Here is a 144,179-nt window from a genome sequence, read left to right as displayed (position 1 = left end):
GACTAATCTCACTGACAATTCTGAACCACCAAACCAAAAGAGAATTAGGCAACTAATTTCTATTAACAATCTGAACCAAAGTTATACTCCTATTAAAAAGACCAAACCAAATCAAACCAAAAGCACAACAAAAAACCCTCTCCAAAAAAATCCCCACCAAACCTAAAAAAATAAAATAAAAAGAAAACCCCAAACCAACTTAGTCCTGAACAAACACTATATGCTGTGAACAGTGGTAACACCAGTTGGTGAAGTCTGGTTGTCCTGATGAGCTTCTTAATTCCCATTAAAAAGTATTGAATCTAATATGAATCTGGTAATGAAAAAAAATATCCAAAAGTGTTCTCTGAGATATAGTAAAAAACTAAGTGGTCAGTAATGAAAGGAACTATGTGGAACTAAAGGAACTGAAATATTCCAATATTACATCTAAATCTGCATCATGTTTTCCCTTCAATTTAAAGAAAAAATTTAAAATGCTTTAAAAAATAACTCCTTCTATAATTTCTCATAAAAGAGGGTGAAAATCTTTTTTCTACTTTGTTTACATTTACATTCTTGAAAGTATTGAAAAGCTTTAAAAAATTTCTATTTTTGGGAGATTATCTGTTTCATAAAATATCATCTGCATAGGATATTTATTCAATCTTTTATAAGAAGAGATTTGGCAGCTGAACATTATGTATGACAGACTTCTTTCACACCATCTGTTATCTGTAGCAAATCAGAAAGCATTTCTACATTACTTTTTGTAACTGTGGGTGCAATTCAGAACACTTCAAAACAGTATTTGTTGTTTTTTAGAGGAGAAATACTGGCAGTGGCTATTCAGTTCTGGGGCTTCAAAGCTTTGTTCTTCAGGGATCCTGCTCAACAGTAGACTAGTTCTCAGTGAGTCAGAAATTTTAAAAGTTACAGTATAGGGAAATAAATATTTGTTTTCTCTTTCTAATCTACTCACTAACCCAATTGTCTTTCATGTGAATTTCATTCACACAGAAAGAAAACTAGGCTCAAGTGATGCATTGCAATAACTTCAGTTGCCCACATTGAACAATTTTTTCAGCTATTGACTATTGTCATCTGGTAGTCCTAACATTCATTGTAACCAAAATTTTACTTCACAGTGTGGGTACTCTTCCTGGACTGGAGCTTACTTTTGAGTGAAGTTATACATAAAACTACAAAAAAAAAAAAAAAAAATCCAACATTATTGTTATTTTGGACTTTTTTTTAGATTTCTGAGGTAGCGTATGTATTTGCTTAGTTTCATGCTTTAGGAAATTCAACATCTGTTTCTTTCAATGACACAAAGTTATAAATACAAGTTTGAGGTGTAGAAATGGTTTGGAAACAGATTTACCATTCTACTTGCATTCTTGCTACAGCACAAAACTACTACACATACCAAAGTTCTTTAACACTTGAAAGGAATCATAGAATCATGTAATATCCTGGAAGAGACATACAGTGATCATTGAGTCCAGATCCTGGTCCTGCACAGGACAACCCCCAAGAATCACACCATGTGCCTGAGAGTATTGTCCAAACACTTCCTGAATTCTGGCTTGGCTTAAGTCAAGCTTGGTCACAGTTTTGTGATGTGATCACTTGCCTGGGGACGAGTTAAGCGTAAGACTCATGCTATTCTTACATAAGTCAAGATGAGAACATAACATTTCCTGAAGCAAAAGCTACAACTAGGGAGGAAAATAAGTTCCCTTTCTCCACCTTTGGTCCTTCTCTAAACATCTCATATTACAACTTTCACTGTCTCAAAATCCTGTTAAAATTTTCTACAAAATTTATTACACAAACCAAAAATGACCTTCTTTCTGCATCCCATCATGAGTCCCATACCCCTTTAAGCAATAAAACACCTCTCAATCTTCAAGGCACTCTGTGATAAACTCCCCTCCTTCCTCTATGAACCATCTTAGTGGGTTTCACATCAAGGGCAACAGGTCAGTTATCCTTTTTGAACCCTACAGGTAGCAGAGTAACTGTGCTCTGCTTGCACTTATTAAGATACAGCATCTCTCCACTTAATATTTGCATTTTTGAGTATTAGCGTTTAATTATATTACTTACTAATTATTAGCTTTTACCCTTCTAGAAATCAAGTTGATTAAACTGTGCTCTTTTTTTAAAGACTGACTGCAAATTGTTTTATGTTTCCTTCTCTTTTCTTCCTCACATTCATATTACATTGATTCTTAATGCTGATGGTCCCATTTGAGTTAAAATTAGAAAATGTTAATATTAAACCTCTTTTGCGAGTCAAAGTCCATAGGTTGTTTTAATATCTCCTAGTCCTTCTAAGTGAGACTTGATTGATCCCTAGATCTTAACAATAAAGTAATGAGAAACTTAGCAAGAACTCCCAAACGAGTCTAGCTTCCTTGACTTTTGAGTTCTTTAGAAGCCTCAAAATGAACCTAATTTCATAGCAATTCAGAAACCTTTCAACAACAGTGCATTGAACAGAAGTAGATTTTTGAATCTGAAGTTTAAAAGAAACATGTTCATTCCTTGAAAGAAATGCAAATACTACCAACAAATTTTGTGGAACTTGTATAGAACAGATATATGAATGATAGCTTAAGAATTTAATTAAATACACTGTTTTCTTAGGAAAAGCAATCTACAGATTCCTTTTGCATGTTTGTTTCTCCTACAATTTGAAAAGGATCTGGATGCTAAAGGCTGGAACAAATTTGTTCAGATACAATAGAAAATCTTATGAAGATTTCAAAAACAGAAATTACAATTATAAGAGACTTTTTCATGCTACAGAGATGCCTGTAACTAAGGTTGCTTTTGGGTATCTAAACCCTCCCCCCCAAAAAAAAAATTTAACATTTTTCAAGTGGTATTTACTTTAACAACATTGTTTTATCCCCTCAGGGATTCTGCCCTATAATACTACCAGTTTTTGTCTATCTACTGCCTTAGAATACATAATCCTTTCCATATGAGATTTCATATCCTGCAGTGGGTATTTTCATTGCCCAGCTCTCTATTTTTATGCACACACTTCAATTACTTCTCTGGCCTTGACGAGCTTGCAAATTGAACTGCAGACTGTCCTTTTACTATCTATATATGAAGCCGAAATTATAATACAACCGGACTTCATTTTGACAAAATATATTTCACTCCATTATGCTGTGAGAATGAGGAAACTTTTTATTCTTTCTATATCCAGGCTCTCATACTCATTTAGTCTCACAGCTGCTCCTGCTCATGTTCCTAAGACAATCACTTCTTATTAGCAATTTCCTTTTCAAACTGGTTTCCTCAGTGATTCTTCAGCCCTTCTGTCCAAAAAATTGTTTGTTAAATCTACCTCCTATAAACTATGTTCTCTAACTTACATATCCTTATACTTTGTAACATATTAGGTCTCTTTCACACCTAAAACATCAGTTCACTCATATCCAAATAATTTTTATTTTTAAAATTATGGTCACATAATCTTATACATATTTTATTAAAATTCCATAGGTTGACAATAACATCATATCAAAATAATCAGACCCCTTTAATGATGTATAAAAAATTCCTCATTATAGATAACCAAGATACAATTATGACTTCTGAGAACACTTCAGTCCAAAAAAATAACATATAAGGGTATTTTTTTATTAATGGTATATTTTTTCCCTGTTTCCTGAATACTTGAAAATTACTTGTAACCATACACAGAACACAGAAGAACTATTTTCTCCCACCTTTCCCTGTAACAATTACTTTTTTAGAAAAAAGATAATTTAAAAATATATTTTACTATTACAGAACTGACATATACAATTTGAAGAGTATGTTGTGAAATATACAGTCACACTAGCTACATTGTGTGGACTTCTTGAAAGTGAATTCTATAAACTACTTAGCCCATAAAACAAATCCAGTTTTCAGTCATTAGTTAGTTTGATACTTATTCTCTAAAGACCAGTTATTATCTATACACTAATTGGTATCAGGTATTTTAGATCTCACTTTTGTGACTGACTTTAAGGTTGATCTGCAGCTTCTAGGACAGAGTTTGTAACATATAACAGTACTGTAAAACCCATAATCAACCTTGCCATATTTCCAGGAAAAGCTAAGTCAACTAAAAGGAAAAATATTGCAGATACAGTAAGCAATTTCCTAGTCTGAAGTCCATAATCATCTAGAATTAAAAAGAAAATATAGCCATTGCATAGTTTCCATGTTTTAACCCCAGCTGTCAACTAAGCCCCACGCAGCCGCTTAACTAACTCCCCTATGGTGGTATGGGGAGAGAACACAAAGAGTAGAAGTGGGAAGACTTGTAGACTGAGATAAAGACAGTTTAACATGGAAAGCAAAAGCTGCACACACAAGTAAAGGAAAACAAGAAATTAATTCACCACTTCCCATGGGCAGGCAGGTGTTCAGCCATTTCCAGGACAGCAGGGCTCTGTCACACATAACAGTGACTTGGGAAGACAAACACCACCAACTCTGAACGTGCACCCCCATTTCCTTTTCCTCCAGCTGTATATGCTGAACATGATGCCATATGGTACAGAATATCCTTTCAGTTAGTTGGAGTTAACTGTCCTAGCTGTGTCCTCTCCCAGCTTCCCATGCTCTCCCTGCCTCACTGGGGGGATGGTGTGAGAAGCAGAAAAGGCCTTGACTCTGTGTAAGCACTGCTCAGCAGTAACGAAAACATCCCTGTGCTATCAACAATGTTCAGCATAAATCTTAGACATGGCTCCATATTAGCTACTATGAAGAAAATTAACTCTATCCCTGTCAAAACCTGCCTAACACTGTAAGAAAATGCTGATGAATGCCAGGAATTTGTTCTGTCTACCCAAAGAATCAATAGTTTGCACTCATCCCTCATCTCCTACAGCTAACAGAACTCAGAATGACGGTTGTCTTTTTCACATAAATCAGTCCTGGCACTCACTTCCCATTTATAAACCTGTGGATTTCAGGTGGTTTTTTATAGATAATTCTTCCTCACAATATTTGTAAGTGAACAATGGAGAAGCCTGGCTGGTTCTTGTAGCATGATGGTAGAAATGATCTTGTTCGTCTAGGGGGGATCCGATTCAGCTCACAGGCATATCTCAGCATAAGAACAGCAAAAAAGTTGCTGCAACAGCACTCTTTTTTTCAAAGCTTGTACTGGGAAGGTTTTGCAGCTAGAATATAAATCAGTGTTTGGAGACCACTAGAATAGCTCTGTACAGCTGGCTAAATGAAGTGGACATTTTTTGATTAAAGATATTGAGACAAATCCCAGTCCCAAACACAGAAGTACAATTTCAGAGGATAGTTGTTCCTCATTTTCCCTTATGAAAAAAACAGGTGAATATAAATGCAGTTCTTGAAATACTTACTTTGAAATATTATTTTCTGATTTTTAATCAGTTTCTAGATGCGTTCCTCGCAAAGGCCAACTCGCAAAGGCCTGAGCAACATTCAGTTACTGCAGAATGCAGATCATAGAGCCATAGAATGTTAAGGGGTTGGAATGGACCTTAAAAATCATCCAGTCCCAATCCCCACTGCCATAGGCAGGGACACTGCCCACTAGATCAGGTTACTCAAGGCCTTATCCAAACTGGTTTTGAACACTGCCAGGCTTGGGGTACCCATAACCCTCCCTGGGCAACCAGTGGTTTCAGTGTCTCACCACCCTCAGGGTAAAAAATTTTTTCCTAATAGCTGACTTAAATTTTCTCTCTTTCAATTTTTACCCATTACTTTTTGGCCTATCATTACAGATTCTGATGAAAAGTCCCTCTCTGACTTCCTTATAGACTCCCTTCGTACACTGAGAAGCTGTTATGAGTTCTCGGTGCAACCTTCTCTTCTCCAGGCTGAACAACCACAACTTTCACAGCCTGTCTCCATAGGAATAGTGTTCCACTCCTCTTACCAGCTTTGTGGCCCTCCTCTGGACTTGATCCAACAGTTCCATGTCTTTCTTACATTGGGGACACCAAAGTGTAAGCAGTACTCCAGATGAGGTCTCACAAGAGCAGAGAAGAGGGGGAGAATCACATCCTTCAACCTGCTGACCATGGTCCTTTTGAAGCAGCCCAGGATTCAGTTTGTCTTTCTGGGATCTGAGCTCACTCTGGCAGCTCAGGTTGAGTTTTTCATCAATCATCACCTCCAGTTCTTTCTCCGCAGGGCTGCTCTCAATCACTTCTCCACCCAACCTGTGGGTGTGCCTGGGATTGTCATGATCCAGGTGTAGAACTGTGCTCTTCTCTTCATTGAACTTCCTGAGGTTTGCATTGGCCTATCTCTCAAGCCTGTCAAGGTCCCTCTGGATGGCATCCCTTCCCTCCAGCGTGTCAACTGCATCACACAGCTCGGTGTTGTTGGCAGATTCACTGAGGGTGCACTTGATCCCACTGTCCACGTCACTGACAAAGATGTTGAACACTATCGTCCCCAAGTACTGACCCCTGAAAGACATCACTTTTCACTGGATGGAGTGTTTGAATATTCTAGTCCTTCCCATTAAAAGTTTAGTTTTAAAGACTTCCTACTTGCTTTCCTTTCATCACCTTTTAAGCCATCCTCTTAGGATCAGAAGCTAAAACTGTGAAGCTGATGCCTAGTTATAGGAAATCAAGTCTTTACTTCAGCTGCTAAAGGACCAGACATTTTCCTGAATACAGAGAATCCAAAGCTCCATAGGAAGGAAAATTCAGTCCAGTTATTCTGCTACCTAAACAGATTGGAAGGCCTCTTACTTAAACAAAAATATTCAAATGTGGATGGCTGAGCAGCATCAGGTCTAAAATTTCAGCTCTTTTATCTCCCTAAGCTTCCACCAACATCAAACAGAAGTCTGGGCTAATATGAATCACAAAAACTGTCCCTTCATATTCATTAGGCCTGAAATTCGGTTACCTTTTAATCCAAACTTCTAGGGCAAGTTGCACATTTACTGGTGTCAGGAAATAAGCTACACATTTCACACTGTTATACAAGCTGCAATAAGGTAAAAGATTCCCAGAAAGAACAGACATTACATTTTAGGAGTCTTGAAGTAACAACTTCTGAAATATCAAAGATTTAATCTTGACTACAAAACTGGTATGTAAGCAGTGGACATTAAGAAGTGATTTAGCTCTCCTTAAAAGTTAATTTCAAATAATTAGAGAAGTCTCCAATCATGTGAAAGGGAGCATTCATTTTCTTAAGGTAAACAATGGGAAAGAATAAAGTTTCTATTTGAGGGAGGGCTACATGAGGAAATTAGATTTTTTAAATTGGTTTATTTTCACTAAAATCAGTGAAATAATTGGTTTCTGTTCATTAGAATGTATACATATTTGAAAAAAAAAAAGGCTGTAAATATTTGTTAGAATACAGAAGGTGGTGCAGCCTTGCACACAAATCTGTCTTCCAACAAAACTTGCTGTTTTGAAGGAGGCTTAACCCTTTCCTGGGGTGTGGATCCTCAGGCTTGCAGAGATTGCTGGAATTCATCTAGCTCTCAAGTTGCTGCTCCCTGTTGCCCATTGTTACAACCACATAAGCATGAACAATACTGCTCGGGGACACCGAAATCAAGGGTGATTATATGTCTCTGAGGACTCAGGTGAAGAGGACAGAGACCTGTGGGGGACTCTCAGTCAAATCAAGGAGAAAGGCTACAGAAGGAACAAGTATGGGATAGATCAGTCAGGAAGGTGCTTTACTACATACCAAGAACTGGTTAAGGATATGACGGTCTCTGATAATCTATACTGTTGTAACCTGCAGAGAAAAGGATTAAAGATCTTGAGGTAAGACAGGGAAATATGCAGCAGGAGAAAGGCCAGACTTCAGAAGAACTGTTTTCAGTCTATTTGGAGAACTGCTGGCAGGATTTTACAGATTATTGCCCCAAGGATAGAGGAGCTCATGAAGTCAGATTGATCTTCAAGAGTAGCCTCCATAAAGCACAAAGATGATCAAAAAAAAGTGAGTCAAGTTTTGAATCAAATTATCTAAATGTAAGAAAACGAGCAGTCATAGCAGATAATGTCCAGGCAGGATAAAGAACCCCAACTAAGCTCAAGCGCAAAGAGAAAGGCTCAGAGAAGTAGAGGTAGCAACATATTTATTACGAAGAGGAGCTCTAGGATCATTTGAAAGACCAATGCTTTACCGGACTTAAAACTGGAAGGATAAGTGAGGGGTAATGGGAATGTACCAGTGTACACTGCAACAAAAGGAAAGCCAAGAAGAGCTTTGGCTCGGTAGTCAGTGGGGTGGGTAATCTAGCAATGAAGGAAAGACTAACATACTCAGCTGTTGGGAGAACAAAGATTGTGTGTGAACAATTTCCTCTGCATTTCTGTGAGCCTTGCCTTGGCATGGCTGAGTGCAGACAGCAAAAAGAACTGCGTAGCTAACATGGCTTCAGCCTTTGAAGTTAGAACAAAGAAGGCTCCCTGCCAAGGTTAAGGTGGAGTTTCAAGAGGGTGAATGTGTGCCCTCAGCTTGTATGGACACCTGTTGTGGTCCAGTTAACAGTGGACAACAAAGTATGTTTCTCTTATGTATCCAACACTGTGTGAAGAAGAATCACACGTCCGGGTGTAGCAGCAGTATATAATAAGTGTTCTTCTTGTAATAAACAGACATTTTGCCTACCAAATTGGCCTGTGAGCAATCTGTTCCATGCCCCTCCACTGATACTTGGCCTCTCTTTTGCCTGCAGATTTATAGTGACAATCTGGTGTCCCAAGTCCATGTGCTCGCTGGCAGAGTTTGGAGATGAAGGGTATGATCAAAAAAAAAATTAGTCAGGGGCTGCTTGAATAAGATAAACATTTACAGCTCCAAAGTAGCTAACCAAATATTTATTGTTGCAGAATAACCTGGCTAAAGTCATCATGAAGCTGTTCCACCAGCTTGGAAAGACTGCAATGAAAAGGAGAAGCTTTCAGGATTAGGAAAAGCAATTAGAAAAAGATTAATCTTATGTCCCAAAGAGGGCATGGAGAAGGATGTGGGAAACTGAAGTCAGCCACACCTCCATCCTCAAAATCACAGGTACCCTCAAAGCAATTTCCAGGCACATGAAGGACATGAAAGCAGACTGCACAAATTTACCAAGCAGGAATCCTGTATCTGACTAACCTTATTACTCTGTGTGACAAAAACTGAATTCACCAATACTAGAACAAAATAATTAAAAATAGATAAACAATCTCTGAAAATGAGTAGAATCAAAATAAACACTTCCATAATTGTGCTCTCTAATCTCCAAATTATCCTTGACTAAAATTTCCTCGAATTCTTTATTTCCAACTCAAGTACCATCTTCTTGCTTAAATCCCCCAATATTGTTTTAGTTTGCCATAATCTATACCAGTCATTACAACAGAATCAGGACAAGTGTCTTACAACAACCAAAATGCTAGTGTGTACATACCAATAATTCATATGTTGGAGCTTGTCTCAAACACCTTTTCTCCCTCAAAGATAAATAACAGGATAACATAGCACTAGGAAACCTACTTAGCATTAGGATCTGGTTTCTATTTGCTCAGTACTTTCAGACATATGATCTCCAGGTTTGCTCATTTTCAAGGACTAGTCAATTCATAACTAATACTTTTTCAAACCTGGCTCAATTTCTATCCTTGTGTATAGTATTAAATTACAGGTATTATTAAGTCTCCACAATCAAGTTGAGTGTACATCAGTTTGTATAGCATTCTAGAGGATAAGTTACCCAGCCTTCTCACCCAAATGATTTTCAGCACCTGAAATTTTCAGGTGTTTCCTTCCACTTCAGCTGCTGTCACTTCCACTATCCATTCTCCTTACTTCATGTTAAATGTCACCACTGGTCTTAAAAAAAAAAAAAGTTGATCTCCACTCAAAACAGTGAACTTCATTCTAGATAAACTTTTCTCCTCCTCACTTTGCTTTGACCCTGTGGCTAGGGATACTTAAAAACAAGTAAAGTTCAGGAGTAAAGAGGCCTTGCAAAGGAGTTCTTATAACTATCTTTCATCATTTTGTATTTGAACATTGATAACATAGTTTTAATACCCTAGAATTCACACAGTGTGCAAAAGCAAACAAGAAAAGAAATCCAGAAGGCTCTTTTCTGAATCTCACAAGTTACCACAGCATGGGATTTTTCTGCAAGTGGTCCCTCATGTCTCCATAACAGAGCACATATATAAGCAGTTGTTGCAGTCAGGACTTTCTCAAACTTTGCCTTGATTAATTTGCAGCCAACCCACACAAAGCTGTGGCCACAAGCTGGGCACAGAAGCAGATGCCCCAAGACTCCTCAGCACACCATTACGTGAGCACCCAGTCTCCACCATCCTCATTCCCAGCTTCCTCTGTTTTCAGCTCAGGCTGTTACACTTGCTCTGGCAAGATGAGAAGGGAAAGGTAGACACCACATGGCACCCTTCTCCTTTTCCTCCTGCCCCAGGGTGCAGAAACAGGACATATGTGTCAACTTTGATGGGTTGGGTACAGTTTTGGTACCCAGTGATGTTTCTCCCCCACCCTTGGCATTTCATCATCATCATCAGTCAGCTGGAAGTGGTTTCCCCCAACACAAAGCACTTTGTGCCCCCACTGGACACTGCGGCTGCCTTCTGCTACTCACATCTTGTTTTGTGTTAGGACTGATGTTGTAGGGGAGTATCAAGACCTCAAGAACATAGAGAACCTGTCTAGTTGGAGCGTCTTTCCATATACAACCTGAAAGCCTCTAATTTCCTAGTCTTCAATCTCAGCAGGCTCCATGGTTAAGGGTATATTTAATATTATATGTGAAGCTGCCCGAGATATTTTCCAACATGCTTTAACTCACTACGCTATACATGCAGGTTACCCTGCCCCTTTTTAGCTTTAAAGTAACTTCAAGTAAATTGTAAGATCTTCTCCCCATATACCAATATAAGAGCTTCACACACCACTAAGTTCATCCATTTCCAGTCCCCAAATAAGCATGTGCCTGTTGATGAGAGATTTGGAGTTAATAATGTCTCTGACTTTTAGGGCTGGCTTCAATTAGGACCAACACAGGAAAGGAGAATTAAGGCATAGATAAACAGTGGTGATAGGTTGACCTTGGCTGGATGCCAGGTGCCCACTAAGCCACTCTGCATCCTCAAATGGGCAGGAGGAAAAAAATACAATGTGAAAGACTCAGGGATCAAGATAAGGAAAGAGTGATCATTTGCCATTTACCATCTGGGCAAAACAGATTCAAGTAAGGAAATTTATTACACATGAAAAGAGAGAACTTTTTCTGACATAGAAAAAGTCTGAATGTGATTGTGACCTGTGGATTGAATGGAAAGAACTCTGCCAGAGAAATCCTTACATCTGATCTTATTTGCTTTTTCAGAGTAGAAGGAGTAGAAGAGATTGTTATACTTGTAACGAAAGAAACAAAACATTTGTGACCTTTTAAAAATATTTATAATTATTTAGACAGTCAGCAATACACATATCTCTAAAGGACAGACTATCAGGGGACAAACTATTGTTCACAATACTGGAAGTACAAAGATATTATATGATTTGAATAGTGTTTTCTGTCATGTCAAATTGTTTTCCTGGACAACCCTACTGTGATTATTTATTCTAAATAATTTAGCCCTCACCCTAGGTTTTCAAGTTTAAAGGGATCTAGATCAAGTTCTATTATGTGTTTGAAAGCATAGTTTTTCAGTCTTAATATCAGTCTAATTATAATTACTTTAGTTTTCTTCTGTTGCGTCACTGACAAAGTGGGAAGGAAGAAGAATCACACTGGGATAACATGATTCATGAGTAAAATGGTCTAAAGTCAATCCATATATTTTGAATGCTTTTCCAGACAATGGAAAGATTAGAAGAAAAGTACTCTAGCCAGTAAGAGAGTAAGCTTTGTTAGTAGTTTTCAATGTAACAGCAGAATATGATTTCATTTTTTTCAAGCTCAGAAAGTAATATTTATGCCTGAAAAGAGGCATTGTCAGATATTCAAATATCTCTCTGAATTTCATCTGAAAACCATTTAAACTCCTTGAAACTCTTATTTATACACAGCTGTGATGCAATTACAGTGGTTATGCAAAATACAATAAAAAAATGAGAGTTATAGCAAAAAACATCTACTGTAGTACATGTTCTATCTATGTAGGATTTCCCAGCTGTCATTCCTACAAAAAAGACTTTTCCAGATCTCCACCATTGGTCAGAAGTGACATCCAATTTCTGAGAAAGAAGTTCAAGAAAGCAAAAGAACATTCAGAGGCAGCACCATAACTGAGTTTTTCCTTTAAAGAAAAATATGCATGGACCACTTCTGTGGTATTGATTTAACATTTTTCACTTATGATTAAGTCTTTTTTCTTATATTCCTTTCTCCCATTTTTTTGTTTGCATTTAAGTACACAGAGATTTTTATTTTTATGTCTCTCTAATTGAAGAGTATTGGTCTGGTATAGCTGTAACAGTGACTTAGTCCTCTTACTTTTTAAAAACTTTTCGCTGCACCAGTTTAAGTGTGTTGCCTGCTCCTATATCGTTTAAATTAATATCTGATAAAAAAATTGTCTAAATCTTTGGTCGATTGAGTCAAGTCCATCTCCTGGCTCTGCACAGAACAGCCCCAAGAATCTCACCACGTACCTGAGAGCGTTGTGGAAACACTTATTGAACTCTGTCAGTCTTGGTGACCAATGCCCTGGGAAGCCTGTTCCAGCACCTAACCATCTTCTGAGTGAAGAACCTTTTTCTGATCTCTGACCTAAACTTCCTCTTACACAGGATTCCTTTACCTTGGGTCCTATCACTGGTCACCAGAGAGAAGAGATTGATGTTTGCACTTCCTTTTCCCCTTGTGAGGAAGCTGTAGACTTCTGCAAGGTCTCCCCTCAGTCTCTTTTTCCCTAGGCTGAACAGCCCAAGTGACCTCAACAACTCCTCATATGACTTTCCCTCAAGGCCCTTCACCATCATTTTAGACTTCCTTTGGACTCTTCCTAACAGTTTAATATCCTTCTGCACAAAGGACTTGCGGTGAAGTGGCACCGGTGCAGAGCACAGTGGGACAATCCCCTCCCTTGACCAGCTGGCGATGCTTTGCCTGATGCCCCCCAGGACACAGTTGGCCCTCCTGGCTGCCAGGGCACTGCTGACTCATATTCAACTTGCCATTGACCAGGACCCCCAGGTTTCTTTCCATGGCACTGCTTTCCAGCATCTCATTCCCCACTCCGTCCGTACATCCAGGGTTGCCCCATACCAGCTGCAAAATCTATCACTTTCCCTTGTTGGACTTCATATGGTTGGTAATTGCAATACCTCCACTACATGCAATGCCACCCACCCCCTCCTCACACCTCACCTGCCCTGCCTATCTCTCCTGTAACCATCCAACATGACACAGCTGTCACAGGACTCATCCCACCCAGTTTCACTATGCCAATGGTGTCATATCTCTGGGATTGGGCCAAAGGTTCAAGCTCTTACCTGTTTCACATGCTGCATGCAATGGTATAGAAACCTTTCAAGTGTGGTACGTTGTAGCCAACACCTCATGGAGGATCTCACTAGTACTCATTTCCTCAAGTTTTGGTGCAAGGAAAGGGACCGCAGAATACAACTTTTACTTTAGTACACAAGAATCAGCTCATTCTTGAAAGAAGAAGGTATTACAGTAAATCAGATTACCTACAATATGGGTCAAGTAACTTAACTCATACTCGACCTCTGTTCCCACAGACAAAAAGCAGACAGCTGAAGCTAGTCAGCTCTGAAACTGGTCTCAATGACACAATTCAAAAGGCAGCAAGAATAGTCTATTTTGTGTGTTATTTCCTCCTCTTGGTGTGAGATTTCAGTGCTTTTATGCATTAGACTTCAAGCATTCCTTGTTTCAGCTGAGTTCAGTGGGAATCAGGGTTCTGAACTTATGTAATCACCACAATAGAAAACAGCACAAACAAATATGCGTAAAACTGTGCAGTATTTGTAACCTAAATTTCCTCTTTTATCCCAACCTGTGTCATAGGGATAACAAGACTTTCCCTTTGGAACGGTACTGCAAAAAGGTAGTATGAAATGAGTCACGGTGATCACAGGAAACTCTAACAAAAGAAAATTTAACTCAATTTTCAAAGAGGATACACGTGGCATTCAGCAATCAGTTTAGGGTCATACTTGAATACAGACCAGTTTGAGAAAAGAATCTGTTTTGTTGACAAAAACCAGAAATGCACAGCAGAAATGAGATCCCATAATTACTGAACTGAACTCTATTATAATGAATAGATAAAGAAGCAAGATTATTATTAATTTTTTCTGCACTGGTATTGCAAAGTCTTGGTAACCTTGAATTTTTGTAAGTCAAATGATTTCCAAGTATTCCTTGTATTATTTTTAGACAACATGTCACTTTATAAATACTTCACAAGTCAAAATCATTTCAGCTTTTTTAAGGAATATTTTAATTTTTTTTTCTCCCTGGTATGACATAAAACACTATGTCCAAATATATTTTCCCAGCACACCGTGGTGTAATTCTCACTCTGAAGGGATGATACATACAGGGCAAATATTTAATCTTTCCTGGGTGAGAGGTCACTTTCATGGGAAATTCACATCATAACAATTTCATATCTGTGACACTTAAGAATGATCTTCCAGGATCACACAATGAAACAGAAATCTTCTTGGGAAATGATATTACATTTCTCCTTAAGATGTAGGTCATCTATGTTTTGAAGAACTATGTTTCCATCAGAATGTAAAGGTGTCCTTAGTGAATTGAAAAGGGTACAATAATAAAAGTATCTGAGCTGTGGAACATGTGCAGTAGGAAATAATTTCAGTAGGACACAATGGAACATAAATTGAAGGTTAGAAATGGAACTATTATAATAACTTTTCAAGAAAGGAAAAGGTACCAGATGTATATCAAAAATTATCCTGTTATAATGAGAGAAAAACTGGAGACAGCAGTAAAAAGGAAAAAGATATTTGAAATGTGAAGGAAATATTTTTACAAATAACCTTCTTGTGGCCTCTGAAAAATTTTCAGACCAGTTGCTTTTTCTGCTGCTTCATATCAATGAGAAGGCAGTGAGCCCCTGCAAAGAATACTAAAGAGAACTATTTTGGAATGCAGGATTGCAAGACTACTGATAATTCACAAGGATTCCTGTTTGGAAATCTCAGATTTATTGCTTTTCAATTGCTTTTATTATAAATGGACTGATAATGAACTTCATACGGAAAGAGTAACTTGGAGAAACATGAACACAGCAGTTTACAAGAGGGTTTGAGCACTTTATACAGTAATAGATGTATACTTAAGGGACTTCAGCAAGTTTAATTCTTTTTATTCTCATTATTATAATATTTTTCCACCTTCAATGATGTAACTCCAAGACTTAACCTAATGAAATCAAACAAAAACTCCAACATAATGTTCTGGTTTTGTTCTCAATATTCTAGATTAAGCTTAGCAGTAGAACAGCAAACAGTTTTACCCAAACTATTTACTTATAAACCAAAGGTCACACTATATTTGTCCCAGCTGGGAACCTTCTCCCTATGAAACATTCACAAAAATGTTAAAAAAACCAAATCCCAGAAAAGACAAAATCATCTGCATTTCAACACTAGATAATTGCAATTTTTACCTTCTTTAAGATTAATGTTTATAAAGAGCTGATATTTTGTTGTTGAAGACCACTGAGTAGGCACGTAAACTGCGTACTTTATTTTCTCTTCACTATAGCCAAGCTTTCATACTCAGATTTTATGCTTCAAATTCTCTTGGGGGCCAGCATACCTGAGACACATTCTATCATCTGCTGCAAATGTGCTTCTCTAATTTAAATGTGTTATTTGACAAACTATGGGTCCTAAATCCCAGGATAGAAGATGTATCTGTATCCTGTATCCCAGATGCATCGTAACCTATTACTACAAAATACAAGATGTTTTCTCTTACTATTACAATGAGAGTGATAAATGGCCAGTGTCAACAAAAACGTACTCATTATTCTTCCAGAAAGGACTTTTATACCCATAAAACATATATCAAGTTTTATCCTTGTATCGCCTGATCATGTTAGTATTTTCATACAGTAAGTTCCATCAGATATATATGTACCTTTTCCACTAATAGAAATCATCTTAAATGTATGAACAGTAGTATAAGTCTACAGATTAGACTACTTTTTACTGGTATGACATGTAAAATTTATGTTGAATTATAAGTGTGTGAGAATAATATAAACATTTCAATATAATAGAATCATTTAGGATTGAAAAGATCCTTAAAATAGATTCCAACCATAAACTTAATACTGCCAAATCCACCATTAAAACAAATCCCTAAGTGTTATATCTACACATCTTTTAAATATCTCAAGGGATGGTGACTCAACCACTTTACCAGGCAGCCTATTACAGTTCTTAATAACCCTTTTCTGGACAGATTTTTTTCCCTAATATCTTATCTAAACTTTCCCTTGCACAACTTGAGGCAATTTCCTTTTGTCCTATCACTTGTCAGAAGGGAGAAGAGGCCAACCCCTACCTCACTACAACCTCCTTTCAGGTTGTTCTAGAGAGCGTTAAGGTACCCCCTGAACCTCCTCTTCTCCAGGCTAAACAACCCCAGCTCCCTCAGCTGCTCTTTGTGCTCCAGATCCTTCATCATCTTAGGTGCCCTTCTCTGGACATGCTCCAGCACCTCAATGTCCTTTTCCTAGTGAGGGGCCCAAAACTGAATGCAGCACTTGAGGTGCGGTTGTTGTGACCCAAGTGCAGGACCCGGCACTTGGCCTTGTCGAACCTCATACAATTGCCTTGGCCCATCAATCCAGCCTATCCAGATACATTTGCAGAGCCTTCCTACCCTCCAAGCAGGACAATATTCCTGTCCAACTTGGTGTTGACTCATCCAGATGATTGAGAAAGATATTAAACAGAACAGTACCCTAGCAGTGAGCCTTCAGGAACAACACTCATGATTGGCTGTCAACTGGATTTCACTCCATTCACCACCACTGTCAGGGCTCAGCCATTCTGACAGTTTTTAACCCAGCAAAAGTATACCTGTCCAAGCCATGAACATCCAGTTTTTCCAGGAGAATATTGTGGAAAATAATGGCCAGTAAGCAACAACCACAGTCTTTTCTTCATAGAATCATTAGGCATGGAAAAGACTTTTAAGATTGAGTTCAATCCTTAATTTAAAACTTCCAGGTCAACTACTAAACCATATCTCTAAGCACCACATTTACAAGTTTTTTGAACACTTCCAGGGTGATTCCATCACTTCCCTGGGCAGCTTGTTCCGATCCTTGATCACTCTCATCATCCACAATAAGTTGGCCAGGATGATCCATTCCATAGTTTTACACTAGCACAACAGTAGTTTTTAGGTATGTTTTCTGTTGATGTACTTCATACAGTCAATAGAATTGTTCCAACTTACATTGCCCAAACCCACCCGGTTGATGGCTGCTATATAACTGAAGAAAAGACAGGTTCAGTTTGAAAAGTTTTTCGTATCTTTAACTGAATAAATTTTGCAAGTCTGAAAAAAATATTGCTTTTGGTTTAAAGATTACTTTCTTTGAATGTATTTAATGTATGGTTATATTCAGAGTTAATTTTTTAAATAAAGATTGTTTAATCAAGATAATTCTGATCCATAGCTAATTCTCATAGAAGGATTTTAATACAGTACCATTAAACATGTAATACACAGAAACAGATCTGTACATGTTTGGGCATTATTCCCAACAGGGATTTTATAGTGTATCTGATGCATTTTGAAGACATGCCAGGAATGGTAAGGCCCAAAAACTGAGTGAGGTGCCCTTTGAGCTGGAAAACAACTCTTTGAATAACAATGGGATCTTTTACACCAGTCTAAGCTAGTAGTAAAACTCTTTTTTCTTGTCTTCTGCTTTCCTTTTTCTCTAAGACCCCATGACAGCTATGCCAAAGGAAATGTTAGTTACAGATAAAACCCCTGCAAATTAAATACATAATTTTCAAGAAGAATTTTTTACTTCTTTTCACATAGAAACTACTCACATATACATAAAACTCTTTTTCAGGTCTGATTTGAAAAGTAAAGTACTAAAAGGGCCAAGGCAATATTAACTAGGAAATAGAAAAAGAACAGATTATCCTCTGTGATTAAGATCTTTATTTAAACAGTTACTGCAAACACCAAGAATAATTTCCCTTTTCAGTGTTTCCAATCAGCAGGGTTCATTGCACGCTGAGTTTGAAGACTCTTAGTAAGTAAGCAAGATGTATGAATTAGAACTGTTAAATATGCTTTCAAACTGTATAACGTAGAAAGTCATCAGACAAATTCTCTGAAACTACTTCAAGTTTCAACAGCTGTAACATTTTCTAAAAGCTGTTAGATATATCCCTACATTAATCCCTACTCCTCTTGTTAAAAAGAGTTTAAAAAATTATCAACTTTCCTACAGCTGATTGATCTGAAAACTGTCCTTCCCTGTCTTCCATAGCCCAGATGTAAGGCACAATGTTATTGTTTACTTTGGCTGAACAACAGGTATCTAGTGGGCCTGCACCCAGTCCCTCCAGAGGGAAGGGGAGGGGGAAAGAGAGGAAAAGAAGGGAAAAAAACCCTACAGAATCGAAGCTGCTAAGAAAGCGTATTTATATTTACACAAAGAGGGAAGATACTATAAACACTATACATACAGAGAAGAACTAAAGATACTTCCCCACAACTGACGCTCTTCTCCCCCAAAGGAGCTGCCCGACCGCTCTGCTCAGCTACCAGGAAGAGAAGGGGACACTTGCTTCCTTCCCATCTATTTTATATCTAATCTGATGTAACATGGTATGGAATATCTTATTGGTAAAATACACATCAAATGACCTATCCTATTTCTGTTTCCTTCTCAGGGAGAGTAACAAACCCATTACAGACAATTACAACTGTTGAGATTGGAGTGGGTACTTAGTCATGTTTGCCACTCTTTTCCACTTCAATTGCTTTCTTCCTCCCACTCCTTTTGGCAGAGGTGGATATGAGTAATTCACCTTCTTCCCCTCAATAATTAGAGCATAACAGGGTCAGATCTGGAGTACTTCTTTGAAAAATCCACAATGAATAGAACTTGTCTGTATAGGTATGGACTCCTTTTGCTAGCAAGGAGGAAGGATATTTACTGCCAGCAAGAGGTAAGCTACGGTTCCTGGGAGAGAGACAAAGTACATAAAGCACATAATTCTTCTTTCTCAACACCAAATTAACCTACAATAAAACTTCACAGCACTTTTCCCTACTAATTCTGACCTATGAGCTCTCACCTTTGCTACTGAGAGCTATTTTTCCTTCTTCCCATAATTGTGTTGAAAAGTCAGGCCAGGCAATGCTCACTCCAGTCTTATATCTGGAGAGATGAAAAGCATCATTATTCCCCTGGCTCCCTGAGGAAAATAAAGGGGTGGAGTTGCTCTCAGATCCCTCTCTTTCAGCTTCATTTTGAGTGTTCACTGTTGGCTATTACAGTCCTGAGTCACAGAAAATAATAATGGGCTTCTTTTTGTCTATGCCACAAGGGAAGTGTTTCCCAGAAGATCCATCACTGCACAGCTGACTACTGGCTTGAGATCTTGGCTGGAGGTGGAGATAGTGATACTATGCATCACACACAGTTCAATGTCTTCATCTTACCATCTGAAACATTTGGTAGTACTTCTGCTAAATGAATACCAAGCCAAGAAAATGCAAAAATTTTGTCTACTATGGGACAGACCTCTTGTACATAAAACCCTCAAGTCTACTATTGCAGTTCACGTATTTTTTTTTTTAGTTAAACTTCTTATAATAAACATATTTTGCTTTTACTCCATTATTTGAGCCTGCACAAAGTTACTAACTTACCAGAAGGTCAAGATTTCAATCTATTTGCAGCTGACTAAGCACTTGTCTAGTACCCTCATCAGTACCAGAGCCTGTACTAAGCTTTATACCAGTAATGATTACATTTAGTATCACCCTAAGATGCTAGAATATCTACTCAAGATGGTTCATTGCTTAGCTAGAGTACATATTGCAACCTAAAACCCTGAATTCATAGCCCAGATACAGAAAGACACCCAAAGAGTTAAATAGCAGAACCATATTGTGCCACTAATGATTTTGTACGTTCTCAGCAACTCAGAACTCTGAAAGCTGTGTTTCAATTACAGCTGCTTTATAGGCCATAGCACTGTATGAACTTTGAGACACAAGACATCATTCAACCCATAAAAAGCTGTCATCTGTGACAGCTTTTAGGAGACTCCATCAAACTTTGGTTAGAAGATTTTTTCTGTACTACCTATTCCCTCATGGTCAGAAAAAAAGGCACTTTCAGAATTCCTTTGCGACACTTCATGAAGAAAGAGAAGCAAGATGTTAGGGTCAGAGAATACAATAGCTTGACTTTCTAAATGCTATTTTATTTGGAAACATCCTGCAGTATACACATATAAAATCTATGCATTTTCAGTTACTGCAAATTTCACTACTTACAAGTACCAAAAAAATGGATTGCATGACCTAGTTTTCCCCCCATAGAATATTCCGCTTTACAATTACCTGCAGAATAATTTGTGCCATCATTTAACCTCAAAAGTCATTACAAAGCTACATTTTGCATGTGGTTATTTAGTTCTTTACTGAAAGGACTAATGTTCTTTACTGAAAAGATAAATGGAGTTGTCCTAGATTTCAATTTACAGTGGTTCCTGCATTAGTTTTAGAATCTGCCCTTCAGAACAATATGTTACTATTTTTAATCACTATATTATCCTTTGTTTACAGTTTTTCAGTCAGTTTTCAATTAAATTAATCTGAATAGAAAGCAAAATTAAGATCTATTCTAATAGAAGTTCTACGCTAAAAAAAAATGCCAAAACATCACCTTAGGAAAACATTTCCTTCATCCATTTTACAGTGGAAGTGGATATATAATAAAGAGTTTGCGATAGCAGAAGATCATTTCAATAGTGAGTACTCTCATGATTTAATCTTGGGTAGCTGCCAGACAACTAACCAGCTGCTCTCTCACTACTCTTCCTCAACAGGACAGAATGAGAGAACAAGAAGGAAAAATTCATGAGTTGAGACAAAGACAAGGAGATACCTTACCAACTACTATCACTGGCAAAACAGATTTGACTTGGGGAAAATTTGATTTCCTATCAGTTAAAGTAGAGTTGGGTTGAGAAACAAAGACAAGAAACTAAAGCACCTTCCCCTACTATAATCTCTTCTTCCCAAGGCTCAGCTTGACTGCTTCATTCCTAATTCTTCTAGCTCTTTCTTCCAGTCCATATTTAACTTAATACATGTTTAAACACATAACAGTGGACAACACAAAATAAATCAATTTGTACGTGAATTGAAGACCAACTTGAATCCTGTACCAGTCCAGTATTTTACTTTCAGTAAAATTTAATCATTGCAAATGTCCAGTGAAAATAGCATTCTGGAATTAGCAGATAGAGGGTAAAAAAAACAACAATCACTTAATTATTCTCATTTCTGCTTTGACAATAAACTAACAAAGCATTAGTAACAGAGCCTCCTGAGTCCTTATTAATGTAAGTTAGTTTAAGTCAAACACTTCGCTTTTTTCCTCCCTCATTGGGAATGCCATTTGCACTTTCTATATTTTCACAGCCCTTACTACTGTTAGTTTCTAAATTGAAACAGAAGAGAGTGCAGATCTATGAAGATTTACAGTTAATGGTTTAATACTCTTCTAAAAGTGACATAAGTAACAGAAATAAGGAACTATGAAAATGGGAAAAAAAAAATCTTCCAAATGAGTTGGTATTACCATAAGCAGCCAAGCAAATATTTTGAGCATCCTGGCAACACGTTTCTTCATTCTGACATTACATACGCCAAGACAGTTATACAAGCTACTTTATCTCTGAAACTTGCTTCTGGTTTCTTTTACTGAAAAAAGTATTCTCATCAATACAAACATGGTCTCAGCAAAACATTTACATAACAGGTTGCTAGATTTCTGTCTTGGTTTTGGCTGGGATAGAGTTAATTTTCTTCCTACTAACTGGTATAGTGCTGTGCTTTTTGATTTAGGATGAGTAAAACACTGATCATTAACTGATGTTTTAGTTGTTGATGAGCAGTGCTTACATGAAGGCAAGGACTTTTCAGTTTCTTGTACTGCACTGTCAGCGAGTTGGTTGGGGGTGCACAAGAAACTGGAATGGGATACAGCCAGGACAGCTGACTCCAGATAGGGGTCATCATGCTCAGCAATAAAACTGAGGGAGCTGGCTGAGTAGTACAGCCCACTGCTTGAGGACTGTCTGGGCATCAATCCCTGAGTGGTAAACAAGTGCATTCTTTGTTAACATCTAGTGACAGAAAACAACTAATTTGGACTTTCTTCCCTGAATAATATTTCTTTCTAAGTTGGAATAAGGACTTTGTTAAGAAGTCAAAAAGAACTGACAGAGAAGTCAAAGGAGAAAGAGACACTGACTACTGTTAGAAAGTCCAGAGGCAATTTTGTAATTAATCGAAGTATAAATTTTCACTTGAATAACCCTCAGTCCACAATCCATATGGTTATAGAACATTTGCCAAAGCAATGCCCTAGTAGCAACCATTAAGAAGGTGGTTGCTGACAGCTTCAAATTTACCCAAATATTAACTAGTTCCCTAATACAAATGTGAAGAATAACAAACAAACAAACAAAATCACTAAAACCCAAACCAAAACAACACCACCCCCCAAAAAATTACCAAGAACTGCATTTTTTATTCCCTGAGAAAGCTCTCACACAAGCAGTTTCTTGTTTAGGGTCCCAGGAAAGCAACAGCACCTAGGTAATGCTTTAGCTAGGAAAAAAAAAAAAAAAAAGAAGCTTCCTGTAAACTATTATCCAGTTACTTCTCTGAACTTCAAAACTTTTCCCAATCAGTTGCTTATCGGCAACATTCCCATCCTTTGAAGGGAAGAGCCGGAAGAGCCAGAAGAGTGTCAATTGCTTACCAAGGAGCCACAGAACCACACGCTCAAGCCCATTAAAACCAGAGAAGAAAAAAAGAGCAACAATGCAACACCTTTGCTGCAGAAATTCAGGACACCAAAGTTACAAAGGTTGTGTGGGTTACATTAGGTTGTGTGGATACAAACAGAAGCATACACAGGGTATCTGTAAAATCTGAAATAAAAATAAAAGTAGTAGACTACAGACATTTTCATCTGGCCACATCCAGACCAGATTTTTACATCGTTAACCACATCAGATTCCCAGCTTCTGGGGTCCTGAACTCAAAGCCATCTCCACTTTTAAAAAGATAAGAATCTTTTAAAGCACAAGAAAAATGACACTGACCTTCAGATTGCTGTTGCAATTTTCTATTTTTCTTCCAAGACAGGAAAAAACCCAAAGCCATTTGCATTCATATCCTTTCATTACAAGGTAGGTATAACAAGTGTCATCCAAGATGACAGGTAAGTTTGAAAAGGAGATCACCTTCTGAGCAAGCCCAAGATTATATTTGGAAGTAATAACTTAGTCTCTTCAGGCTGGTTTAGCCTTTAGAGATCTGTGACCAAAAACGCTTGCTAGTTAGCAAGTTATCGAAGTGAATTAATTTTAAAATGTAGAGCACTGGTATCATGAAGTTTCCATTAGAAATATGGCTAGCATGTGAGGAAAGAAGCGTTACTTTGAATAATGTAATTAGGCTTCTTCCATTAGGTATTTGTATTGTCCATAGGACCACTGGTGAATGATAATTTTATTTTTCATTGCAACAACTCACTTCACCATGTTTCTTACACATGAGCTACACATATTGGGAGAACATGAGGAAATTCAACATGGACCCAGCTCAAAGACAATGTTTAAATTTAAAAGTTCTTGAAGGCAGAAGCACTTAGTCTGAACTTTTGTTATCCTGCATATGTTCTTAACAAAGTATTCTTATTCACTCAGCTGATATTAAGGAGCATTTTCTACTGAACCTGCATCGAACAATGGTGTCTGAGTGAGTGATTATGCAAATCACACATCAGTATTCCCAATAGATATTACACAGCATAAATCCCGGGTTCCTTTCTCTTAAGAAAGAACTACTGAGGAAGTGAATCAGTCCACTATCAACTGTTTCAGATGTTACCAGTATTCTGCATTTGAACTCCAACTAAACTACCTTGAACTTGCGTCAAAAAAAGTATTTTCAAAATACTTCTATGATTATTTACAACATTGATAGTTCTTTACTTAGCATATACTGTACCTGTATTAAACAGTTTTAACAGAGCTATGCAGATTGTGATAATGACAATACACTGCTGGACTAGAAGCAGTTATAATACTTTAATCCTTCACTGTGACATAGAGGAGTGAAAAAAACACCATGGTTTTGATTTGGTGACTGCTTGGCTGCCATAGTAGGATTCCACATCCCACACTCCCTTCCCCCAAACATTTGAAATTCTGAAAACAGAATCTAAGGTCAGAATTTGAATAAGGTAGAAGATGTCAATAGAATTATATTATTTTTTTTTCTCTCCCTTGGGAGGAGGGTTGTATGATGAAGGTTGTATGAGGAAGGTTAATGTTTTTCTTAACAGAGACTAAAGTGTTTAGGGTTCCAGCCATGAGCACATATCCAGCGTGAGATCCAACAGTATTATGCTAGGTGAACTCTCATAAACAATACTAAATGTCATAGTGATCATCCATCAAGAACCAGTCCTGCTATCTCCTAAGAATCATCTGCTACCATGTCATGAGAGCGTATTAATGAAGGATAAGACATTGACTTGAGTTACCATGAGCTCTCAGTGTTTAAGTGTTATTTTTATCTTTGTATAACTAAACTTGAAGCTGCCTTCAGCCAATTCTGATCTAAGATTAAGGGTAGCATTAAATCTGTTGAGGATGCTCTCCAAACACATTAATCTCAATTTGTTTATATTTAGACTAACTTGTAGAAGATTATCTTCCAGCAAGCTTAAAAAGCAGATAAAATTTGGTCATGGTATGGATAAGAGTCAACTAAAATAATACAATATCTCTTCATATTAGTGTTTTTCATTAAAAAAAATGACCTACTAAATTCCCATATAATGTACCATTTCTGGTATCTACAACAAAAAGCAGTGTAAGTGTACAGGAACCTGGCAAGAAAGATTACTTTGGACTGGGTTACTATGCATGTGGAAGAAAGGCATACGTGAAGACCGAGTTGTCTACTCAAAAAAAATGAGATTCAGGACAAAGGGAACACACGCAAAAACTTCCACACTTAGATCAACTAATCTGGACAGTTCTCAGCATTTGTTGTGTTTTCATCACGGGAAAGCTATGTGACTAAGGGACTGTTTCAGCTTGCACTATAGCAATAGAAAAGTTCCTGCAATTTCAAAGAATCATAGAATCACAGATTCATTTGCGTTGGAAAAGACCTTCCAAATCATCAAGTCCAACCTTTGAGAGAACACCACCGTGCCAAATAAACCATAGCACTAAATGCCACATCCAGTCATTTCCTGAACACTTCTAGGGTTGGTGACTCTACTGTTTTCCTGGGCAGCCAGTTCTAATGTTTGACAACCCTTTCAGTGAAGCAATTCTTCCCAATGTCCAACCCGAACTTCCCCTGACATAGCTACAACCCACCTTGCTACAACCTCCTTTCAGGTAGTTGAAGTTTCCCCTGAACTTCCTTTTCTCCAGGTTAAACAACTCCAGCTTCCTCAGCCATTTCTCATAGGACACTCTCTAGATACTCTTGACAGCTTTGTTACCCTTCTCTGGATGCACTCCAGCAACTCAATGTCTTGTAGTGAGGGGCCCAGCACAGGACACAGGACTCAAGGTTAGGCTTTGCCAGTGCTGAGTGCAGAGGGACAATCACTTGCTTGGTCCTTCTGGCCACACTATTTCTGATACGAGCCAAGATTACACTGCCCTTCTTTGCCACCTAAGCACACTGCTGGCTCACGTTCAGCCAGCTCTCAAGCAGCATCCTCAGGTCCTTTTCTGCTGGGCAGCTTTCCTGCCACTCTTACCCCAGCCTGTTGCACTGCATGGGGTTGTTGTAACCAAAGTACGGGACACAGCATTTGGCCTTACTGAACCTCATATCACTGGTCTCAGCCCATGGATCCAGCCTGTCCAGATCCCTCTGCAGAGCCTTTGTACCTTCCAGTAGATCAACTCTCCCATTCAACTTGGTGTTGTCTATGAACTTATTAAAGGTGTACTTGTTCTCTCATCCAGATCACTGATAAAGACATTAAACAGAAGTACCATCAACATGGAGCCCTGGGGAATCCCACTGGCTGCCAACTGGATGTAGCTCCATTTATCACCACTCTCTGGACTGAGCCATCCAGTTAGTTTTTAACCCAACAGAGAGCCATGGGTTACCAGCTTCTCCAGAATGCTGTGGGAGACAGTATCAAAGGCTTTGATGAAGTCCAGGTAGACTACATCCACAAACCTTCCCTCATCCACTAGACAGATCCCCTGACCATGAAAGGAGATCAGGTTGATCAAGTCTTTCCTAAATCCATGCTGATTGGGCCTGATCCCCTGGTTGTCCCGTACATGCTGTGTGATTACAAGATTGAGTTCTAGTTGAGCCTTTGCCTTTCTAAATTTCTCGCTACATATCCTAACAGCAACCTTGTACTCCTCCTGAGTGGGTTGCCTCTTCTTCTAAAGGTCATAAACTCTCTTTTTTTCCCTGAGTTTAAGTGAAAGCTCCCTGTTCAGCCAGACTGGTCTTCTTTCCTGCCAGTTCATCTTTTGGCACATAGTGATGGTCTGCTCTTGTACATTTAAGATTTTCTTCCTCGTTTATGTTCAGCCTTCCTGGACCCCACTTGTTTTTAAGGATTGTTTCACAAGGGACTCTCTGAACCAGTGTCCTGAATAGGCCAAAGTCTGCCCTCCAGAAGTTGAAGGTAGATGTTTTGTTGATACTCCTCCTTACCTCACCAAGAATCAAAAACTCCTGATTTCATGGTCACTGTGGCTAGGATGGCCTCTGACCACCACATCTCCCAGCAGCCCTTCTCTGTAAACAGCAGGTCCAGTGGGTCACCACCCCTGGTGGGCTTACTGACCAGGAGTGTCGCAAAGTTATCTTCTACACAATCCAGGAACCTCCTAGACTGTGTCCTCTCCGCTGTGTTGAGTTTCCAGCAGATATCCAGCAAGCTAAAGTATCACACAAGAACAAGGACTGACAATCGTGAAACACCAGCCAGCCACTTACAGAATACTTCCTTTGCCTCTTCATGCTGGTTGGGTGGTCTAAAATAGACTCCTACCAGGATGTTGCCTTGTTGGCCTTCCCCCTGATCCTTATCGCTATCAACCTCATCGCTATCCTTAAGCTCTATTACAGTTGAAACACTCCCTAATGTACAGAACCACCACACTCCCTCTCCTTCCTCATCTGTCCCTTCTGAAGAGCTTATAGGCATCCATTGCACCACTCCAGTCATGAGAGTCATCCCACCACATATCCATGATGACCACTGCATCATGGCTTCCAGTTGCTCCTATTTGTTACCCATACTGCATACATTGATATAGATGCACTTCAGTTGGGCTATTGATTTCACTCACAACACTGTCATGATGCCCCTAGGCTCATCTCTAGAAAGTCCAGTCTTATCCCCTTTAAAAAACTAATTTACAGAATCACAGAATATGCTGAGATGGAAGGGATCCACAAGGACCTTCAAGTCCAGTTGTTAGCCCTACACAGGACTGTTCCCAAGAATCACAGCCTGTGCCTGAGAGTGCTTTTCAGATGCTTCTTGAACTCTGTCAGGCTTGGTGCTGTGACCACTTCCCTGGGGATCCTGTTTCAGTGCCCAACCATTCTCTGGGTGAAGAACCTTTTTCTAATATCCAGCCTAAACCTCCCCTGACACAACTTCAGGCCATTCCCTCAGGTTCTGTTGCTGGTCGCCACAGAGAAGAGATCAATGTCTGCTCCTCCTTTTCCCCTCATAATTGTACCCTTTCAGTCAGCCCTGCCAACTCAAGGACTGGAATCATTTTTCCCCTTTTAAACAGGTGAACCCCATCTGTCTCCAACAGGCCTGGTGAACAAAGAAGAAAAAGGATGAACAAAAACACAACACTTACAAAATTTCAAATCAAATTACTGTGCTAATGATTGATACAGAAAATTATAGACAATTTTCTCAACTATTTTTCTCAGGAAGAAGTACTGAAGTACTGAACATTTAAGCCATTTTCTTATAGGTATATAAACTCAAAGAAACTATCCCTACATGAACACCATTTTCACCAGTAGAGGCTGTTTCCTAAATACCTTCTTTAAAAAAAGTATGTATATAAGGAGTTTTTAGCTCATCATGGCTGGGCTTCACGAATGAAGATTTGGGAAGGGCTCTACCCACGTTTGTTGCAAGCGCGTTGGTGGCTGAAAAGGCCAATATGAGACAGGCACGTCTGGTTGCAGAAGGCACGGCAGAAAGACTCCTTAGATGGTATATTCTGCAAGGCACGATTCTTTCTGCATTGCCTTTTCTCCTCAAGGGTGATCCTGCGTGCTTTCTCAAAAGCATCAGCAGCATTAAAGATAGTGTGTCTCCAGACCTCCCTATTGGAGGCCAGAGTAGACCAGTTATGTTGATCAATATGGTCAAGGCTGAGATATTGTTTCAGGGAGTCCTTGTATCTCCTCTTCAGGGCTCCTCTCTTGCAACAGCTGGTGGTAAGTTCACCATAAAGCAAGATCTGAGGGAGGTGGTGGTCCTTCATCCTGGAGACATGCCCTGCCCAGTGCAATTGTGTTCTCAGTAACATGGCCTCAATATGTATGTTTTTATGGAGAATGTTCATGTGAAATGACTTAGCGATCATGAACCCCCTAACACACTTTAAGAATATTTAAATATAATATCATTTTCTGTAAATATAAATCACCTTTAGAAAACTTTTATATGGCTATTAAGAAGTCCTGTAAAGTACAAATATCACTTCAAATATTCTAATAGTATTATAGATATCTAATGAAGTTTGAAATGAAACTGTCTAGATTGCTAACTCATTTTGTGGTAAAAAACCCCCACTTTTTTCCTTATGTTTATTCCTCTTTTTCTTGTATGTTGATCTGCTTTGAATAGTTTTCTTAAAATAGCTAAGATATTACTACATGAGTATTCAGTAATCTCTAATTAGCATTTTTAAATCCTTGCATTTTGATTTAAACATGCATGAAGTCTAATCTCTGTAACTGCAACTAAAATCTCTTATTTAATACATTTTGAGCTAATGAGTGTATTGTTGTAAAATTGTTTATCACCAGATATTTCACAGAAAAATGAGATTATAAAAAGTATATGGCGATACATTTTTGGAAGACTTTTTTAATAGCAAAGTGGTTTTGGTGTGTGTTTTTTTTTAAATACAGTTATTTCCTCTGTTTTGATATAAAAACTACATTAGCCCCAATTTATCCAAATATCTCGGTATGATAAAGACTGTTAGACCTCCACCTGCTATAGAGGATGTTCTGTAATGAAGTTGTGGCTGTGATGTTTCTCCTTATTAAAAGGAAACAAAAGTTCTTATTCCCTTCTCTCAACTATTAAAAATTTTTAAGAAAATTAGGAGTTTGCACACTGGTGTAAGCCTTAGTGTAAAGATTGATACAGTTCTGTTCACTTCTTGCTTTTAAAGATAATGAAAACCCAGCCACATAATGGCAAGTTACTCTATAAAGGTCCTTTCAAACAAAGCAAAGCATCAAAGTCAAAAACATTGTAAATATGTATTAAAAATTCAGCTAAGATAATGCAGATGCAGCGAATGCAGAGAGAGTTAAGTCAGAGCCAGATCTGGTGTTCACATTTCCTAAAAGCAGTTCTGATCAGTCTGTGCTCCTCCACCACGCTGTGGTTGCTACTTTAGACTTATGCTCACGACTGACAAAAATTGAAGTTAACTGTTACCCAGCTATTTGCCAGGAAAGTTCAAGACTGAAAAATAAGTTTAAGATGCCTAGGTACAAGGTTGGTACCTTGTCTTTTGACCAGTGCAAGAATATACAAAGGAGGCCATGCCTGCAGCTTGAATATTTGTGCCAGTGAGGCTCCACCATTTATATAATATATTTGTCACTGGGAAGAGTTCAACTTCTCAGTTGGGTGTTTCTGGAGCATAATGATGGTGATAAGGGTAGGCTGTTCATTCAGCTGTTTTCTGTTGGATAGCCCTGTAATACAGTTGTCACCAGCAACTGGCTACAGGCTGTGTTTGCCAGACTTCAGGACTGAGCTTTGTTGTAATTGCTGTGTTGACTTTTTCTTGTCCTGCCTGCAACATTCTTTCACTTGGCTTAGCTCTGACTTTTTCTAATTTATCAGGATGTGTATTGCTGATTTGTTTTGCTTCTTTTTGTCTTCGTAAAATCACAGCTTTTGGACAAAGTAGTCACAATCATAACAAGGGACAGTAGTCACACATAACAAAGTGTATAGAGAAAAGAGACCTGGTATGAAAGCTGAGGCAGGATGAGGTGTGTGTATACCTCTTCTACAGACATGGGATGGTGATGAATGAAATCCATGCTCATCACTGGAAATCCCACAGCTATAAACAGCTCTGCAGTCAGTTAAGGAAATGCAGACTGGGTCTGGACAAAATTGGGATCTCTCTTGTGAGATATCCCAGTCCACAAGAGGAAATGTGTTACTAGGACCTCCAATGACAATCCCCCTGAGACATCACTATAGTTCAGAAGAAAGATTAGCTTCAAAACAACCTGTATTTAATCTTCAGGCTAATCTGTATGTATTCAAGTGGAAAGAAAATGTATCAGCATGTCTAAATCAGTCTACTTTTCTAGCCATTTCTAGTCTAGAAAAAGGAATATTCTTATTTTCCCCCAAAATTATATGATTTTCCCTTCCTCCAGAAGGCCTGAGGAGTGATTGATTGGCTGAAATCAGCTCTGATAGCAAGTCTTGAAAAAACATAATGAAAAGAAGTATATCATAATGCAGTGACTTTCATCAGTGTGTAAAGTAGGTTTTTTGTTAGTTTTAAAGAGACTTTGCAATGATGAGCAGTATTTAAACACAATGTGGGAGTCAAGAGTTTTTATAGCAGAAATAGTTAAGATGTTCTTTCTTGTTTTTCTGTTAACTAGGATTGAGGACAGCAATGAAAGCCTTTTTTATTCCACCCGTTCTAAACGTAACCAGCAGTTGGAAGAGCTAAGCAAGGAATGTGCAAGGATTCTGGACCTCAAAAGAGTATTTTAAATCTTTCTTATGGTAACTGGACACCTTCAAAGTGCATACTACAGAAATTTCTAAAGCAATAATATGACTATCCTACCTCCACAAATCTAACCTCAAGTTCTATATGCACTGCCTCATCCTCTCACACCTGTCTCACTAAGCATGTCCTTTTTCGTATAGAATATGCAAAGTCTTTTCAGACATTACATTCCTGATTTTCCTACATCTGTTTAAATTAACAAGGCTCACTATGATTTCTTGCACTGCCTCTCCTTCTGATTACCTTGCAGTCTTTATTCTGCTTCTGGCTCATGAACCGCAAGTTGTAATTTCATCTAAACTCCCCCATACAATGCTCAGGAAATCTACAAACATACAGCTCAGAACAAGCCTTCCTACAGCTGAGAGTCTTCATAGGTATTTGCTGTTGAACAATTTATAACACTTAAGCTTCTATAAAACAGCCAAAGAATATAAAGGGACATTTTGTTGATGAACAAAGTCAAGCTCCAAGTTAGACAAGAAGAAAGCTGGAGTGAATTTTTTTCAGGGATTTTTATTTCTGTTATTCTGATGCAATCATTCTTGCATTAGAGAGTTTTGAAAGTGTTCAGAAGACAAAATCTTAAGAGAAAAGCCATTGAAGGGAAAAGTTGGGTTTTTTAAATTAATGTTTTAGGCTGTAAAACAGTTCTTATTTATCCTTCTTGTATTGAAAATAATATTTTTCATTTATTTATTTTAAGGCCTGGGTTATTCCTTCCAGTCCCCTGGAAAAATTTCTATCTTTTATAGTTCAATGTTTTCTATAATTAAAAAAATGACAACTAGAAGTGTCTTCATTGAAAATGTTTAATATTTTAGCTTAACTTCACAGCAAGACATATCTCTTCATAAGTACATGAAGAGATTGCTAAAAATGTTTGCAATATAATGGCTTGATGACAAACGGTAGAATGCTGACATTATCTTGAAATAAATTTTATGCATTTCTTTCAAGCTGCATATGAGACAGAGGGAGAATGTCTTTCCCATTTACATCAACAATGAAAAAGTTAGCCCTTCTATTACTTTTTGCATATGCAGTTGTGCTTCTAGTTCCATTCCAGTTGAAATTAAAATGGTTAACATCTCAAGATTTCATGAGTTTAAGATAGAGCAGATGAAGTTCTCAGAAGCACAATAGATGTTTCATTTTTTCTTGCTTCCACAGAAGGTGTCTACCTTTGATGAGGACTGACACACAAATGTCACTATACAGGAAGACATCACCAATCTGTATGTTGAACAATCCAAGAAGATTTTATAAAATTAACATAGACTAAGCAGTTTCAAAGGAGAGAAAAAATAAAAAATACATGGAAAGTGTGAAGACCACTAGAGGTTTGCCCACATTTTCAGCGAGAAGAGAAGCATACAAGTGACAAATAGCAATATAAGCCAGACACACTCATGTAGTATCTTGTCAAATCTGTTTGCAGCTGAACTCAACAGGATTGATTCAAGTACAGGGTATGTTGCTGAAGGTGTGTGAAAGTCAAACTAGACAAAACCAGGGAAATTAATATTTCAGTGGAGTTAGCATCATTTTCCTAAGGATTTTCACAAGAAGAAACCATAAAGTTCATCCAAAAATCATGTGAGAAATTTATGAACCCATCCAACCTCCATCTGCAGTGAACTTGCACAAATTACCTAACAAACCCCCTTTATTTTCTCTGTGAGGTCTGCATATTTTCAAGGATTTCATACAGTTCTTCAAAAACTTTGAAAAGACAGTCATAACCTATATATCCAGTATACTAAAATCATGCAAACACTGGTTGAAGTGTTTGAGAATCTCAAACTGAGAATCCTCACAGTACTGAGAATTTTCACAGCATTTTTCAAAATTTGACAGAAAGGTCAAGTGTGCAAGTCTTAAATGTGTCCTATTAAAACTGTTTATATTAAACATTTTACTAGAAAAGACTCATCTTCTGCTTATTCATAGCCTTGTGTAGGTGAGAGGTGGGAATTCCTTGAATAAGGGAGGTTGAAGAATGTCTTTTCAATAGAAAATTGCACTGTTGTCCTTGAAAGACAGATCCTGTGTTTTCTCACTTAACTGTACTAGGTAGAAAAGTCACCACAGCTGCTCTTAAGATTCAAATCTCTTACACCCAGTTCCAACACAGCCCTCACAAGAGTATTGTGGTACCCTAGAAAAATTTATTCATTTTGTGCATGTATTCTCTTTACAACATGGTTCACTCAAAGATTATCATTATCATCTTTACTTAAATACAGAAAACAGAAGCACAAGAGTGCCAAGAACAATATTAATGTGTGATAATGTTGTAGCATGGACCAAAATAGGTAAAGCCAGGGTGTGTGGTAGAAGCACTCTCTCTCCACTCCATCCTTTCTCCATCTCCCAGCATAAACAAAACCATGAAAGAGTGTTACTGGTCCCTAAAAGAATGTAATCTTGACCACTAGGCATTTAAAGACTAACAAAGAGCATACATTCATCATCCATGAATGCTGGTAGGAGGTAGGATGAATAAGAAAGCACAACTAACTGGCACGTCACAACTGGAGTTGCACTTGTGACCCACCAGTCATGGTAACAGAGAAAGAAGAGAGGAATCACCCCAACATCATCTTACAGCTAAGGACACAAGATCAAATCAACACTACTACTTAAATCATAGACTTAGTCATTGTGTGAAGACATCTGGGGGGTGAAATTAGAGAAAAGTGGGAAGTTATATTCATATTCTAGCAGAAGATATAACGGTACGAAAATTATAGGGTGAAATGCAGTGGCTATTTCCTGGATGGAATGTGTTTGTCATGCATGAAACCTATTCCATGATGATTCCCCACACAGCACAGCCTGCAACCTTACTATGTGCTCAAAGAGATGAAACAGGGTGGAGCAGAGTGGAGACACTGCAGTCAGGCTCTGTTGTAATCCTTGCAGGGAGGAGAACTCAATGGTACCATGTAGCTGATAAACCATGTAGCAACCATCAACCAAGAGAGGTAGGAGAAGATGTCTTGCTGCTGAATCAGCAACTGTGTCAAAATCTCTTTCCTCAGATGAACCTTGTTCATTATAATCTCCCTGCAGTACTAATGCACACCTTCAACCCAAAGTTGCCTGCTTCCAAGGTATGACCACCCCTCACTGAGCAAACACTCTATATTTTATTGACTATACCTTTAAGAGTGAAATAAGAGAATTTTACACCAATCAGTATAGTCAGTCAAACCACCTAAATGTAAAGAAATAATATAAAAGTGAGTTAGGGATGAGGAAAATTAAGGAAGACTTCAACATAACTTCTAGTTATGTTTCAGTCGACGAACTGAAACTCTCTTCTCCCCCATAGGGATGCCTACTGGCTAAGAACCATGTGCTATGCATGATGAAGGATTATTTCAATTTAGCTTTTGTTAGGGATTAGAGCTTTCTGTATATTGTTCTAAACTCATTTTTGCAGACAGCTGCTATCAATTACAGTCTTCAGACCTTAACCTATCAGAATTTTCTCTTACCAGTGTGTATATTAATAAAATGTGTTATTCCACAAACTGTTTAGTGTGAGTACTTTCCTGTGTGCCAACAGTGGCCGGTAGAGGATAACGTACTCGACTAAGAGTGGGGAGATCTGGGAATGGGTCCCTCTTTCAAAATTGTAATAAAGGGTTTGGCTCTGATACACTGCTGGCATGTGTCCCTGAAAAAGTTAGTCAAATTGCCCTCCAACAGAGCGGATCATTCAGTGGAGTCTCCATAAAGGGACGCTGACAGACTAGCCAGGCAGAAGGATCTTGCCTTTCCTGGGGTGTTGACAGACCAATCAAACACAAAGAGTTCGAGGAAAGCCCCCTTCCACATGACAGTCATAAATAACATTAACAAATGTTATTTTCTCCTTTCCCACCCTCACCTCCCTGAAAGTTCTTTAGTTTTCAGTCTACCTCTCACAACATTTTACTACCACAGACTCAGCAAATATAAGTAATTTTGAAACTTAAAGTGTCTTCTCACACCCTCCAAATCAACTTTCCCCAAGGCAGTGATGGATGCCACAGAACTGTAAAACGTGAATTCAGCTGCAGTATGATATATACCTTCATTCCACTAGATTTTTGGAATAACTAAGTGGCCTAAAGATGCCTAAGTATATAAGTCCCATCCAAAAAACCTTTGCTATTACTGGTTTACCATCTGCACACTATTTTAATATACAGGAAAAAAAAAATAGCAAGTATTGACACAGATTCAACGTGACCTATTTAAGAAAATATTTGGTGTTCAAGTTGACTGTATATATTCCAGGAGACAGCAGTTGCTTTGCAGTATGTCAGTGTAAAGCACTCCCGGAAACAGAAATATGATGAAAAGAGTGAGTCGACCCTAACAGATAGTACTAACAAAAGCCATAACCATTACTAGAAACTAATCTAGGAATACTGTGGAGTCTTGTGAACAGTGAAACATAATCAGCTCCTGCTATTTGTTGTAATGTGATTGAATCCAGCATAAGATCAATACAGTAGGCACTGAATCCCTGGAGAAAGATTGCAGTTGCAAAACATAATTATTTACCTATGAAGGAACCAACCACATGAGGAGCCTTTTTCTGTTAAAGCAAAAAAACCCTTCAACAGGAATAGCAGATGTAAGGTAGAACTTAGTGCTATTAGGTTCTACTTTATTTGGCAAAATTATTGAAAGTTTAGTCTTAACTACATGAACAATATGGGAGCACTTCAATTATCAAGGATTTTTATGTCAGAAGATAATGATTAGAGAAACTTTAGGAGAGACTACTTTTTCACAGCAAGTTTTTAAAATGCAGTTGGAAAGTGCCAGTCACAGAACTTTTGAATACATACCATGAAGAACCTCCGTCACTGATAAACATAAACTTCAAAACCAAAACTGGATGGTCTTTTTGGTCTTGAATGTTGTGGACCAATGCTACTGGTAGTTGTGAGTAGAGCCCTGTACTAGTTTACCCTTTATAAAATTGAAGAGTTGGTAAGAAATTCTCTTATTTTCCAGTATATAATCTAAAACCACATATTTTTTCTGAAACAAAGTTCCTTTAGGGAGACATCTGTTATCCTGAGGGACAGACTATGTACTCGTTTGAACACAGAGTTGTGGGAGCCACCCTGCTGTGGCTTCTGCACATAAGGGCTTCTGCATACTGGTTTTATGATTGCCAGTTGAACAAAGACAGCTTGCAACCAGCAGTTTACAGGTGCTAGTAAGTACAGGAAAAGTCACCCAATTAAACATGAAGTCTTTAGCCTCTATAAGACCAACTGGGATGTATATAGTTGCACAAACCTTTTTCTAGATCTGGATCCAACCTATTTGTTCAGAGACATGGAGCCATAAAGTAGAGATTAATCCTTAGATTCCTGTTTAAAATCATGTATTTCTAAACACACTAATAGCACAGCAGATACTACCCATAGGGGATTGGTTTAGATAAAGTTTAGACATCAGTGTACATGAATATAGAAAGAAAAGATCAGATAAAATATAGTATGCACTGCACAGAACTTCTACCTACAAATAATCAATTAGTAAGATTTGGTATTTACACAATACACTATTAAACATAGTCACAGACATCAGCAAACTTAGCTCTTCATGCAAGTATACAACTAAAAGTGCAAACCCATGCAACTGGCTTACATTCTGTCTTAGGAGTACAAAAGCAGATAGAAGTTTATCACCACTGACTTCATATGTCTTCCTTAATGTCAAACACACTTCATTCTGAGAAGACAGATCCTTTTTGTCAGCCTAGAATCATTCAAACAGTAAAAAAAAAATAATAATAAAAAAAAAAATATCAGTTCACAGTCTAGCAGAACACCAGCTAAAACCAATTTGGTATTAGAAGACAGACCTACAAAATACAAACCACTCTCTTATATACTTTCCTAACTACTGCTACCTCAAGAAAGTCTTTATAATTAACTAATGAAATTTCTCATTCCCTCTTCAGAATCTCAGCCACTACTTATTCACCTCAAAAATGCCAGATCCATTGAATTAGATTCAAATCCCAGGACAAGACTGCACTACACCTATCCCATGTAGCTTTATCAGGAAACTTGCCACAGAGGACAGGTTTTCCTGCCATGATATATATTTCAATCGTAAACCACAATTTCTACTAGAGTGCATAAATAAATTTTAAAAACCAACAACAAACCCCTTATTTGAATTTTCATGTGTAGTGAACAGAAACTTGGTTCACTTTCTTTTTTTAACATAAAGAATAAGCCATGTGCCAACCTACTCTTTCTCATTTAACTACTTCAAGACATCTGGTGACCATTTGCTAATGGAAAATAATCAACTAATTTATATTTTGTCAAGTGCTCTGTTTTTAAATGCTAATAGGGTTGGCTTCTTTAACGTATTTTGGTTAGATTGTATAGAAAAAACACAAGGTAGTTCTCTTTCTGAGCAGGTATTTAGTTTTATTTACAAGTCTTTATTTTTCTCTCTTTTCTGTACAATATTAGCATCACCTAACTTTACCTACTGAGTACTTGCTAGGATATTGCAGCATTATCTACTGTGTCTGTCTTAGTCTCAGATAATACTATTCTGCTATAAAATAGAAAGCATATGTGATACCTGTCTGAATTATTTCCCAGCCCAAACACTTCATGAAAGGAAATAGTTTCAAATAAAATAATTTATTCTTACCATATACTCTGCAACAGGAAACAAACCTACCTTTATTCTGAACTGAAAAGTTTTCTGATAGAAGATCTAAAAGTTCATTAAACACATATGATAACACTAGTTAAAAAAACCCAGCCTTGATAGTTACAAAGAAATGACTCTATATCCCTTATAGGGATTGACTCCTTCAGAAGGCCTGTGAAACAAAATCAGGACAATAAATTGAGGACAGGGAGAGGAATAGAGAGGAGGAACTCAACTATATGGACTAGTTTACCAATGCATTTATTGGATTGTTTAGAAGATGTATAGTGTATTCTATTTCTTGAATAGCTTCTTAAGTTCTCATTTTATCTTATATTACTAAAAGTTCTTAAAAGCTCTGACTAACCGGCTATCTTATGGCATCTCAAATGGATCAGTTGCTGCCCTCCACCTTTTGAAAATAATGTCCTTTCAAGAGGAAAACTCTACAATATTTAAAATCTGTGTTAAATTTTGCATATCTAGCAGGCTTATCACTACTATAAATGGTATAAAGCATTGTGGAATCAAAGTGTACTTGTGTGTTTTACGGTACAGTGGCAACTTGAGGCAACAATTAAGTTCACTGTTTAATTTTTTACTTGATGCTGATTGCATAGTAGAAGTCCCTTTCCTGAATAAATGTAAGACTGAAGCAGAGTTTATCTAAGATTCCCAAGTGCCCTGCAACCAGCAGTAAAAAAGAGTACTTGATTGTGTGATCCTGCCAGTACCATCCAGAGACACAGATCTTCCACAAACAGATCTATTAAACTTTCCCAGGGACCAGCCAGAAAAAAAGTGAGTGGGCAAGTACTAGAAGTACACATAACAACTATATAGGAAATGTTCAGGGAATGAAACAGGAATGGGTGAAAGCATGAGTTCAGAGTCAGAGGCTAGGGAGTAGAAATGTACACTATGCATCAGTAAACATTAAAAATGATGGATAGCTCAGCCCTTCTGAAGTCAGGAGTTATCTGCACAGCTGGTAGTATTCACTGCTGCTGAGGATGTAATCATTACATTGTTATCAAATCTCTATGCAAGACAAAAGGGCAGAAGAAAGGGTTTAGTGTTGTAAGCCAACCACTCCTTCCAGAATGAACATTAGTTCTGCCAAGCTTGTATATACAGCATATTCCATTTTGTTTACTCCTTCACATTAGCATAATACTGTGGTAGAGCTGACAACTGACTTGGAGTTCCTTGATCTGCAACTCTGCTGTTTAAATATAGGGCTATTCATTCTCTGCAGAGGTTTGGTGTGTTTGCTTGTTTGTTTGTTTAATAAACTAGCTAATAACCACATCTGGTAATTATTTTTTAAAAAGTGATTAAAATCAAAAAACGAGAGGTTAATCATCCTTGACCTGCATTTCAATCAGCCACTCACTGCTTAATTATATGAACTATCAAAGTCAGTTCTGAAGTTTAGCTTTCACAAAGGGCAGAAAGAAGAAATGGTTGGAGTGCAGATAAAGCAAAAGTTTTTAAATAGAAATAAGAGTCATGATAAAAAAAGTAAGTTTTCATTCTTATGATTCCCTTTTGTCATGCATAAGCTGAAGTCACTAGCATGCAGCATACCTTGGAGCAAGATGGCAAGTTTTAATTATTAAATGCAATTTCACTGGGTGTGATGATAGACACAGATTTTTCTGTGTGGTTACAGATATGTGATCATATACCACAAAATGGGAAATCTGATTGCTTTGCAGATGTACTGCAGGATGAATTACTGGTAGTTTCTTGTACTTCACATAGGAGAGTGGGATGTGGAATATCTTAATTTTTAGATCTTCACATTCTGGAACATATGTGTCTTTTCCTTCTGAAAATGTAATTTATTTAGTCTAAAACTCAATACATGGAAACATTTCAGAGCATTGAGGTTTGTTTTTAAATATATTTGGTTTAATTAATTTTTTATTATCAATCATTAGTACCATTGCAAAAAATCATCTAGAATTAGTGTTGTGGGCAAAGATTTATTGCCAAGGAGTGCAAGAGCATCCTGGTTTGTATGAGAGTTGAGGTGCTAAATTGCGTCCAAAGAAGGGTAATGAGGCTGGGGAAAAGGCTGGAGCCCAAGTCCTAAGAGGAGTGGCTGAGGGAGCTGGGTTCGTTTAGCCTGGAGGAAAGGAAATTCAGGGGAGGGGGGGGGGGGGGGGAAGGTGTGTGTGTGTGTGGTACAGATCTTATCACTCTACAACTATCTGAAAGGAGGAAGGAGGCTGTAGTGAGGTGGTTATTGGTCTCTTTTCCTGCATAGCAAGAGGCAGGACAAGAGAAAGTAGCCTCAAATTGCACCAGGAGAGATTTAAATTGGATATTATGAAGAATTTCTTCACTGAAAGGGTTGACAAGCATTGGAACAGGCTGCCCAGGGAAGTAGTGGAGTTACCATCCCTGGAGGTGTTTAAAAGATGTGTAGTTGTTAGGCTTAGTGATAGACTTCGCAGCACTAGGTTAATTGTTGGGCTTGATGATCTTAAAGCTCTTCTCTAATGTAAATGATTCTATCATTCTATGATCTTTCTGTTTAAATTTTGGAGGAGGTGTTAAGGGCAACTATCAATACCAAAGTAGTCACAGCCTGTAGTGACACTTCAGTAGCAAAAAAGAAAGTAGAAAAAGAGAAAATATTAACATGTACATTTCTGATAATAGGAAGTTCAACTGGTAGAGAAGTCACAATATCAGCTGATGAGTTGGAAGAAAATACTGCAGAAGTCAGTATAATGAAGCAAGACACAGCAACTCAGAGTATGTGTTAGGTGTAGTTGCAAATGGTGATGTACTTAGGAAACATGGGACGAGATGAACAGCTATTTTATTATCTAGGCCAATGCATTGGTTTGCAGTATTATAATTGACTTAATTTTGAGTTTGTGTTAAATAATATACTATTATTGAAATAGTTGTTCATATCACCCCTGTGTTTTCCTACGTACAACCTCCACATGCAATTCTCTTAAACTCTCAACTACTTAAACTACCATGTATCCCATGTGTTATTGCAAAGCTTCCTCCAGTATGGTGATGTCAGCTCTTGCTCCTCATTGTCACCATCTAAATACTATCATAATCACTTTCAAACTATCTGAGCTTTCAGACTGGCACCAGGAAAGAGCCTCTTTTCAGCTTTGTTTTTAAATACCATTTGGAAGAGTTGAGCTTGCCATCTGGTGCAGAGAATTTCTCCATTCTATTTGATTCATAATGCCACCAGTCAGTACTGCTGAGCAGAGAGATGAAATACCAGTATATCACTCAGGCAACATTCATTTCTCATTAGGCCTCTTCCACAGATGGTAAAGCTGAACACCAGCTTTCCTGTCTCACTCATCTCCCATGAAATGCTATTTGTGTCCTGGCAATGCTTGTAATCACCTTTATTACCCAACATGTGCTTTTAGCACCATGAGCTTATCTATGGTTAATGATATTTCCATATGCTTTCAAAAGGTGCAATTATTGGAAACTTGTAAATTGTACATTTTTTGGTTTTTAATGTTAGAAGAAAGAAACTGGAATTAATACAACATGCTCTTGCCTAGCCCTAGGGAGGAACTAAGAGTTGGCTTTACAGTCAGACATATCCTTCAGAAATGCAAATTAACAACAGACTGAAAAAAGCTTTATGTTGTAGAGCATGACATAGCTATGAAGGAACAGTTTTCCAGCTCCAGTGTTGACTAAAAGCTAGCATTTCTTTCCATCTGCTTTCAATTCCACTTTGCTTATCAGACCATTTAGTTTTAGAAGCATTTCTCTTTCCATTTAGGAGAACATTTAGTTGAGTACTTAAGTCCCTCTCTCAAAGCTCTGCTGGTTCTTCACAAGACACTGACAGCTATTTACAGGCTTCAGGCCTTTGTTGACTCAAGATCAACAAATAAGATTATCAAGAAAAGAAGATTTAAGAGATATTTTTCCGTAAGAACAGAAAAGGTAGCACCCAAATGTCCACCTTGAAAGCTCCATACACCTTGAAAGAAACTAATGAATCCAGAAAATGCTTTTAGTACCTGAAAAAAATCAGTTGTCCCTTCCACAAGGAAAAGGTTGTACAAGATATTCTAAGACTCTCTCTTCTTTTTGTCGTGAAAAAATATTGTCAGCTCATTTGAAAAAAAATCACTCTGTTTCAGAACTTATCTATCACAGTAAAAATCAGAGTTGCTGGAAACTCAAGGTTAAGATCCTAAATGACACTTAGAAGTTCTCTGTGAAGTAAAAATCACCAGAGGATTTGCACAGCTGCCCCTTGCTCTAGTAAATAAAATAATTTAGAGCATAGATAACTTTTAATTCTTTGGGCTAATGAGTGTAAACAATATAGACAAAGCAAGAACAGGTAATACAAAGCATTTATAAAATTGCTAATGTATTTTAGATTTACTCTTGAAAACACAAACTTCCCAGGGAAACAATAGGCAAATAATATTTTATGCCAAATAGATACTTTTTTTATTACAGTATGCATGCTGCCCCCCAGGGTACATACTCAGGACTCTTGACCCTTTAGAAAGGATAAGCAGTAATCAATATTTTTTTTTTTTAAATTATAGATGAATTGTGTCAATGACTAAGAAGGGACTAACAGCCCAAAGAACCTTCAAAACCACTGTAGTCACTTTCAACAACATTAAAAAAAAGGATGAAACAAAAAATGGAGCAGTGACTCTAAACGCTCTTCTGAAAGAGTTAGTAAAGTTTGTCAGGGTGGTTCTGAAGAGAAACAACAGTCGTGTTCAGGAGAATAGAGAATAACTTTTCATATTATTGCATCAGTAGAAAGTGATGCAAATACTGTTCCTTCATGCTGTGCTTGGACCATGCAGAAGTCAGCACTTTGACATGACCCTAACTCAGACTTTTTCTCTGGTGCAAGTTTCCCAAAGACCAAAATCTCCTTAAACTTACAAAAAAAACAACTGAAAAAATATAACAAAGAAACAAACAAAAAAACCCCACAAAATCAAATCCAAACAAACAAACAAACAAAAATGCCACAAAATCAAAACAAAACAAAGAAACAAACAAAAACCAAACAAAAAAACCCCACCCCCCTGTGGTGTTTTCACTCATATGGCCCCCCCGGGGCTGGAAATGGTTAATCTCAAGTAAGTTTCCAATGCAGGACCAATGGAGAAGCTGCATTTAGCCTCTGAAATTAGCATATTACAACAGCCATTGGAAGTTGTCGGCAGAGAGAATTGAAACCATGAGGTGAGAGAGAGGAGAGAGAGGAGAGAGAGGGGCAGGCCCCTTGTGGGGGACCAAGCCCTTCTTTCCCCCCCTCAGCTGGGCTGCGGGGGGCCCGGAACAGTGTTAAAACTGGGCTGGGTGCCGTGGCCAAAGGCTAGGGAATTCTTCCCTCCACTGCCCTGGAGAGGCACTGGTGTGGGCTTGAGAGGCCAACTGGGGGTTGGAGTCAGCCCCCTGGCAGGTAGGCATGGCACTGGAGCCGAGGGGTGGCCCGGAGCGGGTCGGACCAAGAGCCATGACCCTGAACAAGCAGCGGCAATCGTGCAGAGATGGAAGAATTCCAGGTAGAGGAGAGAGAAACTTCAAGCAGTCTCACTGTCACCTCCCCCACAATGGTGGGGGAGGGGGCAACCTGGAGCTGAGACTGAAACATGGGGATGGGCCAAAGGGCTTGGAGGTGCCCTGTGTAGTTTTGGACGAGGGCAGCCGAAAACTGAAGGACGAGGAGTGTGGGGGAATGACCCCCCTTGCCACGTGAAGTCGAGCTGAAGCTGCAGCTGAGATAGAGAGAAGCCAAACCAAGCAGGTTTTTTCTGGGTAAGGACTTTTGATGAAAACTATTTGAGGTATAAAGACTGAGCCAAATCCCAGAAATCCTGCAACCTTGGGAGGAAGAGATGACTCGAAGTGGAGAAGTCCCTGAATCTTACTCCTTGGGAGGAACCTTCACGAAGCAGGGGGGAAAGGACTCAAAACTGACTCCCTGTAACTCGTGATGCAGACCTGGTGAAGCAAATGTTCCTTTGCAGTCCAGGAGAAGATCTCAACAGAGGCCGAGGAGCTGGTAGGGGTACAGAAGACCCCCTTTCCCGATATTCCAATGGGAGAGGCTTTAGCTATCATCCTGAAAGTTCTTCTGGATTGATGTGGGAGGACCCCAGGGGTGGTAGAAATTGTATTAATAGTGTGTATTTATTTGCTGTTTAGTTTCTATAGCTTTTATTCTGATAGTAATAAATTTTGATATGATTCCTCCATGCTGAGTTGTGTTTGTCTGAGAACTTCTCTTTCATATTGAGATAAATTGTGGGGGAGCTTGGAAATTGGATTTTTGGGAGCTGTGAAACCACCACACCCCCCCAAAAAAGCAAACACTCAAAAAAACCTCCACCAAATAACCAAACAAAAAAACCCCAAACGAAAACAACCCAACCCAAAAAACTCCACACATGTTTTATGAGAGTAGAAAGAATTCCTAACCTTTTACACAGGACACTCAAAATGACAAAATCAATCAGAACAAAATCAACAACAAAAAAGTTATTATAAACTTGCTGCCATGGTGGCCATGATAGAGCAGAAACAGAGTGGGTTACTGGCTCCTCAACCCCTCTCATGACCTTCCTTCTCTGTCAAACTCTCTTCCTTCCAGAAGGTACCAGTTCACCTGCATGCTCTCCTAAAAGAGAGCATAACATATAGATGTGGGCATTGTGCATCACACAAGTCTTTACTAAATTAACATTAGACCTAAGTAACCACAAAATCCTGAGCATGGCTTTACTTTGCTAGTGTCAATAGTAATTGATTGCTATGCATAAGAGTTAAGATTATACAGAAATATTTGTAAAATCAGGTCTAATAATAAAGACTGACAGCTGAATTATGCAGACAGACTTAAGCCCAAGTAAAAGAGAGATGTTCACAAGTTAATTATTCAAAGGAAAAAAGACTTTTCTAAGTTTTGCTTCATGTATGATCTGATTATTATTACATGAAGTGATCTTTTGCTCTAAACCTTTTATGAGTTAGAGTACTGGACTGGTTTTGGCCGGGCTAGAGTTTATTTTCCTCATAGTAACTTACGTGGAGCTGTGTTTTGGATGTGTGATGAAAAGAGTGTTGATAACACATGGATGTTTTAGTCATTGAGGAACAGTGCATACACAGTGTTAAGGCTTTTCTATTTCTCGCTCTGGCTGGCCAATGAGGAGGGTTTGTCTGGAGCATGGAAAAACAATTTTATTTTTAATATATAAAAATAGAAGTGCACAAGATGTTGAGAGGGGACGCAACCAGGACAGCTGATCGCAACTAACCAAAGGATGTTTCATACTGTATAGTGTCATGTTCCAAAATAAAAGCTTGGGGATAAATTTGCTTGGACTACAATGGCTCAGGGGCTGTCTGGCATTGGTTGGCTGGTGATGAGCAATTATGGTTTGGCTTTTTGTTTGGAGTTTTTGTTTTGTTTTGTTTTGGGTGGGTTTTTTTGGGAGGGGGAGTTTACTTTCTGAACTGTCTTTATCTCAATACATGAATATTCTCTCCTTTACTGTTCTGATTCTCTTTCCCACCTCTGTGAGAGAGAGTAGTTGTGTGGTGCTGAACTGCCTAGCAGGATTAAGCTACAAGTACTATTTCCAAATTTTTAAGCACTCAAGAAACACTAAAGAGTTTGTTTCACAGGATATCTTCAAGTAGCTGGATGTAGTGTTTTAGTAATTAACTGTTTTTTAAGTGCTGTTAGCTGATGCTTCAGTGTTATAGTGGCTTCCAGCATCATGGCAGATCATGGATTTGTAAAACAAATATCATAGATATTAATTTCAGAGCTATCAGATATCAAATGGGTAGTGATGTACTTGTTATTTTGTTTATTCTTGTATCTTGTTTTATTATTTTAATAAAGCATCAATGTACACATTAATTGCATTAGAGTCAGATTTGCAACCACATGGAATCTCTTTACACATTAGTGCTTTGTCTAACTTCATATGAGTTCCAAAACTAACATTTTCACAAATGATACATTATTTATCTTCCAAATTTTTGTTCAAAGAATTGGTTTTGTTCCAAATTTGATTGATTTTTTTTAGCTTTAGAATACCATGAACCAGAGAAATTGAGACCTTGAGCATTCCCAGGATCCTCTCTGTCTTTTAGTCTTTGTCTTTTATTCTATAATTACTCACACTCATAAAATCTCAATTACTTGCAAATTCTCCTGACTAAATAGCTTGTCCTTCTTTGCAGTCTTATCCAATTGGAAAAGCAAGCCTGCACTTCTGTGTCTGGGCATCTATGAATTATTTTCTGAGGATTTTCAAACTCCCAGTAGTCCACAGGTCACTTTCTATGCCATCGTTTTTCCTCCTGTTTTTTTGTCTATTTACTCTTCTGTCTTTGAACCATACATACACAATGAGTGTACAGTACAATATAATAAGTATTTCAACATGGCTGGTGCTGCAACTTTGTACACTACACAAAATGCTTCCCCAGGAAATGGATATCTTCCTGAAATCCACAAGCTGATTAGCCAGTCTCCTTTTCATATTATTTTATGGGTGTCATGACTGAGAAGTAGACAGTGTCATTGAAGGTCATTCATGACACTGAATCTTGTGACTAAGGAACACATATTGGCATCTATAGGTAGGCATCACATGCCACTGAGTTCTCATAAGGTTCCTAGTATAATTTAAGTTGGAAGCCACCTCTTCATAGCAGAATTCCTTCCATAAAATCACTAAATTCAAACTTAAATGTGCTTTCTCAGGAGCTTTGAAAATCTCTGAGGATAAAAGTACGACACAGTCGGAACCCCTCTTCTAGTGCTTCTAATTGTGGAAAATCATTTATTTCTATCCAGTTGGAATTTCCCCCTTTGTAACTTCTGACCTTTTGACCTCTTTTCCTTTTGCTCTGTGGATCTGAGGAGAATCTGGATCCACCTCTATGACCGTCCCTTTGGATAATGAAAAACTAAAATGAGATATCGATAGCCTTCTGTTTTCCAGGCTAAACAAATAAACTTCTGATTGAAGTTTCTTTTATGTTGTGTGCTCCAACTCCCTGCCCATGACTGAGGTATGGTGGCACTCAGCTGAGCCCATTCTGGTTTTCCAACATTTTTCTTCTGCTACATATACATAACTAGAAGCAATAAGTGTAGATTCATGAGCACTAAATGAAGAGAAGAAATGACAGTCTGTCCTTGTGACTCTTAATATTACAGTCCAGTATGTGATTAAATTTCACTACTGCAAGGAAACATTGCTTATTCATATTCCATTCCTCAAAACTCTCAGATTCTCTTTTGCATAGTTGCTACATACTGTCTGAGTCCTCAGATTACGCAAAGATGTTCTTGCATTTGTGTTTGTTGATATTCATGGGATACCTGTGGCCCAGTTCCTTCAGCTTGTTGAAGTACTGACAAAAAAATCTCTGAATCCATCTGACTATAATCCTTCAGAGCATATTCTGAAGTGCAGATTTAGCTAAATATGACCATTATTCATGCTTAGCATATTTGTGGGTATATCTCAGGTAGTCCCCAATGCAGAAGTGAAAAGTGGAAGACAGTGCTTTTCTGAATAGTTTCTAAACTATAGAGACATCACACCAGTGCAGAGACATACTGATGGACATTTAGAAAGAAATAATGAATTCACAGTGGTTTGCAAAACCAGTGGTCGTGAAAGCATAACAGGACCAAGCTATTACAATTTCTGTTTAGATAACTTGTGTACCTGCTTTAAAGCTCCTTTTTCCTCTTTGTGGAGGGGCTGTGTGAATAAATATGCTAATTTTGGAGACAGATGGTTACATCACTTGCTACTGCTGATGTCCCAGTTGAGTACTGACAATAAATTTAAGGGTTTTTTTTAAGAACTGCAGTAACATTCCTAGACACAAGTGGAGAATTAAATAAAATCTGGTGACCTTGGGAGTAAATCTCTTCTGAGGTAATTCTGAGTTCATTCCTAAGATATATGTATGTAGTGGGGCAGTACTTTGAATCCTTTATGACAGGGAGGGAAAACTGACCCTTAGAGTTCTTACAATCTGTTTGGCAAGTCAGTCAAAATTTTAAGGTTAGCACAGAGTGTACTACAATGAAGATGCATGTTGCTTACTTACAAGTTACACACAGTGTAAAAATATACATGATTTCAGTAAATATATATGCAAACAGTGATGATAAGATAAAATACTTATCTGTATGAACATGCTGTTATGTAGTGAGGTAGTGCATTACACGGTCAGTCCATTTGCACATTTACTATATCCACTACTCAGAATTCAGCCATCAGTAAAACTACTCATGGTCTTCTGTATCTCTGGTGAAATGGATGCACAGAAATCTGAAAATTGAGTGAAAATTCATCTTCAGTAAATAAAAGATTAGTTGTTGTAGGCAAGGAAATGGATTCAGCATGCAAATCCACAGAACCATGCAGCAGAGAAAAAGCAAGTTACACAAACTCAGTGTAAGTTAGAAAAGACAAATAATGAATGTTGTGAATAGGCCACCCTTAAGCACAATAATGGTCTGTGCTGTTAAACTCATAACCTAAAGGCCACACCTAATTTTCATCTGCATTGATATTTAAGTCAAGAAGGTAAGCTGTAATTGCTGCTAAGTTGCCCCAGGCTTGATTACCGCTTTTATTATAAAAAGGGGGAGGAGGAGGAGGAAGGTCACAATGTATCTTTATCTATATTTAAGCAACTCCCAACAGAAGCCGTTACTAGTAGTACAAAATGGAATATAAATTATGTATACATTTATGTGTAGTAAACAATATAATGTGCCTGTTCAGAATCTGGTTTGGACTCAAGTAGAAAGGAGAAATTGCTTTGGTGTTTCATGAAATCTGTGATATATATTCATATAGTCTTTCCCATATAATTACTAAAGCATAAAACATTTACTTTGCATGTGCTCATACATCCTTTAATAACAGTAAACCACTTTTAGGATTCATGTCTGTGTTACTTGCATTGAACCATGGTCAGTGAATCTCCGTTTGGTTTGCCACTTCAGTTGTAGGAAAAGGGAATTGGAGCAGACAAAAAGAATTAACTAAGGGACTACAAAGAAGATGTACAGTCCTCTAATGTTAGCTTGTAGAAAAGTTGTTCCAGTCATGTACCTATAGGGCTTCTTACAGCACTTGATAGTGTCTTACAGCCAGTAGCATCCAGAGAGAACCTTTAAAGTCAGTATAGACTTATCAGTCCCCTGACCGTCAGGGCTCACACAGCCTCGCATTCCCATTCTCCCAGTGTGGAGGAAAGGAAGTTGAATGGACGTGACTGAAATCCTTCATTGCTATCTCCCTGACTCTGGGAATGTTCTGTCAATTAATGCTCAACTCAAATAATTTGTGAGTTGAAAGTAAATATTGAAATTATACATATGAAGCTTGAACGTTGCTTTGGGATCTAAGAGAGAGTAACTCATACTGTGTGTGCATCAGAAAAGTTCAGATGAGAGACTTTGCAGTAACTAGTTTTTTAATCATATTATTAAATAATTCTTTCTTGTTAAAGATCATAATACCCAATTCCACATACTAGAGAATTAGTAATAAATCCTTTTGAAACAATTCATAAAGTTCATTCTTCCAAGTGGTTTTTCATGACACTGTTAATAACAGTATTACAAATTAGTGATGTTTTTTGTACTACAGACACACATTTATACTATGCTTTAAATATTATTTTCAAGAAAATATGAAAAGGATTTGCAGGTTTCTAATAACTCCAAAGTCATAAAAACTGAAGGCAGCAAGGCAAAAGATAAACACATAAAGATATTCTGCAAGGTAGGGAAATCCTGTCTGAAAACTCTACTATTTAGAATACAAAACTTTTCAAAGAAAAAGTGGTTTTGTGAGACACAAAGAATAGTGAAAAATTCTTTGCTTCCAACTTATGAGACTCCAGGAATCATTTTCAAGGGAAAAAATAGTGCAAAACTGAAGAGAGAAGTGATGTGTTACCAACCAAAGCAAAGGACTGTATGTATTATATCTGTAAATGTCACTCATTTTCAGACTGTGACTATAAAAATTAATTATAACATAGTTTATCTCCAGTATTCAAACCTTAAACAAAATTTATTGCTTTGCTAGCAAAGTATGTGAAATAAAATGCACCATGAAGAAGTTCTAAGATGTCCAGCTATAAAAGCTGATGAGAACTATCTGCAGTGAACCAGGACAGTTTTTGCTTCTTAGAGAAGAAAAAGACACTGTGAATTACAGTTCCCTTTTCTTCTGTTTATTCTTGTTTGCTTCCTGTTTTGCCATAAAAGTTGAAATTATTTTCATCCTGTTACTTTTCTTACTAGAGAAAGCACAAAGCACTTTAACAAAAACCACTTCTTTTTCCCTTCAGGTAATACCAAAACATTAAATAATACTGGTGTAATCTTGGCCTAGTTGAAGTCCAAAGAAAAATCCTTGTTGACTTCAAAGAGACCAGTAGTGGGTAAGATTGTGCTACTTCCCATTCAGAGGTTTATAAAATGCCATGGATAAATGACAGACTCAAACTTCCTGGTGTGTGCCAGACCCATCCAGCAGAGTTCTACCAGCTCTGCTTTCAAAAAGAGACCAGATCTTCTCCAAGTCTCTTCTCCTGAAAGAGGGTTAGGAAGAGCTCCTTTACATTCCTGTAACTCTAACATACATCTTAGCTCTACTTTCAGGTAGATATAAGGTGGATATCAAGCTGTATAAGACTAAGCAGAGATAAAACACTAGAGTCATTAGTGAACAAAGAACATATTACAACAATTATCTCAGACAGTAAATCACTTTGCAAACTGTACCACAACGAAGCTTATTAAACATGAAGCACTCAGTCCAGTCAATGTTTCAGCTGAAGAACTACCGCTGAGGAGAATGTTACACCAGCAATGAACTTGACCTAATGTCCTTGGAAAGATCATTTCAGAGTACCATTTCTGTAAAGAGAAATGGCATAGATACAGCAGTGAGACACAGAGGAAGGAAGAGGGCAGTAGTTCAGACCTTTTCAGATGAACAAAATTCACTGATTATGTCCTGGAGATTTCTACCTGTTTTAAAATTTTAATTGACCACACAGCTCAGCTGTGGCTTCTCATATTAGCACATGGTTGCTTTAAAAAATGTTCAGAAGCCCAGATCAAACAACTCACTCCACTCTTCCTTTGATTTTTCTAAAAGCCACAATTAGATGTCCTGTCCTCTCTTCTACCATCATTTTTTCAGGTACTGTTGCACTCTCTTGAGTCTAATGCAAACGAATTTGATGATCCATTTTTCTGTTATTTGTTCCCAAATTTCTGTTACCTACATCTTCTGTCATCTTCATCTCTTGTTATCTGCATCTCATATAATCTGCAAACTCTCTTGTTCTTTTAGTGTCCAATCTCTTGACTTACTGTTATTCAGATTTTTATTTCTTCAGAACGCCTGAGGAAATGCACTGGATTGGGTAAACCAAAGCCCACTATCAAGGAGGTATTTGTGCTTAATTTATGACCAAGCTGCATAAAGATATTACTGGAACTTTGCTAACAAAGTCTCCTATTCATTTAGCATTTTTAAAACTGCCAGTCATCAAAGTGTCTGAGCACCCAAACATATTTATACTTTTAAACAATTCTCTAAAACGAAGAAATTGCATATACCTTTTATACTTCACTGTTAATAATGAAAAAACTTAAAAGGAAAGTAAAATAGGTCAAAAAAGGCTACAACTGTATTTGGAGCAGAAAGCCTTTTCTCTGTTGGCTGAATACTTATGTCTTAACTACAACTGTAGCTAGCTCAGAAATGTATTTGCAAGTGTACAGCATGTGGTATGTAGGGCTGATGATGGATAGATTAGCACACTGTCATAGTAAGATTGAAGATGTGAAATTTTTTCACTGAACTGACAGAAGGATTAGCATACAGTAGGGAACTAATGTCTGCTAATGAACATAAAAGCTTCACGAGAAATTACTTAAGCCTCAAGCTGTGTGACTCATTGAAATCTCAGTTTAGTATCAATTCCAGCAAGAAGAAAAATAGAGAAGGAACTGAAATTGGTTTGTTGGGTTTTTTTGGTTTTTTTTTTTTTTAATTTTCAAATTGAGAAAATAGATTCATTTCAGAAAAAGAATGTTTTGTTTCACTTCACCTTTTTCTGTTTAGATCTGATTTGATATCTCTTGCAAAACGAAAAAATATCAGGAAAACAATGGGAACAGGAAAAATTCATTTAAATAAACTTTTTAGCTCTTTCGGTCTGGAGGTAAAAAGAGGATGAAGAGTGTAAAATCTAGTGAAAGTTAAACTTCAAAAGATTACTGTGATACTCAACAGTTTTTTTCTTGTGGTTTGTGATTTTATAGCAAACCAAGCCAAACCTTAGAATTTCATTCCGGTGTAGCCAAATTGCTCAGTAGCCACAGAAAATACTCTGCAAGGCAAATTCTGTGTCCATTCTTTTGTCAAAACTTTGCTGTGGTCAATGGAAAATTAACTGAGAGTCTGAGAGGGCTTTGGATTGCAATCCTAATAGTGGCTGTACAGGAAATGTAGTAAGACAGTGCCTCACACCTACCAGGTAAAGTCACACCTACAAGGTGTGTGAAAAGGTATGATGAGGAATAAATGATATTTTCTTGGAGATTCGGATGCTGGAAGGCAGTATGGAATGGAGTCAGTCATTGCAAGTGAGAATCTATTATTAGAAAGGGGAAGGTATATGGCACAACTGAGTGATTTAAAAGTGCATTTAGAAAAGTAAACATAAATAATTTGAAAGACTTTTAGAAATGTGTGGAGCAGGGCCCTCTAGTCCTGAGAGAAGCTGCTGTTAATTTAATTCAATTCAATTAAATAAGTATAAGCACACAAGAATGATCATGTGCTGTTTAACCAGAATGGATGTTCTGAGTTGCACATCATTTAAATATTTACATAACAAAAGAATAGCTTGGTTCAATGAAGGTTCAAATCTTCCAATGGAAAAATAACCTATGGAATGAAAGGACCTGATTTTGTTTGGATCTCCTTGCTACCAGGATCTCCAGTTTACCCAATAGGTCCATATACCCCAGATTAACAGCCAGTGATGGGTTAAGAATGTACATATGGAGTAAAGCTCAAGATCTCTCTTTCTCTAAAAGTTCACAGCTAAATCAGATTAAAATTGTTGGCAATCACCACTTTCTTTTTATATTTTAAAGTTTACATTTATACAGATGATTCTGAAGTAAAAAAAATATGAGAGTTTGGATTTTTGCTTTCTAGGTGTATGCAACATGGCTGTAATGTGTATGACCATTACCTTATCTTAAGCAAATGTAATGCTATAGCAGCAGCTGCTGTCTAAGCTATCCCTGGTATTAAAAAGAGAAGGTGGTCCTTTCATGAAATTTACTACCACATTTACCCAATCTCGTCAGGTCCAGTCTCTCACGGAATTGAGTCTGCTTTCTCCAAAGTTAGACGGATTTTAGTTGAGTTTCTCCCCAGTCAATTGATTCTTTCGATCATTTGAATGAGTAAAGAAAAGCCTAGGCAAAAATGTTAAGAGAAATGCCCGGGTGAGTAAGCAACTGTCAGTTATCTGCACTTAGCACATGCTGGAGTGTCATACCAGTATGTATTTCAACAAACAGCAAGAATTTCTTATTAGGATATCAAGAAAGTGTACAGAGCTCTGCAGCTACTTTGATTGTATTATATCATATACCTGTCCATTCCAGTGGCACATAATCCTGAAATGAAAAAGCTCCACAAGCAGTGTTTGAGGTTGAACAATTTTTGTGCAAATTACACTGTAAGAGCGTAACCATGTTCTCTTTATTGATAGGGTGCTATTAAGATTGTATGCTTTTCAGTGCAAAAGCACCTGTATTTTGTCTTCAGGAAGCCATCTACAACACCTCCATTTCAGATAGTCAATATCAGCAACTCACAGGTCTGCAAGTAAGCTGGCAAAAATAAGCTTCTTTCGTTGTCAAATCCTTGTACTATAGGAATGTGTTCTGCATAGTGCAGATTTCATGACAGACAGAAACTATAATTTTACCTACCAATACCCATTTTGTTTTTAAATTGATATTTTATCTTTAGAATATTAGTTTCATTGTACCTATTTCCCCTTTTTTAGATACTGTGCTCTATCACTTATTCTTGCTTGCACAAAATCCCATCCATCCCCGAATCTTTCTATCCAATGTCCTCATATTTTTTTGCTTCCTCAGTCCATCTCTCTGATTAGCATATGCTAGCCTGTAAAAGAATCCAGTTAAATCTCAAAGTAAAGCTTAGGCAGTATGAAGTGTGTGCACAGGTTCCCTGATTCCCTTTGAGATACCTACCATATGTCGTCAATAAAAAAAGAAATTTCAGACAGGTATCTTATTAATGCAGTTTTCCTTTCTTCATTAACCAAGTATATATTTCATGACATTTTGGGTTTTAATTTTCTCACTATGTAAAGGGTAGTACCAGTAATTAGCAAAGATGCTACAATGGTGTGTGGGGGGAAAAAATGGGGGCTGATGACACTGCAGCTTACCAGTTAACACTGTCAAACATAATGTGCTCTGTCCCTCATCTTATATCACAATTGTAGTGGCATGGCTGTGGACCACATCAAATGAGACATGAGTCAAATCTTGTATCATGATATGTATCACAGAACAAACACAAAAGTCTAATGGCTACTGATTTTTAGAACTGGGTTCAAAACTGGGTTCCAAACTAGGTTCCAATGTGAAGTTTGTTTAAAAAGTTCTGTTTTGCATAGAATCGTTACTAAAGAAACATTTCTCTGCCTTGAAATAGAAGATTTCAAAAATTTTTAACATTTTATTATGTTCTTTGCAAGCTTCAAATTGACATGAGAAACATATCTCTCTATATATATACAATGAAATTTAAGAAAAAGCTATGTGAAGAATAGCAATAAAATCCTTTTCTTAATATAGAAGGAATAATAAAGGAACACTGTGAACAATATCTGCCTTTCCTACTGAATATGTGCTTACTTACACATCTAATCAACTAGATAATGGAAGTGATTTTCTGATAGTCAGTTCTGAAATTCTAATAAACTAAATAAATACATAAGATGACTTTCACTTCAATGTTCCAACTTGGATCTTTTCTGATTTGGAGGAGAATCCGGTTGTTGGGTTTAAATGGTTCTACGATGTTCTCCAGTAAGACAACAATTTTATCACACAGAGTAAGGAACATATTACAGAGAGTTGGAGGCAAAGAAACCTCCCAGTTTTTCCTTATTGTCTAGCCCTTCACCCAAGAAAGTGCAGTTTACTCTTATTTCAATTTTTGTTTAATTATATATACTGTAGTTCATGGAATAAGAAGGAGTAACAGCATCACTTAAGGTCAGATATTTTGGTCATTACTTGCAAAGTGTGTTACAATTAACTGAAGAGACTATTGGAAAATATGGAAGCTAATAATGCAAACTTGTATAAATTTTGTACGGGTGAGATAAATCATGTACAAAATTTATTCTTCAGTTCCTACTGAAGTGGAAAAGAAAACATGGACAATCAAAATTAGTTTATCTCTGAATTTTTCCCCCTACGGAAAGTTTACTGTATTTTCACTATGTTCTGTACAATTTGTTTAAACCTTGTATTTGTCAGCCTTCTGTGTATAGTTATTTGGTCTGTTACGAAATTCCTTATTTACTCAGTGAAAATTATCTCACTTGAAAATGGCATGTTTTAATATGATGGTTTAGTTTTGATTTCAAGCCAAATAAAACATTATTATTTTTCAGATTTTTTAACAAAACCTTTTTATTTTGTTTTGTATATTTGTTAAATTGCAATAGATTGTTGTGAAGAATGTATTTTTGATCCAGTTTTCTTCATTGAAACATATTTGCTTTTGTTATTCCACCTAACTTTTCATATTATGTCAGTTTTTCACCACCATTGCTATTAGAAATAAAAAAAATTGAAACTGCTCATTGCATTTACTGTTTTGTGAATTTGGATTTCTTGTATCAATAAGTATTGAATATGTATTTAATGTACTGCATCAAATAGTCTTGAATTCAGAACTGGAATTTATTCACAAATTTTTCTAGCAGCTGACTGGTTTAGAATTAATTTCTGTGTTCCCAGTGAGCTAAAACCTCATATCTAGTGCTGCCATTTATTGATCATGCGCATGGGAGAACATTGCAGAACACTTTCAGTTTTCCTACTCAGAAAAGCTGTTCATCAGCATTTCAGAGAACTGTTCCAGGAACTCTTTCTGGATATAATCCAGTATAATTTACAGGTCGTTAAAATCAACAAAGTGATGTCAGAGTAGCAAGCACTACGCTTCAGAAAAGCTAGGCATCACATGCCTAACGATTAGGCTAGTTTCCCAAATGGGACAAAATTTCACTAAGGTTCTTTCCCCTGAAAATATGAGTCACAGCGTATTGGAAACCACAAGTCAAGTCTTTCACTGGTGAAATGCACAGAATATTTCCCATGGCTTTTTGTTCTTCCACACTACTTGTTCCGAGCTCACAGCTGTCCCTGACAGAACTGAGTCCTGGAGCATAAAAGATAGATCTGGAAATCCAGCAATGCAGTTTCCTCACCCTTGTAGTTGCAGGTGAGTCTAGCAATATATGTAAATAGTTTTCCATATGTAGAGCCATATGTAAACTTCTTCACAGTCAGGATAATAAAAACATTGGGGAAGGAGGAAGCCTTTAAAATTACTGATGTAGTCAGTTTGTATGTAGGGAGAAAGTACATACATTTTCAATCATAACTTGATTCGTTATTGATGCTGCTCTGTTCTGCATTCAGAGAAACCTGAACCAGAATTAAATCTAAAATAAAGAATTTATTTTATTTCAGTTGGAATGACAGCTGTGTAACCAAGCTACAGATTTTAGTTGGATGTTATTTTGGATTATGAAATATACATCACTACTTCAAAGGTTGCACATGGCTTAGAAAATATTATTAAATAAATTATACACCCTCTTCCTAACTGCATATTTGATATCTCTTTATCCAATGGATTTCTACGTAGCATCATTATTATTATTCACTTAGTTTTAGCTGAGACTGCATAATTTGGTATTACAGACGTAGTAGTAAGAATTGTATAATCATTTGCTTTTATACCAATGTAAATCACTGCTGCATAAACATCATGCTTTTGTTTCCTATTCCACCTGCCACTTCTTAAAATACTAGTAAAAAAAAGGAAAAAAATGGTGTCCAGAAAATATAATATTACTCAAATTAAACAAAAGTTAATATTCATCTATATTAAGCAAATATAGGGAAAAAATAAAAACAAACCCAAATACACAAACTAACAATAAAACAACAAAACCCTGCAAAGAAACCAGTATATTTATTTCAATATTGTCTACCAGGCTAAGATTAAGTCCATCTAATTTTATCATTTAAAAATTAAATATTGGCTAAGATGGACACTTAGTCTTCCTATGTAGTCGATGAAAGAAAACCTGATGCAGCTAAAGTACCATTCTTTCTACTTTCAGCAGGCTGTTAGGACTTCTCTGAAGGTACCCATCTCTGTTTCTAGGATTCTAAATAACCATCTCAAATGTACACATCTGACACAAACTGGTGAGTTTAGGTAAGCTGAATAACTCATCCTAAATTTGCTTTATATCTGCCGGCATTTCTGCAGTTTTTGTGATGTCAGGTTTAAACAGAAAGGTAACTACAGCAATATTTTTTTCTCCCTACATCCCCTAGTTGTAGTCAATACTTGTGGTTACAGGTACCAGTAAGTGTTATCAATGGGAAAAAATAAAAGAAATTCTCAGCTTTTAAACCTGTAGAAACAAATGTTTGAATTAAGTGAATTTTCATGGGCACTGCAGAAATTCTTTTAAAAAAAGTGCTGTCAAAGGAGCAGCCAGACCTTCAGGCCTCCATTCATCAAGCCCTCAATTCACACTCAGTGACCTGAGGAATACCAATACAAAGGAGGTTGCAGAGATCTAGAAATCAACAACTGCTCAAGAACAGGTAAACAATAGTCAAAAAAGACTAACACTTTCTAAAGCTTGCAGTGAAGTAGCTCAAATTTGAAAATGATTCTTGGTAGCTTTTCTACACACATTCTTATGTCTGACTTTATGACAGAAAGCTTTTGATAGTTCATGCACTTACAGTAACAACATGAATCTCTGCAGTTTTTGTTGAATTGCTGGAGAGCTCAAGCAGATAAAACAAATCTGACTTTCAGAAAACACAGCAATGGCCAACCCAAGAAAATCTGAATCAGATGAAATAAAAAGAAAAATTCTCATAATTTTTTTTTCCCCACCAAAATGAAAAATCACTAAGGGGAAATATTGCCTTAATGTCATTCCTACCTAAATTTTTGGACTATGTTAAAAGAGAATGGGCAATGCAATATTCTCTTCTCATTATCTGTCAGATTTTCAATTTATAGTGATGAAATAATTAATAATACCAGTAATATTTTCTCATTACTAATCAAAGACTGATTTTCTTTGCTTACATTTTAAAACAGCATGTGTAGCTAAAAATAAATTAACTAACAAACAAAAAAACCCCAACCATTTATCTGGTTTTGTTACCACTAAAAGTCATGGATTGCTTTTCTACTAAGACAGAAAGTCCACCCTCCTTCCAAACGAAACCTCGTCACTTATTTTCTGTGTCCTAAATCCCTATGGTGAAATTACTTGATTTCAGTACAGTTTCAAATCTACTGCTGATTTACATAGAAGTGGATTAAAGTAAGTATGGACTCTTCAAGAAAACTGAAAATCTCCAATGTATTAGGAAGTGTTCCAAACCATTTGTTGGCACAAGGATGAGCTATTCTTAAACAGACTCCTGTCTCCTCCCCTCCTGCTCTGGCTTTCCCTGCTATGACTTCACAATAACAATACTATAGTTTAGCATCCTGGGATATAGCACTATGTTAGACAAATACAGTTAGAACATGAACAAAATATTAGATCTGAAATCACATCTGAAACATGTGAATTTGAACGCTGCAGCCACAGATTGCCAGAAAAATAGTTATGAACTTCTAGAATGCCCTCCCTTTAAGGATATCAAGTAGGATGCGATCCTGCTGCAAGAACTTTCCTAAACCTTTTGCTCTTATGAAGCAGAGAAGAAAACTAGGAACTTGGATGATCTGTGGGAAATCAAAATTTCCCTGGAATACTCATCACTGGTCAGAGGGGTGACACATTGCTTTTGCCTTTCAATCTCTTGCTGGAAGAATCTTTTGATAAGGGTCAGATTCATAACACCCGATTTGGATACAGAGATTCATCCAACAGAGAAATATTTGCTTTTGCACTGTGTATTTTCTCAACAACAGTAATCCAGGAAAACATCAGCAGGAGTAACTGGAGCTTTATACAAAGCTTGACTAGGGTGAATTATCAAACACGAATATAAAGCAATAACGCTTGAGCTCTTTCAAGAAGCACTGTCTTATATGAACAGTGAAAATTCAGAAACTGTTTGCCTAGATTGTCTGAAAAACGCTGGGGACTCTAGAAAGCAAGCTGTCTTTCTGAATAAAAGATCTAGTCATTGATGGAAAGAGTTGCCTTTAGCAGAAAAACTCTTTACAGTAAATTGGTACTGCTTTCTTTGCATCATTCGGTATGTTTGTACTCTTTGGAACTGAATTATATGAGGAATCAAACAGTGTAGATATTTGCCCATAATTCAGTTATGATACATTTGATGTTCATGATATAACTCAGACTAATATCGTAAGTCTGCACATTTGGGTGAATTCACATGTGTTCTTGCTACTGTATATCAATTTCCAGACACAATGTAAAATGTTTTGTTGTTTACATCAGAAAAAACAATACAGAAATTTGTTTTTTAATTCTTTGTAGAATTAACTAGAGAAGCAAATCACATTTGAGAAACAAGGGCAGAACTTCCCATGGGAGAAAAGGGAAAATAGGGCAAGCTGTAAAGAGTGTGCAGTTGTTCATCTTTGTCATTAATATTTTTATATAGTTCTTTAAAAAGTCTGTTGCAGGGAATAATAGAAGAAGAAATTATCACATTTCTTATCCAGTCATCTGGGTTTTACTGCAGCTTGAGATTTCATAAAATCTGACTTCAGAGTTAAAAAGTTCTTCTGTGCTCCTTTCAGGGAAGAGATACAAGATGAACCTGCTTCGAATCTCTGGCCAATGCAGGGTCATCTCACACAAAAAAGACTTGGTATCTTATCACTCTTGAAATCATTTCATGTTCTTCCTCTGTATGACATATGATGTAAATTATCAATAATAAATAAAATTAAAATAGTTAAAATAGTATACTGGGACAGGAAAATTTCAGAAGCACTTGTAGAAATAGAATTTACCCTGTAATAAAAACAAAACATTTATTTTCTCCCTAAAATTTTAATGAGGGAAAAAAAACCACCAACAAAAAGGAAATTCACTTTTAGCTATATCTAGCTTGTGAAATGTGAAACAAAAACATTCAAATTTTTATTAACCCACAATTTATATCTTCTATAATATTTTTTGTTTATTTACAATGATTTAGATATGTATTAATATCTTAGTTCTTACCAGCTAGTTTAGGGAAACAAAATGTTGCATTGCAAATCTAGAACCTCAGTTTCTTGCAGTCCTGAGGAGTGAAGTGCTATAGAGAGAAAAGGAAGAATTTAAAGAACATTCTTTTTTTCACAGATTTAGTGCTCAAAAATTTGAAATGTCAGGTCTCTTTAGCAATCAAACCCCACTACAGTGGAGTTCTTAAAGTGCCTGAGTACCTGCTGCTTAGCATATAAACAAGGAACATGCTAGTGAAGTTACTTCAACTATTGAGAAGAAAACTCCAGAACAGATTCAAAGCTGATGTTTACAAATTGGCAACTCAGAGAAGAGGCTTGTCATGCTCACAGGCAAACCAAGATCTGGAATATAACCAAGGCCAAGAGAGGTTGTTCTTCTGAGAGCAGGTAAAGGTACAGAGATTGTTAAAAAGAACAAAATCCATGGAATATAGCATGAGGGGACAGAGAAAGGGGATGAAAAAAATCCTGAGGTAACCATCAAAAAATGCTCACAAAAATGAACACATTCTACATTTTTAGCTACACGCTGATAGGGTCAATAATAGCCTTGCAAGTTGTTGTAAAAACAAATCGAAGTTTAGCCCTTTGTATCTAATAACTGTGTGAACTAATGTCTGTTCAATTTCTTTCTCTCCATTAATATAGAGAACCATTCTATTAGGTTACAAATTCCAGTCAAGTCTGAAAAAACAGTATTGTCTAACAATACTGCAGTAGAAGTCTAAAGTCTTGGGGAATGCATTCATGAAGGAAATAGGAAAAATGAATGCCTTTCTTTTAATGTTCTTTTCTTTTGACTCAATCTATTCACTTTATTAAATGGTATTTTTAGCTGCAAATTAATTTCATTTGTAGACATATTTAATATGTAACTGAGTGCCAAAATTGATTTCAATTTTTTCTCTGAGTGACTTAGAATTCAGTTCTTTTATTTCTGGATGCGTGAGTTGAAAGGTGATGGATGACAGAGGACTTTCAATTTTCCTACAAAATATGAAGCCTTCGACACACTACAGAGCACTTCAAAGTTCAGGATCTGGAAGGCATCCAAAATTATCTGAATGGTATATTTCAGGATTTTTGTTATAGCAAGGGGGAAGAACAGACAGCAGAGTAGGAAAAAAAGATGAAAGAGTCTCGGAGACTGCTGAAGGTTGTGAATATAAATACTGGCTTGAAACCAAATCATTGACTAAGAAAGGCAAGAGACAACAAAGAGGACAGAATTAATCCTTAAGTCATTCTAAGATTATAGGAAAAAAAGTAATTTAGATAAAATAAAATAATATAATACAAATTATTTGACCAAGATTCTCTTTAGTGACTTTTGTGATGTGAAATGACTGTTCCTTCATTCAAATAACATCCCCTGGCATCTGTAGCATCTTCTAACCCACACTCATATCTGGAGATGGACCACTCTGGATTATCAGGCACTGACAGTGATAAAGGTCATTTCCCCTCTATCCTGTTGCATTCCTGCTGTCTCTTTGGGTGTCCCTCTGTGGAGCAGAGGATGGAAGCACAAAACTCCAACCCTGAGTCTCATTCCACTTTCACATTCAGATGGCTGCAGTCTGCTCTCTGTCCATGGTGCTTGGCAGGGTACGGGTTCTCCTTTGATGGACATTGTTCTCTTCTTATCTGCCTTGGATCCTTAGCAAAGAGTTTCATACTCTATTTCACTGTGAGACAGGGACTGAAGGATGTTATTTACTTTTCCTCTGGCTCCTCATCTCAGAATCTCTTTCTCCCTATGAATGACCTGTGAGTACATTATGTACTGCTAAGGCCTGTGAAAAGAAATTCTATTATGAAAGTTAAATCAGTTACCTCTATCTATATATGACTCTCTACTAATGTCAGACAGTCATTTTATCTCAAGTCAATCCTTAGCAAACGTTGGGGGGACGAGGGGTGGAAGGGGAGGCCTGGTTTTGAGAGAGCATTTACAAACATTCACAAAAGATGTTATCATCTCCATTGTGATATTCATGCAAACCACTCAGTGACTGAACTGTTCACTGAATTTTCTTTAGGTTCTCTGTTTGGACTTGTTTCCCCATAGTGCTGACATCCATATTCTCCTTAGAATTTATTATATGTTTATTGTGAAAGTATACAATTCCATTCCAGACTGTCTTACCTAAAGATTCAATATATGTCTAACAGGACACTACCTCTCAGATGAAGAAATGAGAATATAAGGAGCCAACACAAGCAGAGTATATAATAGAGCAAGAACTAGGATAAGAACTAAAGTTAGGTGACATTTCCAAAGGGGAAAAAAAATCTGAGAACTATTTAGATAAGACTAGTCGGAGGAGGAGGGAGTAGGAAGAGGGCAGAAGTAAGCAGAACATTCACAAGCTCATGACATAAAATCAGGACTGGTGTGACAGGAGTGCAGAGATCAGCATTACATGCTAACTCTTGGTAATAAGTCGCAGATGTATTTTAGATTTTTTCAGATAAATGTTACAATTTGTTGCTCATTTAACATTGGAAGAATCAATGAAAAACTGTCTACTAGAAGCTTGAAAACTCACTGAAACATTTTCCTTCACTCCACAGATGAAAAAACAACCAAAACCAACCAATCAATCAAATTAAAAAAAACAAAGGCAGGGCTGAGTAGATCTAACTACAACCTACTGAGAGTGGAGATTCATTCACAATATTTCCCACTCTCAGAACACTTCCATCAACATCCTTCAACTTACTTCAGCAGAAGTACCTCAGGACTCTTACATATAGTCACATTGTCGTAGCTATTAGAATGAGCTACATACCAACATTTTAGGTTTCTGGAGAAAATAGCTTTGAGAAAAGGAATTGACTGAGATCAAAAATCCTTGGTTGATGCCTCTTTCTGTGTGTTAGGGGAAAGGATGGCTTCTGCATGAAAAAAACTTTGTGATAAGATGTAAGCACTCTTGACTCTTTCTGATTTTCCCCTCTACCCCCTATACATATGCACACATAAAGACATACAGACAGACTTCCTCTGCACTGCTCCTGGCCACTCCAAATACTTATACTAAGTGGTTTCAGAGTTCATAGGTTGTTGCTTCACGCACCCAGGTAGTTATAAATTTAATAGAAGTTCCTTCAGCATTTTTTGTTTCTTGACAGGGTTTTCTTTTCTTGGGAAGCAATAAGTATGGCATTATCTGTTCAGATGGTTGTTTTTTCTTTTTTCTACTTTCAAGTCTATACTGGAGTGAATGTGTTTTATCTCCTTATCCTACATGATTTGGGAGGAAGAAGGCCTCAGCAAGTTTTTAAAACATTTCTTTTCACTATATTTTTGAGTTCTCTCTTAATTTAATATATTTGCCCTTTTTGTTTTCCCTTTTTCAGTTTTCTTCTGCCCTTCTAATAATTTTCTTTCTAATTATTTCTAAAATGTCATGAGTTGCCTTCTAAAATTAATTGGTCTCCTGCTGTTTCCCTGCTTTCCTGTTGTACATTTACAAGATTCATATTTCTACTTTCTCCCTGTCGCTTTGTCCTGTGGAACAAACGACTTATTTGTTATGACAATTTTGCTTCAAAGCTTGGGGCACTGTGGCTAAATTTGAGATACTACAGAGTTCTATTGGCTCCATGTGCCTTATGACTTTCTGAAGAGCAGTGCATGCTGAATGTGCCTTGTATTGTTGCTTACAAAGCATAACAACAGTGCCAGGAGCCCAGATTTTACAAGATCAGAGAAATCCTGTCTCGCAGAACTCAGGAGTCAGATTTTTTCTGAAAGTTTCAGATTCTGTATGTGTTGGTTGGGTTTTTTTAAATTAAATATAAATGATTATCTATGAAAACTCCTAAGAACATTTTTCTGAATATACAGGGTCTGAATTTTTCAGAAAACTCTGTCCATTAACATCACAAATGAAGCTTCACTCTTTCCACTACACTTCTCTGAAAGTCCATACATCTTCAAGTCTTCAGGAAGTAGTATATTTGCACTAAAACAGTGTAATTGTAAAAGCAGACTGCATGTTAAACAATCCACAAAAAGTAGTGAAACAGTGATCAGGGAACTATGTCTTTAGAGATGTAATATGGGTTAGATGGAAAGGTGATGATTAAAGAGTAACACTGTAAAATGCACCACTGGTTCATTTTTTTTTTCTTTAAAACTGCTATAATGCTCCTTTTACACACCCCTACTTCCTAAGTTTAGTCCACCATATCTGTATTTGTGGTACTTATTTTTGTATGGATGCTATAGACTGAAACTGTTGTATAGATGGTTCCTGGTGCAGAAGTCTAAAACAACATAGAATCTAATTGTCCATTTAAGGGGAGTTTATCTGTTTGTACATCGTATGCCTGAGTCTATATAAGAGTCTTTTGTACAGCTGAGGTCTGGAAATTTTCTAGTTTGGCTATGTTGAAATTGCAAGACTATAGAGAGAGTTTTTTGGTCTCACTTCAGCTGTATGCATTTCAAAACAAGAAGTGGACACACCACTCTCGAGTTACAAGATATAACTGTTGAAGTGCTGGTCACAAGAGGTCCGTGGAGTGGTGGCCATCACTGCAGTGCATGCTACAAAGTGCCCCTTTTCTGCTGCTGAGGGTCAATATGGAATGTCCTGTGAACTGCAGAATCCTGTGGTGGAGTATGCCGGGGTGGCATGGTGTGCACATGCTGGAGATCAATGCTTCCTGGCTTGGCACATCTACAGACAACTCCAAATGGATTTCTCTGTATTTTTTGGTCTGCTGTGAACGGATGTACACTGCTTTTGCAATTTTGCATATAAACAGAACATCAGCTTTCTCTAGGAATTGGACTGATTCTATTACTGTTACATGAAGTGCAAAAACTAAACGTTGTTTCTTGATATTTTGTAGCATGTTAAATATAGCCATAATTACTGATTGCAAAATCTAATTTTATGCTTGAATTAAACTACTACACAACAGGTTTTTTTCAATTAACAAGACAGTCATTAATTATTTGGTAAATTTAAACACTGACATTTGTTATATTTTTTTACAGGATTTTCTGGTATTAATGTCAGAAAGGCAATTTCACTAACATTTCTCACATTTTTTGACATTCTTTTACAGTGAGAGTCTCATTTAAAATCATTGATTATTCTGCCCAAAGAAAATTCCAGGATGGATTTGTGCACTACTGCTATTACCTTTCCTGAATGGCCCGATACCTGATCACCTGAGGTCACAGTTCTGGAGGAATCTTCTTCAAGGTCTCTATCTAATAAATCAATACAATGCTCTTAGCCTCCAAATTGCAGACCTGTACAGGGATAAAATTTCATCTGCTTAATGTCACACAACCACATTTAGAGGAAGAATTGATAATGTGTTAAATCATTTATTAAGAATAAAATTTCCTTTCATTTCTTCACTAATAACCTAATAGAGACCTATAATATGCTCAATCAGTTATATATAGAATGGAACAATTTGTATATATGTAGCTGCATATAATTTCCTGTTCTGTCTTATTACGGACTATCCAGCATATAAAACCCTTTTGTATAGACACAACATATTTAACAATTATATTATTCAATATACTCTCCTGAATCAGTAATTTACCCAGAGAAACAAGGATGCCTTCTAGGCTGATGCTATTACAGAATGCTAACGAGATTTAACAAGGATGAGAGCTCAGAGATCAACAAAGAGTAGGTAATTTTGGAACATAAAAAAGGTGTTTCTTAACCTATAAGACTGTTGGAAACTAATTTTCAAAGAAAATATGATATTCAACTTAAGATCAGCTTAAGAGTTGATGACTCTCAAATTGGAAATTTAAATAATACATATATTTGGATACAGAACCAAATGCTAGATTTATTGGAAGTTATGAGGTTCTCTGTCAAATAAGTCAACTACTGGATGCCCTTGTAAGTTATCTGAGTAAGGTGCTGAGACAAGAACAAAAATTTTGCGGGACTGTTTATCAGTCAGTTTTCAGAAAATCTCTCTTCATGGTCTATCATTATTAACAGATATGCTTTATGACTCCAGATGAACTAGGAAAGTCCCAAATTAAAAGTGAATGTGCAAGAACCCATAACTCCTAAAACCATAAAGATTCTTCATAGAACAATTACAGGGAAGTGTTGAGTTCTATTTTTAATTCAAAATACATTTAAGCCCATAGTGCAACTCAATGAAACAGAAAAATCACTTGCTGATAAAAAGGTCAACACATCCAAACCACCCATGCTCATGCAGTAGAGAGCTCTATATCCATAATATTGAAAGATTGACTGTATCTTCAAGGATGTTATCTCAATTTACAGAATTAGTTGAAAATCTTATGGTATTAGAGAATGACAGCTTGTGATAAGAAAGAATTGAAAGGACAAAAAAGAAATTTGTTGAGGTTAATCTACAAGAACAGATGCACATTCTTGTACAAAATGTCTTAGCAGTTATTACAATAATAAGAGGAGTTATTACAAATCAAAGCCAAGATTTCAGACAAGGTTATTACTGAAAAGAAATCCTCAACCACTCCATAAAGTAGAAAAAATTATGGATTTCTTAAACAATGAAATTTGGAAACAATAAGTTAACTGTTTGAGGACATAACTTTTCATAGCATGCAGTACAATAATACAGGTATTTAGAATTTGAACTGGGTAATATCAATGTCAGAAAACCTTTTTAAACAGATACTTCAAAATCTTTTCAGTAACACTTGACCAAAATATCAATTCTTAAGCAATTATCACTACTTAAAAATTTAACGTTATATCATTACTTTAAAAAAATAACATTGGATCATTTTTCTTGCAAATTTAAGTTTATTATATTTAATTGGCATTATAGAGTTTGAAAGACACTTAGGTTTTGTCACATATTATGCAAGCACATATATCACTTATTGGAGTAATCAGTAACAAATTGGAAATACACAACTTGAAGGCACCCATATTATAGTAGAAACAGGAGTGCTATTGCTCAGCAAAAATAAATATGGCAACAAATGATGAGTAAAGAATAGCTTCTTGTATTTTGATATGTACTTGATAAGTATTTGGAGCCTAAAACTGACAGATAAATATTTATCAGTGATTTAAGGAATAGAGGAGACTGTTGTGTTCTATTAAGTTTGACATCCTGTGTGACAGAGGTCACAGATCTTCACTCTGAGAAAAATACATATTGGAGACATGAATACTAAAGAATACAGATTTATTACATTGTGACAGGCAGATGATTTTGGAAGGACAGAAATGTCAAAGAATATTATCTTAGTATTTGATATATATTACAGACACACAGATTTTTCAAAGTTATTAATGCTCAGTTGCACTGCCATGGTCATGGTTAGTGGTAATTAACGCAAATCTTATTAGTCAGAAGAAGTCTTGTGATAGTTTTGACCCTTGCAAAAAAGAACTACTTATACCCATAGACATGACCTATAGTGAAGGTAAAGGATATAAGAGGCAATTGTAATCTCAGGTCATAGGATGAATTCACATCATTCCAGGACTGACATGAAAAAAAGGACATAATGAAATAGACTGACTAACCTGGATCTGCACTAAGAATTTGATTGGGATGATGGAATAAACCATATCTACTTTATCCTATCAGGCTTTATGAGACAAAAGAAATCTGCAAGACTGGAACTGTGATATAGTTCATTAACCTGTTGGACATAATCACAGTGAGTTACAAATGGATTAAGGACCAAATGAGTGTTCTGACAGGAAAGGAACATAATACTACACTTGAAAAAAGATTACCAGGCATTTGACATTCAGTATTTGTTCTGAGAAAGCCTGAATGATCAGCAGCATCATTATTCTAATAACTAGGGCATAAATATATTTGACATTGTGTAAAAACACAAATGTGTTAATGAGAGAATTGTTGGAAGGTTATTTGGGTGCTACAAAAATATTTTTCCCATAATGTCTTTCCATTTGAGTGTACTGTTACAAAATTATAATAATTAGGGTCAGATATTTTGCTACAAAATTGAAATAAGATTGCCTTAATGTAATTTGCTAAGTCAAATTCTGGATATTAGTTTTTACCAAATGCCAGGCAGAATTAGTGCAATCTGACAAATGAAAAAAATACTGTATTCAGAGTTCTGTAAAACTAACCATGGAGAAACCACAGGGTTTGCTGCATCAATGAACAGATACATTTATATACCATTTTATTTTTTTTTCATTTACCTCCTTACCCCAACACCATTTTGAAGCAAATGAACACTCCCTGCAGGAGAACTGAGTTCATGACTGTCACAAAACACTGGAAGTCAGCATGATAATGAGCCAATTTGTGTGGAAATGAACTCATTAATGCTAATGTTTTGCTGACTCCCAACTGATTCATGAACTCCTTAACAAAAATAAAAACAGAAGAAGGAGGGGAGGTTCATGAATTTTGGAAGTACTGTGTGAAGAAAATAAGTATCTGTTCCTTATTTATCAGTGATCTACCCTGTGCTCTCTGTGATCATTCAGTCTCAGAATACAGCCTGGGGAACATCAGTTCATACAGAAGATCTCATAGTTGAAGTGTAGAAATACACGTTAAGTAGAAAAGAAAGTGTTGATTGCTTCTAATGTTTAATTCTTTCCTAAAAAGCACTTTATATTTCAAATCAATAGGCTTCCCAACCTGAAAAAAATAGAATTTTTTATATAATAATTTAAGAATTCTCAAAAACAATTCTGAAAGATATTGATTCTCTTACAATAATTCAGATATGTACACAAATCTATTCTTCATGCAGATGATGTTTTTACCGTGGTAATTTGCTGGTAGGGTGTAACAATATCACAAGAAATTTTTACATCTAATCCATGTATTTCAAATTCACCAGGTTTTTCCTTAAAATAAACAAACAAACAAAAAAAAATTCCAGGGAACAGCTGAGGTCTTCAACAAAGGTAAAACATGAAGTTTTGTTATCTCAAAGGAGTACTGAGAGTTTTATCACTACAAGCTGCAAAATTTTAGAAAGCTTCTGCTGCAAAATTTATTAGAAGCGCAGGAGTTCACAAGGTATATGCAGTTCAGATAAATATCTCAATTCTAAACTCAGAAAGATTAGGCTGCAAATCTTGCTTGAGTGCTTGAATAAGGAAGTACAGAAGTGCATCATGTGAAGTTATAACTATTTTTTGAGGATCAGAATATTTTTTAAGACTTATGAAGAGAAATTTGCATTGAGTTTATTTTTAAAACCTGGTATTTATTAGATTAGGTTAAGGTGATACAGGATCCAATTAACAGAAATTTATAATTATATTATCTACTCCAATTCATACTTAAAGGCTCTAATTAAATTTTAGAAAATCCTTCTTCTTGATGACACCAATTAGTTAAGTCAAAATTTCATTAACATGTTTTTTTTTATGACCATAGCTAGTACAATTGTATTTCCTTGCTACTAAGCTATACATGTAACAAGGAACAGAGACAAATTAATTTGGCAAAGATATATATAATTTATTTCCTAAAAAAATAAAGATTTTTAATAATTTTCTCAATGTGATAGATATGCATTGATACTATGTTTTACATAATGTACTAAAATTAATAATTTTTCCTGGGTTGTTTGATTGTTTTTGTTATTGTTTTGTTTGGGATTTTTTGTGTATCTTTTTGTTCTGTTTGGGTTTGTTTTAATTTTTCTTTTGTGTTTTTTTCTTAAACCAAAACAACTTGTGTGGATCAGAAGCCTTTGACTTCGTATCTGAAGTAGGAGACATAAGAGAATGATCACTTCCTAGGGAGAAATCTAGTATTACCAAATACCTACCAAACCTAGCATTACCAAAACTTTATCTTTTTGCTAAGGTAAAATATCACATTTTGTTTTCCTTTTCTTTTCAGTTTAAAAAATCCAAAATTTTCAACTTATTGATGATCTGAATGAAGAAGATTAAACGGTATAATTAGGGGGAGTAAATGACAATTATATAAGAACATATAATTTCATTTTTTTTGTATGATTTGTGTAGTATAGTTTTTAATGATTGGTGCAACGCTGAACTCTTGTGCTGCTGAAAAGTCACTCCAGAAAACATTCTGACCCTCCAGCATAGCTCTGAGATAACTGAGATAATTTTAAGTAAGTAGTACCATAAAGTAAATAAAGCAGTACATCCAGGGCTTCATAAAAGACATAATTTTCATTATCAAAATAAGTTAATTTCATTCCAATAGAGGTCTCTCTAAACTACTATATGTTTTACATATTTTAGTCACACTTATCCCTCTTCTTCTTCTTTCACTCTAGAAGAGTTATCAAATGGCAATTATATTTACACCAATAGTCCTTGTTGCTGTACCTCCAAAGACTTTTTTCTGGAAACATGGGTTTCTTCACCCTTTGCATCATGTGACAAAAGATCAGCAGAAAGTAAACATCTAGTTACAAGTGTCTAGTGTACTGCAGACAGAATAGGGAGCATAGTTTGTGTCCTGTTTTCTACCCACATCCTTTTTTGGAAACAGTAAATATGATAATTTTGACAACAAAAACATTTCCCAAAGCAGAGAGTTTCAAAGGGTTTCCTATATTCAAAGGAGCTTTACTTATGAGCAAATACTATGAAGAAACACTATTTCCCTAAAGAGTTCTCACTGTAATTCTGTCTGTCAATACCAGAAGAATATCTGACCACACACTTTATTATTCGGCAACAGGTAATGATCAGTAGCTTTATGTTATTTATAAAAGTTCCATTTAAATGCTGTGTACCAACCAGCCTTTGCTGCACAGAGTGGGTGAATAAAAAAGGCTACATTTAATTTCTGGCAGCTTCTGAATTTTACTGCATTTCAGTGGAGCTTCACCTGCACATAGAGCAGTTGATCTCCAGAAGCGTATTTTGCACAGCTGGAAAACATTAAAATATAAAATTTTATTTCAACGATCAGTTTCTCCATTGTGCAGAGAAATATGTTCCAGATAATCTTCAAAAACACATGCTTCAGCACCAAAGCAGATACAGCTGTTTATGCAGATGGATAAAAGAACTATAATAATCTTGTTAGAAGTTATATTGTAGATGGAATTTCTTTGAGTATTTAGGTCTTTATTTATAATCTTCATAAATCAACCGAGCAGACAATTCAACTTTGAAAATCTTAAACTTGTTGACAAAACAAAACTACAAGCAGTGAAAAAAGTACAACCAAGACTTAAACAGCTCCCACTATAGAAAGAGAAAATAATTGGATTATTATGTGCACCAGATGACTGATGTCATACTAAATAGTATTGAGACATCTGAAAATCACTGATTGCTTAAAAAGAGAAAAAAATTGGGATAACACTAAAGCAGAAACACTATGTGCTATGAATAAGCATTCTACTCTGTAACACGGAGGAGTTTTAGTTAGGTTTATCTGCCTACCTAGAGACATTTTCAGGGTATTTACAAGAGCCCATTGTGTGACAGGTGGAATGAAATGTATGGCAGTATGATGCAGGTGTAAGACAACTTTGTGACTCAAATTGGATTGGGAAAGATTATAAAAATAACTTTGTGACTACCAGTAACATATAAAAGTTGGAACAGACAGAAAAACTGGAATAGTTTTGTTTCTGTCCCTTCTCTTTACTGATAAAGAACAAACATCTGTCTGTTTGACACAGTCAAAAGAAAAATCCAGGAGAAAAAACTCAGATTCACCAAGGAAAAAACTTTTTAATGTAAATTTTTCTATCTGTTTTAAAGCCTTTCAGATACTCTTTCTCTTTTAAATACTTGTTATCCTTCTAAACCAAATGTGAAGTTATGTAATGAAATTACCTAAAATAAATAAGTAAACAAGTAAATAAGTCATACTCCTCACCCATCTCTGGTGTTTTCAGAAATATAGAAACAAACTTATATTTTGAAAATATCAGAAATTACATTCCATCCACATGAAGTGTTACCTTCTGAAACTGCTCTATAACTCCAGTGGTTTAACAGAAATATAAAATCACCACTCTTTACAGAAACATTCAATTAAACAATTTTGCTTCCACCTAGAAAGATCACTCATCATACTCTCATCAAAGCAGTAAATTTCCTTGCCTTGTACCTAGTTAATTTGAATTTGCCATATATAGTTCTTAAATGACAGTCCTTAACACATTTTTTAAACTAAGGATGATAATGGACAATCATACCGCCTCTCTAAGGATTTTCCTATATAGAGAAGATAATTTGCTGAAATCTAGGGTGTAAATTTATAGCACAGTCATCGCTTCTCATTAGTCTCACCTGCAAACATTCAGGGCTTTGAACCCATGGGGTATTAGACTATACTTAGCAAGTGGAGTTAAATGGTCCCGTGAAAAAGACATTTGTATTAAGTAGAAGAATTTTTCAGACAGGCAGTCAGTAGTGAGTATTGACAGCACTATAAAGTTATGCTCTAAATTTATATTCAGTAATTTTCACTAACTTATCTGTATAGGCAAACCTTAATATTTTGAATCAAAGAAGTATACAAAACATTTTAGAGTAACTGCTGATTTCACTTCATTAATTACAATATGTATATACATAGGTTAAGTTTCTTTTCCTAACAATCAGAAATGAACAACACCTGTTTCAGAAGTTCTCTAAAAGTGTGATATTTCTCTTTCTTACACATGTACATGCACTTCAAAACGCTTTTTCAGTTAAAACCTTACTGCAACATGCCAGGAAGCAGGTGAAGAAAGGATATAAAGAGTAGGCACAGAGGAGCCAGTCCAAAATGGGGGTGAAGAGTTCATAAAAATGTGACTCTTCCCAAAATCTAATTTTTATTTCCAAATACTTCTGAGTCACAAATCTTAACTGAAAACACTAGAGCTGAAGAAACTTGTTTTGTATAAATAAGGCTTTCAACAGAGGAAAACAAATACGTAATCCAAGAGATCTTCTTGGTGACACCAAAGCTGGAAGTATAAACTGGAAGAGGGGGTATAGATGGCAGCAGTCTGGAAGTCTCTCCAAATGAGTCTTCTGTATGAATGGAGTTAGTGGAGAAAATTATGCAGGCCTCGACCCTTCTTTCACCAAGTTGTTATTACATAAATTACTTCAATTTCTAAAAGTTATATATCTTATTTTACCTTGATGTAAATAAGGTTAAAATGCTGTCTATTCACTGCTTTGTAGCTAGACTATTTCTTCAGACTTTTAGTTGCAGAAAAGTGCACATCATCTCTTTCTCACACCCACATTTCTCTACTTGTATGCAATTTCTTACTTTACCTTACAACAAATACCAGTCCACATTCCATTCAAAGAGTTAGAATCAAATGATCAAGCCTCTCCATCTCTCTCCTTTTCTAGATTTGATAAGAGTACAGAGTGAGTACTGGTACAAAGAACTGTTTAGCTAGTATCCGGAGGTCTGTTGTCTTGAAGTTTATGTGTAAATGAGTATATTAATGGCTTTGTTTCTTGAGAAAGGATCATTCTCTATCTTATCAGTAACCTTGCGTGATCTGAAACTGTCAGTGGTTCAGTGTTTTGGTTTGCTATTTTACTAAAATATGGTCAAATGTTCATCTGCAGATCCTTGAAGAGATGTTAGTCAAGTATATTAGCATGAAGAGGAATGAATGGACGCTGTGGGTCTCTAAGTGTGGTTTGAGAGTATGGGGTATGTTCTAAACCTTAAATTCACATACGTAACTAAATATAACTAATCTTCTGTGTAATAAAGTGAATGCTTTGTAAAGAAACCAGGTATAAGTTTATAATTATAACAATTATACTCTGAATTTAGAGTGTTCTGTATTTGTGATATGTCACCAAACACTGGATCTCACAATATATTTGTGATGAAGTTACAATTTTCTCCATTTTTAAAAAGGGAGAATGAAACATAATATTTAGAAAAATATCACCAGTTTTGATAAAAACATCAATTTCATTTTCTACTGCTATGTGTATCCTCAGTGTCATTAAGGTAAACTTACTAGTCTTCCTTCAAATGAGAATAATTAGGTTGAGCTCTTCTGAAGGTAGATGTTTCAGCTTATTTGAAGCACCATATATAAAATAAAAACAAATACTGTTTTCTTTATATAACTTATTAGGGGAAAAGTAAGTTATAAAACATTTGAAAATGTTATTCCTAAGCTACAAATTCTATAGACTTGTTGAAAGATGTGTTACCTAAAACTAATTTTGGCCTCCTTTTTAGCGAAGTGCAGTATATTTTATTCATGGAAGATTTTACATTTATTCCACATAAACCAGGGTATTGCAGCATTTGTTTTCAGAATAATACAATGGGAATCACTTATTATAGTTTGTATGTGGTGTGTTTAAATGTCTAAGAAAACATAACAAGTTTTTATTTTCATTTGTAATTTTTACTCATGTTAGTGTTTTCTGTCCTAAACCAGTGGCCCATTTGCAGATCACCAAGCCAATTCATTCACCTGTGAGTCTGCTCCTGGCCCTTCTCAAATGCAGCAGGATGCCCAATATCCTACTATCTTAGGCAGGCTCAGCACAGCTGATCTGGTCACACATAGCAAAGATCCACCACAGGTTTACTGCACATGTCCAAATCAACAGCAATATATAGGTCCTGACAGAAGAAAAAACAAACTACAGGGAGAGGTTCAGCAACATGACAGCCTGAAAGGCTGAGGACTAGCAGGACACACACTCAAGCAGATTACAGTGAGTTCAGCTGCCTTTTTTATAGGAGTTTTAGAACTGCAATTGTTGGGTTGATTACTCTTCTGGTTCATCTCACTGGACTCTTCATGCTAGGAAACAGTAGAGCTATTCCCCTTGTCTCTAAATTTTGAGTGACATATTTCTATACATTTTTATTTGAAATGAAAATAATATCTTTGTCTTGCTACATTTTGTCAGCACTAACTCCTCTGGCTAATTCCAGATAAAGCCAGTTAAAAAGGCAGCCACTGCACTCTTGCAGGTAGAGATCAAGAGACTTTACATGTATTTCCCATTACTGTCAACTTCTGTTTTGTACCAAAGAAACTATACTCTTGGAGGTATAAAAAAAGGCAGAAAATTGCAGCAGCAATATGTGCAATGTGAAAGAAACTCAGTAAGACTAAGGGAGCTTTCTTATAATTCTTATTCCTTGCCTAGGGTAGTATTTGTATACTGATATAAAAAGCAGTCAAAAGTCTTTGCAGATAAATTCTTATATGATCTTTTAAAACCTTCTAGTATTTTTATATTTTTAGGATTAGGAAGGTGACAAGTTATAGTTGTTCTTGAGTTTGTAAGTAGGAGGTTACATTTTAGTAAAAAAAAATAACCTTTCTTTTAAAACAATCATTTTTAGTGCTGTTAAGGTTTGGTTGTGCCATTTGAAACACTAATTATCTTTTAAATGCAGTAACAGAAAACATATTCCATTGAGAGGAACAATGTTAATATAAATCATAACAACTCATATCATTGCAGGAAGTTTATTTCCTCCGTTAAACTGAAGTCCATGCATGGTAAGGTAACAAAGATTTAGTAAAAATACCTTTTGTAGCATTCACAGATATGCTGTTCCTTTTAGCATAGTTAATATATGTCATTATAAATATTTCTCATTCTTAAAAGAGGTGGTTAAAAAATTAAATTTATTTCCTCTTGAAAACTCTGAAATTTTATTTTATAAAATGGCCTTGAATTTTTACCAAACGAACAAAAATTTATTTAAAATACTGATTTTAGCAATGATCCCCTTAGGTATTTGTTACAATACTCATATAAACATGAGCAAGAGGGGGATATTAGAAAAATGCTGAAATTAGAAGAAAATAAGAGAAAAACTTTAGTATGATGTTTGTTTCAAATTATAGCTTTTCTTCATTTTTTTCCAAGTCTTTGATCACCTTCTTTTTAGAAGAGTGAGTGATCTTATCTCTTGCTATCCAGGAAACTTTTCTTAACTTTCTCTCTTCTTGAGCCCTGGAAACCTGGGATTGCCCTTCCACATCTGTATCAAAACTTTCTTGAGCTATTCCCAATCTAGGATAATCGGCAGGTGAAAGAGTCAACTTATCCACCAATAATGTTCTCCACTCATTTCTGCATAGTATCCAGTCGCATCCCAAATTCCAAACCAGGTTATATTTACCCCCCAAATAGAGAACTTTTACCATTAGGACACTGTAGTTTCAGTCCTGTATTTCACCTGTGCTACTAGTGCCATCACCATTCTTCCAGCCCTTGGTCCATGACTCAAACAGAGTTCTTTTGAGATACCTTTTTAATGTGACACCAGTGACAGCTGAAATAGAAACAGTGAAAGAGGTCATTGTCCAGTATGCTGGTGTTGCACACCATACCCCTTTTGACTGCAGAAAGATACACCTTGAAGTCTCTGTCTAGTCTGTACTACTGATCTATATTGGACAAGATTCTCCACAAACAGTGGACATGGCAGAAATGCCATCATCTCCTCAGGGAAATGCTTCAGGCCTTTTATGTCACATATAGATGGTCACTGGTTGACTGCATATTTTAGAAAATTGTCTGTTATAATTACTGGTGGGAAGTCTTGAGTCTTTTCTGACTTTTTCTTAAATTCTTTACATCTTTACATCCAGGGATGCTAACAGGGAGAAACAAACAAACAAAGAAACAACAAAAACCAAAACCTAAAGAAACCAATAACAGCAAACCAACAAAAAACCCCTCAAACAATCCTCATTTCTTTTACTGTGTTCTCCTCTTCTCCATAAATTATTTCTCATATTATATTCTTCACAGTAAACTGAATGATGTCTGCCACTTCCCTCAAATTTAATTCTGTACAGAAACACAAGAAAAAAGTGGAGGGAAAGGGAAAATAAACAACTAGTTATAACTGAATCTATAGACCTCCTTCATTCCTTCAGGAGTGTTCAGCTGTCTGAAGTTTATCACAGTAGCCACTGATCAAATACTAGCCAGCTCCTTAGATGATAGTTAAGGATTAAACTCATAATCTAATTCACATCCTTCTTACAGATTTTGATGCCCAAAACTGACACTATTTTTCATTAAGATTCCTCTAGAGATCTGTAATCCTCATAGATCATACCTCCATTTGAACTCAGTTTTCCCTTTTAAATATTTTTTTAGCCCTGGTACACTCAGAGGGCGTCCCTTTCTTGATATGGAAAATAGTAAATTTTCACAACCACTGAAATTGTACTTCAAAGGACAGAACCGTACAAGCAGAAAGACACATATTTGAACATAATACACTGATTCTCCTTCTGTGTAACCTGTGCCATTCACAAATACAGTCCTTATTTCCTATTTCAGAAATTACCAACAGGACAGTGATTTTAGTGGAAATTATGAGGTTAAAATGATATACATTGAGAAAGCAACTGGGCTTTCAAATTATGTTTATGAGTTACACTTCTATGAGACACTGAGAATCACTTTCCCTCTAGTTAAATGAACTAAGAGGTTCCTAGGTCCTTTTGAGACTTTGATCTCATGCTGTTTTGTATTTCTGAGTCATGATTTACTCCTTGAAATCACTTGCTGATACTATTATATCAGTTTAGGTTTTGCTCTGCAACTGTGTCACTATCAAGAATAAACTGTAGACTGCTTTTTTGTTTTAATTTACCAGAAAGAAATGTAAATGAGCAATGTTCTTTTCTTCTCTTTCTACCATGGTCTACTAACATAAATATCCTAAAAAAACCAAAACAAAACAAAGAAACCAAATACAAGAAATATGCCAATAATAGTCGTTTGATTTTTTTTAAAAAGTAGCCTTATGAAGAGAGTAAGTTTTAACCATGGGTAAAAAACATCTTGTGAAAAGCTAATCTCAGTTTGTTTTTAAATTGTTTTAGCAAAATGGCAACTAATAACATGTGATTTCCACAAAAGACCTCAAAATCTATCCACGAGTAATTTGGTTTAATTTGTGAAGCATCACAGGCAGATTTCAGACTGAATCACAGTTGTTATGTGTTCCTCCATTTTTATGAAACAATAGACACTTTATAAGGGTAAAGAGAAAAAAAACACCCACTTGCTAATGAAAATTATTGTATATGGTTATGGTAGAGCTCAGCTAAAACCTGGTACAAGTTTACTATAGGAAGAAGGTACCAGAAGGTGATAGCATCCAGGCACTCTGTTTTGGCCACACTGTTGTGTGTGTACCAAGAATCACGAGGTGATAGAGATTATAACTCTGAATCCTTCTCTCAAAATAAAATTTATAGCATTTCTTAGCAACACTAGTGTTTCTTAAAACACTCTGTACTCTCTAAATCACAAAATGTATTTTAAGAATAACTGAGTCACACAGTTCTGCATCTGAATTCACTTGAACAAGTTTTACATGCATTAATATAAATGCAAAAGTTATTATTTATCTTTATTAGAAGCGTTAGATGAATAGCAGCTAATTAGTGTTAAGAAAAAAAATCATAGCTTTATTTTTTTTTTACTTCTCTAATTTGAAAGCTAATCCTCCTACTTTTCATGTCTATATTTCTAGTAAATACAGAAGCATTACTTAATGTGTCTGACCTCCCTCACACTTTTCTAGATAAGAGAAGTCTTTTAAAATATGAGGATGGGCGGGCAGATGACATTAATATTGCTGTAGCCAAGATTTTTCCCTTAATTTTGTAGATTTAAACTACCTACATTTGAGATATTAAAATGAAGACATTTATAAAGTATATGTCTTGTAAATTATTTAACATCTGGAGAATTTAAGAAGAATTTAAGAAATACAATTTTTGTTAGTGTCTATTCTAGAAACGATGACATCAGTGGAAGTCAGCTCATTATTTCCAGCAGATTTTCCATCAGTCCCTAAACTATTCTAAACAATCAGAAAATCAAATTTTATCTTAATGGTTTCCTTAATACTTTGTCTATGGTCACTGTTTATTTTAAACTTCAGAAATGAGATTTAAGCTTCATTTTAACCAAATAAATGCCATAGAGTTAACTGAACCTTGACTGTGAGTTTGCTAGAAATATTTCTAGGAAACACAGAGGGTAGTAACCACTAAATTCTTTGTCAGTATCTGAGCAGTCACTATGATTGAGTGACATAACGGAGTCAATTGTTTTGCATCAGTAAGTCACCTAACAAATAGGAATATGCAGAATATTCAATACACTGTCTTCCTACATCATGAGATTTACAGAAATACCTGCTTAAGTAATTTTATGCTGATTCACTTGGGAAAGCAGACAAAGATTAAAAACTAACAGGCTGTCAAATGTATTTTTCTCTTAACATTTGCTGTCTTCTAGTCCTCCGGAAAACAGTATCTGAAGTCAGTAAACATGGTGCTAAGCTGTGCCGGGGGAGGTTTAGATTAGATGTTAGAAAGAATTTCTTTACAGAGAGGGTAATCAGACATTGGAATGGGCTGCCCAGGGAAGCAGTGAATTCTCCATCCCTGGAGGTTTTTAAGATGAGACTGGATGTGGCACTTAGTGCCATGGTCTAGTAACCGCAGCGGTAGTGGATCAAGGGTTGGACTCGATGATCTCAGAGGTCCCTTCCAACCCAGCTGATTCTATGATTCTATGATTCTATGAATTTATTCTTCTGACTAAAGAATGACAAAGTTTATTTCTTATTTTGACTTAATTAATTAATTAATCAATCAATTATTCTCAAGTGGAGGATTAAAATGACAGCACTGGGCATCAAGCAAACCCTTTTGTTTTAAACTCTTGAAGTACCTGCACATAATATTGCTGTTAGCTATAGCTTAGGGGAAAATGAAAATTTCAGAGAAATTAATTTCATCTTCCTATTCAGAGGTTGGCAAGAAAGAGTTAATTAATACCTTTTCTCTGAAGGTAGGAATTTGTAAGGACACCTATGAACTTACACACAATTAATTGAATTGTGGTATACTACGTACAATATCTACCTTACCAAAGTTGAGGGTTTTCTTTCATTAAGACAAAAAGGAGGATATTTTTTTAAATTGTTTTGAATTGACAGCTGCATTGCTATGTATTTTCCATCAAAACTCATTTTTTGAGTTTTGAAAAGTTAAGTTTTTAATAAAAAAACAGTTAATAAAGAACCACATTTTTATGGTCTGTACCACAGGACATGTTCCACTTTCTGAGGTCATCTAGGAGTTTTATTTTTTAAATGTACTACCATTGCAAAAACTTGGGATATTGGTAACATCCCTGTATTATGCCTCTTCTTTCTACACTGAATTAGATTTATGAATTTTGTTCTTTCACTACATGTCATGGGTTCATTGTAAAAGGTAAATTTAGTCTGTATTCTGCAAACCCTTCTAAATCTAGACTTCTATTACGTGTAGTTACAGAATTTTTCGGTTATATGGTACTGTTTAGTTCTGTCTTTCTGTGTGTGGAAAACTAACTTTCTTGAAAGATTTCCAGACTTGCTCCAGATTGTAGCTGACTGTAAGTGTGTCACCCTGGAAACAAAATCACAATGCTTTCTCCCATTTCACATGTGATGCTAATAATAGTAAACAAAAAACCACTATGTCTTTCAATGCATTTAAACCTTTCTTGTTTGTTTTGTTGTGTTTTTTATAATTTAGGAAGGTTAAAATGGAAACAAATACAACTACTGTATAACAATTACTGTAGTTACTCATCTGAGTTACTGTAGTTACTAGAAATTTTGCTGCTTCTTTCAGCTGGATCGCTGTTTTGTACTGACAAAGTGAAAACAGCCTTTCCTCACAAAGATAAAACCCCCAGCTTTTTCTCCTCTGGGCGAGTAGTGAGATTGAACTCAGTTCTTACATAAATGTATTTCAAATATTTAATTATTTCTGAGATGTATAATGGGAGAAGTCAGTGAAAACAGCATTTTGGGAATGGACGATCACGACTGTAGATAGAACTCTTGCAGACTCCCACAGGCAAGGCTGTTTTGCATAGCACTGCAACTGTCTTCAGTGGCAGATGATCCATCATCTCATCAGCAGGAGGTATGGGAAATAAGAAACTATATGAGGGAAAAGGAACAGTAATAACAGTAATAATAGCAGCAAAAAAACAATAATAGTAAGTATTTGCAAGTCAGGGGTACTGTGTTCTATCTCAAACTTGCTGAGTTTGCAAGCCTTACAAGGCTGTATTTTGACACATGCTGAGATTCAAACCATTCAGCAAAAGATAAGGAAAGATATGACTTTCTGCAAGACCTTTTAACAGACCCCAGTGGCAAACTGAATCTATATGCTGATTTAAAATAGGCTTAACCCACACACACTCAAAACAGAAATGAAAACATAAAAAATAGTACTAACGCTACAGAAATGAAGGTGAATAATTTTTTGTCCACCCCTGATGGTTTCTATTCCCAGTTTCTTCAAGAAAATCTCACCAGTACACATTTGCAGAAAGAACAGACTTGCATTCTATTTTATGCTCTGAATTTGGCAGATTAGTTCTAAAGAATCCACTCTGCTACTTTATTCTATATTAATTTATCATAAAGCAGTAGACCAGCAGCCTCATGGGAATTACACATTTCCATCTGCCTAAGGATATGAGAAAGTGGAATTCAGATAAAAATAATAAGAAGAGGAAGAGTGAATTCAGTCTTTCCTGAATGGTTTCAAGGATACCTCCAGGAAACACGTTGCTTTTTTCCCAGTACATTTGCTTCTGTTCTGTGACTACTTTGTGGATAATAAAAGAGGCCTAAAGAAGAAGCCTTAAAATTACTATTTGGAGTTTTATTTCCCTTGCTTAGATGAGGAAGTTTTTAAGCAGCTTATCCAGAATGCTATCATGTTCTGAAGTCCAGAGGCATTTTTGCAACTACCAGCAGTTTCTGTCTTGCTGAATTTCTCCTTCCAGTGAAGTGAAAATGAACTCAAATTCACAGACTATTGTTCCAAGGTTTACAGCTTGGGCCAGGGACACACAACATTGAGAACTGATACTTTTCAGATGTACAGTTACCTGACAGTTTTCTTTTGTATTTGAACATATTAAATTTCATGATAATTACAAATCAAAGGCAAAACCAAAACCAAAACCAGTAACAGTTAGTTATAGTGTCAAGGAAGATTTGCCTTTGGTAATAAAATTTCTGTTGTGTGTCGTAATATTGGAAGAAACTTCATACAACCTGTAGCTCATTTTCCAGACCGACATATACATAAATCATTTAAAGTAATCTGGTTGTAAAAACTTCCGATGGTGTCTAGGAAACCTGATCCGGAACTAACCCAAAGCTGTTACAGAATACTTGTGTGAGGAGCTCTTGGACTAACTGCAGTAATCCATTACTGTTTTACTGTACTGATATCAGAGAAAGTGTCTTGGTACTATTTTGGTCATAAATTTAAATGAGAAAAATTACAAGAATTCATGACATACTGTTACAGTTTCACCCCAATGAAGAAGTTACAGGTAGTTTAAACTCTGAAGAAAAGCTTTGTTCCATCCTTAAAATGGATTCAGTATAGCTGAGACAACAATGTTTTTATGGTGCTACACAAAGACATTGAAACCAGGAGAAATACTGGCAAAGCACAAAATTTTGGAGCATAACCCAGCAAACAAAGGGTGGAAAAGACTGGATAAACTGCAAAAGTGACCCAAAGAACTTCATTTACTCCCAATGTTGTTTTACAAACAGTGATAAAATAGTCTCTGACTCTCATAAAGAAAAATAAATATATCTTTTTGGTTACCACAGACTATTCTGCAGTTCTGTAGAATTTTTACATCTCTTTGGAGCTGTAGGTCAAGAGGTCATTAAGACATTGAAAAGTTCAAAGACATCTTTTTTGTTGGGCATTTCAGAAGAAACATGCAGTAACAGCAAGTCACGGTTGGCTGCTTTTGCTGTTTTAGTGATGTGGTGTGATTTCAAACATTCTTCTTCCAGCATCTAACATCCACAATGAAAAGGAGTGACTGGCGCACCAAAAGACGTTGCTGAGAAAAATTGAAAATGAAAGGACTGCACATATAAAACATGCTCGTGACACATGTAGAGGTTAAGCCCAGCTCACAAGAATATTGCTGCCAACCTTAAGCACTCCTATTGAAAGGACAACTAGCCAGATGTAACTCTCAGCTCTCTTTTTTAAATGTCTGAATAGCACCTGGTATTTCCCCACATTCAATCTCTGAGAAAATCCTAATAAAAATATTGGAGAGAAATATTGCTACTGAATATTTTGCCGCGCAGACAACCTACATACTTGACACCAGCTCAGAAAGAAACAAGTTATTTGCTTCAGCTTTGAGGCTAGCTGAATTTCAATGTGCAGTCTTAGATGGACATTTCTTCAAGAACCAGCTTTATAATTGTAACTAGTTTTTTGAGAGGAAGGTTCCAAAGACTAATAAAAACTTTAAAAATGTAATAGACCAGATAAATACTTCATCAAACCAAATGACAAATAGCCTGGATAAATAGTAAAGTTGCCAAATTGTCCAGGATTATTAGGTATTTTGTTTTAAATTCACCAAGCAGAAGTACTTTACAGTAACCAGCTGGAAGACAAGAGAATATAAGAAAAAACATAACAGGATGGAACCAAAGAAAGTGACTCTTCTATGATTATGAGTGACAAAATAAATCAGCTTACACCAGGTGTCATTCTGCAGCAGCTGGGCTGCTTTAGGTGCCTGTGCTACCTACTCTTGCTTTTACCTGAAGTATAGTGGTGCTCCACTGCACAGAGTGAAAACAGACTTGAACGATATACAAGTAATTGTCTTTAAAGTAGCTTCATATATTTTCAAGTTATTAAAATAAAATTATGTGCTTAATCAAATTACTCCTGCTGTTAACATATGTTCAGAAGTCAAAATTTCCATTACTCATATCCATCTCCCACAAGTTCTCTTGTTTTGACCATTTCTAGGGGCTGAAACTTTTGTATAGGTGTGATCAATTCTATTTTTCCTTGATATTCCTTCTAAAGAAAAAGTCCTGTGATTTATTCATTGCAAAGCAAGGCTATTAAAGTGTCAAAGGTTGAGAAATGAGAAATACTAGTACACTCATCAAAATGTTTTTAGTTGGGACATGTTGTGTTACAGTTTAAAAAAGATTAATTGAAAGGGATTATTTATAGTGACTACTTTCAGATAGCCTGATTGTAATTTGACTTGCTTGTATAGGGTGTTTGGGGGTGGGTTGATGGGAAGCTGATTAATAAGCACAGCTGTCTTGGTGGTAACATGTGGTTTCTTTTAAAAATCATTAGTGTATTTATATTTGGTACCATCACTATTGACAATGATTAGGAAAAGAATCTAATATATCTATGATCAAAATAAAATTTATAATGCCTTTTTATGTAGTGCACGTGGACATTATTTTTAGCTCAATGCTTTATGGAATTGTGTCAGTGTTTATTGATATCACAAAGTGGAAAGTAGCTCTGAACGTTCAACGGTAAAACAGTTCTCTGTTAGAGAGCTACCTATCTGCTTTCCTTTATAGAGCAGATGAGAAAACCACTTATATTTACTATGTGCATGTCTCTGTGGTAGTAACATTCATCATAAGACATTTTTTAAAAAAATTCTTCAGGAATTTAATTTTTTAGTGGTAAGTACAGAGTATGAAGTGCCAGATCAACCTTAACCTTTCTTGCAGATAAAGAATCAGCTGCTGTGAAAAATTTGGTGAAACTGACTGATGAATTTATGCAAAAGGGCTTGTGTACTTCTGACCTTCCTTTCATTAGCACCTGTTCTCCAAATCTATGTGAGGTTTTGACATCATAGGGAAATTGAAGAGGGCTTGAAACTTTTTTTGTTATATTTTTTTTAAATCAACAGGATTCTGAGTCAGAAGACTCAAATACCAATATTCTTCCAGTGAGAATGGTTTTGTTTTGGTTTGGGGTTTTTTTTAATTAAGAACTTTCATCAGGTGTTTTTATTTCTAATTGCTGTACTTTGGCCAGTAACTGAAAATGCTTTTATTTTACTCAACTGTCAATGTATGCAGTCTATTTCACAAATACATAAGCAAGAAAGATTCTGGTTTGTAGACTAAGAATAGTAATTTGACTGTAAATAAAGCATAATTTCAGAGCTGCTGGCTGCATGAGGGAAACATTGGGCCTTCAGAAACAAGTTTCTATTTAAACATCTAACTTTTAAGAAACAGCTAGTTTCTTTTATTAAACCCAGACTGTCAGATACCTGAAAGGAACTGCATGACACAAACATTATCCTGTCAAAGCATCTAATGGAACCCATAATACTCATCTAGTTTTGCTCTTCTCTGAATTCTTAAGGTTCCCAATAATACCCCTTGGGAATAGAAACTATCAGTCCTTTCTTTATGACTGACAAAATCCTATTTGGTAACTCTGATTTTATCTTTTTCTATGTAGAAGATCTTTAGCAGCCTTTCAAGAAGCAATGCAGAATTTCAAGTTTCCTTAAGAGCACAGGTCACTTTTTGTTTTCTCAAACAAATCCCAGTATCTACATCATGAAAAAAAAAAAAAAAAAAAAGAAAATAAGACAGAAATAAACACTGATGTTGATGCAAAACTCCTTATCCCAAGGATTTTCAGAAACATTCTGCAAAGTTATGTTGAAAGAGAATACACAGTAATAATTCAGTGCCAGTCTTTGTTATACCATCTGTGGTTCACAGCAGTCAAAATATGATTTTGTGAATAAAACTATCTCTCTTACCTCTGAGTTACCTTTATGGATTCCATCAAATCAACTGAATAACCAAAAAAAGATGTTCTGAAGTAGGCACATAGAAATTATTTTCTATTTTATAATCAAAAGAGCAGATGTGAATCAGCTGAAGTTAACAAAGTAATATCAGAACATGGCTGGAAAAATGAGACCACACTATTTTTCCCAAGAAAAAAAATGTAAGTGAAAATGTTATTAGCCCTAGCTGTAATGCTTTCTTTGAACAATAAAAAAATCTGAAAGCATAGAAGCTGTCCAGACCTGTTATTCTGAGGTCACCATGAGAGCTTAGTTTGCCACTGCACTTATATTCACTTAGAGGAATTCGAGGCTGCTATTTGATCATGCTTAATGTTGGTGAATAAAGGACAGTTCCATTCAGTAATAAATATATAATGTGTGGATATAGTCGTTCATATGAATGGTTTTTACTGAAGATGAGAAATCTCTAAGCATTGACTTAAAAAACAAACAAATAAACAAAACAAAAAACCAACACAAACTAAATAAGAGAACTGAAACAATGTTCTCTAATAGAAACAATTTGTCCAGATTGTAACACAATCCACCCAAACACAGTTATAAGATTATGATAGCAATTAAAGTTAATTGTAAAGTGATAAAATTGCTCTCTACAACTACCTGAAAGAAGGTTACAGTGAGGTGGGAGTCAGTCTCTTCTCCCAGTTAGCAAGTGATAGGACAAGAGGAAATGGCTTAAAGTTGTGCCAGACGATGTTTAGTTTGGCTATTAGGAAAATAATTCTTTATGGATAGTGTTGTCAAGCATTGGAACAGGCTACCCAGGGAAATGGTGGAGTTACCATCTCTAGAGGTATTAAAAAAACATGTAGATGTGTCACTTAGGGATACGGTTTACTGGTGGACTTGGCAGCGCTGGATTAATGGTTGGACCCAATGACCTTAGATGACTTTTCCAGCCTAAACATTTCTATGTTTCTATGTGCTTGACAAAAGCATTAATATGCATTTTGTTATTTAAAACTTCCACCAAAAAATGAATTCAATAAAAATTAATTGTTGAGATAGACCCAAAAAACTGATGGTGTAGGGAACAGAGAGACTCATATTTGGCTTAACTTAGGTCAAGTCTCTGTCATCAAACACAAAGTGTTCATCTAGCTAAGAGCCACACAGACCACAGTTAACAGAGGTGGTAAGTGCTCATGAAAGAACTTTGGGAGGAGGAGTTAGCTGTATGCTTTGTCCCAGAAATCTTTTTCAAAATCATTGCTACAGCATCCAAATAAACATTACAAGTGGCCTCTTACCTGATGAAGCAGAAAACGAAGTTAACAGCTGTGTTGTGTTGGTAAACAGTGGATAAGTCATTGACTAATTTAGACAGAGCCAAACCTTTTACTTCTAAGAAATTTTCACAGATTAGACACTACCACACCCCCAAAAAAGCTCCTTTTAATTTGAGGATTACCCTGAAGGCAAATTAATATCTAAATGGAAATCTCGAAATCACTAAAAAATCTTACCTTATTTTCTCTACAGATTTATCTGTAGAAATTCACTACAGAATTTTTCCTGTGGACATATTACTGTATAGGGAAGAATTCAATTCATGAGAAGCTAAACCAAAAAGTCAACAAAGCAGAGATCCTCACTAAACTGTACTACTCAGATAGCACGTTTGTTGTGTTTCCTACTGCTGTGTGAGCTCTGCTGATGTGTGGCATCATAAAAAGTGTACCTCAAAGTAATAATGGCCTAATGAGTGATGAAGTCCCCATGTGATGTCTTGATCAGCCTATAATAAATCTTCCTGGCTATATTTTTGATTCAAAAGGTCAGGAGCAGAGCTTCTTCTATCTAACAAAGTCTTTCTCCAGGATATTAGGAAAAGAGTCACTTCGAAAGTCTGTTGTGGACTTATGAAACCTGAAGTCCTTGAAATATATCATACTTTTCTGGTATCTATTTCAGAAAAAAAAAAAAAAAGGAGGAGGTTTTAGTGAAAAAGTTGGAGGATTCTTATGTGGATTAAAATGTCCTGAAAGGATACTGCATTATGAGTTTAGAATAATTCAATACAATCAATGAATGTAAGCAAAAAGAAAAAATAAACAACCCAAACCCAACATTACTCCTAGCAATGACTAGTTATTCAACATGTATCTGAGGCAAAAGAGAAAAAAAAGTATGTCAATACAAATTTAGAGAAGGAAAAATAGGTGATGGAACATAATTTTGAACAAAGTCTGTGTTGAAATGAGAAAAAAATCTGTATTATTATTTTCTGTAATCTTTCATCCAACTAGAAAAATTTTTACTCTCAAACTCTCAGATGAATCCCACTGAAAACACACAATTTTACCTGATCTATATTCCCAATCCTTTTCACACATTCTGAAAATTAATTAGGAAATGAACGTTGACGATGTATTTTAAAATGATTGCAATTACAAGCTGCAAAAAGAAGTACCTAAAATCCCTCTTTGCATATATATTCTAGATAAAACTATTTTTGTGAACACAGTGAGGATAAATTGAATTTCAGTTTTGCACCTGGACAGTAAATACTAATATTTTATGAATTATGGCTTTCTGCAGGTACAGCACTGAAAGGCAAAAGTCTGAAGTGTTGACTGTTGTGAAGGATGCTTTATGGGCATTTTGGGCTGGATACGGCCTTCAATTCCTGTCCTAATCTGAAGTGTTGCTGCACGGGTAATACACATGTATGTATGAAATTATCCTTGTAAGCAGAATATAAATCAATCTGTAAAGCCCTTTGAGGTGCTTAGGGGTGGAATATGTTATAGAAAATTATCACAGTATTGTGTGAGCATCAGTCCTTCTTTCTATGTTATTGCCATAAGCTATCTGTAATAGCATCATCTTGTGATGAGACTGAAGCATCAGGATGGTTTTCACCTAAGAAGAGGGTGAGGTCTCTTTTCAAAACTATTGACTGACTTCAAGCTGCAATGCAGTATGGATTAATGGTAAATTAAGAGCATGTTATATTGGACAATGAAGAAATAAAAGGTGCAACATAGTGTATAGAAATAAGAAGAAAATACAGAACAAGACATTGTATATGTCGGGTAGAGTATTTTAGATGCCCATTCAAATAATCATCTTACCAATATGTATCAATAAGACTGTAGGAAGGAGATGGAGGGGATATGGGCTCTGTCAACACTCTGAAGAGTACATATAAATACTTCATCCAGTTTTGAGTCCCCCACAGGGGATAGACACTGATAAACTGGAATGAGTTCAGTAGAAGGCCCCCAAGCTTGTTAGGTCTGGAGCTCTTTCTCTATATGGAGATACTGAGGGACTGGGGCGTGTTCAGCCTGGAGATGAGGTGACTTTAAGGAGACCTGACAGCAGCCTCCATGTGCCCAAGATGGGGATTGCAAGAACACAGAGCTGGGCAGACACTGAGGTGCCTGATGAGTAAAAGGCCCAGCAGGCTTAAGTTGAACAAAAGGAGCTTCTGTTCAGACATGAGGGAGTTATCTTCATAGCAAAAACATTCAAGCATTGAAAAAGTTTTCCCAAGGAGGCTGTGCAGTTTTTACCTTTGGAGATTTTCAAAGTCTTACTACATAAAGCCCTGAAAACCTTGTGGTGTGGATTGAGTCTTGGTCAAGCTTTGAGAAGGAGACTATACTGGAGACCTCCTGAGGTCCCTTCCCACTGCAAGAGTTCAGTGATAATGGAACAACCAGAATCACAGCACAGAACAGTGGACTGCTTAGATGCCCACACAGCCTCATCAATTCCCTCAAATTCTTGACATTTGCCAATCAGACTATAAAGTCTGTTAGGGGTGTGAGATGGTCTGCTGCAGTCTGAGAGCACCTGACTGAGGTCAGAGAAGCCAACTCCTAGTGCCAGCTGCTGTGGGAGCTATGAATTCATCCATATCCACCCAGCCTAGCCTACCCTAGCCATCAAATTCATCTCTTTTGATTCAATGTTCAGATACATGCCTGGGGTTTTTTAATGTTACATTGTTTCAATAAAAACTCATTCCATGTTCCTCTCTCTCTATTCCATGTTCATTGTATTGTATTTCTCACAGAATTAATGTAAAGTAGTTTATTCGGATGGAAATTAGACACTCTTGGCATTTGACTATACATTTCATAGTTTTCTTCCTCTTCCTCCACTTTATTGCTGAAAAAGCTTTTTTTGTCTGTTGTTATCATTATTATTGTGGTTAGTCTGGTTTTGATTTTGGCTGTTTAGATTTTAAAGGCATGAAATGGACTTGGTGATCTCAAGTAGTGTGTTCATCTTGGTATATAGGCTTATAGAGTCTACATTTCTTGCAAGAAGTATTTAGACTTCAAAGCAACACTAGTTCTTAATAACAATAGTTTTACTTTCAAATTATAAGACTTAAACATTATTTAGACTAAACAAGTACTTTTTCAAATTGTTATATTTGTTAAGATTTATACACTTTTCTACTCACCAGTCTGGAAAGATAGGTAAGCACAAATCCTAAGTGGAACTGCTAATACTTAAATTCATTGCTGAATTTGGCCTAGAAGTAAAATATTAATTTCATTTAAATGAGTAATGCTCTGGAGATTGACATCAGCTGGACCTGGATTTTAATGACAGTCTCCTACTTATTTCTTCTACTAATGTCAAGTAAAGCAGACTACTGCTTTCTTTATTAATTAATAAAAGCTTTTTGTGTGCTTAATGATGCAAAGATTGGCTCACAGTAAAAAATATCATGTCAGTGGAAAAGATATCAGTGATATTATCCGTCAGTATCAAGCCCTGACAATTTTCTGTTGCAGTAATAACTGAAGGTGTTGAAACCTAATTAAACTGTTCCTTGATTGAAACTGACCAAAAATATAATTTGTAGATGGTAAACTACCCATTTTTTGGGGAACCTAGACAACATGCTCTTTTTCTGAAAGGCTCTGAGTTACCCTGTGTTTAAACAGGACAGTAGCACTGAACTATCATAAGCTCCAGATGTCTGCATGTGATTATATGATGGCATTGTCATTCCTCTGATCTCTGTGAGTAGATACTGAGAGCAGGTCAGAAGCTAGGTCAGAGGTAGGGATTTTTTGGTTTGGTGTTTGGTCCAGAACAACACCTAAGCATATACTTTACTATCCTCCCTGACAGTGCTTACAGGGCTTTATAGGTGATGTAGTTGGTTTGCTTCATCAAGACAATATTGTTAAAGTCCTGATGGAGCCACCCCAGGACCACAGGCTCTTCTATTAATCAAATTCACAGTTGTTATCTCATTTAGACTTAAAATAATTAATCTGATTCATCCCATGATAATTAGTGCATGATATTACTGCATTTAATACAACATATTGTCAAATCAACGGTTGTATTTTCAGACTTTTTTTTCCAATACACTTAAAAATAAGCTCCTTAGGTAAAAAAAATTCTAACAAAACTTAAATTAAACTCACAGAATATATTTATGCTTCTTTCTTACCATGCACAGCTAGCTAATAATTTACAAATGAGTAATTATGCATCACTAGGGAATGAGAAGGAAACAGGTAAGTTCAAATGTTATATATCAGCAATTAATATTTTAGATAATAGGAAAAAATCTGTAAAAAAAAAGGCAAAAACTACCACTCTGTAGAGGATGTGGTTTTAAACACTTCCATGGAGAAAAACATCAATGACAAATGAAAAGCAACTTATGTTTGAGGGTTGGTTGGGACGGGTTTTTTTCAGTGCTAAATTCTGGGAGGAGACCTTCAGGCAGAACTACTACTTTGCTGAATGTTTTCTATCCCAGAGTGCACCGGCAGCAAAATGCAGGAGTATGAGTGAACTGTCGCAGTAGCTAAATGGATGGTGAAGCACTCACTGTAGGAGTACATCCCATCTGTACCTGTAGTACAACTTTCTTTGTAGCTTTGGTACCCATGTAGCCTATTTTTGTCTTAAAATGATGTGAGGGTTGTCAGCCCTGGGAGATTGAAACAATGTTCTGGGCCGTGAGCATGACTGGAGAAAGGCCTAGAGGTTGAGCAGGGTCAGTTCTCTCAGGGCCCTGACAAGTAGAATTAACAATACATATAAAAATAATTCTGTCCAGTTGTAATAAGTATCAGATTTAACAGTAAAGCTCTGGTTCCAGAGGAAAAACAGATGTCAACAGGTATGCTTAAAGCATGGAGGGAGAAAGTAGAAATCTCTAGGAAAGTAAAAAAAAAAAGCAATATTTGAATTCAGATTAAGAAAACAGTTTTATAATAACATTTAAAGTCTGGCTCCTAAAATTTATCTATTGTTTTGTACTGACATTGTTATTCTACCCCAATTTGTAATTCCTTTCATCTTATGTTTTAAAAGTCTGGTGAGATTGTATTCTTAATTTGAATTGCAAGATTTTAAAACTCAGATAATATCTGTCGGCATGGCTTGTGGATGTAATTTCTTTGTCTTAGAGGGTCAGCTAAAATAACCATAGGAATGAATGAAATCAATTGGAAATTCTCTGAAGAACGTTCTTCTACAAGGATCCCGAAACTGCAAGTTTCTAATGCTCAGAACACCAAATATACTTTCTCACAACAGACTAACTATGCAGATTCCTGTTCCAGAAAACCAGGAAACATGGAAACGTGCAAAACTTACCAATTTCTCAAGTGTTAACTACACATTTCATGTGTTTAGTAATGGTAACCCTTTAGTTTTAAGTGAAGTGGTAGGAGAATATTTCATTTTTAACCAAACTCATTTTATCATCCCTAAAAGGCTTATAGGCTCTTTAACTGTATATTGTTCAAGTTAAATCATAATTTAAAGAATTTGAGCTACTTAAGTGCAGATACTGCTTGGATGACTCAAAACATGTAAAAGAAAAAAGAACAGTAAAAATACAATCATAAACTGATTTAAAAGAGAGTTAATGATTTAGAATACATAAATACAATAGCTTTATTTCATTTTAATGAAAAATGCACATTTTTACATCGTAAAATATTTTTAAAAGTGAATCCTGAACAATTTACCACGAAGAATAATGCCCATCCAAACCATTATTTTTTTTTAATGGCAAAGAGAAAGAAAATACTGCAATATATATTTCAGGTTTACCATTAGATTTTCACAGGTGGCAGAAAGAAAAAGGGTTTATATTTTCTAATAGCAAGGAAAAATAGATATTACTTATTTTATTTAAACATTCTTTCAAAATAGTGTTTCTAAAATTTCCTTTGCATTAATAAGGATATCCAACAGACAGCCTTTTTTATTTATTTAAATATTTAACTAAAGTTTCAGCTTTTGTCTCAGCTATCTGATAAGAGAATACACATGTAGGGAAATAGCACCTTCCCTTTGTGGAATTCAGTTCAAAACCACCTCAGTTTTTTCACAGAAACCACTGAACTTCAGCCACCAGGTAAGAACTATTGTCCTATAATGTTTGTTTAAAATTCTCTAAAGGGATACTCCATGTCTGTTCTGTCTCAGTCATGGATGGATAGGAACAAATGAAGGAGAAACACTACATCACTGCTGCAATCCTCCAGGCCTTGTCTGTAAGGTAGAAGGTGAATTTCCCTAACAATTAGAGGCAGGTGCTTTGTAAGGTTCAGTCACTTGTCAGTGATACCATAAACAGTGGTTAAACACCCGTCCCACTGCAGCCAAACTGAGTGGATTGTGAAATCTGATGGTGTGCGCACATGAGCTATATTAATATCATGGACAGAATAAACACAGTTATGTTACAGTTGTCCTTATCTATGTTATAGTTATACATATCTATACACAGATATATAAAGGTTAACATTAAATTTGCCTGCCCAGATGTAAGCACTGAAGATCCATCATCACGAAGCTGAGAGAGATTTTATTCTTTTTTATCCAAGTACTTGCAATAGTCTTAATAATCAGCAAACCACATATTTCATAATGAAAGCAATGCCCTTTATCGTGTATTTAAAAATTTTGCAAATCAAACACCTATATTTGAACCCATCTATAAATATGAGCTAAAATGATTTGATTCCATCTTCATAAAATATAATAAAAATATTATATTTTATTTATAAATAAAAAATTGTAAAATTATAATATTTTATGTTAGAAAAGATCTTTAAGATAGAGTGTGAAAAGTGTGGCTGACTAACCCCATTTTATAATTTTAAAAAATGCCTATTTTAAATAAGATTACACTTTCTCAAAATGAAAAATAATTTATTTTTAAAATTAAATACCTTAAAAAAACTAAAATAAGGTATTTTTTTTTACATTAATTGCTAAAAGAATTTTTTTGAAATTTTCTAAGCTTTTTGTTTAGGTTTTTTTTTAAGACCTAACCAAGGACACATGTGACATAATTTAAGTCCTCCTGGAACTATTCTTCAATGAATAAAATAGTTGAAAGCTTCTATGTCTGTCTTCTAAATCATCAATTTACATAAAGCATGCACTCATCTTCACATCTGTCATCATCATGGCTGAGCTTCGCGAACGAAGATTTGGGAAGGCTTTATCCACATTTGTTACAGGCACGTTGGTGACTTATGAGGCCAATACGTGACAGACATATCCGGTTGCAAAAGGCACAACAGAGAGACTCCTTAGATGGTGTATTCCGCAAGACACGGTTCTTCCTGCGTTGCCTTTTCTCCTCGAGAGTGATCCTGCGTGTGTTCTCAAAGGCTTCCGCAGCGTTATGGATGCTGTGTCTCCAGGCCTCCCGATTTGAGGCCAGAGTGGACCAATTATGGTGATCAATAAGGCCAAGGCTGAGATGTTGTTTCAGGGAGTCCTTGAATCTTTTCTTCGGGGCTCCTCTCTTGCGGCAGCCAGTGGCAAGTTCACCATAGAGCAAGATCTTAGGGAGGCGGTGGTCCTTCATCCTGGAGACGTGCCCTGCCCATCGCAGCTGTGTTCTCATCAGCATGGCCTCTACACTTGTGACTGCTGCTTGCTCAAGAACAGATGTATTGGTCACAAAATCTGACCAGTGGATGTTTAAGATTGTACGGAGGCAGCGCTGATGGAAGCGTTCTAGGAGACGCAGGTGGTGGCGGTAGATGACCCATGATTCGGAACCATACAAGAGAGTAGACAACACTATGGCTTTGTAAATACTGATCTTTGTGCTTTTCTTCAAGTGTTTATTACGCCATACTCTTTTGTGGAGTTTTCCGAAAGCACTGTATGCCTTTGCCAACCTGTTGTCTATCTCTCCGTCGATCTTACCATCTGAGGAGATGAGGCTACCTAGGTAATTAAACTGTTGGACTGATTTGAGCTCTGATTTGCCAATGGTGATATGGGGATGATGGAAGACTTCCTGAGGTGCAGGTTGATGGAGAACTTCTGTCTTCTTTAGGCTGACTTCCAGCCCAAAGAGCTCAGCAGCATCTGCAAAGCAGGATGTTAAACGTTGCAGAGCTGCTTCTGTGTGGGCAACAAGGGCGGCGTCATCAGCATAGAGCAGCTCCCGGACAAGATGGTTTAGGGTCTTGGTGTGGGCCTTCAGACGCCTTAGATTGAACAGGCTTCCATCAGTACGATATCGAATGTAGATACCGTCCTGATCATCGAGGTCTGCTGTGGCCCTTTGGAGCATCATGCTAAAAAAGATTGTGAATAAGGTAGGAGCGAGCACGCAGCCTTGTTTCACACCATTCTTAATTAAAAAGGGCTCAGAAAGTGTGTTGCCATACCTGACTTGGCCGTGTTAAGACCTAACCAAGGACACATGTGACATAATTTAAGTCCTCCTGGAACTATTCTTCAATGAATAAAATAGTTGAAAGCTTCTATGTCTGTCTTCTAAATCATCAATTTACATAAAGCATGCACTCATCTTCACATCTGTATTTCTGAAAGGAATGTCAAGAAATCTCTAAATTCTCCTAAATAGCTAAATTTAACTAAGATATCAATAAGTGATTGAATCCTCTTATTTATCTTTTTTTTTTTTTTTTAGTTGCAGGAGAGGGAATGTCATTTCGGTCAGACCTATTTTGTTACCATGGGCCTTTGACCTAACTAGAAGTCTCCACTTCTGGTTTTCTTTTAAATGTTAAGATTTATGCACAAATCTTATTTCCCACAATTAACAAAGAGTCCTTACTCCTGTGAGGTTCTATGTAGCTCAGTCAGATGGAAAATAAGATATTGGTGTCTGAAGAAGTTTTTTTCCATGCAGCCCTAAGTATTGGAAAACATGAATTGATGGTGCAATGCAGTTTAAAGCTCTGTGGAGGTTTTGGCTGAGATAGGCTTCTTCATAATATCTGGTATGGGGTTGTGTTTTGGATTTGTGCTGAAAACAAAGTTGGTAAAACAGGGATGTTTTCATTACTTCTGAGTTGTGCTCACACAGAGTCAAGGCCTTTTCTCTTTCTCACCCTACCCCACCAGAGAGTGGCCTGGGGGCACATAAGAAGTCAGGAGGGGACACAGCTGGGACAGCTGACCCCAGCCATTCCATATGATGTCATGCTTAGCATACAAAGTTGTGGAGAGGCTGGTGGGGGGGACTACTGCTTTGGAACTAGCTAGACATCTACTGAGTGGTGATGGGTGATTATTTCAACATGAATCCCGTGTCTTTCCTTGACTTTTATTTTTCTCTTTGCTGTTTATTTTGTTTATTATTATTATTGTTATTGTTATTGTTATTGTTATTGTTATTGTTATTGTTATTGTTATTGTTATAGTTGTTATTATATTTAATAATAATAATAATAATTATTATTATAATTCAAACTGGTTTTATCTCAACCCGTGAGCTTTCTCACTTTCACACTTCTGATTCTCTCCACTATCCCACTAGGGGAGGGGGTTGAGCAAGTGTCTGTGTAGTGCTTAGTTGCATGCTGGAGCTAAACACCAACACTATTGAACAAAATAAAACTTAATGCATTTACACAATTAAAAACAACAATTTAGTTATAAGAATCTGAAATGCAGTTCTTTGGTTTTCGGCAAACCACTTTTTTCTTCTGAAAATTGTTTGATCAGGTATCTGTAGATCAGTTTTATTCCTAAACAGAAACATTGAATTTTGCTCTCTTTTAACATTAGTGAGTGATTGCATATCCAGTTTTTTTTCACTTCTTCTGACATTCTGATCAATGTGAGAGAGAGAACTATTCAGAATTACACTTTTCTAGGTCTTATAATTTTCAAGGACTCAATGCTTTGGGTGGTGGTTGTTTCTTGCAAAGTGCAACATCTTCTTTAGAGATTATATTACAGTCTAGATTTAAATTTAAAAAAACATATTGAGACACATTTCTGCTAGCCCACTGCTAAAGGTAATAAAAACTGGAGTTCTTTCACTTTTAACCAAAGCAAACCAGTGATATGCATTGTATTAAAGGCAAAAGACACGCCTTATAATAGAGATCAAGAGAATGCCTCTGGGCACTGTACCCCTAGCATGGTTTCAAAAGTCACCATTTCTTACACTGTATTTTAAGTATTCATGCTGTTTTCATAACGTTAAATGATTTTTGAGAAGGTATAAATGAGGATAGTAAAAGACAGTTCTGTTTTCTAAAGTATAATAAGAGTTAGTGGAGGTTACCTGGTTATCACATCTGATTGCAGCAATCCATTTTTTTTTTAAGAGTGTGTATAATTGTCACATGTTCAGAGAGATCCTGGAATTTCAGGATCTCTTCTTATTCTGCTGTTGCTTTCCAACTTGCTATTGCTGATGTTTCCCAAGGTAGGCTTCTTTCCACCATCTGCACATGCTTCCAGCCACCTCCTGTAGCTAAGAGGTGCTTTGCTGCCCCATGCCTTTAAAATGTATAAATCTACGGTACTCAGTAAACTCTGCTCCTCAGTGTGTTTGTTCCCCATTGAACCTCATTAGAAAAAAAGAGATACCAGAAAGGTTGGAAAATCACAGGGGCTTTTCTATAACACTTAATTGTGACAACAAGTTTAGTCGAAGCGTCATATTATGGTTTACCTCTTCATGAAAAGCTGTTCTCTGATATGTGTCTTTTAAAATACAGTCTGCTAACAGGGCAACCATAAGTAATATCATCAGCCATCCATCTAATAAGCAATCTGTTCATAAAGTTTAAGTACTTATATACTCCAATAATATGCAGTTTAAGGTGTTAGGCCTGCAGGTTTAAGAGAGTTCAGTTAACTGACAAGGACATGGAATAAGACATATAATGAGAAACTGTTGGACATGATAAAAAATGGTGTGAGATAGAAAACGTTCTGAGAAACCGACCAAAGCTATGGATGGTACCATGGGAGATAACTGAGTGTCACAGGCCTTTAAGGGAGAGTTATGGGAAAATGACCCAACTTAATAGATAGTTGGAGGAGAGCACTATGAAAATTTTTGGGAGCAGAATCTTTCAAGGCCAGTTCCATATAAAGCTGATATTATCAAATCAACAATATCATAATACCAAATTTGTGTACAATTGCAAGAAAACCAGGAATTATGGAAAACAGAGTAAATAGAGCAGGTTTCTTAACTAAGCAGACTGTGGTGGAGAAAAGAGAGGTAATAGGATGGTGAAAATTAAAGTCAGGAAATGAGAAAAATAAGAACAAGGTGTACAAGTTGTGCACTGGTCCTGTCTGGAGGCATCTGTCTGCAGCTCTGGGTACAACCACTGCCTCTGGAGCAGTACAGAAAAACAGTACTGTTTTTTTGACCATGCCACAAGTGCCAAACCTGCTGCCATGGTCACCAGGGCCACAGATGATGGAGCAGATACTTTTTCAGGTGAGCAAGGGGAACACATGAATTGACAACTCAAGTGTCCTGGTATCTTCATGTCAGTGACTGCTGTAGATGTGGTGGCACCAGTAACAGCCTATCCCTTCATAACAGAAAGCAGAGATCCCTGTACAAATGTATTGGATATGTCGGTTCTATTAAGGCATAAAACTTTCTACTAGCTCTTGACAGAGAACAAATCAGGGAGGAAACAAAATATATTTGAAAATAGCAATGGATATAAACTAGTCAGTTCATCAAATACAGTCTTCTGACATGAGCAAACTCCACCACAAAAGTCAGATGCTGAGACGAATAATGTGGGCTAGGACACTACTAATTCATATGTCAGTGTCACTAGCAGAGTAACACCAAAGCTCTGTAAATATTTCAGGAAAGAGTAGTTTAAAACTGCTTCCACACTGACAGTCCAATACTCTCCCTGAACTCCTCACAGCACATTTAAGGAAACAGGGTTTTTTTCTCCATGTGTGTAACTTTGGTTAAAATAACTTAAAAACCACAGCATGCTTCTGATTTATTTCTAGAATGCAGACCAAGGGAAAACTATAGCAGAAGTTTCTCATCACCAGATGCATGATGCATTTATATTTGGGGTAAGGTGTTACCAATCCATTATGAAAACACATTGAGATTTGAGGAAGGAGTTGTTGTTTTGGTGATTTTTTTTTTTGATCAACCAACTGAAAATCTCCTCTTATTTATTTTATAACCACTCAAACTTTTCCACTCTCCAGAAAGATATAAAGGCCCAATCTATATTTCAACACGTACACAGGTAATGAAAAATGAAATACGAATACAGTTTGGTTTTGGGGGTTTTTTTTGGAGGGGAGTTCCCTGTTTGCTAGGTGGATTTAAATCCAAGCAAAATAAGTGAAACAATTACAATATCAGAAGATATTATGTCCATATTTGTGTCCTTCCACAGTAGTTTGCCAGCACTGTATATGTTTCGACTATCAAATATTTATCTGAAAATTTTTATTGCATCTCCTCTAAGAAAATTACTAGACTCAGTTGTAATTTTTCAGCATAACAGGTAAAAAAGTTGGGCCATATTGTTTTGCTAATTACAATGGATTATATATGTCTATTAAATTTATAGTTTTGTCTCTGATAGTTTTTTTCTGTGATTTTTTTTTCCAACTTACAAACAAAACAAGAATATAAAACTCACAAATATTGCTTATGGGCAGGGTATCCATAAAGACATGCCAGGACATTTACAAACAGAGAGTTTTTGTCTGCTGACCCTGAAAGAAAACTTGATTGAGACATAAGACATCCTATACTATGTTTGTTAAAGAGCCTCACATTGATCTATGTGCTCAGTGCTACAACTGCTTTTGAAATACACACTGCAGTAAGAGCCGAATGTCATTCAATAGAGTAAATCCTACGTTTGTGTCTGTCTGTGCACATATTCACACACACAAAGCAATAGGCAGATTAACTACAGAATTCTGAGATTAATAATAATTTTTTTTCCGAAATTTCATTATTTTAAACAATACTAATGAGTGTCATTAAATAGAGCTCATTAGGCAAATCTGCAAGTGTGAGTAACTGTGACAAAACAGCATGTAAAACTCAAATATTTTTTCAGCTTCTGATGGAATAGTACAGTGTATGAGATGCTGAGAAGATAAAGAAGAATAAAAAAAAGAGGTGCACACAATAAGAAGAATCAGAGAAAACTAGAATAGTTTTGTTAGAAAAAACTTCTGAGATCAAGTCTAACCACTAACCCAGAACTCCCAAGTTCATCTTTAAACCGTGTCCCTATGGGCCACACCTACATGCCTTATAAGTATCTCCAGGGATAATGACTTCACCACCTCCCTGAGCAGCCTATTCCAGTGCTTGACAACCCTTTCGGTGAAGAAATTTTTCCTAATATCCAAAGATCCAAATATTTATCCAATTTATCCTAATATATCCAATTTATCTTAATATTCAATCTCTAATATCTAAATCTTTCCTGATGCAACTGCAGGCTATTTCCTTTTGTCCTATCTCTTGTTACGTGGGAGAAGAGACCAACTGCCACCTCTCCACAACCTCCTTTCAAATAGTTGTAGAGAGTAATAAAGTTCCCCCTGAGCCTCCTTTTCTTCAAGCTAAACAAGCCCAGCTCCCTCAGCTGCTCCTCATCAGACTTGTTCTCCAGACCATTCATCAGCTTTGTTGCCCTTCTCTGGACATGCTCCAGCATCTCAAAGTCTGTCTTGTAGTGAAGGGCCCAAAAGTGAACACAAGGATTGTCCTCGCCAGTGCCAAGTACTGGGGGACAATCACAGTCCTGCTGGCCACACTATTTCTGATACAAGACAAGATGTCATTGGCCTTCTTGGCCACCTGTTCACACTGCTATCTGATGTTCAGCCATCAACCAACAATCTCAGGTCCTTTTCCACCAGGCAGTTTTCCAGCCAATCTTACCCCAGCCTGTAGCCTTGCATGGGGTTGTTGTGACTCAAGTGACCCTTGGCCTTGTTGAACCTGATTTAACTGGTCTCTGCCCATTGATCCAGCCTGTCCAGATCCCTCCTCAGGCCCTTCCTACCCTCCAGCAGATCAACAGTCTTGCTCAATTTAGCATGCCCTGCAAACTTACTGACGTTGCATTTTGTCCACTTGTCCAGTTCATCAATAAAAATATCAAACAGGACTGGCCACATTACTGAGCCCTGGGGAGCACTAATTGTGACTGTCTACCAACCGGATGTAGCACCATTCACCATCACTGTGTCGACCATGCCATTTAGCAGATTCTTAACCCAGCAAAGAGTGCACCTGTCCAAGCCAGGGGCTGGCAACTTCTCCAGGAAAATGCCGTGGGAAAGTTTCCAAGGGTTTGCTGAAGTCCAGGTAGACAATATCCATAGTCTTTCCCTCATTCACGAAGAAGATCATCTTACCATAGAAGGAGATTAGGTTTGTCAGGAAGGACCTGCCTTTCCTAAGAGGATGGTTGGGCCTGATCCTCTTGTTGTCTTGTATGTACCATGTGATGGGATTCATGATGATCTAATCCATAACCTTCCTGGAAACAAGGTCAGACTGACAGGCCTGTAGTTCCCTGTATCCTACTTTTGATCTTTCTTGTAGATGGGTGTCAAATTTGCTAACCTCCAGTCAAATGGGAACTCTCCGGTTACACAGGATTGCTGTCTTACAGTTGAAAGAGGCTCAGTGAACTCTTCCACCAGTTCCCTCAGTATCCTTGGGTGGATCCTATACTGCCCCATAGATTTGGATATGATTAAGGGGTGTAGCAGATCACTGGCCATTTCCTCTTGGATTATGCAGGCTTCATTTTGTTCATATAATCTTGCCCATTTGCAAATGGTTTATTTTATTTAGTTTTAGACATGTGGGTTTTGCCCCACTAGTAACTTGTCAATTTGCAAACAAAATTGAAAGTCCCCATTACAAAATGGTATGCTCCAAATTAAGAACTGATTATGCATTGCATAAATGGACACAAAAATGAGATTTACACATATTTTTCCTGTCCTCCTGTGTCCTTTTTCCATGTGGTTGGCTGTAGCTACAATCTCTGTGGTTTCTCTTTTTTATGCTTGTGAGAAATAGTCACTGGTTGATGAGCATAACAATTAGTCCAGGAAGACAGAGCATAATTTACTCCGTGTTTACCAGCTGGAGGGTCTGGAGAGAACCAAGAAAACTAATAGTTGGTCAACAACATACAGTAGAACAAAACAAAAATGTTCAAAAGGTGAAAGAGAAGGAAGTAGAATGGCAAAAGCTACTGCTTTAGAGCCTGACAAGCCTCAAGATTTGTATTTGTTGTTGAAGTTCTGCTCTGTAAGAAAATATATTGTCACATCTCTGAAAAGTATTGCTATTGATAAGCTAATTGTGTTGCACAAGTCAATCCTGTGACAGTCTAATAGACATCACTATTAGGGGAATTATTTAGTTTGGTAAAATATGATATTTATAGGAATAATGAAACTTAGATGAGGATATATCATATGTTATTATTTCATTTAATATCTTAAATAATATCTGTCTTTCAGTGTTTTCTTACCCTTCACATATCAGTGGTCTTTTGTCAGCCATATTTAACTCTTCTAATTTTTCCTCCTAAATGATGCCTTCACCTCCTGTTTTTAATCTTCTTCTCTGAAATCTCTTCAATATTTTTCTGGCAATGAGATGTCCTACATTTAACACAGCATTCTGAATATCCTCACACTGCAGCCGAACAGAAAAGAAAATTCTCTGTGGCAGGATACCTGTGAGAATTTATCCCCAAATTGTGTGAGCTATTTTTGCTCCAATATCACATTACATTCTCAATATTAGCTTGCTGCAGCTGTGACCATGACATTTCTTTATTCATTATTGCTTCCTAGACTTCTGAGGTGTTAATCCTGCAAAGATGGTGCTGCACTCTGTTACTACAGGCTGTAGAGTGGGTAAGAGGTGCAGGCAGTGGCTCACGGAGAGTGGAAATTCATTTCTTTGTTCCATTTGGGATATATTCAGGAATAGTGGAACACTTTTTTCTGTTTTCATAAAATCATAGACTCATATAATGTCTAGGGTTGGAAGGGACCTTAAAGATCATCTAGTTCCTATTATCTTGTCATAGGCAGGGACATCTTCCACTAGACTGGGTTACTCAGAATACCATCCAGCCTGGTCTTGAAAACATCCTGGGATGGGACATCCTTAAACTGACACTCAGAAAGAGAATGAACTTCATATCCCAAATCCTAACTAAGCCTTTTCTTGACAAATCCCTTCCTGGTCCTCGAAGATGTTGTCATCCAGTAGCCTAAGTATCAAAAATCAGTTTCTTAAGAGAATTTCCCCTGCCCCCACCTGCAGATAAGTAAATTCTTCCATGTTTTAAGAACGTAGGTGAATATTCAAAAATATTTCTTACTCTGAGACAAAACTAGTCTATAAATTTTCATAGGTTTAACTTTGTCTGTGTGAGCTCCTTGCCAGTTTCCATCAGCATTTTTATATTCTACTTTACAATCTGAGTAAGTTGATGAATGAACACCTGCGGTCATTGATCAATGAACTTTGCTGACTGATGCTATAAAAGGACTTCTTTCACTGTGGAATGGTGAATTTGTCAGTGAAGAGGACGAATGAATTAGATACTATGAAGTCTTTAGTTGATTGTCCACACTTTCACTATTGTCTACTTCTACAATTCTACAATTCTCTCTCTGTCTCACTTTGGTATTGGAAATTGCACAGTTCTGACTGGCGTGGAGTGCCTTAACTTCTACCCAAATTCCCTAAAACCTGAAAGAAATTGCTGAAAAATATGTGTATTTTCTCTGTCTTTTATAAACCTCTATTTAGTTACATCATGTTCCCCCAAGATTCAATTAACACCATTAGCACAAATATTCTTCTGCTAGGATTCCAAGGCAAATATCCCAGCATTGTTTCACACTGTTTTTCAAGTCTGATATGCAAACCCAGTATAATATAAGTTAGCAGATTGTTCTGTTCTCAATAAAATATCTGTCCTTTCATTTGCCTTTAATAATAAATCAGGTCTGGCCACGGATGAGAAGATGGTCAATTATCAGATGCTAAATACCTATCCCAAGGACATTGCATCAGTGAAAATGAAGCTGACTGGGCATGTTGATCACATAAAGTCTAGTTCTGTAGATGTTCAGCTCTTTTGGATAGCATTCACATTCCTGCTGATTTATATACTCAGTGGCAACATCTACCTCCATTTTTCAATTAAACTCCAAGTACACCCCAGTCTATTTGGGCGACAAGCTGAAAGTATTTTCAAAATTTAATTTGTTGAAAGCCTTCATGCCTTTCCAGACACAAAATAATTAATTTAAAGGGTTTTATTCTCCTTTGTATCCAGTTTTGCCGCAAATAAAAAATTAATCTAGAGGCATCCCTCCTGTAAAACTGATTTTAATCAAGAAGTGATTTGTAGCTGCATGTAAGCAGTGTCAGGTAGGGAAGGGATTTACAGTGTTCATCCTGTTCCACATACGGAAGCACGACATGAACATCAGCTTCATGTGCTGATCCACAGCAGGCAAACAGTGCTGCACACAGCTGTTCTTCTGTGAAATGTTCACACTTCAAATGTGTTCTCTGGTTGTCTTTATTCTGATTCTATGACAAGACTATTTGGTCCTTGTGGGGATCCTTTTGGGCGGAAGCTGGAGAAAAAAGCTACAAGCATAGTCTTGACAGGCTTCCCCAGTGTTTTTTTTCATGACTTTCTCTTTTTGTTTTGTTAATTCAAGCAAATACTTTGAAGGTCAAGGCATACCTTAGAAGTGCTAATAGTCTCTCTATATAAAAATGACTTTTATTCCTTCTAGGCTCCACACCTCATCTCCAGTCCATAAGAAGTTCTTTTAGGTCATGAAATTTCTTTTTCATGACAGATCAAAACAAAACTCCTATACTTCATAGGTGGTAAAAGTTACAATGCGAGGTACATGTCTGCATCACCTTGTTCTCATAGAATTCTAATCCTTTTGAGAATTTGTGGGAGTTTTATCATTGATTTCAATAAAGTACAATTTCTTTCTTCAATTTCATCCCTCGCACTAAGAAATTCACTTTCTCAAGTATATATTTAATTACTCTTAGTGTGTTATATTTTAAGGGGGGGGAAGAGGAATACATCAGGAGTATGTCTGACGATGCAAAGATTTTCTTCTGATTTATAAAATGGGAAATTGAAATTACACTTTTTTCCTCATTATCTTTAATTCTATTTCCAGATAATATCATGGGCCATACACAAAGAAGGTTTATTTTAATACAGGATCACATTTACATTTCTCTAATATTCTTATATTTTTATTTTTAGGTTTCATCTGTTCTTTATAGAATTTGCAATGGCAAAGAACATAAGAATAAGCTTAATCTTAAACCTGTGCTTAAGTGCTTCATTATTCCACATAACATATAAATTTATGGCTGATGCTTGCTGAAGTCAACGAGAGTTTAGGATATGCATAAGATTGCTTTCTGAACTGCAGCTTATCCCATAAAAATTGGATTTGGGAAAATTTTATGTAAAATCTGTTGTTATTTCTCAGCTTTTGTTTGGGATTCAAGTTCATCTTCTGCATTAAAGTGCAAAAGTACACATCATAGTACTTTAGCCTTTATAGTTCCTCTCAAGTTAGTACCCTCTTTGAATTAATTAATGTGCTGGTTTTTTCTCTCTACAAAGTAATTAATGAGGAAGAGAATATAACCTGACCTCCTTCTCTGGCAGTAAACCAGCAGTCATTTCCTCCTAAGTCACTATTTTGCAGCTCATTTTGCTTATTATCTTCCACCAGTGGTTATTCCACTTGATAACATTCATATTCAAACCAATTTAAATTAATTTTGAGAAAAGAACTTTTACAGAATCCACTAGCAAATGTTTTCCTTAATTAATTGGAAATGCATATCATATTATGCCTTTCTTTCATCCACTAATTTTATAATTCTATCAAAGAAGCAATCAAGTTTATCTGACAAATCTTTATTAAATCATTTTGCTGCTTAGCTCTAAAAATATGAGGATGAATGCCAAAGTTCTTTCTCGTAAACATTTTTTTCCTTATCTAAAGTGGAATCAGTAGATGTTATGTTGCAAGTGAAAGCAGTAAGAGAAAAACATCAATCACAGGTCTAAAGGGTTCTGATATTTTAAGAAATTATTTACTGAAACACAAAAAAATCAAAAAGTACGTGGGTAACGTAACAATTAGATTTCTCCTTTGATTCCGTAGATATTGTCTGCTAACAACTTTTCAGTTGATGTCTGGTAAACCAGACATGACCAACCATCTGCACCCTGCCTGTTTCTCTGTAATGTTTACATTTGAAGTCCTTAAAACTACTTTTCTACCTCATGAGGGTGTAATGAGAGAAAATGCAACTTCTCTCTAGCAAACAATGACCATGGATTTTTAGAACTAAAAATTATCATCAAGTTAAAAAGATCTAGTGTATATTGCTATGGTGAACATTTAGATGGGGCAGAGTAGAGATGGACACATGTATAAATAATGTCAGGCTAGACTTTATTTAGCTAGTTTCACTTCCAGAAGCAAAAAAACTGCAGCAACATAAGTTTGTTAGTGCCGATACAAGGTTGTTGTAGATGTCTGAAAGTAATCTCGCTGCCAGAGTTCCCTTTACAACCACCCCCTTGCTGTGAGGACACAAACTAGCGACAGCATGACCACAGAGGGTGCAATTGTATCCATGGATATCGAGCAATCAATATATTTTGAAAATGTTAGCAGACAGTTTTTGGGAAAGAACATAAACGTATTGTCACAATGCCACAACCTCCTGCAGCTGCTGTGTAGTTGCAGCAGGTAAGTGTGCACATCAAGGAAAACCAAAGAAAGCAGAATACAAGGCTTGACCTGATAACAAAAGCCTCACTTATATCACCCTTTGTGGGGCCCAGAATAGGGAATTCAGTGGGTTAGCCTTTCACTTCTTGATACTCAAGAGCAACCAAATAAAAAAAAAAAAAAAAAGGAAAAAAATGATCCAAACCTTAAGATTGAATATACAGGTTTAAAATCCTACTACTTATTACCTGATGTCTGTTTTGAAAAAATGTTATTGCTTAAAAGAGGGGCAGTGGAGTAGAGACAGCAAAAGGAACATTACCAAAATTAGTTTTTTAGTTTTACAGTGATATCTTTCATAGATTACTACTGATACTACTGAACTCCAGCCTCAGCATTTTGAAATTAACTAACATTTTGGGCTTAAATAGAATGTTACACAAAGGACATAGACTATAGCATAGGCTTTCTGTTGTTACTTGTAGCTCCCCACAACATTTTGTATGAAGTTGAGATCATTAACAAGAAGATAAAAATCAAGCAAAGGAAAATGCTTTTTAGTTCTTACTGTTCTCTATGCTTTGACAACCTAAGCTCAGTTAGAGAAAATGAAGGGACTTTATTCCAATGCTGCATTCTTGTGGGGTTTTTTTGCATATGGTGGAGATACTTTTAATTGAATTTAACTCTGCATTCTGAACATTGGTAGTTCCACATCATCATTGTCATCCTATTGCTAATGTCATTCATCATTTCTGGGTAATACAATCTCCTAATTCCTCTTTTATTATTTGGTTTCATAGCTATCCAATGAATATACAGGGCCATACCTTATAAGATATCCAGTGCTTCAGTCGAAGTAATTCTTCCAAATGAAACAAAGACAATACCAGTGTTAAACATTACTGTGATATCATTGCAAATCTTTCTTTCAAAGAACTGTTGCTTTGTGGATTGGAACTTAGTTCATATGCTTCAAGAAGAGTACTTACCACACTAATGAATTCCCATTGTTATAACAACAGAAAGGAACCTTTAAGTAAATCATACTTAATTGACATATGACATAGCAGGATTTCAGCACTAACTTAAACCTCATGAAGTCTTTAGACAGAATAAGATACAATAATTGCAGTAAGATAAAAGGTGTAATAAGGCCATTGAACATAAGTGGCCTCCTGGACAGTGATTAGATTGAAGAACCATCAAGTAAAAGATCTGTCTCCCTTTAGGCTGTCCAAATGAAATTGATAGTTCTAAGATGGGAAAAAAGAGAATCATTTATCTACACTAAAGTTACAGAAATGCTTTGCTAAATCCTGAGAACCAACAACTCTTCAGGACTTCATTTCTAAAACTACAGTCAAAATTTTAGGATGGGTATAAGGATCTTGCAGATTGAACTGGTTCTTCTATATTGAACTTAGAAAAAACTTAACCTACATGACATAACCTACATATTCTTTCTATTTTCCTCTTTTTTTTGGGGGGGGGGGGGGTGGGAGGGTAGAAGGTGTCCTTATTTTAACCGACTTCCCTGCTGCAGATGTGGGCAGAAGTTCAAGAAAAACTTCTAGTCCGGAACACCTGAGTTAAGATGGGACAGAGCAGGTGTTTATAAGAGGATTGTTGGTTTTAACATCTCACTGAAATATTACTTTGAAGGAGATAACCAGAACCAGGTGCTAGATAGCTTTTCCTGATATTCTATTATCCTTAGAACAGAAACACTTTTTTCAAGATCAAATCCAGACTTTTCTCAAGAAAATATATATCCCCTCGTTGCATTCCCAATTGAAAAAAAAAGTCACAATACTCCCATCTTATCTGCCCCCCTATATTTTCTCATTAAAAAAAAAAGTCATCTGATCCTAAACTGAGTAAATTTGGACTCAACTTTCTTAATATATCATGTTTTCCAAGATGCCTCTAATGCTCACTTGTTTCAGTGTTATGATTCAATATTAAAGTCCTCTGCCCAAATTAAAGTGCAAACAAGACCAAATGTTGGTGCAACAATACAGACTTTATTTTGTAATATTAAGTGTAAGTAGTGGGGAGAGGGAGAGTAGAAGATAGTCTCCACCGTGGATCCTGCATTGTCCCATTGGTCTTTCAGTGCCCTGGGCTTCTTTGTGGTGATGACCCCCAGCTGACTCCCTGACTCAATTTTATACCATCCCTCATTAGCATTGGAGGGGAGGGCAGGGGTGATTTATGGTTCCTCATTAGCATGGGAGGTCAGAGTGGACATTGTCTCACCATTGCACGTGTTTGGATCTTAATTCAGCTGCGGGTCTACTGGGGGGGTTGTAGGAAGCAAGTACCCCCAAAATCAAGTGTCCTATTTGGGACCCTGCTCCTTGGCACTTGTGCGGCTTTGTACTCGTTATATATGCAAGGCCAACACTGAAACTTTGTTTCCTCCTGCAGTCTGTGCATGGGCACCCCTGATGTTTTCTGCAACAAGTTTTGCCAAGGAGGACTTGTTTAAGGCATATGCTGCAAATGTCATTTAAGTAATTTCTGTGCAGTTAGCTTTGTGAAAGCCTGGATCTTCAACTGCATAAAGAACCTCAAGTGAAATTTTACAACTCCTCGATCAGTAGACTAAAATAAATATCCTGGTTTCTCACATATAATTTATACATTGATACTTACTTATTTTTTAATTTTTTTTTTTATTCATTATTATCCTATATTCAGTTTGCAACCCAATTCAACCCTGCTTCTTAGATTTCATCATGCATTTATGCAATTAAATACTTTTTCTCTAGTTCAGTATGTTTTACACCTTTCATCGTGAAAGAAATGAAGAAATCTGCTATGAATTCCCATACAGTCCTCCACCATATGCACAGCACTTCCCACACTGGTGTTTCCAGCACAATCTGTCTGTTTTTCACTACTGAGATATTAATGAACTGATTGAAACAAGGCTAAGGAGAGACCCCAGGCACCACCATCTATTCCTAGGCTATTCATTTCTCATAAGGAGCAAGATACCATTATTTGAGTTTTTCAGTCAGCTGGGATTTCTTATACATCAGTGTTTCCCAGATTTACAGATAAAACCCCTTTTTATGGCTGTCTATTACTTAGAGATCTTTCACATAGCATCTGGGAATGGGGAAAAGCTAACTCACCTCAATCTTTGCATTGACTTAGGTCTCCGAGACCTGACGAGCAAAATGAGGCAGCAAGATTTGACTGTTGGCACATTAATAAGATAAATTGCTGCCAACAATTGTCAACATAACTCATATTTTATCACTTTTATTTTGGTTTATGTTTCATAATAATTTCATTTTATTTTTAATAATTTAATTAGTATTTACATTTCTCATGGAGATTGAGAACTGCAGTTTAACAAAATCATATTTTCTGTGTTTTCTTAATTGTATGTGGTGCCACTTTAACAGGAAAATGACAAAAGCCTTTTAAACTCAGATACAGTGAGTCCAGTGGGCAAAATGTCCTGACAAAGGAAGGAATTGGGATTTTTTTTATCGTCTCTTTTTATTCTCATTTATGTATTGATTGTTTAAGAATTTAGTATAGTATAGAGTATCTCTTGGGATGTTGTAGTTATTCTGACTAGTCTATAAATCTTCACTTTTTTTTCTTTATTGTTGGTCTGCAGCAGTTGCAGTCCAAAATTCAGAAACCAGCAGAAAAAGAACTGCTATGATTAAACAGGAAGCCTTGGGCCACAGGTGCCGGGGAAAAACCCACCATCTGAAAGACCAGACAAGATCCATTGACATTCATTTCATGTGGATTGTCCTGATCTCCCTCAGCAGGATATGGAGAGACTTTACTGTGATGTTATCAGTCCCTGCAGATATCCCACTGTTTTCTCCCCTCCCTGTGTAATCCTTATTTTGGGAAAAGCTGACCACCCTTCCCCAGTATAATCTTGCTTACTGGAAATATCAAATCCTTTTCCCCCCAAATGTAAATACTGAATCCAAGAAATGTAAATCCCTTTTTTCCCTTATGTCACCCCTGCTACTGGAAATGTTAATAGATTGTGGAATCCCCTCTTTGGTATAACCCTGCCTCCTTTTTAGCACCTTAAGCCCCAGAGACCCTTAAATAAGCTCTTTGTGTGTTCAATAAACTATTCCAGTTTCTACCCCCAAATCGGGATTGTTTTAGTCTTATTGGACCCGTTACACGCAGCCGCCCTAAAATCAAACCAAGTTTAAATATATAGCCCTGGAAATTTAAAGTAGAAATTACCGAAATGTTTCTGATAGACTAGGCTTTCATTGAGATTTAAAAGTGCCTACCACTATAAAAATATCCCAAAGAACTATATAACCTTGCAAATAATTTAAATTTCTAAAATAAAGAAAACTAGCAATCCTGTATTGACTGCCTGAAATTTAAGACCTATTCCTACATGCTACCTTGTTCCATGCTCTTCTAACATGGTTCACCTGTAGTGAAAGAAAAGAGTAATTTGTAGTTTAATCTTACATAATACTCAGTTATATTCTGAAGGAACATTTCTCTAGTGATGACATAGAAATCAGTGAGATTAAATTCAGCAGCTGGTGTTAACATTGTGTAATATCATCCTTACTAGGATATGTATTTTTGTCTGAAAAAATATATACACCTTATTGAAGAAGGAAGAGATAACGAATTTTTTAAGACTCAGTTTCATCAAAACATTAATTATGTAGCTTATGTAACCATTTATAGCCACGAAGTTTTAAACCTAATAAGAAACTCACTTCTGTCACATGTCAGGTTTAAGAAGCAAAAAAAAGGTAGCAAACAAACCCTTATCATCAATATACTTCAAAGATCTTCTAACTTTTCTTGTGCAATTTCATGAGCTTTCTGGTCATCAAAGCATCTTTTAAGCTAGATAAGTATTTTAATTCTTAGCTTTGAAAATCAACCAGAAAAGAATGAAATAATCTAGGAAACAAACGAATATAAACTTCCAGTATTAAATAATATAAATTATCATTCATCATCTTAAAAATAAAAAAAATTACAGTTCCTTTGCTTTCCCACACTTGTCACTTCAAGTAATTTTATCTGGATACTATCAAAGCTTTTATTAGAATTAAGAGTTTCTAGAGCCCAATCGTGTACCCACACATACACATACACACAAAATATCAAAAGCAATCACACAAAATCAACACAGTCTAACAATGAGTTATCAGCTACTATAACTTGAGTTTGGTGCTGGGAATTGGTCTGACAACTTTAACGCCTACTAATACTGTTCAAGTGTTAAGCTTTTGACAGAAATACATGTATCCCTCTGTGTTTCTCCCACCGCAATTTGTACAACTCTCTACCAGAAAGGAATGATTACCTAATGATTTAACTATTACTGCAAGTGACAGCTCAATGACGAGTTACTTTATTCATAATGATGAGTTACAACTTGTTCTAACAGAGGGACAGAGGATAAAGGTCTATCACAAATTCAGAGGTTTTAGTGCCAGGAAAGTCATGGCATGAGAAGAGATTGAGTGTCATATCTAGATGATGAAGACACTCAAAACCAATTTTTTTTTCCCAGATGTTTAGTGGATATATGCTTCAGTCCTCATTTGTTTCCTTTCACATTACACTCTAGAAATCCCGCATTTACTTGTTGGAGAAGTTTACTAAAGAGATGACTCTTCAGATATAATTTTTAATTTGGCAAACAGAAACTTTTGTTTAGTCTATTCAAAACAGAAAAAATGTGAACAGTAGGTATGAAGAGAAATGGTTGAGAAAAAGACTGTGAGACAAAAGCCCCTTTGAAGGATCAATGAGGAATATATTCTGAATGTCTTCATCCTCAAAGTACAAAAATTTATGGTTTTAGTTACAGATTTAAAGAAGGAGAAAATTCTATTTTAGCAAGGAAATAGAGTGTGGTTTTCTTTTGTTTTTTTGTTTGTTTGGTTTGGTTTGTGGTTTTGTGTTTTTTGTTTGGTTGGTTTTGTTTGTTTGTTTGTTTGGTTTGTTTTGGGGTTTTTGTTGTTGTGTTTGGTTTTTTTTTTTAGGGTGTCCTCAACTTAATTTATAATATTTTTTAATTTCCTATTATCTAAGTTATTCTTTTTCTGGAGTTGTAATTTTACTTTCTTAAACAAGGCAAAGCAAAGAAATACAGCATCATTACATATTTCTACCTATATGATAGCTGGTAAATGGGTCATAAAAATAATATCCCAGATTTTTTTCCTAAGTATTTTTAAAACATATTTTTAAGAGATTTTCACACATGAATATTGCTTTTGACCACCTAGGCCTCAACAGAGAAAAAATATCTTATTTTGGAGGTTGAGTCCCAACACTTTATTAAACAGTGAATGTAGACGGAACTTCTTAGTCTTGTAATTCCTTGCTAGCAGATTTCTTCTCTGCATTTATCTCTTTCCTGTTGAAATGTAAATTTTACTTGGTTTTCATATCTAGATTTCAGTCTTGTAAATATTTACAACTGTACATTTTCCACCATGAATGACCCTTTTTTGACAGAAATAAAAGGAACTGGCTGTGTCATTAAGTTGCGTAGAAGTATGTGTAATACAGAGGGCATACTCACCACTCTAATTAGCATATCAAGCACTTTAATCACCATTTGATTCATTTTTCAAATACTGGTGGATTGAATAAGTTATCCACATTATAAACCAAGTGAATGAACTATAACAACATAAGTACAGATATATGAGGGACATAACCTACGTTCTGATGAGATAAAGTAAATTAGCGTTTAATAACATTTTTACACTCATAATTAATCATAGTGGAAAATGGGACAGCTACCTACTAAATTACCTAGATATTTCATCAAATCATGTAACTAGATAATTAGACTTCTAAATCCAATGATGTACACTTTTAATTAATTGTTGTTTATTATTAAATGTGGATTAGCTCCTATTGCACACTTTCTTCTACACATTAGGAGTTGGTTTATGATCATTATTTATTCTGCATCTGAGTTGGTTATTTTGCCTGTTTATATATTTAAAACACCTCATATCATTGAACTGGAATAATTTAAAAGCATTTTTAATATTTTTTGTTTCAGCTCTGCTTCAAAAACCTTCAGTCTTTCAACTCCCATGCACATATGTTATTTCTCAATGTATTAACCATTTTATGCTGATGTCAGTCATATTGCCTCACTAATTGCTTTAGAGTTTTTAGGATTTGACATCACATTGGAATAGACAAAAGAGATGAGTTTATTAACAGAAATTCATGAGATTTTAATTGCAGCAATTTCCCTGTCTTTTTTTCTGATAGAAAGCTATAGTAGTTTCTAATTTAATATCTTCCCTCCCACCTCTCCTCAAAAAAAAAAAAAAAGAATTCATTAATGTGAAACTCTCAATCTTTTACACTGTTTCTTTAAAACCTCTTTGACAGTTTACTCTTTTTTTTAAAAAATAGAACATGATTTAGAGAGAATTTAAAGATAGAATAGCAGTCTTTCATGTGAATAAAGTAGAGATTAGTTAATCTTTTGAGAATCATTTAAAGGGAAGAATATCTATTGCTTAGTGTAATATTGTTCACCAATCAGTATCTAAACACCATGGTGACAGACTCATTAGAATTACTAAAATCAGAAATGTATATCCACTCCAATGTTTTATATGGACCTTTTGGAAGTCTAATGAGGTGCAATGAAATGGATGCATACTTATATGGCAATGAATGAAAAAAAAAATCAGTAAAGACAGTATAGTAACTACATAGAAAAAAAATGAGGAAAGAGCAGAAGCAGTAAGAAAGAGACTGACACAGTGAGCTTCCATGGTTATTTTTAATGCCAGAAAAAATGGAGAAATTAAGGGGGAGGTCTTAAGAGACTGAGATAAAGTGCAAGAGCAGAGAAAGGGGAAGGAGAAAAGAAGGGAAATGGCAGTTGGGAGGTCAAGTACCAAAGAAACTATTGTGCTTCCATAATAAGGGAACAGCAGAGAGTTCAACAGTTAAGATGAAAGTAAAAACCAGATGATGATTCTCTTTTTGATATTTTAAAAATTGACTTTTTCAGATCTATACAGACACTGAAGACACTTGGAACTTCCCACAAAGGCATATTTTGAATGTATTTCCTTCTGGAATGCAATATTTAGAAAATATCTAAAAAAGGTTTGAAAAATGCACCATTCTTTCGCTTGAAATTTTTTTTCCTCATTTTTAGTTTTTATAAAACTACATAGTCACAATGAAAGATGTTCAATTTTTCCCCCAAATTTTTCACTAATAAAGATAGAACCTCCCTTATCAAAATCTAATAGAAAGAGAAATAATTGGGGGAATAAAAGGTTGTATACACACTCCATAGAAGATGCATACCGGCTTTATTTGAAAGATATATAAATTAGTTCTGAATGTGGTAACAGGTCTCTAAAGAGGGTGCAGTTCAGAGTTTGTTGAATAAAAACAAACAAAAACCAAAACACAAAACTAAAACCAACCAACCAAACAGAAAAACCCAGCTTAACATGTCCAAATATTTTTATTTGTTGGAACAAGTGATTTTATGGATCTGGTTTGCTCAATGCATTTGTTCACAATCACTGTTTGCACTGCAAGGCAGCAAGGGAGCACATCTGGCTGTTTGTATTGCAGTGGATGTCATACACGAATTCTGGTGGAAGCCTTTGTAGGGAGGGGAAACTATACCTTTCTTTGCAGATAAATTAGACATCCTAAGAGGGAAATCCTCAATTTAAGGTAAAACAAGAGAAAGAGAAAAAGAGAAAACTAGAAAGCTACTGAGAAGAGGAAAAAGCAGACATAGTTTCAGGTTTCAAAAAAACAGAAAAAAGTACTCTCTAAGCTGCCTGAGCATACCTGAGGATTAAAAGTTTACTGGAACCAGTTAAGTTCACTCAGCTGCTGAATGAACCTTTGAATAAAAACCCTCATTCTGAAAAGATGCAGTGTGAGAAAAAGGTTGCTTATTCCATTTCTATTTATATCTTGTCTCATTCTGAGGATTCTTTCCCCGGTTTTGAAAAGTTTCTCTTTGCAGTTTCTGTTCTAATGAAAAAGCCACTCTCCACAAGTCAGAAGTCCCTTGTTCAAGTCAATGCACATCCCTGCACTGATGTTAAAGTAAATGCAAAATTTGATTTTTTTTTTCTTTAATAAGAAAATCACACAATGGGATAGATGGAAACTTCAAGGAAGATCTCAGAGCCTAGGAAGGAAAATATAGTGTGACTGTAGAGTTATGAGGTGGTAAATGGCCCATTTCAATTACAGGGTTTTAATGCTGGAATAGATAAACACTGAAGCAAAAGATTGTGAGGGAGAGATCTGCATACCTTTCTATCAAGCTGCTAAGCAACAACAAGTGATCTGAAATGTCCAAGGCCATGTTATACTTCAGTCAAAAGTTCTTAAGGGGCTTGTTATCTTTACAACAATTGCTGGTATATTTGTAGAGAAAGAAATTGTAAATAAAGCAAAGAAGGAGGATTAAAGGGGGAGGATTAAAGTTCTGACAAAACATTTTTGCAAGACAGGCTACAGAGGGATAAATTGTATCCAGGACAAAGGTTTCTGAGGAAAAAAAATTCTTTCAAATTAATTATTGAAACAAATTAAATGTTTTCATTCAAATATTTACTTCTTTTTGTTAAAGTGAAAAACCTCTTTCTCTTCGTAATCTGTTACCAAAACATGAATTGCACCTTTTACAAGTCCATGAGACAAATTCTCTTAAGTCGCAAAATCAAAATGGCAGTGACAACGTTTTGCCTTTGACTGGTATCTTGGTTCTTCATATATTCACAGAATCACAGAACATGCTGAGTTGGAAGGCACCCATAAGGATCATTGAGTCCAATCCTTAGCCTTGCACAGGACTATCCCCAAGAATCATACCATGTGCCTGAGAGCATTGTCCAAATGTTCCTTAGATTCTGTCAGGCTTGATGCTGTGACCACCTCCCTGGGGAGCTGGTTCTCGTGCCCAAACACCCTCTAGATGAAGAACCTCTTTCTAATATCCAGCCTAAACCTCCCCGACACAACTTCTGGCCATTCTCCTTGGGTCCTGTCACTAGTCACCACAAAGAAGAGATCAGTGCCTGTCCCTCCTCTTTTCCTCACGAGGAAGTTGTAGATTGCAATGAGGTTTCCCTTCGGTCTCCTCCAGTCTGAACAGATCCTGTGACCTCAACCACTCCTCATACGGTTTCTACTCAAGGCCCTTCACCAGCTTCATTGCACTCCTTTGGATGCTCTCCAATAGCTTAATATCTTTCTTACATTGTGGTGCCCAAAACTACACACAATATTCAAGGTGAGGCCTCACCAGCTCAGAACAGAGCAGGACAATGCCCTGTCTTAACCGGCTGGTGATGCTTTGCCTGATGCCCTCCAGGACATGGTTGTCCCTCCTGGTTGCCAGGGCTCTGCTGACTCACATTCAACTTGACATCAACGAGGACCCCCAGGTCCCCTTCTACAGCACTGCTTTCCAGCATGTCATTCCCCAGTCTGTATGAACATCCATATTCATCTGAGAAGTGGAGTAATAGGAGCTAATCTTTTTTCAAATTAATATTTCAATCTAGGAAGTAGAACAGGGTCATCAAGATAGTCTCGTTTCAGAGTACCCTGTAAATCTTCTAATTCAAAAAAATCTCTTCAGAATAAGAAAATGTAGTTTTAAAATCATCACTGACTTGGGCTATAATTTCATGTGTTTAGTTGGCATTGCCACCAAAAAAAAGAAATCTATCCTTTTGGTTGCTTGTACTCATACTATGTAGGCACAATCACTAAGAAAAAGTACCACCTTTCACCTTCTCTCTCTCCCTACAAACACCCTCCCCACCAGATCTGCTTTAGTGGGAATCTCTTTGGTGATTTTTATTATTGCAATTATTATTGTTACAATATCAAGTCATAAAGCCTTTTCCTTAAAAATAGAAATGTTACTTCAATACATACATTGTTATGGATATGTTTATGTACATGTATACGGTTGTGGTTGTACACTTGAGATCATAGTGACACAGATATATATGTATTACAGCTGTTTAATTAACTCAATTTCTTGCTTACATCCTTCTCAAAATAGGCATGCTTTTTCCATTTCATTTTTTCCCTTTGAGAGCTTAAGCAATGAATGAAAACTGAAATAACTTCATGCTCCTTTCAGATGAGTCAATGCACAGGAATCTTAGAAATTAGGATGACACTCTAAGCCTCCATAGTTGTAATTCATACAGCACACAGTAACATCACATCTGTTTTTTACTAAAAAAAAAAAGAAAAGTACATTTTTAAAGGCAAAGGGGAACAAACCTAAAGAGAAAAGCTGGTTAAGTAGATTTCTGGGTATTTTAAATACTTTCTGTTTGTAATGAAAGGTTTGGTTCTTTCAAACATTCCACTTGAAGGAAAATAATAGGTTCTACTAAACTTGTTACTAAGAAACACTTCTCTGCTTTTTGAAAATTTTACCCAGATATTTTCTAAGTTGTGGTCACTTGTCTTCAGTCCAGACACTCTCTGGTTTTTAAAGTATTTTTATGTTACAAATGAACATATTTCTGAGTATATTTTCAAAACAGATTGCAATTGATCTTTTCAACTCTTTCATGAGTTATCCAAATTTAGAAGTGTCATTTATACTCCTTATTGTTACTATCATGCCAATTCCATATTGTTTTTCTTAAATGCATCTTCTATTTTGCCTTTTGTTTGTGATAATTCTGATTTTTTTTCTCTAGCAGTGTCAGATTGAGAACACTGAAAACACTAATCTCATTCTCATGAGGGGATGGATTGACAATAGCACAGTCAAAGAAGATGAAATATATCCCATCCTCTCAACAGGAAGGTAAAGACTCAAACAGCAGTTAGCAGAAAAGAACAAAGAATGGTAAGAAAAATAAAAAAAAGGAAGAGAGAAGAGAAAAATAATCTTCAATCTATTATTTTCTTAGGTAAATCTGGATTTTAGGAAAACTATCAATGTTAGTCAAAATAATAACTCTGCTCTCTATAAGTAGGAAGATAATAATCTTTCAGAAAGTACTCCAAACTATGTGGAACTGCACTTAACATTTAAAAAAACTTAGGACCTGGTTTTATAAGTCCTCATTTACATAGGTAGATCTCAGTGAATGATTCATGAGAAGAAGGCTTTGGTGGGAGTGTCAGAGGGAGAACTTTTTAAAGCAGGCCCATTTTTTTGACGACAGACAAACCTGTTTAAATTAAAATCTGTGCTTATGTTTGCATCCATCTGGATACTCTGCTTTCTGAGCCAATTTTTCTAATTCTAAAAGCAGTTTGCCACAAATGTGGGTTTTAAATACTACTTTCAAATGCTGTGAAAGAAGAAACTTGAACTTAAAAGGTCTTTAGTTTGCATAAGCTGCAGGAGTTAACTGATCATTTGGAGAGGTAATATGGTTGTTATAACAACTGTTTATTGTTTCTCCCTATAAGGTATCTAACATAGGAGTTTATTTTATGGCTATGATATTCTTCTATGGTTGATTGATTGAATATGAGCCTGAGAAGCAAAAATGAAACCTGCTCCTCAAGTTTGTGCATTTATGAAACAAGGTTCAGAAAGTTCTGAAAGCCTTATTCTCTTATGTTTACATAACAGTTTGTACATACAACAAGGCTAATGTTATAAAAGTGAAAGAACTATGTATACAACTAGCTATAGAATCTGAACTAATATATAACTAATGCATTTTCTGGAAATCATCAGATAAACCTAAGGCATTTACAGAATTCTTCACTGTTAAGCATATGTGATTTCTAATATATTGGATTACTGTTTCAAAGCAACTATAACCATCATACTGTGTGGGTAATCAAGTAGTTCCTCCTCAACTTTCTTCTTCTGAATTTCACATAAATTTTTAATTAATGCCTTACATTACTTGAGCTTTTATGCAATTACATGATAAATTATTCAATTTTTGATGTTATGTTTTAGACAGATGTTAAATCAAAGAAGTTAATGATTGAACACATTTTAATAGATTTGCCACTGTAGCTTTTACTCAGTTTAAAAATAGTTTCTGATTGAATTTTGATGTTCATGAAAGTGAAAGGCTAAGGACCATTTTTTCAAGAGGCTCTTTACTGAGTTTCTGACTAATTGCAGAGTTCTGAAGACACTATGAATTATATTCCATAAACAAAAACACAAATGAAAAGGAATTAAGTGGTATTAAGCATGACGCACTCCCAGCCTAAAAGACATAAGAAATATCAAACTATAAGACACTTCTTAATCACTCTTTAAAACCGGCATTTCTTCTGCCTTAAACGATAAAAAAAACCCAAACCAAATCAAACCAAACCAAAAAACCCTATCTGCTAAAATTACTCACCATTAAAGTGTAAAGCAAATCTTTACCCAATGATTTTCTGTAAATATTATGCCATCCAAGGACTGTTGAAACTCAGTATCATTCAATGGTTTGTCTGCAGAACTTCTCTTTGAACAGTGGTATGACAGAGAGAAAACTGGATGGGATGTAGGAGAACTATTTCATAGAATCATAGAATGGTTTGGGTTGGAAGGCATCTTAAAGAGCATCTAGATCCAACCCTTCTGCCATGGGCAAGGAACCTTCCACAAGATCAGGTTGCTCAAAGTCCCATCCAAACTGGCCTTGAACATTTCCAGGGATGGAGCATCTATAATTTCCCTGGGCAATCTGTTCCAGTGCCTCACCACTCTCACAGTGAATAATTTCTTCCTATTATCTAATTTAAACCTATCCTCTTTTAGATTGAAGCTATTCCCCCTTGTCTTATACGCCCTTGCAAAAAGTCCCTCTCCAGCTTTCTTGTAGGGTTCCTACAGGTATTGAAAGACCAAAAGGTCACCCTGGAGCCTGTTCTTCTCCAGGTTGAACAACCCCAAGTTTCTCAGGTAGATATATATTCACCTGATATATATCTCAGGTATGGTATATACACATATATGTATATATTTAAATATATATGTATTTATACATACCTGGATTGTTAGTTACGTACCTAAGGTAGTTCACCCTTCATATCTCTGAGTGAAAGGCATTCTGATTAAGCTGGCAAACATGAAATGAAAATAATGTTATATCTGATTTTTTATCTTATTCTGTAAGACTAGGCTGTCCAGTACACAAAGTAGGAAAAAAAATAGAAATGACAAATGGAAGAAGTGGAATATAATTTCATAAACTCTATTTTTCAGTAGTTCTATCAGTATGCATTTTGGTTGCCAGCTAATGATATTGCTCCACAGTTGATCGGGCTGAGGAAAAAGATGGTAACAGAATTCTACAGAAATTATAATTCTCTCACAATCTGAACATGTTTGCCTGTACAGACAACTAGGTACCATGGAAATATTTTAATACATGATTTCCTGATTTTTGAGGATAATTAAAAAGAAGCAATCTAAGTTCAACTCCCCTAACCTCTGCTCATTTTTTAATGGTTTTATATTTCTATATCTGTATCTAGAAATATAGATATAGAAGGAATATATTGCTTTCTACAGCATCATTTTATCAAAGATCATCTACTACCTTACAGATATTAATGTAGTTTCAAAGTATCCATTGTATATACGTTTTGTAACAAGAAATAAGAGAGTTTCAATTTTCCCAAGACATCACATGATAGTCTTTACTATTTTACTCTGAACAATTTCCTGATTAAGGAACTTCTATAAAATGAGAATTTTCACACTCTGAATAATCAAAATGTGAAAAGTTGCAAGTTTGGCAGCAAGTTATTTTCATTTGAAGTAAAACAGCCTACACAACTTCACATCTGTAGTACATGTTGCCTGAAATCATAAAAAATATGCACAGTAAATGGATAAAGGGATTTTGCTTTCCATGTTGTATTTTTGAAATATTATTATTCATCAGTGGAAAGTAGACAGTAAAAGTATGTGCATATGTGTGCTTATTTTGCACTTGATTTTGTTATTACTATTGAAGTTAGAACTACTGATGAGATTAAAGTAGAAAAAATTGTTAAGAAATATTTTATTGAAAAATTATTTTGTGTAATTTGAGAAAAAGAAAAAAACCCCCTTGTTTTCCTTGATTCCAAAACGGAAATAAAGTACTGTTAATTATATATGCCATTTTCAAAACAACATAAAATGAAATGTTTATAACATTCTGCATAGAAGCTGAAACATTTCAAATAGGAAAACAAATCTGAAATGAAGTCTTTGTTATTCTGGTGAACTTTTTCTTCTTTGATAATTTCTTGAAAGTTTGGATTTTCTAGTATTTATATTCCTAATCAACAGCAAATGAAATTTTATTTCACAGAACTATGTAATTTGATGTTGAATTCTTTGATCCGTCTGCAGTCTCAAAGCAATTTTTCATTGAGAGGAGTCCTTAAGCTATCTAGAAATGCAGATTAAATTTCCCCCAGTACATCAAGAAGTTGCTGTAAATCACATTGAATATTTGACAACATCTCAAGCCTGGAAGAAGGTTGGAACAAAGAAAAACTTTTAAATTGCATTCCATATAAATGAGTTCAATCATGGTAGAGAGCCACCTTCCATTTATAGCAGAATGACAGTGCAACATAAAATGGTGAGAAAGCATATGAAATGGTCTGGAAGTGAAAATCAAACAATTTTGGATGAATAAACAAATTTGTGTTATAGCTAGCATTCACTTTTGTATCTAATGGCAATTTAGCAAAGTTATTGATTGGATAGTTAAATTCATTCAGGTGACCTTTCCAGAACAAATACAATAACTTCAGAATAATATCATAATTTATATTTTAATATTTTCTTTTAAATCACCACAAGGGTGGTGACAGAGAGTACTCTAAATTTTTAATTTACTGACCCAAAATTAATTCTATTGAAATCTTTAATAAACTATGAAGTTTTGAAATAATTTTGCTTTGAATTTTAAAATTTGCCAATAAAAATCGAATACCATTGCTGCCTTTTAGAGATTTTCTATTAAGCATCGAAAATGTAGGGGCTCAAGCTCAAAACTCTTGCAATGCTTACACAATGCTTTTATGTTTTTCATACTGCCACACTGGCAAGGAAGCTGGGGGTGCATGGGAGCTTGTGAGGAAACTATACTGAGTTGGATTTGATGATATCAGAGGTCTTTTCCAACCTAATTGATTCTGTGATTCTGTGATATGGATATTGCTAAAGCAGAAGCCACTGCATGAACATTTTCACAGCACTCAAGGAGTCGCACATGTACCACCTGAGACTTTAACTGCCAGGACTAGAGTTTCTTCACAGCGTGCAGCTCCAGCAAGCCAATGGGTACCTCTTTAGACTCCCCCCTCACACACATGCCCACTCTCAGGCACACTTCTTCTTTCAGGTTCACCCTGGGTTTCCTGTGGCAGTTTCAGGTGTTGGATTTAAAAAAATAAATAATTTAATAGAGCAGTACAGTAGCAGGTCAGCTTGAGCTGGGTGCCTCTGGAGGGAAATCCACAACAAAGAAATCCCGGGGCAATTATACCCTTACAATTTATGCACCTGCCCCTCACACACTCTTCATGCACCTTGCATGCACCTTGTGGGAGCCCAAACCCAGCTTTCAGCAAAGGAAAACAAGGACTGACAAAAACCTCGTGATCTGAAGGAGCTGGACCCTTCTCACAAGACCTGTTAAAAGTTCTACCTCATGGATCAAGCCTGGCTCCAGCAGATATCAGAAAAGACTTTTGAGATGATTGTATCAAACCATGTCTAAACCCCTTAATCCCTTTCCCCCTATGTAATCTTAGTTAAAGGAAATGTTTAACCCATTGGGCAACGGTAGTAAAAACTTGTGTAATTCCCTAATTAACATAGCTCGTTCCCTTCATTAACATGTCCAACCCCAGATACCTTTAAAATAGTGTTCTTGTGTTCAATAAACTATTCCAGTTCCCCCATACTGGGATCGTGTCTAGCTTTTATTTTTCAGACCGCCACTGCACCTCTTGCTACAGTGGTAATTTTTGGTCTGGTGGTTTCTAACAAAAAAATCAGTATATTATCAATATTCTTCTCATACTAAAGACAAAACACAGTACTGTACTAGCTACTAGGGAAATTACTAAGAAAATTGACTCTATTCCATTGGAAAACATACCTAAGTGTAAGTCCACAGCTTATGGCTTGAGACTTCAGCAAATCTAGCTACTACATATTAAATCACATAGTAACTCATTATACTTAAAACTTATTTATTCTAAACAACTAATGTCTCTTAGCAACATAATGAGATAGTCCTTGAGGTCTAAATTTTCTGGTAAACTCATGTAGCTTCTTGGTTCCCTCTGCATTAAAATGATATACCTCTATCTTCTGGTATCCCTATAGTTCCCCTCTAACATATCAGGGTATAAAAAACTAAGCACTAGGACAGCTGTCTCAGAAGGTAGCCTGACTTATTGCAATTCCTTCTGTTCCTGCAAGAACAGCTAGACTGGGAGACATGAAGGGAGGAAGAGATCAGAGGGTAAAAATAAAAAGAATTTGTGCTAAAATGAAATCACACTCTCCACAGGAGCCACCAGCTGAATATTGCATCTGGAGCTAAGTACACCTGGGAGCCTAAAAGATTCCCAAAGAGAATCCATTTAATGTTTCAGAGACCACAATGAGCTTAATTCAAAATCTCTGTCAACAAAGGAACAGAATCTTCTTGGATTGAAATTAACACTAAATAAACCTTTTGGAATTAAGGACCATCCCAAATTAAAACATTGACAAAGGAGCTGAAAACTACTGGTAGGCAATTTTTTATACCTGTAATTTTCATGCAAACAGGGGGGGAAATCTAACAGATGTACATTTATACCCATGAGTTTTGCTTCCAGAATGTCATGTGCTGAGGACCATATTGAGGACCGGTGAGGACCAGCGCACTGGCTCAATCATAACTTAGTTGCATTTTCAAAGAACACTTTTTCTTCCAGTTAAACTGTTGTACCTCTTGTCTAAGCTCTAATTGCAACAAAGAAGGAGGATGTACAAGACTGACTTAGAATGAGTGTACCTCTGTAACATATTCATCAGGGCTTCTCTTAAACATCTGCTCAAAACCAATAATTGCTAAAGGATTAAATTCAGTGCACTAGACATATGCAGTTCAAGTTAGCAATGTGTTATTGGTTTGTTTCTTTGTGGGTTTGTTTTACTTTGGTTTGGTTTGGTTCAATTTATTTCTTTGGGATTTTTTTGTTTTGTTTTGTTTTGTTTTGTTTTAACAGAGGTAAGTTCCTTTCTAAAAGATTCAAAAAGTCTTAGTTGCTTCACCCCTGAAAAAATTCAAGGTCAGACTGGGTGGGGCTCTGAGCAACCTTGATCTTGTTAAAGATGTCCCTGCTCATTTCGGTGGAATTGATCTAGATGACCTTTAAAGGTCCTTCCATTCCAAACCATTTCATGATTCTATCATTCTGATTTATTTTTTCATTTTCTCATTTGCTAGCACAAAAGGAATTCCTCCTTGCCTGTAGAGACAAGACTTGTTTAATAAGAGCTCTATACTGACATCTTTACTGATCGAAATTTCTTTCCTTTGACTATTTTGAAACTTTTTGCGAAATTAAAATGAGTAAGACTAAAAAAATATCCTGCAATGTGAAATTGTTAGGGCACATATTTTATGTGCAAATGATGAAATTTGCATTTAAAAGCAGCTATAGAAATGTATGCTCTACCTGGACATATACTAGTCAAAAAGGGACCAACATGGTTTCCACGATCTACACATTGCTCTACAAAGAATTACTCTATCTAAGGCCATTAAATAAACCTTAGACTAAGTCTTAGCTAAAACAACTCTGATTTTGCACTCAACTTTGTGAAATTTCTCACTCTTTTAAGTACTGAAACAATGGAACAGGATTATTTGGAATTTGTGGAGAAGTGAGGGGAGAGGGATACCGTTAATTACTGAAGCAAATCATTATTGTCTCAGAACAATTTAATACAAGCTATGATACTTTAATTCATATCTACTTTAAAGTGAAGTATGTATAAAAATTACTAGTAAAAACTGGAAGCATATTACATTTGAAAAGACAATTTCTCATTGCTTTGTCCTCATATATAGCTAAAAAGGGCTTAATTATGCTAATGCACCAAAGTAAACAACACAGTTCCATTGAGAAATCTATGCACACATCCAAAATTAATTCCAGATTTCATAGATTAAAATATCTAAGATTGAGTCTCTGAGAACAGAAGCTTTTAATCTTTATGAAGATTAGGTTCATTGGTATAAAAAAAAAAATAAATCATCCTTTATTTTGTCATCTTTGGTTTTGGAATCCCAGAAAGTAAAAGAGAAACTTAACAAAGGTTTTGGAATCTCAGAAGGTAAAACAGAATCTTCATGAAAATCTGAAAAACCCCCACTGATTTCTTGTCCTCATTAAAATAAAAAAAAAAAAAAAAAGAGTTTTGCAAGAAAACATAAAGCCATCTTAGGTCTATTTTATCAACATAATTTTCTAAGGATATATGATCTGATCTAAAGCATATTAATGTTGATAATTAGAATATTTCTTTCAAAGTTGACTTTGGTCAACTTCAATTTGATATATGTCTATGTTATTCACTCATCAGAACTGAAAAATAGTCATATTTGGACTTTCCCATGCTCTACTTTTAATATTTTAGTTTTCTCTCCAGGTTTACCATTAATCAATAGCTGAACATAAAATATGTTTTCCATATTAGGGAATTCTTTTGACCTTTCAATTGTTCCATAAGGGTAAAAAGTCAAAATCTAGCCAATCTAGAAAAAATTATATCTCAGATCATCCAAATAACTTTATGATCTTTGAAATATTTCCTTTTAGTATTAATTGTTTCTATTCTACAATAATTAGCTAAAAATTCTTTCTAGCACTGAGGCAACTGATCCAGGATCAGCTACTGAAGAAATCTGGTGTGTGTGTGTCTCTGTGTAAGCAGGACTGTGGTTGCTTATATGTGGTTGTACATATATCCAGGTGCAACCAACTGTGGAGTTTTGGATCCAAGGGAAGGTTGATGAGAAGGTTGAGTGTCTAAGCCCAGTAGTTGAAGGGATCCACACTGTACATGTACAGATAGATATATGCATATTTCCTGCTAATTGTCCTTCATCCTGATCAACCAGAGAGGTGACCAAGACAATGTCATTGATGCTGTTTGTGTTTGTGTGAGTGGTGATTATGTTCATCTGTGATGACCACAGTAGACAGCCATGCGTATATGTATATATGTGCTTTTATAGGTGAGTTTGCATACGTTACCATTGGCAATACATCCTCATCCATGCTACTGGTTGGATCAGCACACAGGGAGCTGTTGCAGCCTGACCTAGAACACATTACTCAATTTGGCACCCCCTAAAAAAACCAAAAGAAAAGAAATTTTTGTTTCAGCTGTCAGTAGAGTACTGAAGCTATTGTAATAACAAAGAATTACTTCCTAGTAAAAATATCTCATCCATATTGAGAATATAACAAATATTTTCTATCTGTTCTGAAAACATACAATCTTACCAGACTATCAAGAAAAAAAAAAATCACAGTTTTTTCTTATAAACTGTGTAGATTTTCAGAAATGTTTCAAAAGTAGAAACTTTGTACATTCTTTACCCCCTCAAAAAAATTTTCTAGTTTATCTTTATATTCAAAAAGATCATTTCACTAGAATTTGAACAAAATGTTGTCACTTAAGAGACTTAACTGGTAGATAGTATCATCTATGGGAAACATGTAAATTTATTGTTTGCCACACTTTGTCTCTTATGGCTATATATATTCAACAATGTAAAAATCAAAATAAAGATCATACATAAGAATAGCTGAACTGTCTATCTCCCTTCATTATAAACCACAAAAAAATCAGTCTGAAACTGTTAGATATTTTGTGCCATCGTATTTATTTGTTTTTAAAGTTAGTGTAGGCTTATCAAGAAAATAGATTTCCAGGTTTTTGGTTTTTTTCCCCAAACTGAACATGAATACTTTTTCTCACCAGGTCCAGAGTCCATTAGCTTCTTAATTAAATTAGAAATTGCTGGTCATCTCACTTCATTTCACAGGAGTAGTTGGCACTAGCTTTGATAGTGAATACAGGGAATATTGTTTCAAGACACATTTAAACACAGATTAGTGCAGGTAGGTGCAACCCTAGTCTCCTTATTGTAATGCTGAAGCCAAGAGGAAAGGGAAGATGATACTGACACATAAACCAGGTAAATCTGAGCCAGTTTGAGTCCAGGTACAGTACAGTAGATAAGCATGTGCTGCAATCGAACCAATAAGTCTCTCCAAGGGTCAGTGCTCCTTAACTTTTTCACAGCATTGATTCAGGATGATTATGCTTCTTCCAGATCCAAACTAGCAAGTTTGCATTGTACTGCAAGGGAATACAGCAATTTTGATATTTAGTTGCATTAAGAGTCTTTGCATTGAGTTCTGTTGTTTGATATAGACATACAATAATCATGCAGTCTGGAAAGAACTCTGGTTTTTTCTTATTATCAAATGAGAACTGAGAGTAGGAAATGGCAGTGAACAGAAGAAGAGGCCTTGTCTGCTCTTGATGGACACAGTTGCCTTATTATTTTCTCTCACTGCTGCCATTATTCCATTGAATTTCTAATAGTTACTCCCAATTTACTCTACTTTGAGAGTGGCTTGGCTCCTAAATATACCATTTCACTTTCCACAGCAGCAGGGGCTTTCCATGATATACTAAAACTCCATTTTGCCTCCCCTTTCTTTCTGGCAGCATGCTGTGCCCATCAGCTAACTAAGAGCTTCCATCCCAGAGGAGGCTGCGTTTCATTAGTGATGTGCTGTGCAGTTATATAGTTGAAATCTGGTCTGAAGATAAAAATATTAATAATTGGATCAGTAGTGTTTTGAATTCTTTATGGCCTCTATTTCTATGCTGTCCTTTTTGTGCAGTATGAGGATGTGCATGAATCACTGGCATAATACTATTTCTTTCTGTCCTGAGCAAGCAACAAAACTCTACAGGGTTTTGAGAGACAATTTAATTCTTTGAAACAAGTTTTTACTTGCTTCATTGCCCCACTCTCAGGGAGCTTCATATCCATAGAAGCTGCTATCCTCTGTTCAGAACTTAATAGGAAGTCTTTGCCGGCACACAGATCAATGCCAATGAGATAATGATTACTGCTGTCACACTACTCATTTTTAAATGTGAAATCTGGACTGTCTTTTGTTTGGTGCACTGTGTGCAAGAAACCCAATTTTTCATGTGATCTAGGGTGCATTGATGGATAGTGCTTGATATGACATTAAATTAAGTGCTTCTTAGAGGCACCTTTAAAGGAAACTATTACTGAACTAATGATGTGCAAGTGATTGAACTTGTTCACTTCCCGTCTCTGTGATGTCATTCTCATGAAGAAGTCGACACTGGAATGTGGTTTGCAGTTAATGGAATCAGATTTTGTCCTGGCACGCATCTGTCCTTCTATGTTTAGCAAAGTTCATCGCATTCATTTTTTTAATAATAGCTAAGGTTTAAAAAGAAAGACTTAATAGTATAAAATATTTCTATGATAAAAAGCATTCTGACATTCTTGGTACTTCAGTTCTCTGACAAAACCATTAATATTAATCTACCTCTGTCACTTCCCAAAACCTTTTTTATATTACACCTTTCTAGTGATAGTTATCTTTTAATACAGTTTTAAAAAAATAAATAAATACATACTCTTCTTAAGAGAGAACTAAAACCTGAAAGGAATTTTAATTTTCTTTCTAAGTCCTGCCACTGACTTTTTTAGTGACTATGAACAAATTAATTAATTCATCATATTTCAAGCTTTGCCTTTAAAATAAAACTTGTATTTCCTTTATGCATCCCCTATATTTAAATTCATAGCTCTATGAGGAAAGCACTATTCCTTGCTTTGTATCTTTAGAGCAGTCAAAACAATAAGATGCTTATCTCTCACATTTCAGTTAAATTCTAAAGATGTTATTGTAATGCAAAAATTCAACAAAATATCCATAGTCAACTTGTACACCAAGAAATTATTCTGCTTCTTTCTTTGTCTGCTTTTTTCAGTAAAAACAGTAAACTATAATTCACATTCATCTCCTTCCACCACTATGGAGGGCTTTGTGAAGCTTGGGGTGAACAACACATATGAGTGCAGTCACATCCCTCCCCTCATATTGCATCAATGTCTATTACTTTCTTTTATTCTTTCTCTTGTCAAAACATGATAACACATTGTCAACTGCAAAGTGCTGAAGTAGCCTCAGAAAAACAGGAAACGGTTCTTCTGAGACAGAGAGCAAGGGAAGAATTCTTTGGACCATGATGGGAATAAAAGCCTTTCTTTAGGCATTATTAGTCTGAGATCCAAGGGAAACGCTCTACTTTCTTTCCCACTCACAGCAGCCTTGCTTCCCTGCTGCTGGACAGCAGCACAACAGCTCAACTGAAATACAAATTTAATGGAACAAGTCCAGAGGGGAGCCACTAAGTTGGTCAGAGGGCTGGAGCACTTATGAAGATAGACCGAGAGAGTTGAGGTTGTTCGACCTGGAGAAGTGAAGATTCAGGGGAAACCTTACAGCAGCATTCCAGTACCTAAAGGGGGCGTGTGAGAAGGTTGGAGAGGCACTTTTCACAAGGGTTTGTAGTGATAGGACGAGGGGGAATGGTTTAAGCTGAAGGAGGGTACGTTTAAATTAGACATTAGGAAGTTCTGTACTGTGAGGGTAGTGAGATGCTGGAACAGGTTGCCCGCAGAAGTTGTGGACTCCCCGTTCCTGGAGTTGTTCAAAACCAGGTTGGATGGGGCTCTACATAACCTGTTCGAGTGGAAGGTGCCCTGCTGATGGCAGGGGGTTTGAAACTAGATGATCTTTCAGATCCTTTCCAATACATAACATTCTATGATTCTATAATTCTATGGCAGGTGGCCCTTTGCTCTTGTTTTATTCCTCTCTCCCCACCAAAAGACTGATGACCTGTGAAGGTCCTACTAATAAGTTGAAGGAAGACAATAGCGTGGAATGATTTTTTTCTGTAGAGCTGGCATAAGGGACCACTAACTATAAGCTTATATTCTTTGTTTGGTCTGGATTCCTGTCTGAAAGATACGGAAAGTCACAATTCCTAGGATTTAGCAGAGCTGTGCTACAAATCGGTCTTGTTCCATCCATTTTCTTATTTCAGTTCTAGTATAGAAGGAAAAGGAAATATGAATTTTGGATTTACATAGTGTAGTTTGTGGCATTGGATATGAACGAATAAATGAAACATCTTGTTTAATCTACCTTCTCCAATAAGGTAAATCTGCAAATCCAAACCTGTAATTTTGTCTCCTCTAATGACATCAAGTCAATGCTTGACAGTTATTTTCACACATTATTTTACATTTTTTCACTCAGCACTGCCCTTCTCTCTCCTACATGTTTGGCAATGTTGTGACTGCAAATATATTTTAAAAAAATAATAGTCTTCTAATACCTTTTCATTGATCTAATATATTGCTCTGACATTGGAGTTTGTGCACTGCTTATCATTTAATTCTACTGATTTTAAGTGTGCATTTATGGAAGTTAAATATCCACTGTGCAAAACGTGCTGTTCATGTGGCAAATGTTCAGATCTTTTTCCTTATTCTTTCTGACTCCTGGAAGAGAAGTTGCTAAAGATTTCGTGTTTCACATGAAGTTTGTTGTGAGTGAGATAATTTTCTGCCATTCACACTTCAAGAAGAGTCAATTGTCATGAACAACAAAACTACTAATGATTTGTAGGAATAAAATCCTTGAATGCATCTAGCTTTTGGTGCTGGTCCAAAATGTCCCTGTTGTTAAGTATGATGCAACTAGTCCTTTGTGTGATGTGATGAAATGTGTCCATACTTACAGAAGTATGTGTTGGGAGATTTGTTTCCCTGTTTATGGGCAGGTTTCCGTGAGAAAAGCTGAGCCAATCTAACTGCTTCTGAGAAGGGGCTTTCCTGTTCCTTTATGTCACCTTTCTGCTCATCATTTGCATCTTTAACCACTTCTGCTACTAAATTCAGGAGGAAAAGAAAAGTCACTTTTGTTTGTTTACTGAATTGAGTTGGTTCAGAAGGGTCTTATCAACACCAGAGCAGGAGTGAGGGAGGATGCAGGACTTAGTTCAGGGTACAGGGGGGAAAAGGACCCTGTCCTGTCGACAGTAGGAAGCAAAGGACTGTGCCTGAAAAGTTACTTCCTTCTGAAAGCCTCACTGACAGTAGAAATCTAAACAATTAACCTAGTATAATGAGGCCATTATCTAACGTGGATTGATTAAAAACTAAGCAAAACAACACCTGGAATTTGACATTACTATAGTTACGTATTTTCAATCAAGATGGTAACTTCTTTTTGTAGAAAATATTGGTGAATTTTCTCCTACCTGCTTCAAAATACAAAAAGGCAGGTTTATAATCACGTCTTTCTGTCTGAGATATGACAGCATGACCATAGATTAATACTGGCTAGGTAAGGCACTTCCCCTCTCCTCTGTAATACCTTCATTTTTTCCCTCCATATTTTTGCTGTACTGAGAAAAGTCTTCTGTAGTGAAATTCAGCCTAATACAAAACACCAGAACAATCTCTGTGCAGTGCCTGCTCATGTTCTTTTCTGAAGAATAGATGTAAAGAAGCAGTAAGAGAGGAACAAACAGGCATGTTCCAAAGGCTTGGCTTTCATATTTTAAAATAAGTGATAAATCTCTGTTACATCTATTAAAATCTGGGTTTTTTTAGTTAAAAAAATAAAAAATAAAACCTTACACTTTTAAGCTGAAGCATTTATTTCACAGATTATACCAATATATAGAAAACCAAAATCTAGTAATTTCTGGGATGTGAATTTTTCCCCTTCTTTTCATTTAGCTCTTCACTTTCTCATACACACGTATGTATTTATATGTGTGTGTGAGGACAGAGAAGAGGTCAGCAATCAGCTAAATAAACCACACAGAACATCCATACTAGGTAGGACTGTAAGTAAAATGATGACATTATTGTAAAGGACTTTTATTTTCCTAATAAGGGAAGAAACTTTCAGCAACTTTGGTTTACGTGTTATTTACTCTGTTGTCTGACATACTGTCTATGCTATGCAATCAAGCCAAGTGAAAAAGAGTCCTGTTACAAGGTTCAGTCCATCCTGCAGTGTTAGCTCAGTACCACAACAGGCAGTCCTTTCTCCTCAGACCTGCCAGATCAACTGTGCTCTCAGTCATTCTTATACGGTTTCAACTAAACTGTCAGGGTTATCTGCTGTCAAACCAGGACATTTCAACCTTGCCTACGCTGCATCTCTGCCCAGCAGAAGAACTATTTCCACTTCAAATAAACAAAAAAGTAACCCCAAATCAGGACTCCTCTGTGTTTGGTCAAATTTTTAATGTGCATTTTCAGAATTCCACCTACTACATATTCCATAATAATCAGATTCTTCTGTCTTTGGACACTTCCATTCAAAAGGAGTTTTTAATTTTAGCTGTGTGAAAGACTTATGTTTCCTCATATGCACTCAACTAGGGAGCTGCAGAAAATTTCTTGAAATCCATGTGCATGTGTTCCCTCTTTTTTCTTAGAGAGGTTAAAGGAATGTAACAAGATTGTTTCTTTTCACATTACTGAAAAAGATTAAATTTGGAAATAGAGTCATTTGAAAACTGCATTTATATCAGACCTCCCAGTCTGTTCTTCCCCTGTAGATACAGATTTGGAACCTACGCTTAGAATATATCTATTTGTCTCTTTTACACTCAGTAACTGTGAAGAGTTTTGACATCTCAAAGGTGGCAATAAATAGAAATACATTGAGATACATGAGCGTGGCCCATCAATATGGGTCCAAAGCTCACATTCAATCAAAGGCTAAAATAAAATTTCACATACTATTTTCCCCACTGGTGTATATACCGATTTCTCAGCATGTTGCCTGTGTGTTACATTTTAAAAGGAAGCTTGGGTTTTACTGCATTTGTAAGCAATTGAGGGGTGCTTGCCATTCAAGGATTCTGTGAAAGATGCAACAATCTGTCATAGATTGTAAATGGGCTCCTAACTTTTTTCTTGGTTTGTTGAACTATCTTGATGACAAGGACATCTTTTGTTTTATCGCAAAATAGCCATAAGACAGAGGAAAGTTTGGGGAAAAGTAGAAAGTATATATAAATTTGAAAGGAAAAGGAAAGGGAAAAAAAAGACCCTGACAAGACCACCTAGAGGTTCATATTGCCTAATGTTGCTCCTATACAATATGGTTTAGTGCCCTACAAGCTTGAGACTATTTGTCAGTGCTTTGGTTCCTGAAGGATCCAAACAGTCACCCCGAAGTCAAGTACTGTTTGTCATAAAAGGAGCTTCTATATGACAAGAAAATCCTCAGATCTTTAACATCTATGTCTGTATGCTTAGAATTTTTTAATGTCATGATCAGAAGCTTGTTGCAACTTAAGTAACTTGTGCAATAGAAACTGTGATTACAAAATCCATCAGCTGTGCAATGCTCTTTGTAATGGCTGTGACAAAAAAGCAGTCTGACAAAATATACTTTAACTCTTCATAGCTGAGAGGGACAAAGAGTAGTCCAGTTTGCAATAAAAATTTCTTTAGAGACCATTCTTCACTGAGACCCACAGTCTTGTTCTGTGATGTCTGAATTAACTCTTCACCAGAAAATGCATGTCAGAATGGCTCTTTATTTGTACTGATCAGCTGAAATTGTTGTCCAATAACCAAACACAGCTGGAGAGAAAAAAAAAAAAAAGAAAATGTATTGTTGATACAGGCCTTGGATTAGTGGTTTGCTTTTAAGTATCAAAATATATATTTTATTTTATTCTTCAGAAGTTGAATCTGAAAGACAAAATACAATAATGGAAGCTATTAGCATGTTGACAGTACTACACAATATATTAATCTATCTCATAAGAAGTTGTCCAGAAGTAGGAACAGAATATGCTGCTGAAAGCATAGGAATATCCTAGGATGCTCAGCTGTGTTTCCCAAACTGAAATTTAATCATCACTCAGACACTTTTCTGCCCATGGAGAACTCACCAGGTATGCCAATGGTTTACTATGTGTCAGCAGTTATATTAAGTATTATTCACTCTAAGGCTATCATGGAGATGCTGTGACAGAAACATCATGCCAATATTTTCCTTAATGTTATGAACTTTTCTGACAGAATCCAAAATCACTTAAAGATAGACATCATATGGAAATAAATCTATGGGCCCGGCATATAAACGAACCTGAGTATTCTTGTAGGTACGAGCCTTCAGCGAGTGAAACACTTGATATTGTCATTTGTGAATTTAGCCTAAAAATAGTGTTTAGGCTAGATGTAGTAGAAAATATCATGCTTCCCTTTAGCACACCAACAAATTTATTTTATATATCCTCCTTGCACCTCAGATATGAAAGGTTAAAATATAAAAATGGCTGTTTACAACAAGCAGTAATTATTGGTATATTTACTCAACTTTTGATTAAAAACAAACCCAAAGAAATTCAACAACTGTAATTTTTACTATAGTACTATATTCCCTAGGATTTCAAGGTAGAGTATATTGATCTTGCTGTAACACATATCTTGTATGCCTTATGAGTGGAAACTTTCTGCTACAAAAACTCTGATGAGAAATAAATAATGTGGAACATGCAGGTGACATTTTACAAGGTCAATTTTTCAGCCCGTTACTATAATTTAAAAGGTAATTCCTTCACTCTTACCTATTCATTGCTGTTTGGGTATTTCAAATACTCTCACATGTGCAATTAGATCTCATTTGCCCTTTATTTTGAAAGAAAAAATGAAGGAAAAATAATAACAATATTCTAGAATTGTCAAAACTGATTCTTGTATTACACATACTTAGATAGGTCAGTAGTAAATCCATAGTAGTCTATACAGTGGTATATTTATGAGTAATGTGTTGTCAATTAAATAAAACCTAGAAACATGTTTTTCATCAATGTATGATAGATACTTATCAAAATTTATTCAAAAACTGAAAAATAAAGTGCTATTGATTCTCTTTTGGGCAAGAGTTATGTCTTGACAAAAAATCTGCGTCTTAATATTTGATAATGCTTCCAGTGAACTGTACATGAAAGAACACATCCTAGCTGAAGAAAGAACTTATCTTTCCCTTCACAAGTGACCATCAGCCATTACATTTCAGATATTAAAAGTCAATTAAATAAAAGCAACATATAAAATAGGCCATTTTTTTCAACATCTAGTCAACTCAATATTCATACTTATGTGGTACCAAGTCACAGCAGCTAAAGGAAGGGACAATAACCTTATTATATACTTTTATTTCCTGTAGAATACACTCCTTGAATAAGCAGAACAGCGGTCACTCTTTATTTCTGCTTAATTTCATTCTGAAGATTTAGATGTATCTAGACAACTGCAAACAGCTGGTTTGCTGATAATAAATCCACAGAAGAACCACTAAACATAGTTTAGTGTAAATTGTCTATTTACAAACATAAAAACAACATGGTATTGGTCTTGGGACCATTAATTAGAAGTTAGACTTGGAATTACATTTAGTGGTCACTAATGGAATATGCTTATTGAATATGATGGTATCATATGGATTTTGCTTTTGCCTCTATTCTCCGTCTTTCATCTACTGAGAAAAAGACAATTATTTTGCTGAATTTGAATGGCCATGGCTTGACCTGAAGTGTCCTTGAATGTCATTGCTAATAAATGTTTTCAGTTGTATTGGCAAAAACATTCCCTAAATAACAGCAACATGTGTAGATTGGTTTCAGTGCAGTCTACCTGTTTGAATGTTATTTTGTAGACAGTGTACTGAAAATTTTTAAAGAAAATCCATTTCTCCCAGTGCTTTCCTGTGGTATCTCTCTGCTCTGCATTTTCTTACCTGTTTTGAACATCAGGCTCATTGTATTTGCTTTTCTGACTTTTAAATGAACCAATTAGATGATAGTGCTTGAAAAAAGTATTAGACAACTCTTAATACAGTCTTAATAACAAATACATGAAAAATGTAAACAGAAGTGTGCCTTGGGCCTATATCTCAACTGCAGGAACTAGTCTAGAAAAGATATCCCCAACCAGGGTAAAAGAGAAAAGCACACAAAAATGCTCATCATAATTTCCCAAACTGTACCAAGAGAAACCGGGTCTTTCTGAAGGTTTGTAGCAAATGAGTGGTTTAGACTACTGAAAGAATCACCAGCAAACGTTACAGCACAAGACGGTTTAATACAAATTTGAAAAAGTGAGACAAAGTTTGATGTCAAGGTTCACTCTAATTTTAAGAATAAAGGAAAAGAGTTAAAAATACATGGCATTTGATATCAATAACACAACTCAGATTCTTCATTTCTTAGGAACATTTCTTAGGAATGTGAATACACATTCATCATGGCCAGGCTTCGTGAATGAAGATTTGGGAATACACGTTCAATTAGGTTTTGATATAACTAAGGCTGAAAACATGAGATTCTTTAAATTCAGTGCAAATTACCTACAAGTTTGTAAAGTGTAGTTCTATGGTCTTGCTGCCAACTCTTTTCCTTTCTTTTCTTGTGACTAATTTGGGTTTCTTTTTCTTACTTTCTAAGGACCAGGAAGCAGGTCATTAGAGATGTATCTGGTCTCTGTAATGTGTACACCATAGCTATGTAACTTGAATTAGACCAGGGTAGTGCAGGTGTCTAAAAATCACAGTACACTGATGAAGGAATGCTACTGGGATTTTAACAATGGAATAAAAGTCCTAAATTTATTCTTCTTAGATGATCTTCGCTAAAAAAGTATTCTAAAATGTTCACAATTCAGTAAGATGTTATCTTAAACTTACCTTGAAAGGAGAAACCATATAGAAATCTGTTTTTCTGTTTATTTCCAATGCTGAATGAGACATAAGGAGAACATGACTACATGCTCTGTGATCAGTTCCAGGGCTCTCTTTTGCGAATGTATGGATTTTTTTGCAAGAAATACTACTTATTATAAATAATTTAAAAAAGAAATTGTCATCATTGGAATATTTTCCATCTTCATCCTATGATGGCTCTAGTTCTCTTGTCCTAGTTAGGTCAACGCAGGTATTCCCATAGTAAAACCATCAGTTGTGCTGTACAAAAGTACTTTGCAAACCTTCCTCAATTGCTTTTGTAAATGTCATACCTTTCTGCAGAGTATCTTGTTACCTAAAGCAAATGTTGCATTTTGATCAGTCATACTTTACTCGCTGCAAATTTCAATGAGCTTATGGCTGTTAGACTGTGAAAATATTTTTGTCCTCGGTTCTTGCAGAGTGTTGTTAAGAAAGGTAGGAATACACTCTTTGTTCATTAAACCAACTGGGAGGCTGGTGATTGCTTACAGAGGTATTTCAATATCATTATTGTGTTTTGAACCATTGTCCATTAAGAGCCTGTAAAATAGCAATTAAGAAACATTAGCATCTGTAAAGTTCTCTCTCTTCCTTACCCCTTCCTTACCACTAGAATTTCAGTACAAGAAGGGCACATCATCTTTTCAGTTTCAGTTCACGCAGCAGTATCTGGAAGATATTTATGCATTTGGAGTGTCTGATATACCAAGAAGTCATCATTTCGCTTAACAAACCACAATTATTAATAAACCAAGGCAATGTCTCTGTCTTGATTATGTTTATGCTTTTGGACAGTTCCTTATTTAACTGCTTCTTCATTTATCAAAGGTAGCAATGAATTAACTTCATACTGTCTAATGAAATTATAAAACACAGCAAGGACACTGTTCTCAGTCGAATCATTCAGACTCTTAGTGTAGCACCTATGCAAAGGTCATACAAGTTCATGGCTTCTGTCCTGTACTGTGGCTGTAGGCAGCAGCTATGGCAGAGATCTATTTGTCTTAGACATTGATGGAAGGATGAAAGAAACTATCACAGGAAGAGGGTTTTGAATGGTCCCTTGTGTATTTTGGTACTGAGACAGTGAGTTATGTCACTGTTCATTGAAGTGTCACTGCTCATTGAAATGTCACTGCTCATTTAGTTAATTTGTGCTTTCTTCCAATTTAGTCAAAGTTCCATTTAAAGGTAGAGTAGATCTTGAATTTGCCTCTTCTGATTTATACAAAATACATTTTCTTATAAACATCTATTAATTATATTTTGCCATATAGCTTCTCTGAGCAATATAAGACACACCATTTTATAGCAATATTAATTTTTTGGTATTTCATCAGATTCAACATTCGTAATCTTTCAGCTCCTATATGCATATAGGGTCAAAATCACACCGTACTATTTGAAATTCTAACTTATTAATTTGCTTGTGATGCTTGTCAGTGAAATTATAGTTAAAAGAAGAACCACTGGGCTAGTGAGTTCACTTTCACAGAAGCAACAAAAATGACTGATATTATGAGATATTCTGTTGTTACCTACAATTGCCACCTGAAAATATGATATAAAATAGAATTTGGAAGATGAAAAAAAAATAAAGATATTTCTGTAGTTCTTCAAAAGGAAAATTTCACCAAATTCGTGATAATATTTTTCTTCCAGTGAGCCTGAATATTTTAGTTTCTGGCTTTATTTCATTTTTGTCAAATCACACTTTAGTAAAAAAAATTATTTAGAGGTGTTAGTTATACTTTGTTCTATTTTAATACCCCAAAAAGTAAATGCTTGAACTTGAAACATGATGTAAAATTTTGAAAATAAACATATATCATATTACACTGTATTAATCTATGTTCTGCTACCAATGGAAAAAGCAACTGACTACCATTTTTATACTAAATATATATTTTGCAAGATATATTGTCTAGTCTACTGAACATTTCTCTGTGAAATGTATGCCAATGTATGCCTTTCAACCTATTTACGTACATTTTTCTTTTCATATTTAGCATATTTTCTCATGTATTTCTCATACTCTAACATTCTACCTACATACAATGTGTTGCAATTTCATATTTTTTGGTGACTGATATTAAGGTTTTTCTGAAGTAAATTCAGTTACTTAACTCATCCATGTAATATTTTTGCATGTTACTTCCAGGAAGTTTCATGAGGCAACATTTTTACCATTGAGACTTTCCCAGTAACACAGTTTGTAAATTTTCATATATATCTTGTTTTATATGCTTTTTAACAATAGTCTGAAATGCAAACATTCCATTATATAGTTATGAGAGTTTAGTATAGGAAAGTTTCTTTGTTTTACTTGCATTATTTGCTTATTTTGATTTTTACTGTAGGTTATGTTTCTGTTCAATTATTATTTCTTTCCTGACTGCCTCACGGCTTATAGAGGTACCACATTTTATTGGAGTGGCTTTAAGGTTATTGGTTTGAAAGATTTCTTGTATTTGCTCATAAATATCTGTTCTTTCTGGAGTGTCTTGCACTTCCCTCTTTATTGTAACTCTGGCTTTGTCTCCAAACCATGTGTCCATATGTTGGAGACTTTCCTTCAAATTCTTTTTTTTTTTTTTTTTAGGCAAATCTCATTAGTCTTCTCTTTTTATTTATCTAGAAGATCACTTCAGTGACAAATTGTCCCAGACCTGAAAGGAAAACAAGCTAGTACTTGTGCAACATTTTAAGAAGGCCTGTAGTGATATCCAGGGGAAAACTAGCAGCCCCCTGCAGTGGTTTTACTCATCTCCTTTAATTATTGGTTTCAGCTCAGTTTCTTTATGCAACTTGAAGAACCTTTTAAATCAAATACACAACTCCTGAATGGTTCCTTTCATTCACCTCAGTATAAATTTTAGTGAAATCCTTGAGGATGCTCTTCAGTGTTAGCAATATTTTATAACAGGTAGTTTTATATCTCAGGTTTGGAGCTTGTTTTTAAAGACAAGTGAAATCTGACTAGTAAAAGATGATGAAAAGGATGGTAACTTTATTCTCTGTAACAGCAATATTCTACCCACAGCACAGATAAGTGAATTTATGGCACAAAGGTCATAATGGCTTTGGTTCATAAATTGTTGGTGGGAGGTTTGTAGCATCTTTGTACCATGAGTTACTGGCTCAATGCAATCACCAGAAGCTGATAAGTTGCTTTTGTGAATATATTTTTCTGAAACTACAATTAAGACCATAATTCTCCTAATGTTTGAAGCTATGATTGAAGGTAGGACAGCTAAAACAGATAAAGGTTCCTTGGTGCATGGACAGAATTTTAAGCCAAAAAGTAACTAATTCTTTGGACACAGGTAACAAAGAGAAGGGACAAAGAGTACAACCATTGCAATGCTTTGGCTAGTGAGAAGCATCTGAGGGTCCTTCAGACACTTATGTACCTAAAATTCCTTCAGGCAATACCATTCTCTTATTAAAGTTTTCCTGGCAGCTTCACCTGATGGGGACCTCACTTGCAGACCCAGCTTCATACTGATTACATGGAACATAAGCACATATGCTACTATTACATGGAACATAAGCACATATGCTACTATTACTGCATAAGGATACAATATATGAAACAGTCTAATACATAAAAAAAGAATGCCAAACACTAACAAATCAAGCATGAATTTAGCATTATGTAAGATTCATATCTTATAGATGAAAAAAGATAGTACATAAACTAAAAATATATGCTCCTTTGACTGCTTTAAAGTCTGAGAGTATCAGCAATAAATAATGTGTCATAAAATCTCATTACACTTATTTATAGGGCTTTTTTCCAAAGTTTATTTTCTAAAATATGTTAACAGTATATTTCATATTTTTATTCAGTAACATAAAATGAACACATACTTTGATATACTAGGGGAACATGATATTTTTTTCTTTATACAGTTATGACAGAAGAACTGGAGCAGTTTTCGATTTATGTTCTGCAATCAATTCTTGAAACTAAAACTACTTAAATCTCCATTTTTCGGAAAAAAATCCTGAAACTTTAGATTTTAAAAACTGAAGCAAGGAAGTAATAAATACTTTGATTTTATCATTCCTTTCCTGGTTTTTGTATTTTATTTGTTTGTTTACTAGCAGTTTCATAGCTCCAGGCTCAAGAAACCTAACAAAGACTTGGATGGATGTGATGTAATTTTATGACAAAAAGTTGTGAGATTATACACTAGTAATTGTGATGGCATGTTAAGTTAACAGCCAAAAGGATCAAAGGGATCAAAGTGAAATAGCTGCATTAAGGCACATTCACTACAAACTCCTTCCCACCCTCGCTTCCTTCCTATACTTCACATCTGGGTGACAAGATTGTGACTGTATAAGTACCTCTGCCTAGACAATCTCATACACAAGAATGGGCACATAAAAATGCATATGCACACACACATATACAAATGTGCAAGTGTGCACACACACACATTGCTCAGCTGGTTAAGTCATGGTGCTAATAACGCCAACGTCGCGTGTGTGATTCCCTGTCTGGGCCATGGAATTGGATTCAATCCTTGTGGGTCCCTCCCAGCTCATAATATTCTGTGTGTGATTCCCTGCATCTTGTGGTTCTGAGATTAAATTATGGAATATGAACTGAGCACCACAGTTACAGTAAATTGAGCCTTAGTTTACAGGTAGCCTGAAACATCAGTTACAAGTATGAATTATTCCATTAATCTCAGTGGGGTACTAACATCTGGAAGGATTGATCCCTGAATAAATTGTAGGTACCTTTGGATGATTTTCACTACATAGACAGTACAATAAAAATAAAGAAAAAACCACCAAACCTCCCCCCCCAAAAAAAACACCAACCAAACCCAACCTTATGTAATTATGTATTTTTAAAAAAAAAAAATTGTATTGAAGACATTTTGTAGCAGTCGAGTAGGAGTTTTCTGCTGTAGCCCTAGAAGTTTGTACACATAAAAATGACATTTCATTTACATTAACTTTCAACTGTCCTTGATAGAACCGTTTTTCTCTGTACCTGATTTGTGACAAAAAAAGTAATCTACATTGAATTAAGATAGTTTAGATTTAATCTTGACACAGTAATATGCTGAAGAACTGGCATATGGTGGAACACACGCACATTAAAAAAAAAAGTTTTCAATTACACCTGTGCCAAAGACTGGCAAATTGTAGTTAGTCAGATGCTAAGAGGAGAATCAGACTTATTTGTTCTGAGTACTGTTTAATCTGTTAGCAATGTTAAACTATTTCTGCATTAGCAAATACCATGGATCGATAAATCTGTAGAGAGAAACATCTGATGCAAAACACCTGATTCATGTTCTATGCTATTTCAAGGCTTGTTGAACTTCTTCTTTTTTTCTTTTTTTTTTTTTTTTTAATGCTTTGGACTACTCCTAATCTGGTTCCATGAACTAATTGCCTATCTGAGATGGGATTACATTTGGCAGAGTCCTGGAGTTAATTTTCCAGCCTAGTTTCACTCTGAAGGCATCCTGTTCATATAACGTAAGACTATGTCAGAATGTGAACCACAGCAGAGCAAATGGAAAAAAAAATGGGATATTCATTTCACTAGAGCTCTCTCACACCCATTTGGGCGTACAACTGGATCCTGAGAGCCTAATAAGGCTTGGTAGAATTGCTCCATCCTTGTGTTCTGTCAGTGGCAATCTTTGGCTAGACAGCAGAATACTGTCACTCTGTATCTTTTGGCATGGTAGTGCCTCTGTTTGCAATCCAAAATATGGATGACAGGGTTATCATTTGTACGGAGATAAACTTCATCAAC

Source organism: Chiroxiphia lanceolata, chromosome 1 (assembly GCF_009829145.1).
Source record: "Chiroxiphia lanceolata isolate bChiLan1 chromosome 1, bChiLan1.pri, whole genome shotgun sequence".
In the NCBI taxonomy this organism is placed as follows: Eukaryota; Metazoa; Chordata; class Aves; order Passeriformes; family Pipridae; genus Chiroxiphia; species Chiroxiphia lanceolata.
This window is presented reverse-complemented; position numbering follows the sequence as displayed.